This window comes from Hoplias malabaricus, chromosome 4 (genome assembly GCF_029633855.1).
Source record: "Hoplias malabaricus isolate fHopMal1 chromosome 4, fHopMal1.hap1, whole genome shotgun sequence".
Classification (NCBI taxonomy): domain Eukaryota; kingdom Metazoa; phylum Chordata; class Actinopteri; order Characiformes; family Erythrinidae; genus Hoplias; species Hoplias malabaricus.
Window position 1 is genome coordinate 43,129,766 of NC_089803.1, and position 108,368 is coordinate 43,238,133.

A 108,368-nucleotide genomic window follows, 5' to 3' on the forward strand; every position below is an offset into this window, starting at 1 on the left:
AGTTTGGCCATAGCTTTGTACAGTGGGGTAAAGACTGTAATATAGCCATTGGCCTTTCTTCACATAAACCACCAATACATAAAAACACTGTTATGGGGCAATACCTTCAATTCACAAAGCAATAGAATATTTTTCCATCATTGTTCATATTCAGCTGGATGGTTGAGTTCGGAATAAATATTACAAGTTTTAACAAGTGCTAAATACACATTTTTTCACACACACTTAATTCTGTGCTTTATATTAAGTTTGTTCCATTCAGTATACCCCCTTTACTCTCATTCCATTTCCCTTAGTAGCTACATATAGCAGAGTTCATTGCTTTTGAATGTTAATGTGATTAAAAGGTGGCATAAGCCTGGGATACCAATTGCATTTTAAGTCTATCCCATGGGTGAAACAAAACAGCAGGATGATATAAACATGTTCATTTCTTTATGCAACAGTTACCATTAACTTGGAATAACTTACAAAGTGCATGCTATAGTAAATACTACCAAAAAAAAAAAATACAAAATTGGCATGGGTGATAATGTCACAATATCGAGGAATTCTTCAAATTGTCACCGCAAAGAAATATGTATCTCCAAAATGATGACTTCATAGAAGAAGGAAAAATCATTCTCAACTTTCATAGGAAGTCAATGTACAAAAATTTTATTCCAAGTCCTTTCTGGAGCATTTCTATTACTCCAAATGAAATTCTCATACAATGTGAAAGACAGCTGCTGTGTTCAAATGATGTAGTAGACTAAAAAAATTGGATACTTTTTTACAGCGACAAAATCGTCAACCACGGTCTCTGAGCAGCACATACAACTTAGAGACACTTCAAAAGGATAATCACTGAAAAGGATGTCCACCTATTGGCCAGTAGTTCCAATGGACTTAATATCTAAAACAGTGGCGACCAACACTATAGAAAATTGTGTCGGTGGGTTTCAAATTTACCCTTGCTCCACGTCATCAAAAAAGTCTGAAGGAAATGCTGATGATGAAATGTTGTAGGAGAAGCAGGAGAGCAGATCTTCGGTAGCAGGGTTGATTACCATGACACTAAGCTATAGCAGAGTGGTTAAACCTCTTCATTAAGAGGCACAGTTTACAAGGAAAGAGCATGATAAACATTTTTTTTTGGGTGTTTTGTTTCATGGTGGCAGTACAAAAATCTGGCAAACTTAAATCTAGGCCTTAAGATTATTTTAGCTATTACATTAATTCAAATGAATTATTTTAAAATACCACACAAAAAAATACCATATTTCAATTTTAACACAAACTGAAAAAGGACCGAGGTCACTGTTATTCACGTTAGCGTCAATCAATGGCGACCAACCCTATAATATTTATGTCAAGCTGGGAACTGAACTTCATTCTGCTGTGTGGGGGGCGGTGGTGTTACATACATTAGCACACCAATATTCAAACTGGAACTCTCACAAAGAATATACTGTTGTTTTCAGTTAATATTCCATAATCCTAATTCCTAGCGGCTGTACCAATGTTCCAGAACATTTACACTACAAACTCCTAAGGAGTTATTGGTTTTGACCAAATGTTAATGTTTTACCAATCTTGATCATTTTAAAATAAACCAGATTTCTAGTGTGATTCAGACGACAAGTATTTGTTGTTTCCAGCACTGGCAGCATAGATATCATCAGATCACACTATCAAACTCAGAAGGATGATTGCCTAACTATCCAGCTGACAATATCACCATGGCAAACAGCTACAGAAACTTGAGAGTTGAGGCTGGGGAATGAAATGAGTTTGAAATACAAGTTAAACTGCTCTTCTGGTCAGGCACAGAGACAAGGCAGCATTTACTGGTCTTCTTCCATTGTGCAAGGCGCTTTCTCTCTCCTTCAGTTCACAACGAAACTGTCCCAAATCACCCACAGTGGCTGTGAAATGTCAAGACTAGACGAATCAGTCAGTTTGCCTTTTGTGAAATACATGACACAATTGTCAAAAAAGTCCCTTTCTTTTCCACTCTGAAATTGGTCTGGTTGGACTTGTTTGAGTGCATGACAAACGGTTGATAGCAAGTGAATCACGATTTTGTGAAAACTTTGCCTTCAGCACTCTGCTGTACATTTTCTGGCCAGCATTATCTTCTCCTGCAGGACACCTGTGTGTGTGGAAGCCTATTAATGCTAGTATGACTTCCTGACTCATGTCATCAAAATAAAATGAGATTAAATAAGTTGGTGTCCTAAATATGATTTGCTACTGTGGGTGTAATGTGTAATTGCAATTAAAAGTTCAAACATTCTCCTGCTCTTTCATCATTTTATAGTCATTCTTAATTACAACTGTTATGTTGTACAATTATTAAAATGACTATTGTAAAATCTAAAAAATAAGTAGTTTAAAAATGGCAAGCAAGAAGAAATTCTTAATCATTCATTATTAGTTAGTTATGCACTGCAAAATCATGTGCATCGATTTGTTCTGTTCTTGGGGATAATACTGTATCCAGAAATATGTGTGTGTGTGTGTGTGTGTGTGTGTCTGTGTTTATTTTTCTAAGATGGTGATTTGATGATAGCAGTTTTGAAATTAGTATATTATAGAACATTAATATTAAGTTTTGTATTTTTTAATAAAAGGACAATTGTCTTTTATAGTACTATACAGTACTATGCAACAGTTATCATAAAATGACAAAAGGGTTGAAGAATGTTGGAATTTTTAATTACAAAATGTATCTGTACATCTAATATTTGAAATAAAATAAGAAATGACTCACAGGATGGCCAGTTTTGAACAGGAGCTTTAAGGCTAATGTAGCCTGATGCAAACTACATGCCTAAAGTCATACACAGGCCTCTAACAGTGTTGTTTTTAGGCTATTAAATCACCCCAAATCGTGTTCCTAACCTGATGGTAGGCACTCTATGTCATGCTGTCATCTTCATATGGCCAAAGTTAGGTTGCATGATTAAAACCAGCCAACATGACTGCTGTTTTAACACAATTGCTAGCTACCTTAGCTAAGAAAATCTAATTTCAGGCACCAAATATGACTTGACTAATAGATTATATTTTAAAATAAGGTGAACACTGTGTGTATATGGCAGAAACCTTTCAGCAGACCCATTTTGGGGGGGTGTGTGTTTGTTCTCCTGTTGTTCAGCACAAAGACTCAGTCCCTGCGCTGCGGGAAGATATTAGCACCCAGCTCCACCATAGCTCCAGTCAACATGGTCCACAGTGGGATGCAGATGTAGACCAGACTGAGTTTAGTGAGGTGCTCCAATCGAGCACACAGCGAGATGCAAAAGCCCAGCTTCAGCAGCAAGGCCACAAGGTACCACACCTTCCTGCGGAGTCCTGGAGCCCCCTGACGAAGGTCATGTCCCGCCCTGCAGCGACCCGCCATCTTCACCCCCAGCATTAGCAACAGGACACTGTCGAAGATCCACACCGGGAGGAAGATGAGGAACCAACTCCAGGTCACCTTTCCATCCAGCTTTAGGACCAGCATGGTAAGGAAGACAAGGGTGAAGAGCCAAGTGAGGAGAACACGCTGAGCCAGAGACATCTTCACTCCTTAATGCCACACCTGCAGGGAAGTGGAAATCACAACCAGAAACTTTCACCAAGTATAACACCAATTGTTGCTGCCCAAAAAAAACATGCATCAGAAGGCAGAAAGTTCTTACATTTTAATGCAAATTAATGTAAAGAGGTTTTGTTAGACCATATACACCAGTCAGCCATAACATTATGATTACCTCCTTGTTTGTATATTCACTGTTCATCATACAGGAGCACTCTACAATTACAGACTGTAGTCTGTTTCTCTGCATACTTTTTTTGCCCCCTTTCGCCCTGGATAATTCTCAGTGCTGCAGTGACACTGATGTGGTGGTGCTGGGCTGGTACAACTGGATCAGGCACAGCAGTGCTGCTTGAGTTTTATACACTGCCCACTCATTGTCTACTCTGTTAGACACACCTCCCTCTTGGATCCACCTTGTAGATGTACATATACATTACATTTACAGCATTTAGCAGACGCTCCTATCCAGAGCAACTCAAAGAAGTGCTTAGTGTTCAGACAGAAAGAAAAGTCAGATACAGTAACTTATCTGTTGCTACTGAGTTTGTGTTGGTCGTCCTCTAGTCTTTCAGCAGTGGACACTGGAACTTTTGGCAGGATATTTTTAATTTGTGGATTATTCTAGGTCTGATCCACTCGGACCAGCACAATGTAAGTGTCACTGCAGAGCTGAGAATGACCCACCACCCAATTCACACTTGTTCTGTGCTGGTTCTCTGGAGGTCATTACTATTGAAGAGCAGGGTAAAAGGGGCTAATGTTTAGAGCAACAGGTGGACTACAGTCTGTAATTGTAGTATTACAAAATGCACCTGTCTGAGAGCTGACAGCGAGATAGAAACATAATAGTCATTTTAATATTCATTACTCAGCTCTAGAGCTTAAACACTCTCACTAATATATTCTGTGATATAATATATTCTATCTTACTTATATATGACTTAGACACATCACATATACAACATAGCTACACTATAGACCTGGAATACGATTAGCTAGTAACAATTACAATTAATACAATAATTTATAAAGATACAATGTATGATTCTTCACTATTATGAACCAAAATCGATAACAAAACACTGAAACGGCGTATATAGCGGGACTCAGACCTGACATTGTCTGTTCTTACAAAGTGTCTGTCTATAACGCGGGGATTCGCGCTTAGAGAACGTTTATTCGTCTGTGTACACGCGATTGTTTTGTATTTTCTGATCATACGCGTATTATAAAATTTTCCTCTTTCCCCGGCGTTGTGTTATTGACTGACCTCTCTAATGGAGCTCACAGTGCTCAGCGCCGCCGCTCTTCATCCTCACAGAGACGAGCTGGAATAACGGTAACAGGGGAGGACAAATATCCACGGTCCCCCATTTCTCCATCTTCACATCCAGATGTTTCACCTGATTCGGGCTCTTCACATCTACTGACTCCTAAACCGTTTTACCGATTCTGTTGTAATTCCGGGTGCATTCTTACCGTAAAAATCGGTTATACGCGTCCACACATTGTGATATACATATCTTCATATACTACCGAGTCACTGGCTTTATCTATGAAAATTATTTTACTCTAAGCACTGGTAACGAAATATCCAAGCAGCTTACGGAGGACACATAAAATACAGTAATGGAAGCAGAGGGACGAGGGCCGAAGCCAAAAAAAGATTCGATTCTCCGATTCCAGCCATTAGGGAACCATTGTGGAGTCGACTCCAAAGCCTTGGACTCAGTCATTTCAAAAATCAGTAGGTTGCGTCCTTTCACTGCATATGGCACATTGTAATTTGTTATAAAAAACATGAAAAGCAATTTCCAGGAATTGAAACATATTCGAGACTCATGTACATTCATTAACTCATACATTCATTATTCACTTTAACGTATTTGTTACCTAGTGATACAAATAGAGCCAAAGAAATTAACAAAAGGCCATGTGCACCCTATAACAATGTAAAAAACGTGCAATTCCATGAAGACATTATGACTAACGAATAGATATAAGCCCGTTTTTGTACTAAGGGTATACGACACAGAATCAACTCATTGAACCAGATTCAGAGTCGACTCTAATGGAACAGAACCGCTCCACAGAGCGTTATCGCACTTCACTCTCAGTATCACAAGAGGGCGACAACACCGCGGCTTGTATTTCAGGGGAACTCCACTAGTGTCATGTTTCTGTGTGTTTATAATAGAGATTTTACTCCCAGTTTATTACAAGACATTAAAGAGCACTCTCTGTTGGAAGATACACCGAGAGACTGGTTTTGCTCCGCGCCTTGTGAACCGACGTAAAGTACGTGCGCGTATATTATACAGAGTGCGGTAAGAAGAGAGAGAGGGAGAGCGAGGCTGTAGCTCTACAGTAAACGGAGAGGAGGTCTGCGAAAGAAAAGAATATCAAACACGCTCCAGAAATACCGCACACCAGCATCTTCTGCACACCGAGACACACACAGGCAGACTGGTTTGGGTTTCTCTTGTGATTTGAACGCCAGCGAGAAGCTGTTTGCAGAGGTAAGACAGTTCATTATGAAGTGCCTGTGTGTTTTTAGACGTTAACCGTTTTCAGTTGAGCTCAGTGAATACTAGCCCTTCTCTATCAGCTCCTACACCAGCTGTTTTCCTGGTTTTGAAACGTGTAGCCTTCAGTCTCCGTCCCCTATTCGCTGTAAACACGGAATTAATAAACATTTGAGCCCGTTTTGCTCAGCTATTCGCTAATGTAGTTAGCTTCCTGAACCAAAACAGAGCTCGACCGTCGAGAGTGAGTGAGAGACTGAGAGAGAGGTGGCTACAGATTTGTTTGGCTTCTCACTGCAGCAACTCTTGAACAAAACGGAGACACAAAAGCTTCCGGTCATTTTAACATCTTTTTTAATATGAGCTTTCTTCATCTAATACTAACAGTAAATCCCTGTAAACTCAAATAACGGCGCACGAAGATTTAACGTTTCAGTTGACTCCTGTTGTAGTATTTGAACACTGTGAAGGACATGGTCGAATATGCTACGCTCATCCCCACATCTCAAGACGCGTACATATACCAAATATATTCACATATATAGCTTTTGTACACTTTAAAGAGCCTATAGCCCACATTTCTGCATTTCATTTTGTACCCTGAAGTCCACTTTTGTAGCTTGTGTGGTTTTAGGTACCTAAACCTGTTATAATCCCATTAGCCGTTTGGCAGTCTTTCTCCTTTAGAAAAACACAGGCAATTTTTGTTACAGTGTATTTAAGACCGATATGTAAATTAGCTCTGCCCTAATTGGTTATTCTTGCGTAGTCTTAAAAAAAAGCAGTCCAGGCTGAAACATTCCTTATGACTTCAGTACAAATGTGTGTGTGTGTGTGTGTATTGATATTACCAATAACAATATATTTAATGTTTTTAAATAAAATATAACATTAGTTTATCTTCACGTTTTTGCTGAATTTTCTCTCAAATTATTAGTCATTGCCAGGTCCACATTTTCAGTAAGTGACCCCTAGCTTTGGGAACGTTGGGGCAGATATGGGTTTTTCAGGGATATGTAAAGCTTACCCATCTTTTATCTTGAGCTGCCCTCAGTGTGTGCAGAGAATGCCAACTGCCCACACCTGTCACATTAGCTGACAGACACTCAGCGCAATGAGCAGAGATATGGAAGGAGTAGGGGGCCATCCTTCCCACCCAGAGAGAAAGAGGCCAGTTGTACTCTGCAGGACACTTTGGCCTCATATGGCTGAAGTATTACTGAGGAATGAGCTTGTGATCACCTTTAAACAGAGCCAAAATTAATGGAGCTCTTTCACTGCATGGTACCTACTCTACGCAACTCTAGTTGGCGCTATTCACTTTTTGGTCCATGGTCCCTTGTACCTGTTGTGAGTCGCATTCAAAAATTGTGATCTCTACTCTACCTAGTTTGTGCTGGATGTCTGCATCTCGTCCTGATTGACAAGTCTCTATTGTTTACATGTCATGTTTAGCAGGGATTAATAAGTACCCAGTTCCAGGTACCAGGGGCCAGGTTTCACAAAAGTGTCTTTAGAAAGAAATTGTTCTTAAATGTGATTTTTATAGTTCCCTTAACTTCCTACTTAACGTAAAAATTAAGATACATATTCTTCAGAAATCTTCTTAAAAATGGTCTCATTTTTATTCTTAACATTTTCTCTTAAGAAAAAATCTAAGAACAATAATTATATAATATTGTAATAATTATAAATCTTTAAAAATATATGTTCTTATCTAATTTTTAACCTTACAAAAGCCTCACACTTGTCTTAGAGTTGAGTATAGCCCAGGTAAGCCTCTAAAACCATCAATTTAATTAGCTGAATTAATATCAAACATATCTATTCTATCAAGATTAAAAGTGGAGATTGTTCTTAAATTACAGTTTGTTTCTACATAAGGAAAATAATGACAAGCATGAATCTGTATTTTTCTTTTGTTGGTTATATCCTATACCTTCTAATTCTTGTTTACTTAAATTTTTGAACATTTAGTTTGCTTCTTTCTTTTTTTTTTTCATCAAATTTTTATTAGCACTTATTCTTATGAATGGTTTAGGGTTTAGCCCCAGATATGTCTAATTGAAAAGCAAAAGAGTAGAGCCAAGCCAAGTAGGTACCATGCCGTGGAAAGGGCCATGAGGCCACGCCGTTTCTCAGTAGGCCCCCTCTGCGGCTTCATTTATTTATATAGATACTGTGTAGATTTTAACAATATGTCTTCAACTTGAGCCATGTTTATATAATAAACATGTAGTTCACTATGATATGGCCTTTTGTAAGATTAAAATTGAAGCTTATTGTGTGTGCAAGAGTGCGAGGCATAGTCTGCCCATCATAGTGATGTTTAATTTAGTTGAATCAGGTTGAGCTAAAAGACTTTGCAGTTGTTCAGAGCGAGAGAGCTTTTAAAGTGGAGTCTAACCCCCTTCCTATAAATCTTTTTAATGGCATCTTAGACTGCTCCCTTTCCAGAGTGTCTAGCACACATCCTGCATCTCATTTAAATCCAGTGTTTGTCTCTTCAGTCCTTCTTTGTGTGGGTGATTAGTTTGCATATTCATTTGACCACTGTGCATAGATTCTAGTGACAACACTAAACTGGGCTCTCTTATCTCTCCCTTATCTTTGAGTGCTGTTGGAAAAGTCTGTTTGTTGTTTGAGTCGATACTCTAAAGCATTGTTGTAATGTTCATGTCACCTTGAGGCCACTATGGGGTCATTATAATAGCCATAGGTTTGCAAACATTGATCTGTTGCTAGAGGATGCGCCGCAGTGCCCGGCATTACCTCATGTCTGGGGAAAGGGCCGATGTCTGGCTGTCAGATTGGGATGTTTGCTTACTCTGTCTCCCTCTCTCTGGCTCGATCACACTGAGCCATCCAGTCTCAAACAGACAACACTGTGACTGGTGCTCAGGTGGTCAGACACTGTCCTCGAACTCGTCTGCGTTACATCATCTTCCTTTGATTGCACGCTGTGTGGAGTGTTTTTTTTTATTGTATTTTATTTATTTATTTTTCTTCGTTTTATTCTCACTCCAGGGTCTCAGTGATGTAATCTATGCAGCTGCTTGAGAAACATTCAGGATTTTGACCTTGATGCAGCTATCCTCTTGTACCCTGTGTGATAGATATTAAGGTGAAACAGTGATTATAGCTGCCGGTGCATCTGCATCCTTCTCCTCTTTTTTTCTCTGTAGAAATGAGTACAAATATGTCACAGTACATAAAACTTGTTTAGCAATATATATATATATATATATATATATATATATATATATATATAAAAAACGCATATTTGTCGCATTCATCACATGAAATGCCCCGAATTATTGGAATAAAACAAATATCATTGTTACAGTAAGTAATAATGTCCCTCTGAGAGATTTGAAGTTGTCATCCAATACCTATATTTACCGGTTAATAAATACTACAGATCAAGTGTCCGGGTGATTTAACAAATGCGATCAAAGAAACAAATTTTTGCTCCTCACATTAACTCACAATACATCTACTATTTACAAATTCTTTTATTTTATTTATTGTAATCATATAATATCATACAAGCACTATATTTTATTAAGAAGGTATATTATTTTAAATAGTAATAATCTCACATGTCTAAGACATTTGCGTAGTAGTGTAGTCACAAACACAATGTGATACAATGGGTTACATCATTTAGAAACGAGGTTAAATTAAATATAATAAAAAAATACATTTAAGTGTTTTTAACAAGCAGAATATTCTCAAAAAGCCTGTTGTTTTCACCACAACAAAATGTGTCATGTTGTCTGCCTTTGCTGCTGTGGTATAAATATGGTTAGCTCCTCCCTACCCTGGCTTCAAGGAAGTTGATGAAGAATGTCACCTCTAAGTGAATTGCTGTCCCAGGGCTTCATGAAAGGCCCATGCAGAGGAATGCGTAAGCTCCAAAACGCATGGAAACATTCTCCATGAGGCACATGTGACTGAGCAGAATATCTTCTTTGTTGACTCTTTTTGGTAGTCTTTGCTAGTAAAATGAGACATTTTTTATTTTGCATCAAAATGAGACAAGCACGGACACAGCCTGTTTCTTAAAGCGTTACATGTGTCAGATTTTCCAGACACATTTTATCCTGAGGCTGTTTGTCAGGGTAGAAAATAGAAGTGTTTATTAGGAGCTTTCCCCATGTTGACAGATTCGGGTTCATTATATATATTTAGAGGTTTAAAATAAAATCATAAGTAATTTATAGGTGAGGTTCTCCAGTCTGTTTGTGTGCTCAAAACCAGTCAGCTATGTTTATGAAGCAAGTGTCAGTAAATGGCTAAAAAAAACTCAAACTATCTCAGTCCGGTATGCAAAGCTTTCTCTCTCTGCTCACAGCAGTGAAAAGGCATTTGGAGTATTTACACACAGACAGACCTCCAAATGTTAATCAGCACCAACTGAGATGAGGATATTGCTCTATTCCTGCCCCAAAGATAGGTAATGTTGACTTATTTTTGCTCTTTTGGATTACTTAAGGTGGAAATGTCAGGAAATTTTGGAGACGACTACCTACCCAGAGCGAAAGTGCTACAAAACTAAACATGTTGAGTAACAAATTAGTTTCTATGGTAATAAAAACTTACAGACAAGTTAGCCAAGTACAAACAACAGTTGTTTCTTTTCCTCAAACATACCATTCCATCGTGGAAGACGTGGAGCTTCTGAACATAAACAAACCAGAGAGAATAGCGTTTCCCACAAACGTAAACATTCCCTTTAATCCCAGCAACAGAACATTTACCTATGAAAGCCCTGTATGTTTTCAGTTTTCTTTCTAATTTTTGGAGAAATAACTGAAAGAGAACAGAACCGATGCTGGTGAATACATATGTATCGAGGTATTGTTTGCAGCTCATGTAATTAAGTAACCTCTCATATAATATACACCCTAATATAGACCCTTGACTGGATTAGTGGTTACGGGCAATGAATGAATTAATAATTAGAATAAATTTTGTATATATATATTATTGTATGGAAACACCACACTTATTGACAAGATTATTTATTTAAAATCTCAAGTGCCCAAGACATTTGCACAGTATTGTAATCCAATTTTACCAATTTATGAGTAAGTTTAGGCAAAAGACATTAGCAGTAGGATTAGGGATAAGTTAAATAATTAATGTCAGTTAATTTGTCTAAACATAAATTGACTTTGGACAGATTTGATGAAATAACATTTAATCGCATAAGATATGACCCAGTATTTAGAAACCAAGGGAGAGCAGAATGCTCTACGCTAAACAACTATACTAAAATGCCCATGGTTCCTTGAAGTATTAATAGTTATTTCCATATATATATATAACTAACTCTTCTGGTGATTTCCACTCTCCTTGCTCTCCTTGTGTGTTTAAAGTCCATCCTATGATGGATGAACCGAAGGCTATTTCTGGCTGTGATTCTTTGCATAACCTGTGCTATTTTCCCCCTCCTCTCATCCTGCTCTCTTGAACCATGCAGGGCTTTTCTCTCTTCTATACCTGAAAGGTCATTCATTTCTTTTATCTTTCCCTTCTCAGAAACTTCTTTTTATCCACACTCTGCTGCTCTATTCAGAGGTAAATCAGCATTCTTTTTTCTTTGCTCTACCTTGTGAAGCGGCCTTTGAGTGTTATTCTGTTTGGCGTTCTTGTGAGGCTGCTGCTTTGTTTGGAGTTTTCAGCAGGGCATTATAAGTTTGGCTGTGCTGTGTTATCAGCGAGATAAGAAAAGCACCGTAAACTGTGGGCACTTCCTGCCTTTCTCTACTCCCAGTCTGTTAATAGAAGCCTGCTGTTGAAATGTCCTTCACATTTGGGTTTTAGGGATATACTAAATATATAATACATTATTAAAGACAGTATATATAGCGCTTGGGAAAAGCCCTTTTGAGAGTATAATATATTATTTAAATTAATTATTTTACTACTATACTATACTACTATATTTTAATTAGAATATTTATGCCTTTAATTTAATTTAAATTAATTTTAAATTAAATTTTATTTATTTATTATAGTATGGATTTTGTTTTCTGATATAATTGAAAGTTCTCCAATCTAGGTGTTGGAAACATATCAGTACCAGCATAAGACACACTGATTTTAAATATATTTGATGACTTTTTTTTTGTATTCTTAAAAAGTGAAGTGTTTAGGTGATGCTGGTCACAGTGCTGAATTGTCTTTTTATTCAGTTTACACTGTGATGAAACTATGGCTTCTGCACAAATATAAGACTCTGAATGGGATTTGTGTTTGACATACTGCACAGCACTCCAGTGTAGAGAACCTACATCTTACACTAGACAGAGATTAGAGACGCATTTATGTGGCAAAGGGCATTGCTGTTTTACAGGTCACTTTTATGAAAGTGAGCCATCAAGAGATCAATTCCAAATCCAATCTGGGCAAAATGTTAGTACTGAGAAACATTGTCACAAAGCTTTGCACAGTGATGAACCACAACCCATCCAGACTAAGTCTTTGGTGGATTCTCCTGTTATACTCGTTTTTGATGACCTCACCTGTTACCAGTTACACTGCTAGTTGTGGAACCTTCCAGAACAGTGTTACGTGTATAGTAACATTTTCACTCTTATTTTGCCTCTGTCCCAGGCAAAATAAGGTGAGTTTTTTTTTTTGAGTGTTGTGGGCATCGCTTAAATAAATAAACACACACACACAATGTATACACCTTTTGCTGTCACTGGTGGTACACTCAAATGTACTTTACATATACTGCTCCTTTTAATTAGCTAACAATTTTATGTAATCCTTTGCACCTTATACTTTTATAATTGTAGATTACATTTTTACTACTGGTTTAATTTCATATGCCCCATTTTTATCTCCATGATTGTATCATTATTTTCTTTTACACGTTCTACAATGAAAGATTGCTAATATTCACCCCTCCTACTGGAGATGAGAATGTAACTTTAGGGAACAAAACTGGACTTTAAAACCAATGTTGTACCTTTTTAATGATACATGGTTAGTAGTTAGAAAATTTAGTAGTAACAAAAAATAAATCAACATTCAGAACTTCTAATGTTGTCTGTATCAATTATATTGATTATTTTTATTCTGTTATGTCCCCACTGTGTGTTCAAGTACTGTTCATTTAAAACCATGCTACCAAGCTGTAGTCATATGATTCTACTCCTTTCTGCCACATGGAAGCAACCTAAATGCCGAGGCCGACAAGCGACATGAGCAGCTCATACCAAAGAAAAACACAGCATCTGTGGTTTGGACATGATGTGTTTTGACTAGACAACACTGAACAACAGTGACCAAAGCATAATTGCCCACCAAACATAAACAGTGCTCAAAATACCAAAGAGGAACAAGCTCCCAGCAACATTAAAAAAATATCCCAGCTTTAATACTGGAGCATATTTACAGTACAAGATTCATCACTAAACTATGAGGGTCAAAAATACCAAAACAAAATAATAGTTCATTAATTGTAATTGTGGTAAAATGTACAATTATTCATGATATTGATTTGCGCTCATATCGCCCAGCTCTAGTTTGTACCTTTAGTGACAATAATCTATATGTACCACACCTTTTTTTTCTGAGAGTGTATCAGTTAAATAAAAGCTAATCGATGTAAAAATTACAGATTTCAGTTTATATTGCATTTTTTCCAGAATAAATATCAGATATCTGCCTTGGCTCACAGTTATCTTACAGGTGCACACTTGGTCCCATCTCTGACTGCTTCAGAATTATGTTGAAGTGGGTGAGCAATGGAGAGGCAGTGAAGGTTCTCACTGTGGCTTTGTTTATATTACTCACTTGACACTTAAGTCAGCTGTGTGTTGCTAACGTCACAAGTTTTTGTGACAAGGCCTCCTTTTGAAAGCCACTTCAGGTGTGGTTTTTAACAGGGTTTGATAGTTCTTGTAAAATGTCATAACTGCTTTTAAAGATTTGCGTTAAGAAGTGTGGTTGGCTGCAGGTTTTTAGGTGGATAGAAATATTAATTAGCAGTTGCAACTGGATTACAATTCAGAACATTCTGAATACTGCTCTGTCAGGCTTTGGAGTTTATGAATTTTACACAGCTTAAAAATGAATGTGCTGCTTATGTTAGCAAGTAAATCAAAGAAACCTTAATGAAGGCTAGTGGCAATCAGCGTATCTGTATAAGCTTTATGAGAGAGAAAATTGTTATATTTTTATGCAGCCCTATTGAGGGATACTCACTTGATAATATTGTAATCATATTGTTATTGTTATCTTCCCTAAGTAAAACAGATTTCTGTCAAAAAACAACATTTCTGGTTTTGAATTAAAGTTCAATCTGATTCAGTCTCCAGCAGAATTTAATTGTGTGGATTTGAGTAAAATGAGCTTGTGATTGCTTTCGAGCGAATAACCCCTCTATTATTCAACAACTTAAATCTGGACAGGACACTGCCTCTGCTGACTGTCAAATGCTTTTCTCACAAATCAGATGCAAAATAAGCTGCCATCAGATGCAAACGTTAAGCTGATGTTGGACAATACCCCTTGGGCATTATAATGGCTATTGTACTGTATACCGCAGTATTTTAAAATGTGGGCAGTATTTATGGTGTATGTGTGGTCTGCCACATTTCTTTTCCTTGTGTTTAAGTACAAGACTAAAGAGTTCATTCATGTACATTTAAGAGAACCACAGGGAGGGGGTGCTGTGGAAGCTCACTGACTGCTGATGTCACACTCTAAATATAGGTGGGGGGCAAACCCAGTAGCACACCACAGTTGTGAGTTTGGGTTGAAAAAGAGAGGAACAAAGCTGAAAATAGGCAAAATACTCAAGGTATAAGAGGTTTTCCTCTAAATATGAGTTTTGAGCCTCTGTTCACTGGAAGCCATCTGCTATGGTGTTCTAAACCACAGGTGTCTGTTAGCTGGTCAGCTCTGCTTCTAAACATTGTAGAACCATCATATTTTTGCTTAATTTTGAATTTGTATGTTCTTCCAACACCAGTCGCTGAAATTTTCTCTCTCAGAAACCTTACCCCATGGTAATTCAGTGTACCTTGTTAATGTTTTGAGAGGGTGTAATGCTACAAAATAGTGCCCATCCCTATCCTAAGAAAAAGGGCAGAAGAAAAATCAAATCAACAAAACAGAATGCAACAAATACAGAATAAAGAAATACTCTACAGAACATGGTACACTTAGCAAACATCCGAGAGGTAGGGGGTTGCTCTGAGAAACACCTGTGGGCATTTTATCTTCCTACTTAATACTATGGGTCTGAAAGAATGCATTATATTTATATTTTATGCACAGATTAATTTAAAAACACTATTGGGATTGCATAAAAAGCAGAAAGACTGAACAATGGAGGTGTTTAAAAGAAGTATAGATATCCTTAAATAACTTGAAGAAAACTGAAAACCTGGCTTCTGAAGGAATGTAAACTTTAATAAAAGCAAGATGTGAACAGACTAAATGCCGAAAGTTTGAGGTTCATGTTAAATATGTGTTCTGTTTTTTCCCTGAAACTGACAAAAGTTAATTATTGCAAATATTACAAAGACTTAATATTATAAAGATGGCAAACTGAGTGATCTCTGCCTTTAGCAAAATTCTGCTGTATATTTCTCTCTCTCTCGTAAAGGTATAAGGTAAAAAGAGGGGAATCTGATGCAAGAGTCCGCAAGAGAACTACAGTTTGAGAGGTTTCTTTTTCAGCAAATCAATGACCCAAAGTATACAATGAAAGCTACACAGAAATGGCTTAAATGTAAATGTTCTGGAGTGGCTGATTCAAAGCCTAGACCTCAAACCAAAATTTGTGGCTGGACTTAAAGGGCTGTTCGTTCCCAATCCCCTTGCCACAGGACAGAGTTTGAGCGGCCTTGCAAAGAGGAATTTAATACAATTGTAGTATCCAGATGTGCAAGCTTGATTGAGATCTATCCACCAAGACAAAATTAGCATCTAAATCATACTGACTTGAAGGGTTGAATGTATATGTAATCCCTTACTTTATTTGTTTTTATTTAAAGTTTAATTTGTAGAAATGTGTCATTTTAATGTAAATTTATACATTAAAGATGTTCTTCTTTTGTAAATTCATATTTTTTTCAGAATGCCTCTGATTTAATTTGTTAAATTAATAAAAGGGGAAAATATCTAGGGGTGTGGGTAAAGGAAAATAAATAAATTATGTTATAAATAGTTGAATAATTTTTAGCTTATATGACTTTGGTGGTTTCTTGAATTCATCATATTTAGCATGTTCAGTAGAGTTAGGCTACAGGGTGTGATTTTGCTGAGTAAGCTGGAGAAAGTGCTGGTGTTTCAAAGCGGAGCCCCATGACACATCAGCATTGGCCCTAAGCAATGAATATAATGAGGTGACCAAGGAGTTTTATGCCGAGAATTGTTGAATTTCAGTGATGGTAGCCAAGAAAGGCTTAAGCTGGCGTCTGTCTTCATAGCTTTTCATGTCTGTTTCCTTTTTAGCACATTGCGCTCTGTTCCACTTCCTAATACCCATGCACATAGACATAGCCATGAAAGAGGAGAAGATGACAGAGGGAAAAAGAGAGGAGGAGAGAGCAGAAAAATTTGGAGTAGCTGTTTCCCTAAAACTGACTCATGAAAGTACACACAAAGTATTTTTAAACTTTCCAAAAAAGAAACAAAAAAACAAACCAAGAAATAAAACATAGAAAAGGAACCATGATCAAAGACTTCATGCCTGTTTCGGTGTGCATTATACCAAAATGCAGTGGTGATGTGAGACGAGATATTTCCTTTTTAATTCTGAAGTGTATAAATACTGCAAACTATGCACTATATCCTTGTATAAATATTTGACCCAAAAAGTATATTTGGTCCCCCACATTGAAAGGAATTTTTGTGGTAGTGGCTTCACCAAAATACATTAGCATGTAAAAAACATATTTAAATTACTTCTGAAGCGCAGACAAAGCAGAATACTGTGTACGTTTCTTATATCACATTTTAAAATATAGTCCCTTGCTTTTGAACAAAAGTACTTGAAGCAGTACTTGGTATGAACCAATATTGGTATGAAACGTGATCTCAGCGTTCGGAATCACTTTGCTCCAATCAGTGGCTCTCTGCCCTTGTAGATTGCAGTATGTGCCGCTTCTAGTGTTAAAAACTAACCCCCGACCTGTCATTTCTGATACAAAACTGAAACTTGGGTATCAGCCAATACTGATACAATCTGGTGTTTTAAAAATTTTAATCTATAAATTTAGTTGAACAGACATTGATATTCTGTTTGCATTGTTATTTTTTATATGGATAAGAGCATGGTTACCTTTTTATTTAAAATGAATTTTGCTTACAAGTACGACCATAAACAAAAAGGTGAAGAACATGTGGTGAGGGAGGGAGAATGATCATGGATTAGAACATTTAGAACATTGCATGCTGTCTGCCGCCGTGTTACATCTTTTTTTTTTTTTGTTTTTTTTTTGTTTTTGTTTTTTTTGCGCAACAGACACCTCCACAATTTGATATTTGGAGATATTAAAACAAACATGGAGCTGAGTTTTATGAAGGCTTTCAACTTTCCCAGATGGTTTTAAACCAAACAGTGTGGACTGAATTTTCCAAGTCTCTGTCTGTCTCACACATGCACACACAACATGGACTTTGCTGAACACTGAAAAGTGACTGTGACAAATAACAAATTACTGTCTGGCTTGAATTGCTGGGGTATGAATTCATTTTGTACACATCACTTTCAAAACACAGACACAGTCTCTTTTCAAATTGCTGTTGCTTTCAACTTCTTTCCAGATTCAGCTTAATCTTCACACTTCACATTTTCCAGTGCTTGTAGATTGGACCGCCGCTGCCCCCTTTGCCCTCCTGCCTGCTGGGCTCTTTATTCTGTGCTCTGTAAAAGGTGACTGGTGAGCTGGAATCTGCACATTTTTCCTCTGAGTAGGAACACAAGGTGCTTTTAGGTTGTCACAGTCAGTGCAACATTTAGCCCCTCTCCGTGCGATCATTTTTATTGCTCTTTCAGGTCTCCTTCCAGCATTGATCTATACACCTTGATTTGTGTTTCCCTTCTCTTTATTGCTTAAAAGTCATTGCTGTTGAACTGATTGTGCCGATTGCATTTTAAAAAGCAAAATTATAATAAGCTTTAACAATGATGAATTGTAATGTGTCATTTGTAGTAATATTTTGACCAGTTTACTGTTCGCTGGTGTAAGCTTCTTTAATGTTTTTTGCCTGTTCTTTTCGGCTCTGATGCTTGAGCCACATGACCTCTTTGCTCAGCCTGAAGTGAGAGTGATGCAATGGAGAATATGCGTTGTTTTTCATCATGCCGGTTTTTTATTTATTTATTTGTTTATTTTTTTTAAACTGCTGAATTGTTTTGCTTTATTTATCACTTAATAATATGAAATGACTGAAAATACTATATTAACCCAAATCAGTTCCACGTCAGGATGGCAGAGGTCTCCAAATTCTGATTTGTGATCCAGGTTCCAGGTTGGCATTTTAAAAATGTTCGTTATGACACTACCTGGCCAGTCTGGTGCATTTATATAGTGTCATACCAGCTGGCCATTTTAAAATCCTAGCCTGGAACCTGTTTGTGTTCTTTCAGAAGCTCCGTCTGTCAAAGCAAACAAGGCATTGCTAGACTTGAGTTTTGCTTATTTTTGCAACTTTTAAGGTGAAATGGTATGTTTTAGTAAGAAGTGTTCATGGCTGAGGTTTAATTTGTCTCTAAGTTTTTATTCACTGTTTGAATTACCCAAGAAACTTGGTCGGTATGTGTTTGCTTTAATGCAATGTTAGCTACAGCCCCCTGAATTTGTAGTCATGTTGTAATGTAATTTGGTGCAAAAATAAGTAAAGGTCAGAATAGAAAAATCTGAAGAGGGAAGCATAATAATTTCAGTTTCTATGCTTATAGATGCTGGATATTAGTTCAGTACATTTTATGAGTAAATTCTTAATGTGAAAACTGCAGTATTGGTAAACAGTGCTAAGAATTAAAAAAGTGCCATACAACATTTTCACTCTAGTTATTTCATGTATGATTCTTCATCAAAGTAGCTACACATCCCCCTACCACTTCAGTCTCATTGTAGGAATAATGATAAAAGAAAAACATAAATACTTTTAAATGTACTTCAGCCTCAAGGTCGTCATACAGGTGGAGACTAGGTCATATTCTCATGGTCTCTTTTGCACATATTCCTTTTATAATCTCTTCCACGTTCATAGTTGGTCAACATATTTATTATGAAGCCAAAGTTGACCCTTTCAAAGAAAAAAAAGAAAAGCAATTTATCAGTTGAAATCCAAATTAAACGCAGTTGTTGAACCAGACTGCAACAACAGTGAGTACACAGAATGTTTAAAAAGGGAACCAAAACAATTGAGTGGAAGTGCTATTTCCGGTTACGTACCCAAACGTGGTACAGGCTTAAATATCAGTGAGTAAAGTTCCTGTAGGTTTGTCATTTGTAGTATTACATTGCTTGCATTCACAAGATGTTTCCCTGCACACAATTGGTTAGTATGTAATCTTTGTTCATGTTGCTGTGTATGAGGTGAAGTGGGTCATTGTGTTTGAAGTGATGGATGGCAGGCATGGTCGGCACGGGTTTTTTTGTTATTATTTATTTTTTATTACCCGCTGGTCTGACGACTGTATGTAATGTTAGCTGCCTGTTTCTAAAAGCCAGGTGCCTGAGGGATCTAATGACATTTACCACAGGAGGGAATCACCCACAGAGTATGTGATAGATACCATGAACACACCCACACACATTTCACACTCGATGGACGCAGGATACCCTCCACCAATACCCTTTCAACACCCCTACCTTTTTTTTTTTCTCCCCCCCATTCTCCTCTTGACCTTGTCTTCTCCCCTTCATGTCTCTCTCTTGGTGTACTCACACTCATAGAGCTCTACTGCACTGTGACTGAAAACAATCCTTCATTAAAAATGGACTACCCTCTGTCTTGTGTTTCACCTTGAGATCTGCATACTCACAAAATGGAGGGTCACGTTTAGGGCTGAGCTGAAAGGGCAAACTTTTGTCAGGATTAGGGCTGTAACTAATGGTTTGTTTTTATAATTGATTTATCTGTGGATTTTCTTTATTATTATTTTGATTAATTAGTTTATTATTTGGTTTATTTGAAAATATATTTAAAGACAATACAATACAATAGGACTTTGTGAACAGGCACTTATTTTTAAAGCAATGTTCTCTTTTAAGCAAAATATTTTAAATGTAAAATATTTAAATGATACATTTTCATGGAACACCAGTTAGTATTTTTACATTAAAATTGCAGCTTCAAAATAATTGAGCTGGTTCACTGACATGTAATAAAGAGAAACAGAAACAGAGTCTCTGTTGTTGCTACTCTGGGCTCATCATTGTGGAATATGCACTATGTAACTTTTAGAGGAGTGTAGGAAGGCACTACTTGTGAGCAACAACAGGCCGTCTACACTAACCATAGTGTTATGTACAACCACACATTTGCAAGGTTTTGCCCACAATTCAAAATGTATAGCAGCAATGGTGTCCCAACTGGTGCAGGGACTTCTGCACAGCATATGAACATGCAGACAGCACAGCAGTCATACTGAAATGTGCAAAGAATGAGGCTTTTTTTTTTTTTTTAAATGTGTGTAGCTTATCAAGCATCTTCTAACGCAGTGTGAGTCACTGTTGCACTCAGTGGAGCATTTCATAATTGTTTTCATAATGGCTGTTTATGTAATGTTTATTTCTTCTGTTATGTAACAAACACCCCCTGTCCCCACCCCCGGTTGTTAATCCTGACAGTACACACACTCGCTGCCCTCTCTCTCCCTCTCCATCTTCCATACTCTCTCACTAGGAATATTAGGTAAGCAAAAATCCAGGTAAGTTTGTCAGTATGTTTTACCATTCTCTCTTCAAACACTATCTGTTTTGGAGTCTTCAGATACTGCTGTTTTATAAAGGAACATTCCTGATCCCCCTTTGGTTAGAAATGCCAGTTGTTTAATAAATATATGATTTTTCATCTCCGTTTATAGATTAAAGCTATATTTAACTAGGACAGTGGCTCTCAAGATTTTTAGACCAAGTACCACCCATTATGAAATCAAATCACCTTCAAGTACCACCAATAAACCATATCACAGAAACATACACACTAAGTATACACAGTAGTCATACAAATGCATTTACTCCTTACCATATTAGTGATGAGCCTACACATGCAGTAGAATGGACTAGATCAGTGAACTTTAAATGCAGCTCTGGCCAAGGATCCATGTTGGTACAGTACTTGGTCTTGGTCTTGTTGTGTCTTTGGCAAGTGGTAAACAAATTTCTTCACCTGTTTTTTATGGCTTACCTGTTGTGCAATCCTGAAGCTAGCATGGTAAGATCTTTCTTGCGATTTGGAAACTGGAGTGGCATTATTCTTTATTGTAGATATACACTGCTTCAGATCTTGAAGATAATGTTTACTCAGATGGTATTTATTTTTTTTTTTTTTAAAGTAAATCACAAATACATTATATTTAGTGATGCAAAATATATCGGCTATATATATTTTTTTAGTTATTGTTATCTACCCTATGTTTTTAGATGTTTTTGAATTGCCGATATTAAAACAGATAACTTGGCGTCATTTTTGTGCTTGTGGATATGCACTGATGCCTTTTTCAGTTTCTGCAGAGAACAGTTACTGGGATTAAATTTCTTGAATTTTAAAATTAATTGAAAACACCAGCGACACTCAGTACACGTGCACACAGATAGCAGTGTAAATACACACATACAGAGCAGGTTAAATGACAGAAAGATACTTCCAACCACCACAGTGCAGGAGCCCTTTTTATATAAAACGCATGAAAATAGATATAGATTCATTTAGCGTCTGAGTTTATTGATAATAAACGATTACAACCCCTTGCTCATACACACTCTCTCCCTCGCTCAGTCACTCGGAACTGCTCTATGCCGCTTTCTCCCTCCCAAAATAAACCCAGTGCTGCACGAATTGGTGCCCCTCTAGAAAACATTCATACAGAAACAGCAGTAAATCTTTGAAAAAATATAAATAAACTACAACTAATAAACTTAAATATAACACTAAAAAGTACAGAAATGTACAAATACTTAAAATAAAGGCTTGTCCTCTAACAACCTATGGAATTTGTTTTGCTTTAATCCAATGTGAATTTGCATTCATTTTAAAAAGATAAAATGATGGGTTATTAATATTAATATTGCTACTGGCTACTCCAAGGCGCTAATTATCGGTTATCCTATCTGCCCAAAAAAATCGAAATTGGTGCATCCCTAATTTTATTCAAACAGAATTATGAAAACTATTAGATTAATATACTGCATAATTTACAAAAGGGTTGTGTAATTTAAATCTTTATATTTTCAATTATTCATTATTCATTTATACTGAGGCCCCTGAGGTATAAATTGAAGCTGTCTGGTTGGTTTAAACATGTAAAATGTCTTTTTTCCTGATTGTATTTTATTTTAATTTTTGTGGCAATATTGCAGTGCATTGGTAAGCCTACATATGAAGACTCTTTTCTTTGCTTTAAACTAGGTAAGATTGCTTACATCACTGCTACACCACTGCTTACAGGAAAAGCCATTAAAACTAGATTGTACCCATGGAGAGCAGCTGGCTGTGTGCCTCAGGTGCGTTAAGCACTTGTGCTGACTCATGTGGTGTGCACAGAATCGGTCTTCTACAAGGGCTCAGTTTCTGGCACAGGCCATGTGGAAATGTGATGTGGGTTTAGACTCAGATATCACAACCTAAAGTCTCCTGCATTCGCATTATGGAGCGACTCATTTGATGATGAACCATATTCTGAAACAAAACCATTCAATCTAATTTTTGGTTTTAAACCAGAACTTATAAACCTATGGGTATATCAGTCATCAGAGTGGTCTGCATTGCAAGTCTGTTTCACTTTCGGTGTAGGTTTACAAGTGCAGAAAATAGCATAGCTTAGTTTATCCCGTGGTTCACCTTACAGGTTTCAGGAAATCATTAGTTTGATGCATGCTTGCAGAGGTCATGTCTCATGTTTGCTGATTAACCAAACTAGGTAAAAGGACAACAAAGGATAAAAAAAAAATGTTGTTGCTCTCTGAAAACCATGTGCATATTACAAAGTACATGCTATAGAAAAGTTTAAAAAATTGCAATGTCCATACTTAAGTTATAAAGGCACAATATTTATGGATTCTTCAAATCATCACTGTCCAAAGAAAACATATATCCAAAACAGAAACTTTGTAGGGGAAGGATAAATCATAAAGATTTTGGTGCTTTTCTACTGGTCTATTCATCATGATCGTTGCTGTGTTAAAACGACAAAAGTGGACATAAATATTTTTCTGTGGAGAGTGAATATTTGCTTTTGGGATATTGTATTATTTTAGCTAGGGGACTCAAAAACATGCTGACATAAGGCATATTCAACACCCCATTCTGTCTTAGCGAGTAGACCAGAGACCATGCTATTAAAAACTGAACAATCTAGCAGTATCATAAAGATTGTAAAAGATAACAGAGAAGCAAAACTGGACATGGTAGCAGGGTCTTGGTGATTATGTTGCTCAGTAGCCTGCAGGTGCTTATCAGTCAGATTTTTGTCATTGTACTGACAAAAATATTCCAGAGTTTAATTTTCATGTCATTTCAGATGAATGAGGAGGCACCTGTCTTACTAGTGCACCAGGATGTTATGTCTGGGTCTTGGGGATGTTGTTTAGTGGAAAATTGTACTCAGTGCAAAATGTGCACTCAGGCAAGCAGCTGTCTGGAACATGCATTTCCTGTACAAAGATTATTTTTCATTTGATTCAGGATGAATACTTTTTCTTTCTTTCGTAATCTGAGTTGAATTCGTTCTGTGTCCGAGCTCATTACTCAATTTGCTGGTATATCAAATTAAATTTCCCAATTAAAGTGAATTGAAATGCTATTCATACATTCCAGCCCCCCTAAAAATCACACTATTATTTTTGTTACTTGAATATACTGTTATTTGAATACTTGTTATTTGAATATACTGAATAAGAAAATTGAACTTTATAAATAAATAATGTGTAAAAGAATAATAATAGAGGATGTAAAGAAACTGGTTCTATTTAGTGTATTTACCTTGAAGATCAGACGAAGATGCTGGCGGAGGAGGTTGGGGAAGTTTTTTTTTTTTTTCTTCTTTTTCTCCTTGTGTTCTATCACTTAACTTACTCGCTATACACTTAATGCTACAATGCTATAAAAAACAGTGTTACGACAGAGATGCTTGCACAGCAAGATAATCAACTGAACGCTCACTGGGCCACCTACTGGTGGTGGGTGCTGTAAGCTCACTCACTCGTAACTCGGATCTCGGCTCGTGTCATAAAGCCAAATGTCGCTGAAGCGACAGCTTGTATTTCAGAAAACTCGTAAGTTGATTCACTCATAAGTCAAGGTTTTACTCTATTCCGTCTGTCCATTCTTCATGAGAAACACACAGAAAGATGGTTGACTTTTCAGAGAATGCCTTTGTGCAGTGCCAAGTCAATGCATGAAAATATTACAGTACCAGTCCATTGCAGCAGCTGAAGTAATGCTTTCAGTGGGGTGTCATTCATCACCTGGGTTAAGCCACCATTTATGAGAAAAACGCCTCCAGCACCTCCATTCTGGAGAAAACCTGCGTAAAATTCCTTTACACTGTACTCCTCATTACAGGATGTGAATATTCCCCTACGTGTCTGTTCACGCAGTACTATTATAAACTGGGCTTTTTTTTTTTTCGTAAACGCACCAGACTGGTTTTGAGCACTCAAACTGGAGAGCAGCAAATGGTAAAAAAAACTTTGAATTTTATAAAACAGTGTTTTTGATAACAATCATGAACTATGCCTTTAAATGGCCTATTCAGGGAGGAGTAATACAACTGAGATATTCTGGTTATAATTACTTTACCCCACTTCCACAGGTATAACTAATCCAGTTCAAATAGGGTTATAGACTTTTATAAGGCAGAGAATACTCAGTCAGAAGATCTGTCAGGCAGTTAAGATTGAATTGTATCAGACAAGTTACAGCTTGTTTTCACTGTCTAAGAATAGTACAAGTGCAGTTTTAGCTCCCATACTGATTCATTTAGCTTGGGTATATGATCAAAAGTTAACTTGAACTGTAAAATATATACTTGAAGCAAGCTGGAGCAAAGCCTTTGTCATACTGTTACAAAGCCTTAATTTGGTGGGGTGATTTCAGTGCGTGCAGAAGCTTTTGCATGACACACTTGACACTGATCTGGGCAGACTCACTATAATCATACACTCCTGTCCCTCCTTCTCCTCTCTCTGGCTTTCTTTCCCTAAACTTGGCTCAGCATGAGAGAGAGCACAAGGGAGACATGGAGATTAAGCGATTTGCCGGACTTTTGTTTTGGAGCCGTCTGTCTGTGCTATTATAGTGGTGAGAGAGCTGGGGTGAAGCTCACTAAAATAGTACAGCCACCACTTAGTAAACACACACACACACACACACACAGAGAGAGAGAGAGAGATTCAAGCCTGAGGGTGGGGGAGGGGAAGGTTATTTTGAGCAAAATCGGCCACCAAATTCCCACTGACGTAGTTCTGCATATGTTGCTATGGCTGGGTTTCTGTGCCCTGACCCACTTTGTATGTGTGTGTGGTGTGTGTGTGGGGTTACATCATCTTGTATTTTTATACAATTGCAGGTGAGAATACAGGGGGAATATGTAAAATACCAGTTGTTGTTACTGAGTCTATATCCGAAAATGCTTTGACAGAATCGATAAGGAAGAAAAATAGATAAATAGCCTGAAATATCACATACTCAAATTGTGTGATATGATGTTAGCTGTGGATTTCTTCTTGTGGAGTAGCACAGTCCTTATAGGAAGATCTGTCCACTCAGCAGCCAGCTTGTTAACGGTGCTGTGCAGTTGTTTCTACTCTTACAAGACCAAGCTCAGGCACAAATTGTGCAACAACAGATGAGCTATTGTCTTTACATTTACAATGTAGTCCAATGAGGTATGTGTGTCTAACACTGTTCAGTGATTGGATTTTAAAAGTGCTTTAAATCTTCAGCAACACAGATGTGTCTGATTCACTCATACTAACACAACACAACACACACTAAAGCCCTGTGTTGGTTAAAGTAAATATTATCGTAGTGTAATAAGTTTCTCAGCAGTTTTAATCCCATTCAAATAGACAATTTCAATTATTTTTCTCCAGTGGGCTCCCGTTTCAAGAAAGATTCCTGAGCTGTAGGTAAGTTTGGGCATAGTAGTATCCTAGTTATAATATTGTATTATAATTTTGTGTCAAGGGCACAATGTGGGCAGCTGTGGCCTAACGGTTAGAGGACCGATAGAGGTTATCTGTTTTAAAGGGCTAAAAGGTAATGTCATTGAAGACTGTCTAGTTTTGATAGGAGGTCTGTTCTCAGAACAGTAGTGCCAGTCTAAAAACACCAGTAACACTGCTGTGTATGTTGCAGTGCGTGAATCAAGCAGCCACTCCCATGTATTTTATATTCACCATGATTTCTTATTCAGTGTGAATTATACCTGCTCTGTGGCCTCAATGTTACGACAGAACTACGTGTTTACACTTGTGGTATTGTTTCCCTTAAAAATACAGCTATGTTTACTGCTAAATTGTGTTAAATATAGAAATACGGACTAAATGTTTCTTAAATTCAACAAGTGAGAAGTATAAGGAATTATTAATTTGTCTGTTATTGAAAACTCGGTGACATTTTATGCAGACATTTCAGCACTTTAGTCCAGCGTCATCTGAACCTTCCACTTCTCAGCTATTCAGTAAATAGCTACATTGTTAAACACCTGTTAACCTACACCGAAAGTGAAATATTGTTCAGAAATTAAGTATGGTTCAGAGGTTAAGTATCTGTCTGATGTAGATTGTTTGTTTTTTAAGGAGTCCCATATAATTAAAATATTTTGCATTGATAAGCGTCATCTAGTGTTTGACAGAAAATGTAAGTGTGCTGATGTTTGGGGGGAGATATTGATGTTGAATTATATAATCCTTTACCACATGATTTCTGATACAAATATGACTGAGTCTGGGAGTGGGGTTAGTGGTGTCATTAGAACAGGCTAAGTCATTTATTGTCTTCGTTTAGGGATTATTAAAATCCCCTGATTGTTTTGTGTGTGTATGTGTTGGGTGTGAGTATATGTGTGTTGTGTCTGTTAAGGTTCAGCTCTAGAGGTACTCTCATATTTTCACTGCCAAAACAAGCTGTGAATTCCAGAATATTCTCAGTTTTTCTGTCTTAATGGCTGTATGTTATACACTAACGGCTTCATGTGGCAATTGTTTATTTGAAGACATACAAACCTGGATGTAAGGGAGTTATTATGAACTAGTGTAAGGGCCACAGTACTGAAAAACAAGGGTGGCTACCATATACTAAAAAAGACAAAGCTCTAGATGATTAACTTGTTTGTAATCCTATGTGATTCAGCTTGTTTTGCAGGGACCTGAACAAAACAAAAACAAAAACACAGTGAAAGCATAGTGGCATCTCTAAAACTTGGAGAATGCAGTGTGTTATAATGGGGAGGTATGGGTTCAGCAGCTGTAGTCATTACTTTTCATAGATTGAGTGAGTGACTGCGAAATGAAATGTCTTTAGATGCTTGGCAGAAAAAGAGAGGGTTCCGTGTAAAAATGAAATGTGAAACACAGCAAATGGCACATACGAATTTTAATGTAGAAACTGGAAGTCCCAATTTAACCAAATATGGTTTCCTGAAACTATGAACACCTTCATGGAATCAGAAAGCATAAAAAAAACAGTACATGGACACAACCTACTGCAAGGGAAAACAAATTGAGCAATGGCAGAGAATCTTTCCACAGGTTAGAGTTATCCGGTTTGTGCCATGGGAGCTTGTAGCTGTCATTAAAAATAAATAAATAAATTTCATCAGACAGGCTCCTAAAAGACAGCCAAACCAGTGAAATCTCACTAGTGCAGGGTGCACTGACTTATGGTTGCACTTCCTTGTAATGACTGAACCCATCACTACAGTTTAATGGTTCAAATATTTTAAATGTTTTTAATTAATATTAATTCAATTAATATATATATTTTTTTACATTCATTATTTTTGTTCTTTATATATTAATGTTTTTGGCCCTTTCCTATTATATTAATGATATTGAACAGGGCTATGCCCCATATGCCTCGTTTGTAATAAATCTTGGATGTATAAGCCCTATGGGGTGGATGGGTGTGAGAGAGAGAGAGTGAGAGAAGGAGAGAAGTAGAAAGTAGATAGTGTGTTTATGATTCATCTGTTAGTCTTCCTGTCTTGCCAGAAAGTCCCAGTTTATTGTTACTTGTTCAGAGCCAGTTATTCCAGCTCTAGATGTTGACTTCACCAATTGTTTTTAGATTCAAAGGAGACGCACTGTTCTGGGAGTCTTCCTCATCAACCACTGTGCTTGATCTAAAGTTTGTGTACATTATGGTTAGAATTGTTTGTACCTTAATCCCATAAGGGGATTAACGTACTGTGTGGTCTGTTTGGACATTGAGCTGGGAACAGTGGTTAGCACTCACTTTCTTATTTAGGAAATCGTCACAGTCCAAATAGATCCACAGTGGTAACTTTACATATATATTTATAAATACCTTCTTTTGTTTTTGGTCTTTTAGGGACAGCAGTTACATTTTTGTTAGGTCCTCAGATTTTAAACCTCCACTGAAAATGTGCTTTCTCTTTGTAGAGAAGCAGCACTTATGCAGATAGAAATGCATCAGTATTGCTTTAATTGTTGGTGAGAGACAGATCTCAACTTGTTAATATGCATCATTGTTTCTCATCCAGAAAAATACAAGCAGTAAACAGCAGTTCTGCTGTATGATAGGCTGTTCCATAGCATTTGTACCATTCCTTATCACTATTACAAATGCAGGTACTCATTATGTCACTTTGTCTCGCCACTCTGGTTTATTTAGATGAAGCCTGGTGCTAAGAAAACAGTAAAGACTTTCTCTGAACGTGAAATTAACGTGTCTGAAACTGCAGAACTTGTGAGGACAATGTTCTAAAAAATTCATTGGAAATAAACACACGTTTTCACACTATAAGTGTTTTACACCTCTCACTCTTTCATTATTCTTTGTCTTCTACCTATTATCTTCTGCCTTTTCTTTCTTTCCTTTTTTCCCCCCTCTCTCTTCCTCTTATACTGTTGCTCCCCCTCATTCTTCCCATTTCTCTGTATCTCACTGTTTTTCTCTTTATCTTTCCTTCCCTATTCTTCCTTGCACCCGCTTCCTTATACATTCAGAGGTTTTTACCTTCTCTCAGCCAGTTCCTTTCATGTCACAGCCAGGTGGTGTTTGTGTGTGTGGGTGCGCGTGTGTGTGTGTCTTTGTGTTGCAACATTTAGTTGAAAGTCTAACCCTCCAGATTCATCCTCAGAAGGAAGATAGGAAAAATGTTTCCTGTTACTCAAAATAGCATCTAATGAGGAATTATGCACGCTAAAGCTTTCCTTCCTGTGTGATGGATCTCTCTCTCTCTCTCCCCCTTTTGTGTGTATGTGTGAGAACAAGAGAAAGCTCCCCAGGGCTAGGCCATATGCTCTCTGTCAAAACCTGTTGTTCAAAATAAATAAATAAATGAGCAAACAAACTGGGTCAGAATCTTAACAAAATAGAATATCAATCTTGAATCAGGTGTGACCTTCTGTTTCCTAATAAGTATAATAATATTAAAAGTAGGGTATCAATGCCTGATAAATATGCATAAGTGCAATTTATCAGGTGGAGAAGTTATTAGGAAGAAATACACTACATTACATTATATTACACTTCCATGAGCAAGTCATGAAATCATTAGTTCTTTAAAAAACAAACATCAAACAGACAAACAAAAAACCCACCACTGACTAATTACATGTTTCATTAATCACTAATGCAGTAAATCCCATTTAACTGGATTTGGTACAGGTCAGTATGTGAAAGGCTGAAAATAAAATGTATTGTCCTCAGTTTCTATATTTTCTAAATGTTGCATTATTCATGCATGCTGTCTTATTATTGTGATGTATTGTGATGTTATATTTTTGCCGTATCTGCCACCCCATGTGAAGGATTCACGCCTTTTAAAGTGTGTCATGCTGCTGCATATATTTAGGAGGTGCAATAGCCACAAACAGCTACAGAGCTGCTATTATGACTATGCAACAGTAACACTCTAACTGGCCTCTATAGAGCAACACATTCGAGTTGGTGACACTTCGGGGCTTATTCTTCCATTAAAAAAAAATGCTGACAGCCTCAGTTTTGCCCTGGATATGTATTTATTTCTATCTGTGTTTTAGAATGTTACATGCAGATCTAATGTTTTGCTGCCTTGTTAAGGGCTTCATATCTGAGACTCTGATAATTGAAGCCTGTGCTGCGCAAATGACACACAATTCCAATTACACATATAACAATGACATGGTTTCTAATATGTATTTTTGCGAACTTAAACAGGGGTTATTAATGTCCATTGTCTTTGTCATCAAAACATTCATCTTTGTCTGGTCAGGTTTGGCCTGTCATGTGAAGACATGTATGATTTAAGTTTCTTAGTGTTGTAGCAAATAACTTGTTTTTTTAGCTGACCCTGCACTGGATGTGCAGTTACAGACAATGAATGAATTATGGATTATTTAGAGAGACTTATCTGAAGATGGTGATTAAGTTGTCAGTTCCCCACTTAGATTTTATCCAGCAGACATGGCTTTCAGGATAACACTCTTTTGCTTTTAGGTGTATTTTGGGTTTGACCAGGTTTTTCCTCCAGTTAGAAGTGTTGCCACTGCCAGCTTTGTATTTTGCATAACAGATACAGTCATGTGGCTTTTAATGTCCTTCAGCTTGCCTAAAATGAAGATTCTTATTCTAGAATTTTGTTATAAAGCCTCTATGACTTTACTTTAAAACTCCTGCAATAAATGAATAAAAACAAAAATGAAATCTGTATTGAAATGTCGAACTTGGGCCAATATGTTAGTGCCACCAGTAGGTATCAATGCCATCAAAGACACTGTACATGCCTGACTGACATATAATGTCACAATACAGTACTTTACTACATGTTTCATTCATTCAATCACTAGGCACAACACCCTGGAGGGGTGCCTGTTTTTTGCAGGGCGACACACACTCACATTGATTGTGTAAAATAAAGCGCTATGTGCACTATGTAACTGAAGGTGTCTTACAGTATCTTAGATTACCCTGAAATGAATGTGTCTATATTTCAGTCAATGTCCTGTTTTTACAGAACATAATGCGGACGTTAAACGCAACTTGCCTTGCCTGCAGTTTTGAAAAATGTAACCACTCTGGAGACCACCTTCAACCCGACATTGCCCCGACTGAGTTGCGAGCTGAAGTTTGGCACCGAATGAATCTGTATTCTGTAGTGTCAAATTGGGTCAATATTAGTGCTGACCTCCCGTTTATGAAGCTAACACCTGTAGTTAACCTCAGCAATTCTCAAAATGAAGTCTTATTACAATGAGGAGGTTACTCAATAATTGTGATGGGTCTAAATCTAAATCATTAGGATCTGTACAACTAAAGTCATGTCATTGCAGTTAAAATGAATGTGTAAAATGAAAGCTTAAAACCTGTGTGAGACGCGCATGCATATGTGATAGTGATTAAGGTTAAGGACTCTCTTCCTCTGTTTTGTGTGTGAGCTGTGTGGATGCTGTTTATTGTCTGCACCAAAAAAAAGCAGTAGAGCTCTGGATTTATACTGACTGAAATGCATTTCATGTAAGAGAGTGTGGCTGATATGTTTTCTTGCATCTTATGTGTCACAGCAAGCAGGGTTTTTATACCAGTTTATCAAAAAAAACATGAAAAAAAATCAGTCACCAGTGAGTGCTCACAGCCAGCAGTAACCTGTGTTATTGTTTCCCTGTTTCTTTCTGGCTGTTTCAGTTTCACTTGTCTGTGTGGGTTGATTTGTTTGTTTGTTTGTTTGGTAAGATTTTCAAGAGTCTGATTAGTCTTTTTCCTGTTCATTGCTCTTACTTTTTTTCCTGTCTTGCAGACCTTCTCTTAGTATGGCAATGCATGCAAATTAACACATAGACAGCAGCTCTTTGCCCAAGATGCAAAGAGCAGAGAACGTTTTCTGAGCTGAGTTGTTTTGTACTGGCGGGTATTTTGATGACATTGACATGATATGAACTTGATGCTGACTTCTGTCTTTTTAATGAACTGAGACCCGTAATCCCAAAGGTAAAAGCCACTAACATTTCAAATTACTTTCAAATCGCGGATAAAGTCTGACAAAAATCCCTTTACTTTTGTTCTGGTTGCTGCACATATATGCTAAGAAAAAAATAACACTACATTGCTTTCATAGAAAAGTTGGGCTTTTTTGCTGGCAGCTGTTCCAGAGAACTGATTGGCTTTTTTCATTAAAGGGTGTTGTTTTCCCCATAAAGACACCTCACGTTTATTATTTACTATGTGAAAAAGTTTAATTTTTCAAAGAGTGAATGGTGTCCTACTCCTTTATAATGATTTGGTTTGAAGAAAGTTTATAGCATTTTTCAGCCAGTCATGTATAACGAACAGGGAGTAGTTTTGTCTTTCTGCTGTAGTGTCAAGTAAACAATGTTAATGCCATACATCACAGGAAAAAAAATAGTAAGCATGAGAGCACTACTTAAGGAAAATTATTATTATTATTTTTTAATAAATAAAAAACTTGTTCGCCCTGTGAAGGACTGGTGTCCCCTCCAGGGTGTGTTCCCGCCTTGCGCCCAATGATTCCAGGTAGGCTCCAGACCCACCGCGACCCTGAACTGGATAAGCGGTTACAGATAATGAATGAATGAATTAATTAAAAAAAGCTTGTTGTTAAATGTATCCTGTGCGCTCACAAAGCATTGTGTTCTCACTCTTCAGATTTTCAGAAAAATCAGAAAGTGTTACGTAATTAGACCAATGAAGTTGTTACTGCTGCTCTTTTCTTTGTTTTCATTGGTTGAGAAAAGTGTAGCAAACACACCCACACCTCTAACCGGATTCAAAATTGGCTTCAGGCTCCTCAGTCTCAGGAGTGGAAACAGAGACAAATATTAACTGTGCTGAATAACTGTGTGAGCACACTGGACAAACTTGACTGTGTGTAGTGAAAGTTTGAACAAGTATCTTTAAGATCTGAGTACATATTTATTGTTCACAACGGCAACAAAAATCAGTTCATCATAAATAATGCTTTCACAGTTTAGAAATTTCCTTGAATTCTGCCATTTAATTAAAAAAAATGCCTTAAAACCTGGCCTCAGACAAATGTGGACTGCAGAGGCAACAGGGTCTATAGGGCTCTTGTGGCAAGGGATCTGACTCAATATGCCAATATATTAATAATGCCATACAATTGTACTTTTACGTTGTTATTATTATTATTATTGCATTAAATTTATCTTATTGAAAATGCACTTTTAAATCTCGTAATGAAAATATTTAAAACAGGTAATTATGCTCTTACTTCCTGATGCTATAGTAAGCAAATGTTGTGGTCTGGTACCAGTCTGTGGCATGGTGGTTGAGATCCTCTGCTTAGATTGTGGGTGTGGGAGGTCAGTTATGATGTGTTTGTTTGTGTAAATGGTGGCAGAAATATTTAAAAATATATAGAGGGATTACATTTTGAAGAATACAAGAAAACTATTTTTTGATACGGAAAACCTAAAAGTTGTCTGAGTTCATTACAAACTTGGCATAACTTATTGAGGTTCAACTGTGTTGCTCTGCTCCTCTTAAAATTATTCTAAAACAAACTTTCATTGATTTGTCAACTTAACCAGACATCATTTTATTTATTTAATAATTTATTTATTTTTTATTATAATTTTTTTTTTACCTTGCATAGAATGCAGCCCTCTGTAGTTTTTATGCATATCCATGCAGCTATGACAATCCAAAATGTAGTTTTGTCGTATTGACACTGATGCTGATATAACCAAGAACCAGTTTCCCAGGACAAGTTAAACTCTGCTCTGCTAACGAGGGCTTGTGTGTGACGTGTTGTGTTAGACACACCTCCTTAGCAGGTACCAATCTGGTTTATAAGCTCACACTGAGCCAGCCTCTCCAGCAGACTGACCGACTCTACTCTGCTCCTCTCTTCCTGCTTCTCATTCTCCCCATTCTCTCTTTTTGCAGCCTAAAATGACCCATGCGGTGACTCCTGATATGTAAATGGCTTCCAAAGTGCGCGATGCTGTTGTGTGGTACCAGAAGAAGGTGAGTAAAGTCTTTTTGATCTTATACTTTATTATCTTTGATTATAGTTGATCGAGTTAATTTCCATATAGTGGCCTTTTCTCTGTCGCCTGATTACTTCATGCAGTGGTTATTAAATTTATTTTTGGTCCTTTAGATTTTCTGTAGTTTTCCATTTGTGTGTGTGTGTGTGTGTGTGTGTGTGTGTGGGACACCAACCACACACACAGCTCAATAGAGTGGGTTAGGGATCAGTTGAGGATGGCTGTAATTGATCCCTTGTTGGACTGTACGCTTTGTGGCACTGTCTTCATCTATTTGTTCATGTACTTGTTAGAAGCATCCATTACATAATTGAATCAAAGTGATGGAACAACTGAACATAATGATAAAGCCTACGCTCCTTCACTAGCTTCATTCTTCACAAACATTTACAGTAGAATACAAACAATAGTTTGTGATTGATGGTAAATGACTTAGTCCTTTTAATGATGCTCAGTATTAAAAGACTGGTGTGTTAGTAGATGACTGGTCATCTGATAGCAATTTAAGAGCAAATGGCTGATCATCTGCCACAACAACGGAACATCTAAATGACAGTTTATTATATGACTGGTATTAGGCGAGTGGTCATTTTTGGATGACTTGGTAGTAAAAAAATTACCTGGTCACTCTGTGACCTGGTTGGTAATGGAACACTGATGATGGCAGCATTATATGGCTGGTCATCTAACTGATGATTATGAGTAGGTAACTGGTGATTTAATAAATGATTAGAAGAAGACAACTGCCAATTAGGTGTAGGTCACTGACTTTTTTTTTATTTTAATTTTTTTTCCTTTATTTGTATTCCATTTATGATTCACTTTGTAAGATATTGTCTTTAAATAAGACGATATTTGTGAGTTTTGGCTTCGGTTGCTTGCTAGCTTCGTTCTCTTATTATGCAGCATGTCTATTGGCCTATTTCACTCCTTATTTGCAGAAGGTTTTGGGTGTTGTTTTAACCTTTTGATCTACAGTGGATTGCTAGTTAGAATATAGAAATAATAGAAAACTATTCTGGGTGCACTATAATTGATCTTTTTGTAAAAGTATATGCCAATTTCAACTGTCGTCCACGGTTCCATGCATTGTATGAAAGATGCCTTTATCCAACACACGTTTGAGTTGACTTTGAGTAGGCAAATGTTTGTAATATTCTGCTTCACCTGAGCTTTGCTGTTAACTTTAGCGTTCAGATCACTTTCATGGCTTGAGTTACAGTGCAGACAGGAGCACAGTTCAAGACCTTGGTATTTTTATAAGCAGTCAATAAGTCTACAGAGGTTAAAGAAACAGTCCTGCATCAATGTGAGATTTATGTTATGGCAGTTTTTCTTTGTGAACTTTGAGTTATGGTCAGTAATCTGTATCCTGGTACTTGCACTGACATTTTCACATATATTCAGCCTTCTGTTTACTATGGGCACAGTGTTTAAACTGCCTCTAAAGGTACAGCACATCACTTACATTGCAGTGTTCATTCCCCTTTCTTCTCTTTTGGACAGAAGAAGATATGCTATTTATTTATTTATTGAGCCTCTGTGTATGTTTACCTGTATTTCCAAGGACAAATCCTTATGACATATTAGAACATTTTTTCTTGTATTAATACGTAAGCATATTTTCATAGATTGTTTCTACCTGTGTAATTTTGCATGTGTGTGTGTTTTGGTGGGGATAATGGAAATTCATTTTAGATATATTATTTATATTTCGCTTAAAAAGTTTAAGTGTATTTTTCAGCAATTATTTAAAGTTGATTAAACTCATTCTTCTGGAAAGTTAATGCATTGCTTTTGCCAAATTTTGAGGAGAAGCCATTTTTGTGTTTAGTTTTTGCATGTTTTTAGGACCTTGGATTTGCCTCTGGTCTTTATGTCACATGATACATCTCTTTGCCCCCCCCCCCCCCTTTCAACACTGTCCTAAAATGGGGAGTTAATTTGGGATGTGACCTTGAGCCTGTGCTGCTATACTACTACAGTGGCCACTGTAAAGTGCAGCACCAGGCCATTAGCTAATGGTCACCTGAATCTTATTTTTAGGTCACCAGTCAGGGAGGAACATCATTTTCGTCAGTGCTGAGCTGAATCACAGTCAAATAGCTTACACAGATACACCAAGTAAGCCTAGTCTGAGTTTTGGCACAGCAGTAGTATAAGAAGAATGTATTCTATCATGTGTGCATAATTGTGGGTGTGTTTGAAAGGGAGTGTTTGTGGGTGTGGGCTCTAGCCCAAAATGTTCACTGATTCTGATTATAAATATAGTCTTAGACTTGCAAACAATTAGAGTAAGGAGCCCAAAGAGAATGTCTTTGATTCTTTGAGGAATATGAAAAAATTAATACATTTAAATGAAACTACTTAAAAGTTCATTGTTGTCAAATGCATGTTTGTGTAAGTCTCACATATGCTCTCAACACAGGCCTGATTATACTCTTTATTCTAATGTTGTTTTTATTTTTAGCACGTCACACTTGTTTATATCAGGAGACATTCCGAATTTTGTAACCCATGTGTTCATCTTATGTAAAGCTCTCAGCAAGGAAAATGGAATAAAAACATGTTAGTGAACTGGTACAGCAAGTTTTATGAGGGGTGGAGAGAGGTTTGTTCATTTTTAGGTGGAGTATTTTTGCTTGTATTCACTTTAAAATCAGATGAAGATTAATTTTGTGGCACTGTACTATTAAAGACTGACCATAGAGAATCAGCATGAAAGTGGGATAAAAAGCATGACAAACAACTGGTGGGCTACAGAATTGAGCTGAAAGAATGGATGGTGAGTGTAGAAACAAGGAGGTGCAATCTTTGCAATAGACTTTAGGCTACTGCACCTTCAAGCATCTATCTGATATGTCGGAACTTCATCCATTCCAAACTTATGCCATAGTAACACCATGGTTGTTTGCAATCTTCAATACCGCTTTGAAAGGAACCACTAAACATAATTGTGTGCCAGCAAGTCAAGCAGTGTTTGGTATTTAGTATGGCAAGGCATAATTGTTGCGGTAAGAGACTGTGACTGTACAGTGTTCCTGAAATGTGGAGCGCAGCGTTTAATCTGCTGAAAATGTTGAGGGGCTGGGCACAGATGTTGTGTATACGTGTGTGAGATAGATGAGGGAGAATCCTTGTTTCTCATTGTCTTTGAGTGATTATTTACCCATGGCAGGTTGTGAAATAGTAGGATATGGCTTTTCTTGAGCCAAGGAATGTACTCTTGGCTTTGAGGGCTTAATGTTTACACTACTAAGTCATTCTGTTTTTAGGCAGATTCAGCAGCACAATAGAGTTCTATCTTGGGACACTTCCAATTATGAAAACACATACACACACATTTACACTAAAACCTAAAATCTTTCTGATCTTCTCACTCAATTACAAATACATTCTTTTTGGTTTTGTTGCATTTATATTTTGACCATAAAATAGGTAACTGGAGTGTGATTGGGGTCCCTGGAGCCTGAGTTAAGCTAAAACCCAGCAATCTGGATGCAGGTCCTGTGCAATTTACAGCATATTTAGCAACAACATCATTTTTAAAAAAAGGCTTTACATATATCATTTTTGTAATGGGATATGTTTTTCTGTCCACCTCTCCTCCTAAATTACCATTTGAATTCAACACTTGTGATCACCTTATAGACTCTACTGTTTGTGTTATTTTGGGAACAAATGAGCTGTGAGTTTTTATTTTTTTATTTTTTTTATTTTTTTTATTTTTATTTTTCCCCAGCTGCTGTTATTTAGGGATGTGCTACTGTTCAGAAGATGCAAATGTTTTTTTTTTTTTTTTAATTGGTCCTATATTCAAATTTAAGTCTTGGGATTTTACAGCTTTATTTCTAAGCACAGGAGCTGTACCTATAACTATATTATATATAAGCTGTATAGCTATTATTTCTTAAGCGATATGAAACCTGAAGGCTCTGGGCAGAATTTAGCATTTATGATATATTCATATTTCTATCAATCCTAGAATTTTTAGCTTTATAACATTTAAGCATCGTCATGTTTGATTCAAATAAACCTGCTCTGCTATTAAGATAAACACTAAGTCCTATTGGTGGCTTGTGTAAATTTTAACTAGTGTTTCAGGGAACTGCGGTTCTCTATGATCTCTATCTATGATCATGCCTGCTCAACTGTAACATGCTCTGATTAATATATGATCAATTAATATATCAGCACTGAAGGTGTACTTAATATTAAACTCAGTAAAGACTGAACTACTCCGTCATGTTCTCTTTCTCTTCATGCTTTTTTTGTGCTAAGCATTTGTTCAAGCGCTTACGTGGGTGTCCATCCAGTTACATAACTGTGGCTTCTTTCCCTCAGATTGACTAAAGCCTTTACCTCACAGTTAAGCATGACTGTCCTCTGTTAGGAAAAGGGCAGCTACTACCAGGATGAACGTGATTATCTAAGATTTCAGTGAAGAAAGAGAGTAACCAGTATTAACCAAATGAGGGCAAGGAGCAGAAATAAACTGGAAGTTTGTTTGGCTACTGATATATTTGTCTTGTATTCATTTACTGTATTTGTATATTAGTTGTAGTGTCTAGCTTTTATTCTGCATTTGAATGTCAATTTACTGGCATATGAATCTTCGATCAGTTAGGTATATGATGCATCATGATGTTGAAATGTCGCATAGCTAAACCGTGTGCAAAAATAGATGGAGGATGCATAGTGAAGTGTTGACCTTCTGTTAATTATGAAATCTAATACAGTTGCACCAAAGTTTGCAAACAATCAGCATCCTCTCCTCAGGCCTTCATGGTCATGTGTCAGCTTCTAGTTTGTGCATCAAAATTATTATAGTCATAATTTTTACTGGTTTGTATTTAAGATAATGTTAAAGTACAGAATCATGAATTTAATGCATCTTGGAAAGTCACTTGGATTTCTCCACATAGATTTTCACATAACATGAGCCAGAGTATCAGCTGCTTATGACCTGGAGTGTGTGTGTGCGTGTATAGGCCACTGCGTACTGTTGCTGCATGTTTGATGAAGGTTAGGGGAGGGAGCTCATGAATGATGCAGACTTTTCCATTCCTGTGTATAAGTGTGCAAACGACACCCCAGAACACCACTGATCAAAACACACATACACACAAAGACACCAAATCGCCTATGGCCCCAGTGAGCCCGTCACCATGCTGCTGCTCACTTCTGCTACACACACACACTCACACCAGGCCGTTTCCTATACAAAGCAGACAAGGACACGAAGTGAAGGCTGATGGAGGAGAGTAACTCTAACCCGAACTAATCCACTCCACTCTGATTAACTTTTCAATAGCGCATTTATCTGACACTTAAAACTTTTTACAGCTCCCCAAGAATAAACCTCTCAGCCTTCTGAGAACTTTGTTTGCCTGCTTAAGGATTTGTAAAAGAGAGACCTAGGGCAGGTGTCATATGTAAATTGCTGTGGTAAAAAAAAAAAAGGCCTCCAGGCACAAGTACGTTCTGTAAATTTTGAAAGTGGGTGTGTATTTTATGAGAAGATGAAAATATAATTCACTCCAGATGTGATCAGTGAAAGTCAATTAAACATGCATAGAAGGGAACCCAGTCAGTGTCTTCCGCAAGTAAAAGCTCAGAAGTAATTCTGCCTTTCCACAACTTGTGCCTACAGGTTCTAAACAGTGAAATTTTACTGAAGCCATGCAGCCAAAAATCGAAGGCTTATTTTGAACTTCTGAAATCTGTGCCTGTTTGCAGCTGGCTTGAGATAATCTAGGTGCAGTTTCTTCAGTTAGAAGTTTATACATTTTTTTATTGACATTTTCATGTCTACACATTTACTCCTATATTTTCAGTAAAGAGAGTTTGAAAGAAGCATCATGGTATATCTCTCGCACTCACTGTCACCAGCATCCTACGTCTTTAATCACATTAGCTGTTTTCACTGCCTCTTAAGTCACGGTGCACAATTATCTGCTTCCACAGGGACAGTAAAATTAGTTCAATTAATTTGTATTTTCATAGTGATTTTTACAAAGTTTAGATCATAGAAATAGACATTTGAACAGTTTACACAAATTTGTTTTACTGATATTTAACAACTTCACCCCAGTGTTCTGTGCTGTGTTTTATTGCTCTTTAAAATCCATTTAAAATTACAGTTCATCCCAAAACTACTTGTATAAACAAATGCTTAGCTCTGACAACACCCCACCCCTGATACTTGTCAGGCTATTGAAATTGCTTGTGCAAGTTTGCATATATGAATTGATGCGGGTTGAAGTTGAACTGAAACACTGGGGGCGGGTTAGTACAACACACAATGCCAGGTTGTGCATATATGCTTCTTTCTCTGTGAAAAGTCAATGGCCTGATCAAATAGATTTACCTGGATGTATGTGAATTTTCCTGAAATTGCTTTCACTACCTGCTAGGGCTGGGCAATTAATCCAAAAAGAATCTAAATCGACATTCAGAACTTCTAATCCACATATGAATTACTGTATGAATTATATACATTTTTAACAGTTTTTTTTTATTCTGTTATGTCCCCAATGTGTGTTCATGTACTGTCTCTTTAAAACCACACTACCACTCTGTAGTCGAGATTCTGCCACATGGAGGAGAACTTAAATGCTAATGCCGACCGAGCACCTCGTACCAAAGAAAAACAAAGTACCAATGGTTTGATGTGTTTTGCTTTGACTTTAACTAAGACAACCCTGAACAAACAGAAGTCAACACTAAGAACACTGTAAACACTGAGAAAAAACTGTTTCAGGGACCAAAGCACAATCACACACCAAATATAAACAGTGCTCAAAAAAACAAGAGAGCAACATTAGAAAAAATATCCCAGTTTTAATACTGGAGACACTGAAATATGAGGGTCAAAAATAATCGTTCAGTAATCGTAATCATGATAAAATGTACTACTTCCTACTACACGTTTGGTGCTTAATTCTGTAACAGAACAGTTGGCCAAACATAATTTAGACATTGCCATACTAGTCTAAGAGCTTTTGACTTTAAAAACCTTTAGCTGCATTAACTTTGACTCCAGTGCAACACACACACCACACACATACACGCACACGTATCGAACAGGAAGTATGTAAACGTTTTAAGGCGTAAGTGTCATGAGCTGAAAGGAAGAAACTGCAGGCTTGCAGGCCTTTGCAGCACAGTGCTCATTTCACATGAACACATTCACATTCCCATCAAAATAGATGAGAGTCAGCCCTGCTTATATATATATATATATATATATATATATATATATATATATATATATATATATATATATATATATATATATATATAACACTTTGTCTCTCACACATTTTTTATTTTCAGAACATAGATATAAACAGATCAAGACAAAACTCACTCACTCACTCACTCACACACACACACACTCTCTCTCTCTCTCTCTCTCTCTCTCTCTCTCTCTCTGTGTGTGTGTGTGTGTTCATGACAGAGGCATCTGAAGTAATTTTAGACATCGGAGAGAACTCTAATGTTCCACATGAACTGGAATCAGAATATTGCTCTATAAGTGTACCCAGTTATATATTGATGTATTTCAGCTTTCGGTCTGTTTCGCACTTGGAAAAAACAACCATGATACTACCGCCAAAATGTTTCACAGCTTGGATAGTGTTCCTAAGCTGGAATACAGTGCATTTTTTAATTTTTTATTTTTTTTTTTGGCAGACATAATGCTTATCATTTAATCCAGTCAGTTCCTATTATCTTCTCTTCCGTCCACAAAATATATATATATATATATATATTTTTTTTTTTTTTTCAGAAATGTTTAGGCTTGCCCATGTGATCGTTATCAAACTGATAGTCAAACACTCCTGGGGAGGGTAACAATGGTTTTATTTGTATACTTTGTACAAAATCTGTCTCACTATGGAATGTGCATTCCAAAATCTTTAGAGGCTGTTTTGTAAAATTTTCCAGTTAGATGAGCATCAACAACTCAATGTTAACATCTGAGGTCCTCAGAAATTTCCTTGATACATTCTTAGGATACTGTTCCACATAACTGAGTCTTGAAGATCCTGTGGAACTGTCTTGAAGAACTGTGATAAATCCCTGTTCTCTAATCTTTGTGAATAAAATATGTAAATGTAATTCCATTTCTCTTTTGTTTAACTGTATTCTCTTGATCTGCTTTTAGGAATTGTGTGAAAATCTAATTTATTTATTTATTGGTCATATTTATGCAGAAATATGGAAACTTCTAAACAGCTTCATAAATATGTAAGCACCACAGAATAAATAGAATGTATTGTATTAATTAGTTTTTTCCAGTTATGTTAGATTTTGCAGGAACAGTTGCAGAGAAAATAAAATTTAATTTGGCTTACTGTAGAGAACACATTTTCACACATTTTCATATGTCCAAATATGTAGTATGACCTGGGATGTCTTTAGCATGAATGTATATATCCACATATCCATTAAGAACTATTGCAGTATATTCTACATGTAATAGTGTATATACTGTACATGAAAGTTCTCACCAAATTAAAATCTTCCTCCTTCTTAAAATGTCTCACAGTAAACTCTAACACATACAGACACACGTTCATTTTTGTTCTTGCACACAAACACGTGCACACATGTTTGTGTTGCTGTTGACAGCGCTGATCTCTAGGGCTGCTCAACCCTGACAGGCCTTTATTGTTCCAATGTTGGTTTTAATCAGCTGTGCAACGGGTGATTGGCAGCAGGCCCTGCTCTTCTTTGTCCTTCAGGTCATTTGTGCTTGTCTGCCTAGCCTCAGATTCTAGGTGATTTGTTTTTATCTTAGTCTACTCCACCAATAAACTAACATACCTGTTCTGATGGCATTTCTGATGTAGTAGAGTAAAGTGCATGTTCACTTTATATTAGAATATTAGGACGACACTACAATCGGAATAGACCAATCTCCACTGTATATTTTTTCAACATGGCTGCCAATGTTGATATTGATCCCTACGCATAAGCATTCGTGAAATGGCTTAAGTGGGAATAGGTCTGCTTAAATTAGCATTACAGATAAGGGGACATTAATAAAAACGAGTACAGATATTTTAGTCCAGAAGTGCAGCATCAACTTAACGTTGTGCATTTTCAACATATAATAAATGCATCATAAAATATTTGCTGAAATTTCTGTTTAAATCAGAGATGTGTCATATGGTACCCACACTGATCTGCAGCAGTGCAGTTGCTATTTATTATGATGCTGTTTTTATTATAGTATTTGGTTTATTTTTTGGACTTGTTTAAACATGAAATCTGACCTTAAAGTAACACTATATATTTATCATAAAATAACAACTTCTAAGACATTGTGATGTTTTGTTGTTTGCTACTCTGGGCTCAGCACTGCAGAAACTGCACTGTGTAACATTTGGAGGAGGGTAGGAAACCACACACCCCTCCCTCCCACCTCCCCAATGATTTCAGTGCAGTTCTCTAAGAATGAATTGTATTGGAGGGAACTCAAGGAGCAAATTAAACAAACCTTACCTAGTGTTGCTTTAAGAATTACAGTTGAAATCTAGCTAGCTAGTTTTAGCCAACATGGACACATGTATTGTTCAGGAGTGTTTAATACTTGCATTGTTTTCTTAGTGTGCGTTGATCCTGGAGTATAAATAATAAAAAAAAACATATATAGGGAAACTCCAAAAACATCTGACTTGAATTTGAATATATTTGGTGTTGTTTTGATGCTCTCTGTATTGCTTCAGAAACTGACAGTTGAGGCATTTTTAACTTTTTATTTTTTTTATTGCTGTTAAAATGTATTTTCTTTCTTTGAGTCTGTCAGTTCAAACTTTGTAGTTGATTCTAATCACAAACCTGTGTTGTTGTTGTTTTTGTTTGTTTGTTTGTTTGTTTTCCTCAGATCGGTGCATACGACCAGCAGATTTGGGAGAAGTCTGTTGAACAAAGAGAAATTAAGGTAAAACCTTGTCACTGTCTTTTCTTTACTCCATTCCTCATTTATACTCCACTTTTTTCCAATCTGTCAGCCATTTTCTCTTCTCTCAGGGCTTGAGTGTGTGTCTGTGTGTGTATGTGTATATTTGTCACTGTATATTAGTGTAAAGCAGTGCACAGCTTGTGTGCCCTCAGCAGCCTTTCTGTTTTCATTTAAACCATGTCCCCACTTCTCCACCACTCTGACTGCTGTGAGCAGTTCATTAGGCTGGTGAGTACTGCCCTGGCCTGAGCTGAACAGGCTAAAGCCCGTAGATTCAGCTGTGTGTGGTTGCCCCCCTTGGTCGTCTAAACTAGTCTTGCATTTTTAACGCACCTGGGTGACTCCACTGTGATTTGGGTTGAGAATGTGATACATTTGTGTGTGTGTGCCTGTGTGCGTCAGAGATGGTTACTTGTGTCCGGCCCCAGAAAACAGAGATGAACCTGAAGAGTGTAATACAAATCGGGGGGGGGGGGATCCCCTTTTTTCTTAATCAGTTCTTGGCGGTTTTCTTGGAGTAACAGGTGACTCAGCTATTACAGAGCCATTTCATGATTCTTATAAAAAATGTCCTTTGTTTGCTCCTTAACTTCTTACATAATAGACAGCAGCACAGTGTTTCCTCTTAGATCCCTGTGGGAATATTTCTCTGAGATCAGTGGCCACATGCAAAATAATAATAAATAAAAGATATAATATCAACAATAACAAAAACAACAACCGTAGTGGTTCCTACCACATATGTTATGAAGTTCCTGACCCTGAACACATTCAAAAAAGACATGATAGCCTTGGGGTCTAGTGATAGGACCTCTGTGCATAGGCAAGGTCAGATTTGTTATAGATTCCAAACTGGATTGTAATGGTTTCACACATTCATAGGAAAACAGCATAGCTCCTGGTGTAGTCGATGCTTTTGTGTTTTTCTGCCTATGAGCCTCTGCTCTGAAGGACATTTCATGTCATATCCTGTTGTCATTCTGAGCAAACAAAAATAACAAACGAACAAACAAATAAATAAATAACATCCTCTCACCCTTAGTGTTATGTGTGGTTTGCTGTTTGTTTAGCAAGAAGCACTATTGTTTATTTTGTTTTATTTTATTTTAATAATAGGCATGCGCATCAACTTGAAAACATAAATGTAGCCTTAATACTTTTTGTTGTTGCCAGTTTTTTTTTTTACAATATAATTATATAAAATAAAGTAATTTGTTGATATATTTATGGTATTATTGTTGATAAGTGGAACATTAAAGTAGCACTAGGTAGTATTTTTACCATAAAATTACAGCTTCAAAATCATTGTGACTCTCCATTGACTGTTAATAGGGAGAATAGAGTCTCTGTCGTCGCTACTCTAGGCTCAGCACTGCAGAAACTGCAATATGTAACTTTTGGATGAGGGTAGGATACCAACCCGCCTTGATTTCATCACATCCTTGTGTTCATCTGTTTTCCGCTTCCTCCATCTCCCAGCTGCCAGATAACTCTCTGGTCAAAGTGGGAGGTGATCCAGATACAGAGGCTGGGAGGAGGAGTCCTTGACCTTTTTGTAAACGGACTCATAAGGATCTTTCTGTCTTTTACTTCTCTCACTCTTGTCTTTCTTCCTGTCATTCTCTTTTATGCTATTTCTACATTCCTTCTCTTTTTGCCTCTGGCATGAGTTGCCCTTCCCTTTTTATCTTTCTTGAATCTTTTTTTTTCCTCTCTCTAATCTTTTTTCCCACCCTCTTCATCCATTTCCTTCTCTCTGTTCTTTTCTTTATTGTTTTTTTTTAATCCACCCTCCCTCTGCCTAGCTGCTTTAGATTCCCACCTGTTCTGTCCACAAGACACCTGCTTGGCTGAGAGTGAGAAGTGTTTTTTGTTTTTATCTGTTCAGGCCTAAATAGAATTTCTGTAGTGCTGTGGGTTTAAGCTCATCTAACAATTGCAAGGTCACCTTGCAATGAAATGTCTGCAGGCTTAAAGAAATAGAATTAGACTGAAGAGCAGTGAGCAAATTGAGTTATGTTACTTCCATGTAGTTGTGTATTAGAAATCTCCACTACCATTAACAAATTAGTGACGGTGCTCTTTAAAAGCTGTATGTTCATGACACTCTAAGCATTGTAATTTTAACTGTAGTGACAGATAACGTCCTAACAATGACCAGCCAAAGAATATTGCCCAGTAGTAGCTGCGCCCTCTAGTGGCGAACAGTGCTTATGTATTTATCCTGTTTGGGAAAGTCATTACCTTGGTTTATTATGTTAAATAATATTAATCTGTTTAATCTGAGTCAGGTTTTTTCATCAAAAGGAAGCTTGTTGTTGTGGCTTTGCCATTTCCCTGACAGGATGTCTGAAGCTGAGCATCTTCTTTAAAATTATATAAAGATTTATCATCTTCCAGCTTTTCTTTCCTGTGTGTGTGTGTGTGTGTGTGTGCTTGTTGTGAAGAGATCCTGTTTGAGAGAGAACAGATCGGAAGCCAATTGGACTGTCTGATTGATGGTTGATAGCCTCTCTCTACTCCTCTGATTGAGAGAGTTTTGTGTCAGCTTAATGCGATTAGACATTTAATCAGGCCTGTGTGTATCTTCGCACTGATAGGGTGAATGAATGAATGTGTGAATAAATGTACCATCAGAGTGTCGTTCAGAAGAAGCACTCAGTCCTGCCTCTGAAAGGAATTAAGCTGGAGAGTATTAGTTCATTTATAACTAGAGGCCTACCACACAGCACTGTACCACATCTATATAAACAGGAATTGGTTTATCATTCAGCTGACCAGTAATTATTTGTTTTGAAGGTCCTGTTGGTTCTCTCACTCACATTATGGGGCCAGAATTAACTTTGTTCTCTATATAACGGAAGGAAAATCATGGTCTTAAATTAGGGCAGTGTGAAATATAATTAATGGGAATTTTTACAGATTTTTCAAAATGTCTGCATAGTTCAGGCTTTTCAAAGTCTTATAAAGTCTTAAAAACTATACTGGTTTGATGTGAAATATTGCAATAGAATAAAAATTAAACATACTTTTTGAAAATAATGCAAATATAAGCATTTAATTAACACTCGGGTTTCTACTGTTATTTTCTTGATTTTTGCATATCTTGTTAAATTCAAATTTCAAATTCATGTGACAACATTGTTTTGTGTCAAAAATATTCATCAAACAAAATTCAAAATCCAGTCCCCAACCCCCAAAACAAACTAATTGCCATCTAAAAGTTTTTTAATGAAATGTATATACATAATAAATACACTTTTAAAATGATAATTCTAAAACAAATTTTATATACATCTCATTGGTTCACTCTGACATGCCGCCAGCTGAAAGGGGGTTATGTTGTGAATGTAAATGTATCATAATTGTGTGTCTGTGTGTGTGTGAAAGGAAGACAAGTCGCAGGACACCCCCTGCTCTCTCCTTATGACTTGACTTTAGTCTCTAGCAGCACTTGATCACTGAAGTTGGAATAACTCTGTCTCATACTGGATTAATGTGTTCTTTGGCTCCAGTTGGACCTTGCCCTTTTATGCTGTTGCAGGGCCATGGCCAAATAGAACTGTATTTTTTTTGGACACAGAAAAACAAAGATAAATGCGTTTTAGTGTTAAGATCATTGTAATTTGATATACTCATTCCTACAGCTTTTGATTTTAATTTTTTAGCAATGAAGGCCCTAGTCTCAGACCAGCATTAAAGCAGCCTTATAATAATACTTTTAAAACATGACTAAGATTCAGTATGTACACGGAGGCTGTGCGTTTTGTATGGTGTTTGGTGCGTCATGCTTTAGCTGTTTCTGTGTTTAAAGGGGCACTTCGGTGGGTGACAAATGAGGCCGTTACTGCTGTGTTGTCAACATGGCTATGTAATATTTTTACGGAAGGGTGGCTTGTTTCCTACCCTCTTCTATAATGTACATAATGCACTTTCTGCAGTGCTGAGCCCAGAGTAGTAGTAACAAAAGGCTTTATTGTTCCTAATAAAGAAACATCACAATAATACAGAAGCTGTACCTAGTGTTCTTTAAAACAAATTTAGTATCAGCTTTCTCCAGTAGTGATCAATTAGTACATTTCTTAATCACCCTAAGGGGGATTCTGAAAGTTTTTTGACACATTTCTCCAAAATTGTAAGGGATGTCTACCTAATGAAGCTGAGCAACATAATGAGCACTGCAGACTACTATATGACATATAATATTTATAAGCTAGGTTTAGGCTGGAATGCCCCTTTAATAGCGTAATGGATTAAATGTGTGCTTATAGAGAGTACATGTGAATTTAGAGGATCCATTTTTCAGTATGTTTCTCTTTGTATGACTGACATTTGTGCAACCTGACTAAGCTGATTTTATGGATTGTGCATGGATGACAAGCTGCTTAATGTTCAGTTGGTGGTTACAATTCCTAACACAGAAAAGATTCACATATAGCGTGCCAGACTAACTTGAGTTTGTGTGTTTGTGTGCACGTGTATGAGGGTGTCACAAGCACAGATTTGCCCTCACTGCCCAGTCTATTGTTGCCTAAATAAGGATAAGAATTGTAAAAGCCATTTAATTTACAACAGACAGCTTTAGGATTGTGTGTGTGTCTGGATATGCATTTTCTTGTCTAATGACATGCTGCCATTCTGCAGGGCCTGAGGAACAAACCAAAGAAGACGGGCTATGTAAAGCCAGACCTAATTGACGTGGATCTAGTGAGAGGTAAGCAGAGAACCACAAAGTGCTGCTGTGACTAGATAAGATGAGAGTCCTACAAATGGAGCTCTACATTATGTAACTTTGCCTAAATGGAACGTCGGAGAGCAACTGAAATGTAAATCCTGCAAAAGCTAACAGGCTGCCTGATAAGATACACAGTACTTGTCAGGAGCCAGAACTGAGGGGGGTGTCTGAGAATAAAGTAAGAATTCTTCATTTTCACTCAGAATGGTTATACATGCAGTGAAATTGTCTGACTTAAATCTCAGGATTATTCAGACGTTTTTCTTTTATTTATTTATTTATTTGTTTGTTTGTTTGTTTATTTATTTATTTGGTCCCAGGAGAGAGACAGAACAAACACAAAAATTATTTCTTCTCTACATACTGGTTTGGATCGTGCCACCTAGTGTACATGATCATGTTCAAAAGTAAGAACACAGAGTGCTTCATAATGGAAAGGAGCCTCTTGACATTTCACAGAATAATTTGTTGTAAGCATCTTGTCTCATGACAGACATTCCTGATGAGATCTGTGCATCTTTGCCCAAAGGATTTTATGTATGTCTTCCAACAAATCTAAATTGCATTTATTCAAAATACGGCAATGCTGTATTTTGAAATAAATCGCAAAAAGTACTGCATTTGTAAAGTGCAGCGCCAGCATAGATGTGTTATGTGTTATTTTTCAGAAGAAACATTGGTCCTCTGTACCATGTTAGACTCCTGCGGTCTGATGCAATCACACGTTAGCCGCACTCTTTTTCTATATATATCTTTCTCAGCCTCTCATTACACTCTCTTATTTTTAATTATTTACCACAATATTTACCACAATATGCTCACTTATTGCTTTTGCATATAGACATGCATCTCTCCCCCTCTTTTTCTCTCTCCAGCATATATCCCTTCCTCGCAAGCTCAAATCTCAGACACAGATTACCTGTGACGTGCTGTGGTCTGTCTTTCTGAACTCTGAGTACTCTGAACTGTCCTCTATAGAGTACCCTCCTATATCTAGGTTATGGCTCTAAATGTAGTTTGACAAAGCTCCATTGTGTACATAGGGCAGTGAATGTGTGAAAAATTGTGTCCTGTTTAAGTTCAAATCCAATGTAAATGTGTGTGTATATGTATGTTTTATATATATATATATATTTTATATATATGTCTATATGTTTTTCATCCATTTGAAATTCATCAAATCAATGAAGTTTACTTTGATGTTCAAAACCTTAATCTCAAGGTATAACCTTCAATGTATTACCACACATGGGAAATTACGAGCATGGAACATTGTCCCCAAAAATGTAAACAAAATTCCGTAATAATAAATAGTATTTTTGAAGACATTTTCAAATATTTGTGTGTTTTTTTTCAATGTTTTTTTTACACATTGAAGGCTCTGCATTTGCCAAGGCCAAGCCCGAGAGCCCATGGACGTCTCTAACACGAAAGGGCATTGTTAGGGTGGTACTCTTCCCGTTTTTCTTTCGATGGTGGATCCAGGTGACCTCCAAACCCATCTTTCTGCTGCTGCTTTCACTCTATTTGCTTCAAGGTGAGTTTCACATATTGCATAAGCCTCTCAAATTTTAAGGTAAGCTGGCCTTTCTGCTGAATTAGACAGTATCCAAGTTGCTTTGGGGCAACAGACATTTTGACACTAAAATTTTGACACTGCAGAGATGACTTATAATTTCTGACTTATCTGTAGAGTAGCCTGTCAAATGATCTGCCTCCATCTTAAGACGTAGACACGTACTAGGGTGGACTGTCACAGGAGAACCACATAATAATACACCCAGGGGAATAACAGTTCAGTTAGACAGTCATCATCTTGTTTTTCTGAATCATAGTGTTTTTGGATTACACTGGTTAAATGGAACAAGAGCAGCAAAATCCCCTTCCCTACTTGGTCTTGATTGAAATAACCCTGTTGTTTAGAAGCGGTGGAAAGTGTTTGTGGAAATAGGTGGAATAACGAGTATTTCTTAAGTGAGGAGTGATGTAGTGATTTTCTGGGACTGTGGAATTTTCTCTCAAATTGGTGATGAACCATTTGCCCGGCACTCTTTTTTCACAACAGTGGAGAGAATGAACCACCTTATTATGTACTTGACAAATGTTGACAAAGGCTAGATGTTGGTCTGCCTTAAGAGTGGGTATGTTTAAACTATTTACCCCAGCTGTACTTATGACTCAGCTCTAGTACATTGTGTTTCATAACCAACACCCATCACACTGTAGTCACCTTTATCATGCTTCATATACTCGTAAAATATAATCGAAGGATCCTAAATTGTTCAAAACACGTGTGTGTCATTCTATGGGGGGGGGGCAAAACTGCTTTTTATAGGATCTTTATATGATGTGTACATGTTTCACGTCTGCTCTACAAATATGTTTTTGTAAGATCCATGCAATGAAAGATTCTTTATTTCCTGTGGAATCAGTCCAGAGAAATCTGCAGGTTGTTTTTATATTTCTTCAAGTTAAGTCTTATTCAAGCGTTCATTTGGAACAGTATGTCATGATTTAATGAGTCATGATAGAAATGTGTGTTAAATATGTAATATTGAATAATATGTTTAATATTATAGAATATATTTAATATTATATAATTCAAATATAAAGTGCATTATGGATAAGAAATATTGAAATAAAACAGTAGCTTTCATATAAAATTCTTTCAGGTTTTTTTTTTTTTTTTTTTTTTTTTTTTTTTTTAAATAAGGTTTGCTTAGACTGAGATTGTACTCAGAACTGTGCACCAAGTGTCCTTGTATGTACCTTTGTCTGTAGCTATAGCTTGGATGGAGAGGAGGAAGCAAGGGAAAAAGCAAGCACACAAGAGGTGTCTGTCTCACTTTTTCCATCCTTGTCTTGTTTTTCAGTGGTGGCGGCAGTGTTGTTTTTCAGCATCTCCAAGGCTCACGACATCCCAGCCACTGAGGTGTTTGGTGCCATCTGGCTGATGCTGTTGCTGGGCACGGTGCACTGCCAGATAGTTTCCACCCGCACCCCTAAATCCACACCCAATGGCACTGGCAAGAGGAGAAGGTGGGGAGAGGGAAAGGGAGGGTGGGCACATTGGGAGAAAAGAGGCTTAGGATTTGCACCTCTGTGTGGGTGTGTGCTTTTTTTTTTCTTTTGTGTGTTTGTGGGTGTGTTTTTAAGCTTGTTGTGTTTATGAAAGAAACGAGTTGGCTAACCCCTGTTCCCGAGGTCAGAGGATCTGCCTGCTTCTAGCTGTTTCCTTTGGTGTCATGTGACAAGGGTTACCCTCTCGTTTCTTGGGTGAGGGTGAAAGATGAAAAGTAGCTTCTGTAGAAGGCATCAGTTCCAGTTCCAACTCCCTGGAGCTGCTGCTCACTTTCACCCAGGGTAGTTTCCTAAGCCCACTGAGAAAACTAACCCAATAGGAGTAGAGGAGGGACAAATGCTGGGCGGAATTTAATGAAACTCCATACCACAATTTAGCCATATATTATAGTCAGTATTAATAAAACCACATGCTGCCTGAATACTACTATATGCCAGAAAACGTCACAACCAGGCATAGCTTGTTTTTATGGTCTGCTCTGCTTGTCTTAAAATGAAGCAGAGATTGACTGAGCTCCACCCAATACCTTTGAGAGAGGTGAAGACGTTTAAATGCAGAAATTGTCAATGACTACTTGACCTCAGTAGATATACCCAAATAAAGCGTACACACAATGCTGTAAATGTAACCAGTTCCTTATTAATGTATTGTAAACATTTCTTTTGAACTTTCAGGACCACCCAGTGAATCATGGAGAGATATGATTTTAAGGCTATTTAGGGGTGTATTCCCAGACAGGGATTAAGCCTAGCCTTGGACTACACAACATTTTGAATTGTGTATTCCTGTTTAAAGGCTGATATAGTCCAAGATTATGATTGATCACTGTCTGGGAAACCACCCCTTAAATTTTATTAATGTGTTTATTTTTTGTATTTAATTATTATGATTTACCAAAAAAAAGTATGGGACCCTTTGGAGCAGATCCACATGAGCCTATGTTTACCATGCTCAATACCAATTGTCTTAAGGAGTAGTATAAAACCCTCCGGCAATGGGCTTTAGAGCAGTGTAGTTGTGTTCTCCAGAGTGATGGAGCTCCATCCAGTACCTTTGAGAAGAGTTACAGTGCAGTTTGTGAACCAAATATAATTATTCAACATCAGTAAGTCACTCACAGGTGTTGTAGCTGTATGCCACCAAAATACTTAGAATACAGTGTTGTTCCCACACAGGCAGCAAAATAACAAAATTGCTTAACAAAACTTAACACAAAGGTTTTTGAGTCAAAGTTTGTTAATGTGTCAAATTAGGCACGAACTCTCTATCAATATCCTTTATTTCACCAGACATGTTCTATATGCTGGTGTCTATATGTGTACATATATACTGTATGTAATCTTGTGGAACATGGTAACGTCTTACACTTTATTAAGTCTTAAAATGATCTGATCATGGAATGTAGTCATGCAGTTTTAAAGGTGAGACATGTTGTGCAGCAACTTGAATCTATTAGTGATTCAGTTCGCTTCCTGCTGGCATTTGGTTTCTGTTTGTGACAGCACTGGTACGTTCAGGTTTCAAATGACATTACCTTTAGGGCTGTATTTTATTAGCTGGTTCCATAGACATTGACACTTATTGCATCATTATTTATTGGAAACAAATAACTTCTAAATATACGTCCTACATCTCCATGCAGTTTTTTTTAACCCTTATTTATCGTGAAAACCTTATTCAGGGAATTCTTTATTTTATTTATTAATTTTTTAAGTGAATTTGTTTGGACTTCTCTTTCTAAGCGCTCTACACTTCTAATCTTTCTTGCTAAAGGAAGTTAAGGAAGGCAGCTCACTTGGAGGTGCATAGGGAAGGCGATGGCTCTAGCACTACCGATAACACACAGGAGGGGGCGCCACACTCCTCTGGCTCCGCCGCCACTCACAGCCTTGGTGCTTTCTTCAGAGATTTCTGGCATAATGTCTTTAAATCGGGGTGTGTATTTTTCCCTCTAAGATTATATGTTATGTCTACATGGCTGCAACATCCCTTTCACAACCACTTCTGGCCAGAAGTGTCATAAATGCTTTGTCCTATATTGGAGGGCCCCTACAAGATTATTCAGTTTTCCTGTACATTAGTTCCTCACTGTTTTATGTGTAAAAACCTTCCTCAGTTATAAATTGGATGACCCAAAAAAAAAAAAAAGGGATTTTCCAGCTGTTTCATCCAAAATTACTTACACTGTAGATGGGCCATTCCCTGTCAAATCACTGAGAATTAACCACTTGTATCACAGATCTTGGAATCACTGGATTATAAATTTGATCTTTTTATTTAGGGAATTGTTAATGGATACTTTATTTTAACATAGCTTAACATTTTGGAAGGGCGGGCCTTAAAATAACACAGGGTACAATTTGGTGTGTATATTTCCTGTTGGAGGAGAGTGTTCATGTTCTTGCATTTCTTTCACCAGTGTCAATATTTCAGATAAAATATTACGTTTACAAATACGTTTTAAAGATTTTTTTTGTGTGTTGTGTATTGTAATTAAAAATTCAAACATTCTCATGCTCTTTGGTTATTTTATGGTAACTGTAATATGGTATTAAATTGACTGGTATTAATTTTATTCAACAAAACCCTAAAATTTAAGTAGTTTAAAAATGGCAAGTGGGAAGTTGAGTTCCATTAGGAAAAAAAATCTGTTCTGTCCATGGGGATAATTTAGTATCCAAAAGTATGTAAAGTATGAGTTTGGTTTAGAAGATTTAAAAGTGTTTTTTTTTTATGTTAGTGAATAACGTTAGTTTTTTACTAAATGACAATTGTCATTCTTAATATGTTTGAATTTTGAACTACAGATATGTTACACCAAAATGCCTTAAAGCTTATTTGTACACCTAATACATATCTGCAACTTGAGGACAGTTCTTGCTGAAACCAATATGATAAAAGTCATAAAAGTATAAATGTTTAGTAAAAAATATTCACCCTGGTGGAATATCGATCCAAGATCTGTGATTCTTTCCCTTCTCATGTGATTTAACATGTACTGACACATCTGTTCCAGCCTCAGGGGTTAAAGTTCGCATGAATCTTTGGGCAGCTTTGGAAGGGCACAGACCCATTTTGTTAGTATAATGTCTTTCTGTATGATGGTCTTAGAGTAGTAGAATGGCACAACCTTCCTCCAAGGCTGTATCCTCTAACTTTCCATGAGGTTGGACTTGCACTCTTTAATGTTATTGGCTGCTTTCTTTGAAGGTGATCCTAATCTTTCTGACTGAGAATGAAGCCTCATGTTTTAGCCTGCTTTGTTGAGCCTCTGTTGCCTATTCTAGAACTTAAACCTGCCCACCTTCCAAATATCCCAATGCAGATCAAAGAAATCCAAGCTGTCCATTGACAAATCCACAGAGACAGATAATGGCTATGTGTCTCTGGATGGCCGCGTCACCAGCAAAAGCAGTGAAGAGGGGCTGCAGCTGCATGATCCACACTGTGACCTGCTGCGCTCAGTGGAACCAGGCTGGATCAGCCCTCAGCCCAGAAACAACCTCATACTGCCATCTCTCACCAAGGTACACACACATTAACCCATGAACAACTGACTATAAAACACACTCAAAAGCAAAGTCAGTGGAGGGAAGACCTGCGCGTTTACTTGCTGTAGACAGCATATGCAACTGCAAATATGTTTCATTTTATAGTGATGAACAGAAACACACTTGTCAAAGTAAAGTTTGAAGCCATTTGTTTGTTCCGTAGGCATATGTTTTCTAAGAAGTATACTATATGTAGAACAAATACATATCATGTTTAGTAAATAAATCCTAAATGTATGTGAGCCTGATTGTGTTAGAATTTCAGGAGACTAGATCTTTATTCATGTGCATGCAGAGAATCTTGTATGGCCACAGCTTGGTTATCAGTCTGTTGCCTGTCTGACAAAAAAAAAAAAAAAATTGGCAGGGTTTAAATAGAGGTACTGTATGTCAGGGGAGGGGAGTGGAGTAGGAAGTAGAGAAAGTGAAGGCAAATGTGCTGAGGGTTGAATGATACCACCCTCTACCCCTATGTTAGGGCTGTGCCATATCTTACTGCGATAATATTGTGATATTATTTCAGGGCCATATCGCCCACCCCTAAACTGTGTCCACTTGTCCAGTAAATTCCTAGGAAAACCACAATGTTGCTACTAGAATAAATGCATAATATATGCTATTTGTGAACCAATACAGGTACTTTCATAAGGCCTGTAGCATAAATGAAGACATAATGGGGCACGTAGTTTCGTTCAGTAGCATAAATAATAGCAAACCTATTAGGTAATCTGTCAATCTGCAATATGTCTGAGCATCTCACAACATATAAGTAACTATTAAATATATTTGTCTACAATTTTTTGAAATTTATTTTTATATAAGTACCTTTACTGCTCAGATAATTTTCTTGGCTCAGTGAAGACTTTTGCACAGTTTTGTAGACTGATGTTCACTCAAAACAAGGATGTCCTGATTTTACAGCCCAGTGTTTGCATGCACATAACGATGCGGCAAGACGAACACCGCCTTCTGCAAGCTGAACTTATCTGTACAATTTGTGTCTTAAGAAATGATACACGCAAACCCCAGAAGCACATCTGTAATTCTGTGGTTTGTTTAGTGTATGCAGGACGTGGCGGGTCTGCGCAGCGTAGAGAACATATCTGATGAAGCATCCAGTGAAGAAGATCCAGAGAACTACAGCTCCCTCCGCAGGGGGGTGGAGCGCATGAACAGCGACTGTACCTTGCGCAACAGAAAAGTCCACCACTACAAAAAACACTATACAGCAGAGGTACACACACACATTCAGCCATACAGTGCCAGTGAATATTTTGACAGCACCTGAAATGATTTTCATACTTATATATAAAACCATTTCACATTTGAACACAACAGTTTTCACTGTACCTTTGTTACCTGTATATGAATGTCCCCATTAATACGTTTTCTGGAGCAGTAAAACTGACACTTGACAGGAGGAGTCAAACACATTTTTAATTTTTAATAAAAGTTATGTTGATATTAGTTGAAATCAATTTGGTGAGATTTTATAATTTTTTAAACATTTATTATATTTATGTATTTTTGTACTATTTCTTTTTTTTCACATTTACCAAGACGCAATGTTAAAAGCAGGTGACGTTTTCAAATGATGTGACACAAAAAAGCAAGTGAAGATACAAGCTTTATTTCTCAATTTGCGTCCCTTAAAGAGAAATGCTTCCCTTTTGTTTGAAAACCATATCAATTTGTACCTCCTTTTGTCACTTGGTGATCTCTGTATCACTTCATATTTCTGTCAGAGATTCATTGGTTTGATAACATATTAAGTTAGAAATGATAAATAATAGTGCATGTGGAGGTGCCCAAACTTTTAATTGGTATTATGTGCATACCTACTACCCACTCCTTGTGGACGTGTATAGAAACATCACCTGTCTCGTCTTTATCTCTGTCCTTATTACTCTTTCTGTTACTGTCTCTGCAGGAGACGCCCAAATCAGGTACCAGCTGTAGCTCTCGCTGCTCCAGTCTGCGCACACAAGACTCGGAGAGCACACGACATGAGTCTGAGACAGAGGACGTGCTGTGGGAGGACTTCCTGCACTGCGCCGAATGCCGCTCGTCCTGCACCAGTGAAACGGAGGGGGAAGGATCGGCTGTCTGCCCAGCCTCCAAAAAAGAGTACCGTGATGATCCCTTCCACCAGGTGCAGACACCTCCATGTTTTTTTTTTAATTTAATTCCTTTTTTACAAAATACAGAGACCTACTGAGTCCAAGGTCTTGTGCACTTTCCAAACCTGTAAGACAAAAAACTGATGCCTTTTAACACTGAATTTGAAAATATTCTACAATAACGTCACATAAACTCACATAATATCATTGGAATTATTATTATTTATATATGTTTTTCAATTGTCTCCCTGTCTCCCTAGGGACATGCTCCATGGCTGCACAGCTCGAACCCAGGGCTGGAGCGTGTGAGCGCCATCGTGTGGGAGGGAAACGAGTGTAAAAAGGCAGACATGTCAGTGCTGGAGATCAGTGGTATGATCATGAACAGGGTGAGTGGGTTTTGAAAATATACTTAAAGATAGCTCATTGCTTTTCAACTTTTCAACCCTAAAAATGTGAAAAAGAAGTGTATGATAAATGTTATGCATAATATTACAATCATAATATTGTTAGACTAATTTTGTGCTGCTCTCGCTCCCTGGTCTTCAGGTGAATCTGTACACTCCTGGAATTGGGTACCAGATCTTTGGGAATCTGGTGGCTGTTACTCTGGGCCTCACGCCGTTCGCATATAGACTGTTCCAGTACAAAGACCTAGAGCAACTGGCCTCTCTCTCATTCAGTGAGATGATCTCCATTGCCTTTGGCTCCTCCTCTGACATTGTGGTGATTGCCATGGTGACGGTGAGCTTTGTGGTGCGCGTCTGCCTCATCTGGCTCTTCTTCTTCCTGCTCAGCGTGGCTGAGAGGACATACAAGCAGGTGCGAAAAGCTATACTTAATTAATTTCAATGTACCATAATAAACTAAATTAGGGTGTACTCACACCGGACAGTCTGTATTGTGCCCGGATATGTTTGACCCCCAGTCTAGTTCGTTTGAATACAGTGGGTGCTCTGTGCCATGCCTGTGTCCATCTCGTTCAAAAGGTTTGTTTGGACTCAGGTACAGTACAGATCAGTGTGAGCATTAACCGTACCCCGGCAAGGAATTTGAATGTGATGTCAGTGCTCCGATACCCGCTGTAAACACACACAACAGCAAAGAGATCACTCTGGTGTTGAAGTGGAAAAAAAATAAAAACCATACACAGTTCAGTTCAGTCGGGCCAAGTGTGAGTACACAATGAAAATATATACGCACTACGGTTTTATACGTTTTTTTCTTTTCAGCAACCACTTCCACAAAGTTGGAGTAGTTAAGGAATCACAGTACATAAAGCCTAAAGCTGTCTTTTGTTTAGATAAAATGTACCTAAACCGACCAGCCATAATATTATGGCCACCTCCTTATTTCTATGCTCTTAGCTCCAGTTCCATTTACCTTAAAGGAGCTCTTTGTAGTTCTACAATTACAGGCTGTAGTCCACCTGTGGCTCTGTATACTTATATTTCCCTTTTTCACTCTGTTCTTCAGTACTAAGGACCCCCGCAGGTGTGGGTGGTGGGTCATTCTCAGCACTGCAGTGACACTGATGTGGTGGTGGTGTTAGTGTATGTTGTGCTTGGAATGAGTGGAGCAGACAGAAGTGTTGCTACAGGTTTTTTTTTTTTTTTTTTTAAAAGACGGTTTACTCACTGTCCACTGTTAGACACACACTGTTGTTCCACATTTTCAAGTCAGAGGCAGTAGCTCATCTGTTGCTGTACACAGTTTGTTTTGGTTGTCCTCTAGTTCTTCATCAGTGGACAAAGGACGCTGTCAACTGGATATTTTTGGTTGGTGGACTATTCTCAGTCCAGGATATAAGGAGTTGATATAAGGACCAGAAATAAGGAGGTGGTGATAATGATATGCCTGATCAGTGTATAAATATTTCACTAAAACGATTGTATGCTGCATAGAAGCCAGAGGCTGAACTGTGGTATAAATTTGCTTCACTTTTTGCAGAGGCTGCTGTTTGCTAAGCTCTTTGGTCACCTGACCTCAGCCCGGAGAGCCAGGAAGTCTGAGGTGCCTCATTTCCGTCTGAAAAAAGTGCAGAACATTAAAATGTGGCTTTCTCTGCGCTCCTATTTGAAGGTATTGACAGTGTGATGAAAGAATATAATAATGAAACAAGACTATTCATTTTATTCTGTTTTTCTCTCATGTCTTAGACTTTTAATAGAAGTACAAGTCAGATTGGGGCAGAGGGCATTTATGTTCTAATTGTGTAACCCATTATTTCTTTCATGTATGTTGTACAGAGGCGTGGCCCCCAGCGTTCAGTGGACGTCATCGTCTCATCTGCCTTCCTCCTCACTCTCTCAGTGGTCTTCATCTGCTGTGCCCAGGTGTGTAGATGTACTGCTGTGTTTTTGTCTAAATATTAAAAATTGTAGGCTATTTCATCTGACCTCTAAGTAGTCTGTGGATGAAATTTTTTAGTCAAAGATTCACCAGCAAAATAATAGATAAAGATCATTCCATGTACAGCAGAATAATATTTTTATTTTTTTTAAATAACTGAATGCATTTATTTTATTGCATTTATCATTACATTTATATAGTGCCTTGTATATATTTATGTCACTACACTTATATAGCACCTTTTATACTTTTTTGAAACCAAAACTATGAGTTTTACAATGATGATCTAGTTATTTAGAGCTGAAAGCTCTGCTTAGAAGCTCTCAATCCACATTAACTACAAGCAACCAATTATTTTTGACTTATTATATCACTGTATATATTATTTTGTAGATTAATTGTTGTTGATAATATTCTAGAATGTGGAAATGGTAAATATTAGTGGAGGTGCCCTAACATTTGGCTTTGGTGTTATATGTGCATACCTACATATTTACCCCATCACCTCTCTCATCCTGAAACATGGTTAGAGCTGAAGCTATTGTTTACGTTCTGTACGTAAGCTGTAACATTTTTTTAATGGTCCTCCTATTTTTTTTGGCTTTTTTTCTGTGCAGTTGCTCCACGTGCACGAGACATTTCTGGAGTTTCACTATAACTGGGAACTGGTGATTTGGTGCTTGTCGCTCTCTCTCTTCCTGCTTCGCTTTGTCACGCTGGGCTCTGAGACCAGCAAGAAGTACAGCAACACCTCCATCCTACTGACCGAACAGGTATGGGTCACCAGACAGAAATAGTCTAGAGCTGGAAGTATATTGTGATATTGATTTGTTGTATAATTTGTCAGTGTTGGTATAGACAAGTATAATATAAATGATGCATGAAAATCTGCAGCATTCCTGATGCCAAGCTATTAGTTAACATTTACAGAACTGTGTAAGGTTCACTTTAGTGTAAGTGAAGAACATGTAACAGTGCAGGCAAGTACTACATTTACATATACAGTGGATCTGTAAATGCATCATGCATATACACTTACAAAGAAGTGTAAATCATAAAACATTCTGCTGGCATTCTTTCTTTGCCAACACAACAAAAATTACAAGCACTGAAGAATGTATTTTTTGCATTTTGTAAAAAGCCATTTGTCTACTTCCTTCTTGACCAGATCAATCTGTACTTGAAAATGGAGAAGAAACCAAACAAGAAAGAAGAGCTGACACTGGTCAACAATGTTCTCAAGCTGGCCACCAAACTGCTGAAGGTTCTATTTTGTTTTCATTCCAGTGATCTCTTCATCCAAAGCGAACTAAACATTTTGGCACAGAGTAGCAGTAAAATGAACATACAACACCACATTAGTAAACTTGCTAATAATTTAACATCATAACCAGAGTGAGTGGTCAAAGGTCAACCCTGCTAAAAGTAAAAACAAAAAATACTAGACACTGTATAAAACAGGGACAATGCAAGATGTTCCAGTGGAGGACAGAGACGTGCAGTAGTGCTTGGTTAAATCTGCACTCAATTTTGTGTTAAAATTGAAAGAAGTTAAGTTACTGAGGGGAAAAACATGGTGGGTGTGCTGCTGTGAGTCATTCTGTAAAGCCTCAGAGTTTAGAAGTCAGAAGTGTGTAATCAGATTTGGCAGGTATTTATTTTGGACCGTGTCATACACATTTACATATTATCATCAGATACACTGCTCAAGAAGAAGCTGTGGCTCAATGGCCTGGGGTCACTTACAGTCACAAATAAAAAACCATAAAATTGATGAAGATATGAGGACAGTAATTCATTTACATCTTCAGAACTTCATTCATCAAGTTTAGACTGAAGTCACAAAAATGTTACATAATGCAATTGAGTCAGTAACGACAAAACAAATATTCACTCTTTGTCCACTTACTGTGACTCAGTCTTCTTTAGTCAAGCTGATTTCATGCTTTCATGAGTTTATTAGACTGATGTTTTCTTTGTTCTCTCTCTCTGCCCCTGCCCCCAATTCAGGAGTTGGATTCTCCATTTAGACTATATGGCCTTACCATGAACCCCCTCCTGTACAACATCACACAGGTGGTCATACTTTCTGCGGTTTCTGGGGTCATCAGTGACCTGTTGGGCTTCAATGTGAAGGTAACTCAACTCCAAATTGACATAGTGATAAGATCTGGCCACTGTACTGTACTGTATGTACAAATCACATTTATTGAGACTTAGTTATGAGTTTCACAAAAAATTGGCAACACATTCTGTCTGAATCAGGTCCGAGGATAGCGCAGCACTGAGTGATGTCTGTGTATCTGAACTGGAGCTGTGCCTGTCTCCAGTACAGAGCTGCTGCCTTTCAACTGCCATGAAACAAGAATCAGTCTATACAGACATTTTAGACTTAGGTTGTTAGCTGCAGTCTTTTGAAGTTTGAAGATAGTAACAGGCATTTTCATTAATAATATTATTATTACATAATGTGAATATATATATATTATTATATATATTTTTTTTCTTATACTCAGCTTTGGAAGATCAAGTCATGACAGTGAGCAGACTAGAGTCTCCAGCCACTTCTGAGTGGACAGCGGACCGTTTGACTGCCGGAGAGTGCTGAATCACCCCTTTTCCAGGGGGCTGCCTGACAATGGACGTTTGGCCCTTTTTTTCCTCTGACATATCAGAGTTCTTATATTTCACTTGTGCAATTCAGATATTTATTTTACCCTCTCAGTGTTGGTTTTTTGTTTTACATTTTTTATTTTATTTTTATTTTTAGTTCTCACATATGTTTAGCTGTTTTAATTGTTTTAAAGTATTATTTTAGCTCTCAAGTTTTCATTGTTACACAGAGGGAGGAAAGCCCTCTGCTAAGGGCAGTACTGTATACATGGTGGTATACAAGTGTACAGAAAAAAAAAAACTATTTATTTAGATAATCTGACTGCGAGCGTGGTCCGGGAGATTGTCTCGAAGCTGAAGAGTCAATATGGCAATAAGCTGTGTGGTCATGGGCTGGTGTCAGCATGGTTAATGTTTTTGTTCACGTAAAGAAACAGTCCACCAACGTTACGAGCCAATAACTCCTGCTCTGAGCGTATTTGGACAGTGGAGTGTTTTGACCCGTACAGAAGAAACTGACTCACTCACCCCCAGAGCTGCAGTGGAGTAAATGTTGGCTCTGTGTGTGTTGTTGGGACCTGTTACATGTGGTTTCCACCATATTATTTTACTCACTGAGGCTGAATTGCCTTGTTCACATCTGTTCTTTGTGAGACACCGCTTCAGCCACTGCTCTTTTGTCTTTCTTTGACGTGGTTATGTTTTAGCAGCTGTCTGACTGTTTCCATCAGTGTGTGTTTGTATGATTTGAGGAGATCAGGACTGGGGCCTTGAGAAATCCTTGAAAAAGCTTGTGGTTTTCTTCCAAATAGAGGAAAAAAACCCTGATGTTTGGAGCCCAAATGTTGTGATCGCTAGTTACTTTTAGGTAAACTGTGTCATTTTGATATGACTTTCATTACTGTTTGTCAGGTTCTGAATATCTGTTGTTATGCTATTGGGACTCACCCCCTACTCTGTTTGATTGAGCTACAGTGTGGGAAGGAGTGTATTTAGGGGTAGAGGTGTGTGTGTGTGTGTGTGTGTGTGTGTATGTATGCGCTCAGCCTCAGTCAGAAATGCCTCAGAACGTGCACTTTAAAGCGAATAAATTGTTACTCCATGTCAAAACGTTGGTCCGATGAAGAGCCTTTGAAAATGTTTATTGTTTTGTACTTCTGCATGGAACAGTCAGTGAAGATGACCAAAGTGCTTTTTTTCTGTGTGCTGGAGAAGAATGTATTAGTTCTCGCTTTAAGCATTAGTTTCTCGGGGAAGGTCAGTGAACACCTTTTCCTTTGTACCTTTTTTTCTGCATTGTGTTGTTCCTGTACTTTGCTTGGGTTTTGTTATTAAGCAGTCACTCATAGCTGACCCATTATGGAAAAATGTGGCGTTTACGAAGAACACTATGTCTGAGAAAGAATAGATGAAAACCAGAAAAAATATCACGTGTGTTTTCCAGACGAGTTATGTATGTATTGAAGATTTATTATTATTATAATTTTTTTTGGGGGGGGGGGACTGATCTGTTTGTATCCGTTAATGCTTTTTACAAAAAAAAAGTAAAGAAAAAAAAAAGAGTGGTGGTCATAGTTTATATTCTTTAAAGTATTTAAGGTACAGACAGAGAAGATGGACAGCAATCCTGGTGTTCCTCTACTGTTTGGACACTGTACATCAAGACACTGTAGTAAACACATTAAAACACTGTGGCAGAATAAACCTCTCTTTATCTTCATTCACACGTTTCCTAATTAAACTCAACATGTGGTGGGCACTGGGGGCACAATGCTGATGCCAACAACTGATCCATGGGGCTGATATTTATCTGCCATATTTTTGAAGCTTATTTATTTATTTATAACCCAAATCCTACACCAAATATTACACTGTATTACATGGATATTAAATACTTACACTAAATATTCAATCACAAAAAAAAGAATGTAGACTGAACATCCGGTCACTATAAAAGTTTTTAACTAATGAGAGCATTTATACGTTTTTACGAGTACATTTTAAGTATTCAAGAATATTATCTTTCTAAAGAAACTTTGAGGTCGCTCAAAAGGTAATGTACCCACCAAGAATGCATTATAGTGGATATAGATCCACCACGAAGACAATGCCATAATGATAAGAAAACATTGAAAGTAGAGATGGAGTACAAGCAACTTAAGAAAAAAGAAGCTTGAGTCTGCTACTTCCAGAACCACTTTACTACACTTGGCCAACTTCCTGGTTTGCATTTATTTAGTTCAAAGAACTCGTAATGGGATCCAGTGACCTTTAGGAAAAAGCACGTTGGAAACATCTGGGTTAGTTTCTTTATCACAAGGTGATCAACTTGATTTGTCTGTTCAACCTAAAAAATTACTTGATGTGGGAAGAAGTAATTACATAAATCAGTGTAATTCAGTGGCACATTTCAGAAACAAGAAACTTAAAGACTTAAAGCTAAAATTATCCTGTGCGTCTCGCCTGACCTTGCTGAGCTGTAGGCAGATTGTAGAACTGAAGCAAGATGACATAGTTTGCCAACAAATTTCTAGAAAACAGCTGAAATGTAACTGTCTGAACATCAGGCACTCATGCAGTTTAGGGGTTTATTGTATTCCCTTGGTAACTTACTCTCAATTTGCATCCTGTATGTGGATCCTGTATGAATATTTATAAATGAGTACGGAGACAAGTGAATAAATATCAGTATTTTGTTTTAATAAATGTATTACTCATGTTTTACAAATTATAAAATTATAAATAAATAGGCATGTAACAATTATAATATATTATTCAGAAACAGATCTGTGATTGTCAAAATCCTTTACAAAATTTTACAGAGACAATGCTAATCAAAATGTTCGGTAAAATACAATTTTATATTGATTTCAGGCAGTTTTTATATAATACCATTTCAAAAACTCCAGTAATTCCTCAGAAATTAATTACCTAAAATAAGATCTATGCTTCTATGCTAGCTATAAGCCAGATGTCAGTGTTCAAAAAGAAAGAATGAGGGGAAAAAGAAAAACAGTTGTCAGCACAGTTCGTACCCTGTTCTATTTGGTTAGCGAAGCCAATGAGGTGGGATGATTACTTTAATCTGTCAATATAAAAGAACAGTGAATGCAAAATGATGTGGAAGTGTGTACCAAACCCAGGAACTCCTCAGATCTTGTTAAAAAGGTTCCAGAGATCAAATGCTCCCAAAGGCAGGACGAGTTTGGGAATGTGTTCAGGTTGTGGAGTGTTTCAGGCCACGCTCTGCCGGCCGCTCTCTCGGCTGAATGTGGATGAGTCTGAGCAGCGGCGTGGGAACTCGATGAATATTCCCTCAGTGTCTGAGTCCAGAGACTCCAGGATCTGATCTACGATGGTCTCTGGGCTGGACGAGCCGCTGGGCAGCGAGGCGTCCCGACTGGGGTCAGAACCCGATTCCCGCAAGCTGCTGGGGAGGAAGGGTCCGGGGGAACACTGGAGGCAGATAGAAGGGGATGGAAGTGGACAACTGCCCTCTGTCTGCTCTGTGCTGCTGGACAGAGCTGCGTCTGGCTCCAGTGAGATGTCTGGCCGGCTGGCTGAGAGCGGCAATGCGTCGTCTGTCTCAGGGCTGGACGGCACGCTGGAAAAGGCTGGCTCCTCCAGACAGGAGGTCATCTCGCAGACAGAGTGACACCGGACCCCCACACTGCTCGCCGAGGCTGTCTCTGTGTCATATTCGGCCACAGGGGTCAGCATGGGGATGTTGTAGCTCTTAGAACGAACCACAGGGTTTTTTGCGGGAGGGTCACCAGGCTTAGGCCAGCGCCGCAGCAGCCGCTTCTCTGAGAGAATAAAAGAGAAAAGGAGTTTCTAATAAAGGTTGTTTCCTGAAGCTGTTCTCCCTGGTCTCAGATTGGTTCCAATGAAGAAAAAACTGTAGCGCAGTTTATTATTTATCACAGCACCATTTAAAATAGTCAAAACTTCACGACGCACAAATATATAATTTAGAAAGAGACTCTGCATCCTTGAAAATAAAATTGCTTTGAATAAAATGTGTTTTTGGCTGCGTCCGCCGAGTCACAACGCAAACTCACTCTTCTGCTCCGCCAATGGTCCACAAAACACCCCTTTCTCTCATCAAGAGTTTTTAGATGCTGAGAGATAAGGTCACAATATTGTGACTTTCCTCAAAATATTCGGACTTGTTTCTGAAGTTCGGAAGCTACATTTTCATGATAGGATTTGTAACAGTCGTTTTAACTTTTATGTCAAAACCTTTTTTAATGGCACCCAGTTTTCTAAACAAGGTTCTAGAAAGGCTCTAACTATGAGATAACTATTGATTTTCTTTTCTGTTTAGAAATGGTTTGGAAGAATATTACTGACCTGGACAGAGACAGAGCCCTGACTTCTACTTTCCATCCAACACATTTGGGATGACGCTGTCCCACTACTTCAGTATAGAGATCATACAACACTGTGCACACAATGGCTTAACACTTAGAAAAGCCCCATCCACTTTGCATTCAGTGCAAAACTCAATGGCCCTAAAGGACATTTGAAAAGCAAAGCAAAATTGCCCAGCTCCAAAAACATTATTTAACACATTGTTCTGAGAAGAGCTCCTCTCACAATACACTTAATGAAAAGGGACTTTATCAAGCAACTCAATCTGCTGCATCACCTCGGTCCGTTCACATACCTCACCGCAGCAGATGGTGTGTGATGGTCTGTGGTCTTACCCAGAACACAGGAATACTGCCCAACAGAGCCGTCATCAGTGTAGAGGCCATGAGTGCCCAGATACGGAGAAACAACCTTCTGAATCAGTCCTTCCAGCTTCAGGTAATCCTCACTCACTCCTCGAATTTCATGCACCCCCTAAAACACACAGCACAGGAGAACGTTTCCTTAAACAGGGATACAAAACCTCTCTGCTCCCTCTTCACAGAGTGACACAGATACAGCCACTGTTTACTTCGTATCATGAAGTAAACAATGCCTCCCTGTAATACCCTTCACTACCCAGACGATGGAGCCAGTCTGTACTGTACACCTTCAATAATTTGGAGATGGTGTCCGTTTTCCGCAAAGAATGTTTGCAAAGAATTACATAAAACTTGCTCTTCATTAACCACATTTTTTTCACAGATAAATGAACACAAACTATAAATAGTGAAGGATGTGGTCATATCTGGGTGATGGCCATGTCTTGGGTGATCGGCCACCACTGAATCTATCGGCTTGCCTTGATGCTCCACCTACACAGAATAAAAGTGACTTTATCAAATGAAAACTGCTCCGAAGACGTAAAGATTTACTGAAGAGGGGAAAACAAATGCATGTGCACACACTGAAGCAAGAAATATGCCAGAAGTCAGAAATATGGGGGTGAATTGTTCCACCTGACTGTACAGTTAAAGCCTTTAATAAACCGCTTTCTTCTTAAAACCTCAGCTAAAATCACTTTACGCATGGGTTTCCTCCGGGTGCTCCAGTTTCCTCCTCTTTCAAAAAAACAGTTGTTAGGCTTGGATTGGCTGCTCAGAAGTGTCCCTGGTGTGAGTAAATGAGTGAATGTGTGAGTGTGTATTGACTGGCGCCCAAATACAGGGTGTGTTCCCACCTTGTGCCCAGTGATTCTGGGTAGGCTCGGGACCCACCACGACCCTGAAATGAAGAAGCAGTTATGGACAATGAATGAATGAATAAAAAGACTTTATTTCTGAATACTTTCACTTTCTCTAATAATTTTAAATAGTACCCAGTGTCGACTTAAAATGCCAGCACAAAGAAAATGTAACATTATTATTATTTATTAGTAGTAGTAGTAGTATTGACACTTTTTGGTACAGCATATTGTTCCTTACTCACAGTTTTCAACCCCAAAGCATTGAGTGCTGTATGAACCACCTCAACTTTCTAATCAACTGCCATTCATTAAATATCAAAGTGCTATGGCCACCCTATGCTATGGTCTCATTTTTGCATCTCCCATGTCAGCTGGCCAGGTGGCCAAAAATACTGAACTTACTTACAGCTATAAAATATAAACATATTTACATTGCTCTGTATTAATAACTGCAACTGGGAACATGATGATGTTTGTTTTTTGGTTGAACACTTCTAAACAAAACAACTAAAGCTGCAGTTTGGCTGTGTTCGGAATTTTAACCAAATAAAGACACTAGTTTATATTCTGGGCAGAATGTCTTACTCAATATAAATGATTATTATTATGCTATCACATAGCATTATGATATAGAGTACATAACATGTTTTGCAGTGTTAGCCTTTTCAGAAATGGAGGAGTGGCTTAGGGAGCCTGTGCTCTTTTTGGGGCTGATTCTTTGAATTTCCACAACAAGGGCACACACCTACACAACAAACCGAGACAGCTTCTCCCTGTCAGTTCAAACCCACAACAATGAAGGTAAGTGGGAGATGAAGGGGGAGTTAGAGAGAGGCAGATGGAGATAGAGAGACAGAGTAAAACAGATTGTGAAAGTGTGAGAAAGTTTATGCGTACTGAATTGTGAGGGCGTGTATATATTAGCTCTTCTTTTCAGTCGGTAGCTGTGTGAATATGATGCCGGTCTGTCTCCCAGCCCACACAAACTGAACAAACAGACAAAATCCAGCCTCTAATTGACAGCTATTTAGCTCCATTATCTAAATAGCATTCGCCTGTCATGACCCTTCTTATAAAATGTCTGCTAATCTAATGCAGAGTCGACAACCGCTGTAAACTGCCAGTGCCCTCCTACCCACACAGGGTTGTGTATAATATTAATACATTCAAAACACAGTATGGTGCTGTGGCATTTTAAACATGTTCTGTATCTCACAGATTAATCTCACTGATATCAATGCCTTGTCCGACAGTGTCAAGATTCAAAATGTTAAACCATGCTGGAGATTAATACGTACGTCATCAATAGTTAAATATCCTTGTTCTAAAATCAGCAATACTACAAATATGGGCAATATCATACGCTGTTACATTACCATCCGGCCTAGCTGCATCTTTTTGTTTAACTGTTCGTCCTGGAGGTAGTTGTGCAGCATGAAATTTAAGCTGATTTTTTTTTTTTCGATTTTCTTTCCTTCATTTAAGTAAGTTTTTTTCTAAGAATTAGAAACAGTAACATGTAAACGTATGGGTATCCAGGGACAAATAAGATTTAAAAGAGAATGTATATACATCCTATACAGAGAACACATTTCTGAACATTTTTACTTATTCCATCTTACTGGAAGAAAGCATTAAGTACAGTCTGTATTAAGGTTAGCAGGAAAATGCCATTTTTAAATGAAATAATTGTAGACATTTACTTATTTTTGATTTCAAATTTAACAAAACCTGTCATTTGAAAGAGGAATGTTTTGCAAATATCAGTATGATTAGATGCAGCCTGAACAGGAAATTCCCATCACTTCTAGCACCACAGTGGCAAATGTAATTCAAAAATTACTTTATTTTAACAAACTTACACTATGGTGAATTTCTTAACATCTTAACTGTTTGATATCCACAGAAAATAGTATTATAAAATGCAATTAATAAAATAATATATTATAATTATTTCATTATTATTTCATTAATTAAAACAAATCATTTAATTACACTGAACATGTATCAATGACGTATATATCAAAATCATTTTAATATAATTGGACTATCAGTTGCACAAAAGCACAGAATAACATTTCTTTAATGCTCACACACACACACACAGGTTATGAGATCTGCATTATCCGCGTCATTATATCTTTTATCATTCTATAATATAAATTAGCAGATACACATGCAGACAGTACTAGTCTAGCACCTTGGTTTTAGTCTAAACTCATACGCTAACAATGGCATAACAGCTAGTTTCTCTCATTCAAATTCAGACAGTGCACCATGGTTGATTGACAACCTGCAACAACAAAGACAAAATCAATAATAGGCGTTCTTCAGGAATGCCGTTGCTCCCTATCACCTGGCGATGGCCAGTTTGAGCCCCAGTGATGCCTCAAACATTCAGGGCTGGGAGTCCAGCAGGGCACAACTGACCCTTCTCTCACACACTAGAAACTGGAAATGCTAATAGCTACCTATTTCTGTACAGTTGTTTATTTTACTTCTTATCTTACTTCCTGTCTGTTAAGAACTCCAAAGTAGAAAAATGTGCCAATCTCAAAGAACTCATTTCCAGCTAAAAATGAAGATATATATATTACTGCACTGAGATCTGCATAAATTCATCAAAACTACAAGTGCACAGCAAATTACTACCAAAAAAAAAACTTGAAATATGCAGCTAATTACTATTACTATATGTAAACCACTTTTCAAGAAAGCTATCCTATATTTTTCTTTCCATGGGATTTCTATGATGAATCTTTGCCTCTGATTTTGGAATGTATGGAGCTGACTCAGAAGAGGGGGCAGAGTGTATTTATAGCAGCATTTCCCCCTGAGTATGTGGGTTAAGGGAGCCTGAGGCCACAGATGAATGAAGAGAGGGAACATGCTTTAGTTTAGAGTATGAAAGAGTCTGTGCTTTTTGGAAACATTTCACCCAGTGTCCACTGAAGCAAATGTGCCTGAGAGAAATTCATCACTGCATAAGGCAACTGGGCAGAGCAAAAACTCCAAAACGTGTCTCTGACAGTAATCTAAGACCAGTTCACAAAAACATTAACGTACAAGCACATTAGTGAACCATCGCTGCACTCTAAAAAAAAGAAAATCTCTTGTATCTCAGATAAGTAAACCCAATAGATGAAAGAGTAACTGTAATATAGACTCACATTATAAGATGTTATTACATGTACCATAGAATGAAAGAGAATATACAAAATAGCTGGACATTTTAATAATAATAAAAAAAACAACCCTCATTTGTGCTTTTTATTTTTAAGTACGTGGCTTAGAGAACAATTCAAAGAATTTTCAAACCAGAAACAAAGCCAAATAAATAGAATTAATGTAAAGGTGTTTTAGACAGCCATGTGAAAAAGTTTAGGCATCCCTTGTCAAATTAATTTATAATCAACCCTGACTTGCATTTTTGAAAGCAGACACCAAATCATGTAAAAAATATTAAATAAAAAGTACCTTAACATATATGTCAAGTAGTCATATATAAACTACCAGACTCATCGGTAAACTCCCTGTTAACACCGCCGTCATTACTACTCATAATGAACTGTTCATGACGTCAAAAAGAGAACACAAGCAAAGGAGAATATGTCAAAGAACAGTCAGTCATTTACTGAACGTATTAGATGTTCCACCTTTGTTTAGAAAGTCAAACATAAAGCAATACAATTTTATTTTTAAAAGATAGGAACATTGCTATCTTATTCTACACGACACATTCACACACACAAGTAACAGCTGTTAAATTAGCATTGAGTAAAATGCGCTTGTCTTAAATTGTATTAATCAAAAATAATTCTGCTTTACCACCCAATATTAGTGGCCATTCATTCAACTGTCTGTAACCGCTTATCCAGTTTAGGGTCGCAATGGGTTCAGGACTAGGGGGCACTAGTTCTTCACAGGGTGACACACACTCACACATTCACTCACACTCTCACACCTACGGACATTTTTGGGTCGCCAGTTTACCTACAAATGTGTTTTTGGACTGTGGGAGGAAACCGGAGCACCCGGAGGAAACCCACACGGACACAGGGAGAACACACCAAACTCCTCACAGTCACCCAGAGCAGGACTTGAACCCACAACCCCAGCCAGGTTTTCATCTTCATCAATAAATACCACAGTAAGCCAATACTGGCCACTTATCGGATGGCACGTTGGCACAGCAGTTTCAAGTCTCGCTCCGGGTGACTGTCTGTGAGGAGTTTGCTGTGTTCTACCTGTGTCCGGTTTCCTCCCACTGTCTAAAAACACACATTGGTAGGTGGATTGGTGAAAAAGTGTGTGAGTGTGTGTTGTCCTGTGAAGGACTGGTGCCCCCTCCAGGGTGTATTCTCGCCTTGCGCCAAATGATTCCAGGTAGGCTCTGAACCCACCGCGACCCTGAACTGGATAAGTGGTTTCAGACAATTAATTAATGTATTGGCAGGAATTATTGGATTATCAGATTTTTAGCCCCATTAACTTCAGGTGGTTTTAAAAAGAAATAAATAAACATCCCATGAGCTGGAGAAGTTTCTTAAGCCTTTTGCAAAATAATTCTCTGGAAAGCAGCACTAAACTACAGTCTTAGTCTACAGAACTTTGGCAGTAGTCTCCAATATCCTGTCAAATCAGCCATGAAGGAACAGATATGCATCCTCTTTCAAAGTGGATTCCCACTGACATCTGTTAGTGTAGTTAAATAATGCTCTGCCTACACAAACTTCAGGCCAAATGTAACCACAGTAACTAAAAAGAATTGCTCACACTCTTTGAATTTTTATCGAGATCAAAGCTACTCTTTATGTAATGCAAAGATATCAATGATTTAATATCAGTCAACTGGTCCCACAGTGTCAAATAAGGATTTCTAATCACCCTCTCTATCTTATAAAACCACCTTCCTCTTGTAGTCTGATAGACAGACTGTTATGACCCAGACATGTAGTAGAAACCACATATTTTTCTAGGCTCATTGTTGTGTAGTTTCCTGGCATTTCACAATGATAAAACATAAATAGGGTTTGAATCATGATCAGCAGGCATAATGAATCAGAGGAAATCTGAAAATATGAACCTGTAGTGAAACTACCTGTCTCTACACCCATTGTCTGCACATGTGTCTAGGGTGCTTAGAAACAGGTTTCTGTTTTGTTATACTTTGTTATACTATTTTACTGTGTGAGACAAAGAAAAAAGGAAATGAAAAACAAAAGAAATAAAGCATTGTACTAGTAACATGACATAAAGAAGAAAATGCATCAAGGTAAACATAATAAAGCACTAATAAATACTATATAAACTGACAGTAGATCTGCCATTTTCATTTGTCAGATACGTTATTACCACTTCAGAAGCTTTTTTTTTTTTTGCTATACTACTACATTATGCAAAGCACAAAACAAAACAGGATAATAGAAGCATCCCACTGCTTCTATTATAGCAAGTGTAGTCACTACTTTACTGCAGATATGCATAAAAGAAAGCACAAAACATTGTTTAAGTCATGAATTAGGAGCTTACCTGGAGTATGAGCAACATCTGTATGATGGAAGGGGGCACACGGGCACGGGGCCGAGACAGGGCATCTTCTAGTTTTAGATTCAGAGTGATGATATTCCTGAAGTGCAACAGAGCCAGCTGCCTCACCGAGGGCTCCTTACCCTACACACACGCACACACACACACACACACAGAGAGGCATGTTTTTATGCTCAATATCATTTCTTACTTGCCTAATGGTTAGAGAAGACGACTTAGGACTGAAAGGTTTTGGTTCGATTCCCACTACCATCAGGAAAATTGTGGTAGTGGGAGTGAAAGAACAGCACTATCCTCCTCCCTCAATCCACGGCCGAGGTGCCCACAAATGCACCCCGGAAGCTGGGGATGGCTGGCCCACCACACTGGGTGTGTGTTCACAGCCCCTAGTACACTAGTGTGTGTATATGTTCACTGCCACAGGTTGGTTAAGTGCAGAAGAAATATTTAGTTATGCATTGTGCAATGACAAATAATTGCACATTTTATTATAATAAACATTCAATCATATGTTATTGAGATTCACCACTCTGAGATGAAGCTAAATTCAGCTTTGTACTCAGCAGCTTTTTGTATGAATTGTGTGCTGACTATAGAGTATTAAGTTCCCCATCTTTCCAGTTTGTGTGAGTCATTCCCAAGTCAAAGGGTCAAATTCTCACATAAGGTTAGCTAAATATTTTTGGCAGTTTGACCACACAAGCTGTGCCTGCTACACATATATCTACATTATTTATTACCACAAGACTGAACTCTTGCTAATCGGTTCCAAATCAGTTCTCAAAAAAGTTGGTTCCCTGTCTCTCTCTATTAATAATTCATGTGTATCTCCTTCTTTCCTGGTTCGTAATCTGGGTGTCATCCTCAACTCTTTCACTTGGTGCCCACATCAGTTCTATAATCAAAACGTCTTATTTTCATCTGCGTAATATTGCCAAAATCAGGCCATCTCTTTCTCAATCTGCTGCTGAAATCTTTAATCATTCCGTCATCTCCACCTGTTTAGACTACTGCAACTCTCTTCTCTTTGGCATCAGCTCTTCTTCTGTCCACAGACTTCAGATTGTTCCGATTTTTGCTGCTCGCCTTCTCACTCGCACTCCAACATCTTCACTGGCTTCCCATAAAGTACTGTATTCAACTCAAAATACTTCTTCTCACTTACAAAGCTCTAAATAACCTTGCTCCTTCATACCTGTCTGCTCTTCTCCATCCCTAAAACTTATGCACACACTCAGGCCTTCCTCAGCCGGGCTGCTCACTGTCCCTCCTTCCAGCCTCCACAGCTACAGCGCTTTCTCTAGATCTGCTCCGCGACTCTGGAACTCTCTTCCCCCTCCTTCACACATCTTTTCATGCTTGTACTGTTTGTTAATGTTTTGTATTCTGTATTTGTTCTGTTCTGTATGTCTTTGAATGTGTTCTATGTATTAAACTCTCTGTAATTCATTTAGGCAGTATGTATCAAGTGACAAATATGGTCAAAGGTTGCAGTACCTGTACTGGGTAAAATATGGCTTGCAGCATGGAGAGCACATCACAAAAGAAAAAATCCCAGGTTTCAGCAAGGGAGTCCAGCAACTTCTGACCTGCACAGACAACCAAGGGGTTGATACACACATCACCTGTCAGTAATCCTTGAGAACATACGCTCCACATTCAAGAAAAGAAGACACTCGTTATTCTTTTGTGTCTGCGTTTTTAAAGGGTAAAGGAAGTTGTTAAAAGCCACAACAGAAGATAGATGTGGGAGGGCAAGCATTCAGCTGGAACTGATAAAGAGCAGTACTTTTCAGCTAAACACACACACACACAAACATAATAAGCACCCATGCTTTTGGAGATCTGCTGCAAACTCACTCACACAGAGTGAGAGATTGCATTCACTCCCCAACAGGTTTCTAACAGATGTAGGAATGATGAGGGCAGGAGGGAACTCTGTTTTTATCAAAGTCAGAAAAAACATTTCTAATTAAAACCAGATCTTCATATCTATTTCAACTAACTCTCTAGTTTCACCTAAAAGATTTTGCAGTCGCTTACCTTCATAGAATCTAATTTTGTCTCGCAGTATCACCATTCCCTTGGTTAGGAGTTGGTTCTGTGAAAATAATTATAATAATGCATAACTCCTCATAACACATCATACTACCTCACCACTTCAATCTGCATGTTTAAATTTGCATGGTCATCCATCCATCCATCCATGATCTGTAACCGCTTATCCAATTTAGGGTCGCGGGGGGTCCAGAGCCTACCTGGAATCATCGGGCGCAAGGCGGGAATACACCCTGGAGGGGACGCCAGTCCTTCACAGGGCAACACAGACACACATATTCACACCTACGGACACTTTCGAGTTGCCAATCCACCTGCAACGTGTGTTTTTGGACTGTGGGAGGAAACCAGAGCACCCGGAGGAAACCAACGCGGACACGGGGAGAACACACCAACTCCTCACAGACAGTCACCCGGAGCGGGAATCGAACCCACAACCTCCAGGCCCCTGGAGCTGTGTGACTGCGACACTACCTGCTGCGCCACCGTGCCACCCTTTGCATGGTCATATATTGAGCAAATATACTCTTACTGCTCAGACACTTCAATAGTTTTTTTTTTTTTAAATGATCAGTTTTCCCAGGTGCCTAAAGCTATTACACAGTACTTAGGACACTACAGGTTACAGAAACCAGTTGGAGTGCAGTTCCTCTCATTGGTTGGAGCAGATGAGAGGAATTCCTGGTCTGGAAACACCTTTCCCTATGCTCCTTATCGGTTTCCTTCACGTGAGTGAGTCACAACTTGAGGCAGGCCATGACAACAAGTGGAAGCTTATAAAAGCAGTGATACCGTCAGGGAAAATCTGCCTAAGCCATATAACTTTTCCGAGCAATGTGGCTTCAGTCATATCTTTGTGTGCTGAATTATACTCCGTCTCAACAGCTGTTAATGTGCTTGTACAGTACTTGACACAGACAGTGTATCTCTAATTGAACACAGAGTGATAAAGAGAAAGAGAGACTGGGATTTTAAAAAATCTCCCTTTTAATTTCCTAATTAAACTAATATAGACAAATAAAAAAATAAAGCCTACATCATTATTTCACGAGTAAAGTATGAAATTTATATGTTTTAGCATTTGCTCACCTGCAGGTATTCCGTGAAGAAGGAGCCCAGCTCAGTCTTCAGCAGCTGCCTGCAATACACAAGCCAGAGTAAGGAAATAAATGATTAAGTAGGTGGTGATAAAGTAAGAAAAGAAATAAAAGTGAGAGACAAATTGAAGAACAGAAGTGAACAAATGAATAAACTGAGTGTTCCCCCACCATTCAAAGCAATGCTAGCCACAGTGCTCTCCTCAAAGTGTGTTGTGAACTGTGCAGTGCAGTGCAAGCAACAGCAGATTTTCCTGTATGTAATTATTTTCTGTAAAGTGGTCTTGTGTTATGATATGCAACAGAACATCTGTCACTTTCTAGACTTCTCTAAAATTAATATTATGTTTTTTGAACATTTTTTTAAAAACCTTTAAAAATAATACAGGTTAGTCAGTTCTGTTCTGAAATGTTACTGTATATTTGGCGTCTTTCAAAAAAAGACTCTGAAACATTCATTAGGACTTGCTTGACTAAGACTTGGGTATAGGTGAAACAGGAAGATATTTGTAAATATATTTGTTAATTAGCTCATTTTCATGACATTACAAAAAATGATGAACTCCAAACGGGCTGTTTTTGCAGCTCTGTTTCTGTACATGTGTTATGAATTGGGGAGTTAGGTTCTAAATCAAAATCTTTTCATACAGTGTAACTGACCACTAAAGTCCAAGGTTAGAAGGTTAGAATCACAGCCCGCAATGTAAAGACACTGAGCTTATTGAACTCAACCAAACCCACCTTACAATCTGAATAATGTGGTATAGTCACATTACCACCATGAACACATTTGATGTTTTAAGAACCATCATATCATCTGCCTCTTATTTAACTTGTACGCAGTCTGAGATGTCCCAATATGCAACAGGATTCTTTTAAAACCTTTGAACTTTGCATTAAATCACAAGATTGGCCTTCTGTTCCCAGCAAAGAAGTTTTTTTTGATGGTTGAATGAACAGGTGCGTCCTGTTCCTTGTGCGACGCAAACTGATGAGGTTTCTGTGATCATATAGATGCAGGAAATGAGACATTAAGCTATAAAACACTTGAGTCCCCATAAAAGCAACACCATACAGAGATTAGTCAGCGACTCTGCACTTTGTATGTTATAGCTTACATAGTTTACCAGAGCAGTTTGTCTTTGGTTTTCATTTACTACGTTGCACACTGGTATTCAAAAGGGTCAGGTAATTGCAAACAGTGTAAATTTTCCAATGACAAAAGCTGATTCCACAATATTGTATGCTTAAGTTTGTAGTGGAAAAATATCGTCTAATATTGATTAGCTTATTAGTCTGGTCCACTACATTCAGCATTTCAGAAAAAGAAGGGGAAAAAAGGCTTGTCTGTAACTTAGTTACGTGGTGTGTTCCTGCCTTACGGCCAGTGATTCTGGGTAGGCTCCAGACCCACCATGACCCTGAACTGGATAAGAGGTTACAGATAATGAATGAACAAATGACCAATGAGATATTTTCTCTAAATCGTTCACCCTTCAGATAAGCAACAACTTCATCTTGTGGTCATTGCAGGAACGTATTGGTGTTGTCCAAACCTCTATGAGGCCGATTAGATTTCTCTGTGATCACACCTACAAGGTAGAGATGTGAAGCACATGTGCCTAAAAACGGAATTAAGTGTCATTTACCGATGAAACCGCAGACTACTGCTAGGAAACATTAAAGGAGTCCCATTTGAGAGTGCCGGACATAATCAGGTCTGTGGGTCATTCACTCTGGCCCATCTCTCTTTTACTCATACACATTCACACATGCACAAACTAAGTGAGTGCACTGTCATTTTGATGAGGCTTAGGAAATTTCAACCATGTTAAACCACATTAAATATGTTTTAAAAATGTAGCAATTACAAAGCTACATATCATACGGTGCCTGGGAAGCATGTGTGGGCAGCTTGATGCAGGGGAACAACTATGACATGCAGTATACTGGGACACTAATGGCTTTCTCTGTTTTTGTGGTTAATTTCATGATTCCCTTGGTAGCAAACCTCACACTGCTCTGCTGTGTTGGTGCACCTGTTTGTTCAAAGCAAATACAGGAGCAAAAAAAAAGGAACTAGAAGAGAGTGAATTTCAAATAGACTTGCACAGATCAAATACATCAGAGGCTACATTAAGAGATTACATATTGAACATGGGGCAAAATCTATATCTGACTGTAAAATGGTATTCAAAAACTGAGGGAGCCCCTGGTCAAAAGATTTTCTATACCACAGAACACATGTTGTATCATTACTGCTTTCTTGCTGAATATTCAAATTTCTTGGAGAAAAAATAGATGAGAAAATGTGGCTTTTTCAGACTATCTCTAAGAAAATATATGAATTGTAGCAGATCATTTTTTAAGGAACATTGTATCCACAAATCCATAAAATAATGATTTAGGGGGGTGAAACAGCATTGTAAAATGAGTTAAAAAGGGATTTACCTATTTTTTAAAAAGTTTTAAAACGGGGTCTTAATGAAACATCTGTGACAGACTTTGATCAAAATACCAGTAGAATCATACAACACAGTGCTTTTCTTGCCCTGTCAAAACAGTCCCTATCAGTATGACTTGTTTCAGAGCCAGTTCCTTTAAATGAGAATGGGCCACACCTCAATGTAGTCTGAGCACCCAGGAAGTTAATGAGGAGTCCAGACCTATAAATGGACATACTTTTGCAAGTCTCTGAACTCTACAACAGCACAATATCAGACTTATTTTTACAGTTAATTTTATCCCATATTTTCTGAATTAGGCATTCCACAATATAAATAAATAAATAAATTCACTTTGTTGTTGTTTTTTTCACACTTTGCAGGTTGACAGGTGCTGCAAATTTCCAATTGTAGTCATATATGCACTTTTTTATAATAAGTATCCTTAATAATAAAATATTATAATGTGTAACAACTGAGCTTGTTTGTTTTACAGTGAAAAGAGTGACTGAAATTAAACCCAGCAGATCACAATCAAAAATGTGTTGGTCTATTTAAAAAGTGTTAACAGATAGGTGTGAGTATGCGTATATGTGTGTGTGTGTGTGTGTGTGTGTGTGTGTGTGTGTGTGTGTGTGTGATGCCCTGAGATAGGCTGGTGCACTGTCCAGGGTGTGTTCCTGACCTGTGCCCATTCATTCCATGTAGGCTATAAACATGATAAAGCAGTTAAAGAAATCCAATGGATAGGAGTGAGATTCCTGCCACATCACTGAAATAAACAGCTCACAGCAGCTCTCTTTATCTAATGTAGATCATCATAATTCAATTATGTGTAGTCAAAAAGACTTCATTAATTTGTTTATTTTTTTTAAATCATGGATTTTCGTGCAGCTTCTCAAATAATTTGAAATGATTATTATTCTCACAGAAAAAAACAACCAGATTTTTAAGTCTAGTTTTATAGACTGCTCCTTAATTTTTTTTTGATTCATTGAATTAATTGTCTAAATAATTGATTACTAACATAATGTTTCTGTAATTGAATAAAAAATCAATTTGTAGCTCACATTTGAAACAAAACAGCCAGGTTCAGATAATAACAAACGTATCAGGTTGAAAGGATCTGTGACAAACTAGGTCAGTTCTGTAGAATTCTTTCAGTTTTACGTTTATCTTCTCAGTATCAGTACCACAAAGAAGCATGATTACTCAGAAGGTAAAATGGTTTGGTTTTTACTATGTCACATTCAGGTGGACACATTGAGAACATTACAATGAAAGACTCACATTGTTAAGCATGACTTAAAACTGTGAACTGGTCGAAGCCGCCCTTGTGGCCACCACTGTGTCTATTGGTCAAAACGACATGTTCAGTTGCAATAAGTTCCTGTAATAACAGGAGCAGATACAACCTGCAAAATACCTCAGGTTTATTCAAACCTCTTTTACCACACTTTGATCAACTCAGGAAAGTCAACATGTGGTTTAGCTCCTTTGTTTCTGTAGTTCTTTTTACATAGTAGGGTGGGTGTAATACAAAGTATCAGTTTCCACTTTTCAGCAAGTGCATGGTATTGATATGAAACCTCTGATATCAGACAGAGTTTGATGAAGGATTCCTCAGTGCATAAATCTTTGGGGCAGGGTTTTAGACAGTTCTTCATACTTTTGAACTTAGTTATGGTAGAATTAATTTATTTATATGCACTGCTGCAATGGTATTCTGTGTGCATTCATGCACAGACACAGGTTGTCCACTCCTAGGAATGAAAAGTTCTAGTGCTTACCTAACCCCTTCATTCAGGGAGTACAGCTCATTATCTCCCAGGTCCTTCTTCTGGAACACTGCAATTACTGCATTATGGATGCTGCAGACAAGACGCACACACATTCACACAAACACAACAATCAGTAAGAGCAGTGGTGCGTCATATGACAAAGGCAATACGCATGCGCAATAGAATTTTTCATGATACACTCTGTAAATGAAAATGAGAAACAACTTGATTCAACACATGAACCTTTCTGTTGATTTAGCAGTTTGATTCAGTAAACACTCTTAACACTTTTAATTATTAAAAATAAAAATTTCAGAAAAGTTGGGATATTTGGTAGAAAGTAAAAAAAAAAAAAAGAATGTGCGATTTTTAATTCCCTTGAACTTAGAGTGGCCGCTTCATTACCCAAAAAAGAGGACATTATACAAGAAACAGGGAAGTATGAAATTAAAAAACAAAAGATGGATAAAGAAACATATAACCAAAACAATTTTTCTCCTCATCAAACATGAGATTCCAAAAGTTTGCTATTGTCTGGGAATTTGTTTGTGTGACACCCGCACATCCTCCTGCAACACTTCCCTCAAGGTTCACTCAAGGGTATATATTTGTACCTTTAATTAGGGAACATATTATATCCTGTTATAATTGTAGATTTAAAAATTACATTGATTTCATCAGCCCAATTATATCTCAAGTACGTATATTATGTTCTTTTATTTTACATAATTCTATAAATATTACTTCAGGAGAAGAGAGTGTAATGTGAATTTGGGGAACACAACTGGACTTTTAAACCATTGTTGTACCTTAATAGGCCTTCTGCCTTTATTAATGCAGGTTAATGTACAGAAACGTTAACCTGGGTAGGTCTAGGAAGATAATAATATTCAGGGAGCTTACACATTACACATTACACATACAGCTCTAGGGGTGATAAGACTATCACCCCCTCCTTTTTAAAATTCAATTTGCAGAGTTGGAACCCATTACCTTCAAAAGTCCCTTACTTTCCATATAAGCATAATAAACTAGGAACAGTATAATGTTCCAAAGAAGTTTATTCATTTTTTTATGAAAGAGATTCTTATCTATGCTTCAAAGCCTTTCTATGCTTCCCACACTCCTTTATGCTCAGTTATAAAATTATATATTTGTTGTGCAGAAAGTTTTGCTTATATTCAACTTTTCAATCTTTACTTGTTTTTTTCCCCATGAACAGTTAGAGATATCACTGGTCTATGTCATCACCAGTATATTAAGATGTGTTTATGTAATTATTTTACAAATTTGTGGCCACTTGGCTCCGTCAGTACATCCGCTATAGCTTTTTTTTCTGAGAGTGTACAAAGCTAAAGCTTTGATCTATTTTGAGATAATTCCTCTTGATGTGCTATTCACTAAAAACACATGGGTGAATACACACCTACTGCAGTAGAAGAAAGTGAGCTCTGATGTCACATAATGCTGCTAAACCAGTTAAATCTTACAAGCGTGTGATCCAATGACAAAACAAAACCCTAAAGTCAAACATTTAATTAATTTGCTCCTAATAGGAGGATAATTAAGTATCTGACCGCCCTAAACAATTTAACTGATAAAAGCAGAAAAAACGATATCCAAACTATATATAATTTTATTTTCTAAACATAAACAAACCTAGAATTTGATGCCTGTAACACACTCAAAAACAGTTTAGACAGAGGCAGGTTTGACTCTGTGTTAATCACTTTTCTTTTAATTACAATCTTCAACCATTTGGGATCTGAGGATAACTATCTGTTGCAGTTTTGCAAGTGGAAAGTTTGCCCAATCTGGCCTGATACAAGACTTCAGCTGCTCAAAAGTCTGTGGTCATTTTTTCTGATTCTCCACTTCAGTATGTGCCACACATTTTCAATAAAAGAGGCAGGTCAGCCAACTACACGCTCTCACAAGCATGTTTATAAATAAAGTCACGCTTTTGAAACTTGTTGTGCAGAATGGTGCAGAACCTGTCATTGTCTTGCTTAAATAACTATGGACTTCCTGGAAAAAAGATGCTGCTTTGATGTCAAGGTATATCTCTCTAGAATCCCAATATACACCTCCACATTCAATGTATACATGCAAGTAACTCATGCTGTGGGCACAGATGCACAATCGAGAGTTGTTTCTGCTTTTCACTACACAGACAAAGATTTCTGCAGATGTCCTGAGTCTTTCACAGTATTATGAATGGTAGATGGTAAAACACCTAAATTCTTTGCAGTCCTGCATCTGGAATTTTTTTTTAACAGTTTAACAATTCTGTCAAACATTTGAGCCATGACTCATCTTGGCTACAAAGTCTGAACCTTGGGTTCTTTGAGCCTTGCTTCTTTTATAACTTCTATATTGACCTGATTATGGAGGAAAATTTAAAAATTGTGCAAGCTTTGCCACTGTCCCAACTTTTCTGAGTGTGTTGCAGGCATTAAATTCTGCATTTGATTATATTTCGAAAAAAAAAGACACTAGATTTCCGCATTTATTTCTGTTTGGGATTGTAATGAATGTCTGCATACTGGATTTCAGGGAAAGCTTGGAGATGTATTCCTTCTACCTCCTGTTTTATGCTAACTGCCCCCAAACTCATGTTTGGTGAAATACATCACCTGGTATATAAATATATGAAATTGTAGCATGTACAAGAGCAAGTTGTATCAGAAAAATGCACCATGTCTGACTGGTGAAACATCAAGTATCTGCAATAAATCTAAACCTGGAGATTTGTTAATATTCTGTACAAGAGGAATTTGATGTGACCAAAATCAAAATATTCAGTATGACCATATACTGAACAGAAACAGTTCCATGTAATCAATTTATTTAATATAAATAGCTTTTTTTCACTTTTTTCTTTCTACATTTTTCACTCTCACTGATCCAGTCACAATTGTATAAACAGCACAAATACCATCCATGCGTTGTTCTTTGTATGTGTGTGTGTGTGTGTGTGAGAGAGAGAGAGAGAGAAGGAAAATTGTGAGACGAAACACAAAGGCCTCTCTTCTCTGAGTGACCCCTTTGTGTTCGCCTCTGCATCTCAACCAGCTGATGGAAACGAGGGTCGGATGTTTAGCACCACTGAACTCCAATGCGGCTCTGCCAATTTAGCCCAGCCACTGCACAGTTAAAACCTACCTACTTAATATTACAATATGAAGTACATACTGTACTTAATATGACATATCTACAGTAAACGGGTCTAAAAAATTAGCAGTGTATGAATAACTGAGGGAATGCTTGAATCATATCCTGTGGTGATAATGCTACAGAGTTAGAAAAAAAGGTTTTGCTCACAAGGCAAAAACAATGCAAATGCATTCTCCAAAACAAACAACAGTGAAATAGTTGAAGAGTGTACTTTAAATGACTTTCAAATGTACTCAATGTACTATGTCAAATGTACATATACACTTTTCCTGTGCCTTTCACTAAGCTAAGCTGTTTTTAAGAAAATTCAAATAAACAATTATTTATACTTATATATTGTAATACATATATAGAAATATAGTACAATTATATTCCCACTGAAACAGAATAAGGCACAAATATATTCCTAAGTATAGGTACTGAATATGTATTCTTGATAGCACAACCCCAGTGTCAATGTAATATTTTTCTTCTGCAAGTGTATAATGCTCTCTGTGAAAGGAAAATGTGGCACTGGCTGAAGTAACAACCCTACTTTAACCCACACACACAGACTGAGAGACACAAACACACACACACACACACACACACACACAAGTGACAGAGCAAAACAAACAGGTGTGGGCGGCTAGAGAAATGCAGGGTTCCTCTCTGTTATCTGTCTCTCTAATATCTCTCTTTGTAGAGATATGAACCAATCAGACAAATATTTTATGCATTGTAGTAATTACATAGTAGAGTCTCATGGAGCATGTGCATAATTTGTTCAGTGCAATGGGTCTTTTTTTCTTCATTTGAGCTCTGTAATATCCATAATTTATTTTAACTTACAATATCTAGCATTCATATTGTGTATTCTGTGCTACAAATGCTTAAATATTTCTTTTTTAATAGCAGATGAGCTAATAACCCTTTGAGTAGCACTAAAGAAATGTACCAGTCATGCTTAATTCATGCTAGGATTCCAAAGAAAGCTCCTGGTTTAATGTTTTTGTGTGTGTGTGTGTGTGTGTGTGTGTGTGTTTGTGTTTTACCTGTTCCAGGTGGCGTTAGCCCCGGCCCTGTGCTGCTGGGTGCCCCTCTCCTCCAAGGCTAACTTCTCACTCTTGCCCAGTTCGCTTAGGCTTGGAGAACTCATCAACTTCAGCCTGTGAAGAGTCCTCATGGTCAATGAGAGAGAAGTGACCAGCACACTGCCACACTGCACCACCACCAACAAAAACAGAGTGAAAGGAGAGCAACAACCAAGAGGAAGAAAGAGAAAAGGCAGAACTCTAGCAAGGTGCAGGATGGTATAGTCTCCTCCCCCTCTTCTTTCCTTCCTCTCTCTCTCTCTCTCTCTCTCTCTCACCTCACACTGTCGCTGTCTCTCTGTTTCTACACCTCGCTCTCCCTTTTACTCTTTCTCTGTCACTCTGCAACTCTTTCACTCATTTTCTTTCTCTCTCTCTCTCTGTTTCTACACGTCTCTCCCATTTATCTCCCTTTTACTATTTCTCTGTCACTCTGCAACTCTCGCTCATTCTCTTTCTCTACCCCTCTCTCTCCTCCCTTTTAATCTTTCTCTGTCACTCCCAGCAACTCTCTTTTGCTCACTCTCTCTCTTTCTGTCTCTGTCTCACACGCTTATGGGAAATTACAATATATAGCAATATAGATGATATTATAAAATGACAGGGGAATTGGGGAATAATGCCTGTATGAGCAGCTGTGATTGTCAACTGCATAAAAATAAAAGTTCTGTTCTCACACAACCAGTCTAAAGTAGGCAAGAGGAACTGAGTGGTTTCACACTCCAGTTATCAGAGACAAAGCCCACAGCGCTAAGCGAGCACTGGCGCATATGCACACATGCACACATACACATACCCAATCGCCCAAGTTAAAAGGACACACTTCCATTATTTACTTTATTTAATTGCTTCAGATATGATACACATTTTTTCTTTCCTTCTTTCATATTTTTTCGACAATGGAAAAACACCTTGACCAACTTAGACCTCCTCACGACCTAAAGATACAGAAGATGAAAATATCTTCTAAGCCTAAATGAAAAGACTCCCTTCTTTTAACAAACTGAAGGGAAGTTTTAGAATGGAAGTTGTAAAATAAAAACCTACTTAAAAAACTAAATAATGAGAAATGATACTGCATTTAATTGTTGAGCTTTCTGTGATATTTTATGTTAAATCTATGTTTTCTGTCATGTCCATGGTGTATTCTTGTTTTGAGATCGATTACTCTGGGTAGGCTCATCACACACGGTCAACATAATAAAGCGCTTCTATTTTTTATCATTGTTGCTAAAATTTAATGACATAAATATGATTAGAAATAACATACATAGCGAAGTTTTTTTGAGGGCACTTACAGGCCACAATATCATACACACTCTCCCACTCTCTCTCAAACACACACACATAAAATAATAATAATAATAATACAACCGCAATGACCAACTGCACTAATGATCATTTGTTCACCATCATCAGTGAAACAAGAACCAACCAAAAAGAAAAACAGCAAAAATATTCTACTTACTCCAGGAAATGGATTTGCGCATAACAACTGAGCTCCATGGATGAGTTTTAGCAAGCAGGTTAATGTCAACGTAGAGAGACTAGCCAACATAAAGGCTCTAAACCAATGAGAATTCCTGACTGGTTTTACTATCAAACTTCGTCTGATGTTCAGCACAGCATCTCATCCACACTTCACTAAACAGCGCTGCGATTTAGTAGGATAAAGAAGTGAGAGTCAAGGAGGAAGGATCCTTTCCCTTGGTATGAGACAAGCTTCTCATTCAAACCAATCAAATAAAGCTGCTGCACACACAAACCCACTCACACACACACACACACTCTCTCCAGTAAAGTACAAATTCAGCTTTGTCTCATCTAATACGGGAAGTGCTTTTTAAGTTGAATTACAGAGAATTTAGAGAAAGAGAGAGAGAAATAGTGAGTGAGTCTGTGGGTGTGTGTGTTTGTGTATGTACTAGTGTGCATTTCTAAGACAGCAAGGCAGATAGCCTTTATGCAAGAGAGCAGTACTGCATGCAGATTTGGGTTCAGTGAGTGTGCAATATATTTTTAAACTTGCTGCACCATTTTATCACAAAAAAAGTTCTAAAAATAGTACAAAACAACAGCAATATCTACTCTGTTATAAAATAAATAAAATCTCAAATTCACACATTTTACAGTGTTTACACACCCAGCAAAAAGATCTACTTGATCCCATATCGAACTTTACCATTCCAAAATAAACAGGAACACTTTGCTCAACACTACATTTTACTGAAATATGACTCACTCCCATTACGGTTAAAATACGGATGTAGTATATTCCTCAATGTAGACACGCATCACAAGATTAAGCAATTAAAAGAGTACATACAAACATACCATAAAGTAAGGTGGTTTACTAAAACATATTCCAGATATGGTAGATAACATTCTTAAAAACCTTTATAGTCTAGTAACATGTTTTATAGGCAAATTTATCTCTTCAAACAGCAGGTTTATTTAACCTTAAAATTACTTAAAAATATCTTTTTTTTTTTTTTTTGCCCGAGGCAACGACCTGCATTGTATCTCATAGTGGACTCTGAACATAAATTCACCAAATACAGGTGCTGTACAAGTTAATGTATTTCAGTAATTCAGTGAAAAAGTCCAATTCCTATAGATTTATCACAAACACAGTGATATATTTCATGTGTTTATGTCACGCCCTTGTCCTGTCATGTCTGTTTTCCCCGCCATGTGCTCTCTTAGCACATGGCTCTGTTTGTTATTGTCCATGTCTCCGCCCATGTCCTGCCTTTGTTCCTCCTCAGTGTTATCTGTTAGCCTGCCCGTTCGTTATCTGCTCCAGGTGTCCGGTGTCTGTGTCAGGTATTTAAGTCCTCATGTGTCACTTCCTGGTTTGTTGGTCATTGTTTCCCGTGTCATGTTTCCCAGTCTAGTCTGTCTTTGCTATTGTCTCATTTCCTGTTGTTGTTTGGTCTCATCTATTCCCCGCTTAAGTTTGTGTTTGTTTTATTATCTTTTGTTTAATAAAGTTTGCTGTGTTTTAGCAAGTGGGTCCTCCCCCGTCAGTTTGCGCGTTCCTGACAGTTTTTTCTTTTTATGTTGATGATTATGGCTTACAGCCAATGAAAATACAAAAGTCTTTATATTTTTATATAATATTAGAATATTATTTAATTTTAAAAATTATTCTTAATACAGAAATACTGACTTATACTGAAAAGTATGTACACTATTGGCACTCAATACTTGTTCGGGGCTCCTTTTTCATTAATTTCTGCATCAATGCAGCATGGCATGGAAGCGATCAGCCTGTGGCACTGCTGAGGTGTTATGAAAGCCCAGGTTACTTTGATAGTTGCCTTCAGCTCGTCTGCATTGTTGAGTCTGGTGTCTCTCGTCTTCCTCTTGACAATAGCTTACAGATTCTCTATGGGGTTTAGATCAGAAGAGTTTGCTGGCCAATCAAGTACTGTGATAATGTGGTTATTAAACCAGGTATTGGTACTTTTGGCAGTGTGGACATTGTACTTGATATAACACAGTGGACCAACACCAGCAGGTGACATGGCTCCCCAAACCATCACTGATTGTGGAGACTTCACACTAGACTCAAGCAGCTTGGACTGTGTGCCTCTCCACTTCCTCTTACTCTGGGACCTTGACTTCCAAATGAAATGCAAAATTTAATTTCATCTGAAAACAAGACTTTGGACACTGAGCAACAGTTCAGGCCTTTTTCTCCTTGGCCCAGGTAAGACACTTCTGGTGTTGTCTCTGGGTCATAAGTGGCTTGACACAAGGAATGCGACAGTTGTGGCCCATGTCCTGGATATGTCTGTGTGTGGTGGCTCCTGAAGCTCTGACTCCAGCAGAACTCCTTGTTAATCTCCGCAAAATTTTTGATTGGCCTTTCTTGACGATCCTTTCAAGGCTGAGGTTATCCCTGTTGCTTGTGCAGCTTTTCCTTTCACTCAATTTTTCATCATTTTGTTTGGATACAACAGGAGGGTGTCAGTGACTGCTTTCTGGACATCTGTCAAATCAACAGTCCTCCCAATGATTGTGTATCTGACTAAGGGGCCAATTTAAAGGTTTAGGACACCTTTGCAGGTGTTTTGTGTTGATTATTATTTTCTGGCATAATGACTTTTGGGTTTTCATTGGCTGTATTGAATTATTTAAATAAATGAACTTTTTGATGATATTTTGATGAACTTTTTTGATGATATTTATTGAGATGCACCTGTACTATTCAATGTTATGTTTTTGGAAGTGCTGGATTGCTCAGAAAGTGTTACCAGAATTATTTTATCCTATTCTACAAAAACAGTAAACAAATGTTAATGTGTATCCTTGCTACTGACTCGAAGCTGATTGTTATGTATGTAATTAATGTCCCTTGGATTCATTAACATACGCTTAAAATAATTAACGTTTATTTACTGGCATTTTATAAGCAGTTAAAGGCACAGTACAAATAGTGTGAAGGTTTATAATAAAACTCCCTTTTCTAAGAACACAATGCTGCTGGTTGCATATTAATCGGTAGCTATGGTCTGTTTACTGTTATAATGTTATGGTGTTCATTAACAAATTTAAAATGACCAAATGTGAATTAAAAAATTATATATATATAATGTATATATATATATATATATATATATATATATATATATATATAATGACCATATATATATTCACATGCTGAAAACAAGTCTAGTGTGTTTACAAAACCCCAGTGCCTGTAATGATTAAAAGACAAAACAAACTGTCTAAAGTAATATTGATTTTTGCTCTTTTGGATTACTTAAGGTGAAAATGTCTCCAAATTCAGGAGATGGCTAACTGCATTACAGGAAGTACTACAAAACTAAACAACAGAGAAGTTAAACTTCAGCCATGTATAAACAGCAATAGTTTTTTCCTCAAGCATAATGTTTCACCTTAAAAGAAGTGGAGCTTCTGAACTTAAACAAACCAAAGAGAACTGCATTTCCCCACAATCTTTGACATCCCCTTTAAATGTTCAGCCCACAGTAGAACGTAGAACACAGGGACCCCCTCCCCCAGTTACAAAGGGGGTATTTTGCACACTGCTAGAAACCAAAAGGGAAAAGCTGGCATGATCACTAGAGGGACAGCCAGAAGAACAAACTATAAAGACCTATTCGGATTTTATGTGGGGAGTTGGGCTTTTACCACAGGATGTCAGTAATATTTATAATGGATTTGCAAAGGTTATGAGGGCAAATAACTTAATTCACATGTAATCCTTCAAACAATTATTATACTGCTATATATACTGTTATAAACATTCTAATGGTAGTAAGTTCATGAGTATGATACACATTCGTAGCACATGTGTAGGCTGCTACTGTGTTAAAAATTCCATATAGCTGCCAGACATTTCACTCTCTGAGTAATGCCTTAGGTCGTCTTGTGGATTTGAGTGTGGTGCGTCATTCTACACTTGAGGTTAGCCACCTACTTGAACAACTCTTCTGATATGTGCCACATATTACATCACTAAATGCCTTTCTGCATAGAAACTTATGAAGCCCACATACTACAGAGTCCACCTGAGGTGACAATTAGAGCTATGTTTCAATTTTTTGCCAATAGACATGAAACCAGCACAGCACACTATGGGTCTGTGTTACAAATGACCTGTTTGGAAGCCAAATAAGCAATTATATATTTTTTAAATCAACTTACAACTGAGAGACCTGATTTATCAAAGTAGACTGATTTATCAGCGTTCTACTTACTATATATATTTATATATTGCTTTGTGTCATGATGTTTGTGTGGGGCAGGCAGGCAAGGGACAAGGAACAGAGATGGAGGTAAGTAAAAGAAACTTTAATTTGATAAAGTGCAACAGGGACTCAAACAGAGCTACACAGAACTAGAGAGTAATATGGCTAAAGACTAAACACCAGAGGTGGAAAGAGTAGTAAAATATTCTACTCAAGTAAAAGTACTGCTAATTTGATGAAATTTTACTCAAGTACAATATACATTTCAAACCAGTTGGTTTTAATTAATGGAATAATTTTACAAAATAAATTAACTACTCATGGAGAGGCCTGAAGTCTTCTTCCAGTCTGCTCCTGTGAACTGGAGGAATGCTGAGCGCTGTGTACTATGGGTAATATGTCTATTTATATTTATCAAATGTACTTTATACATATCCAATTAAAAAAATATATATATATATAGACACGTGACATAGGAACAAAAGGGAAGGGTTAACACATGACAGGGGAATACGAGGCCAAGAAAATCACATGACAGAGGAAGCACAAACAGGTATCAAAACAAAACAGAACCAAGTACATGTTACACTATGATTGTGCTGGTTTCTATTTTTAATAAAAACAAACGCATGAGGAGATACTACATAAGCAGTCGTTGTGCAAATGTCATATGTCATTAAACCATGAAATCAAATGAAGCAGTGTGGATGGCAGTTGAATTATTCACTGAGTACTACTAGTACTACTGCAAAATTTAGTTCAGTGTCATTATTTAATTGCCACACTACATATGGTCTCTTCTCTAAAAAATATAAATGGCTAACTAATTAATTTCTTATACACCAGACTTCTTGTTAGTCCTACAACTTGTTATTCCATAACTACTCTGACAATAACATTTTCGGCTAGATTTAGGAAAAAGGAATAGTGCATTTGTTTTTGGAGATTAAGAGGTTTTTAAAACTTTTAGGAGCAGCCAGGAGAGTGTTTCTGGAGTACTGATTTATGGATTTATTGATTGGAAAATTCTGCACATTTGCAGTAAGGTGGAGATTTTGTTTACAGAGCAAAATCACACTTTCCAAAATAACACTGTAGTTACTGCTGCTAAATCTTTCTTGCTATGCACAAAGTACATGATGATAAAATGCTTTTGCTGCTAGTTTTTCCATTTCCTGGTGTATCTGAAAGCCTAATTTGCATTTTTGCCAGCCTCTGTATTTGAATGCAAAACAAAACTCCTATTTTCATCACAGATCATTACTTGGCTTAACCACTGAACCACTGAGGCAAATACAAACAACGTAACATTTTTGTTGGCCCCTGTCTCTACTGCATTCATGGAATCTTCTTAATCTTCCTCTTTAAAGCACTCCTGACTAAACAAAGCATGCTGTAATTTCAAAACAGGTGTAGTGGCAATAAGACAATTCTTATGAAATAATGCATTTGTAGGTGGAGCATAGAGCTAACAATTATCCCTGGTTCATAAGTGTCAGGGATAACATGCAGTGTAATAACAGTGTGATAGAAAATAGTTTTACAGAAATAAGTAGTAAAATAAGAGCAGTAAAAGACCAATACTTTGCACAAGAGTTGTTGGTCTGAGGAAGACAGAGGGCAGATCTAGTACGTATCCAGAAGTAAAGCAGGTTATTACAGCCTCAGTGAGCTGGTAAAGAGAGCCGTCAGGAGAATCAGCTCCACATGCAGACTATATAGGTCAGAAAACAAAAGACAGAGCTCACCAACACAGCGCAGTGCTGAGTGTGATACTAACAATGCCCATTTCTGCAGTTTGCTGCAACAGAAACAGTGACCCACATCCAGCACACAGAAAGCTAATCTGTGGGGATGTTCAACACTGTCACTCTGACTCAGACCATCTCTCACCACAACTAAAGGAGCAGCACTATTACCTTCATTAACCTTCAGCATTCCTCTCTTCTGAAAGATGTCAGGAAGGCATGAATGTAGACATCCGTTCTTTTTCTTCTTGCTCCCTCATGGGTACTGTTCTCTCTAGCTTTTCACCACTCTTTCATCTCTTTACATTCAGACAGGAAGTGCCTCCACAGCAAGAGGATGCATTGAAGCCCTTAGGCACACAATAGCAGTGGTTTTAATGTATGTGTTTATGAACGCTACCTGCTACACTTTTGTGCAAGAGGGTCTACATACATATACTCAAAATGCCTGTCACTCGTTCACTGTCCTCTGATGTTCTACTAATTCTCACAGCAATGTTCCAACATCTAGTCCATCCCCCTCCAACAAAAGCAGAGGCTGCTGCAGCAGAGAGTGACCAACTCTCTATCGATTCCTATAATGTTAAAGACAATTCAGTGAACAGTTGTCTGCAATCTTCTGACTGTAAAAAACTCTCTGGAGAATTATTACAGAAAATATGGATTTATTGTTTATGACATTGTAGCCTTACAACTTAGACATTTCTGAAGAACTAATGTTTCCACAGCAACTCACACCTCTCATTTGTGTCCAGTTAGTAGCTCTGCCCTCCAAGCGAGGCTTGAGTCCACCTTTTTTTAAGGTGGAAAGGTTTGTGGTTTAAGTTTAACTTGCGTGTTAGTTTTTATTCACTGTAGCTTGCATTTCCGAAACAGCAAAAATAAGTGAGTGTTATCATGTAGAGCAAGAATAAATCAACATCCTCATCTGTTTTCATGCTTTTCAATGTTCAGAGGTCTCTCCACCTTCCAAATGCATCCAGATACCATCTCTCAGACTTATCTGAGCAAGCAACAGAGGGAGAGAGTGCCAGAGGCAGCTACACAGACACAGAACACCTGAGCCAACAACAGAGAGAGAGAGACATAGAGCAGAGTGCTGGAGCCACTGATGGAAAGAGAGCACACCAGAGCTAAAAAGGAGAGACTGAGACACCTGGATAATGCAACAACCCCCTGTCTAAACCAGTATATTCAAAACACATCAGTTATGGTAGAGAGGTAATGAGAGGAAAGGATTGAGCAGGTTCCTTTTCTACAAATTCTATCTACTTTATTTGAAGGTAAAATGTATATCCAGATGTATAAAATATATTACATCAACATTCTAACATTCTGTAAACTGAGAGGCAAAACTGATTATTTAATAGATTTTATTCAAGTGTAAATTCATTTGTTCACAGTTATGTTGAAATGTAGCCCACAGCTTATCGGAGAACCACTTAATGCACCTCCAACATTCAATGAAGATGATGTCTAATGTGTTTTTTCCCTCAGGCTCATAGACTGTGAATGGGGGCAAATGAGAAAGAACAATGTTGCAGACTTTCAAACCTCCTCATTCAGTCTCCAGAAGACGATTAAATTAAGTCATTTCAAATCAGTTTGAATCCACCTTTGGAGGCTAAAATACATGCAAATTGTAAGCACGTATTTGTACTGAAGCCATAACAATTTGGAAGTTATCTATGCTAGTACCCATTAGCCCTCAGGAGATCTTGACAACATTTTAGGGGTAATTCTATTATTTTATAATAAATTTCATAGATGAGCCCATGACCAGTGAGAAACTGAGAGAACATTAGTGTTGGCCTGAAAAACAACTTGCCAGAAATGAATGTGGTGTCATGGATTTTCCTTTTATAAAATGTCTGTTTATAAACATGACATCAAAATATGAACTTAATGAATTAGATTCATTCCTGGATTTATGTAGTGAACTCATTCACTGCTATTACAAGGTCTCGACGTCATCACATTGACTAAAAGTCAGACAAAGCTGTTAGTCACCAAGTATGAGTAAGTTATTTACAGACAATAGAAAGTCTGAATCTAGCATAATTCTCATGCTGAGGCTCTGACTGAAAAATCCACTTCTCACTGTTCTCTCACATATCCACTCATATGTTTTTTTTTGTTTTTTTTACAATATTTTCACATTTTCTGGGTTACAGTCATGTGAATAAGATAGGACACCCCATGATAATCTTTGTGTTTTTGAACATATTTAAACATATAAACATTTGATCTTCTTTTGAACAGTTCTAAACAAATAAAACCGAAGAAATTATTTATAAACGTAAGCTGTAAAATGTAATGAACTAAATGTACATTTCTTGTAAGGAAAAAAAAAGGAAAAAACCTTTTTAAATTTCAATGGAAATCAATGTAAATTATTCCAATTTTGAAGCATATTGGTCTACTCATCATGGAATTTTCACAAAGTGTGAAGGACAGCTGCTGAGTATATATATATATATATATATATATATATATATATATATTATTCATTAGGATTTAGCAAAATAAACAAAAACTAAAAATGTGCCCAACATAACACAGAGTTGCTCAAACATGCCAGTAAATATTTAAGCCATTTTAAAAGCAAATAAAAACTGCAGAATTTTCATATTTAAAATATCTATTTTCTTTCTGTTTTATATATATATATATATATATATATATATATATTTACTTTAAAAATAAAAAACATAAAAATTTCTTGGTTTGGTGTAACAAGATAAATGGAGTAAATACAGAGAAAATCTAAACAAAATCTAATTTAACAATTTGTATATGCATGTTTTATGTACTGTATTATTTTATGTTTAATTAACATTACACTGTTAAAGATTTCCAAACACTGAATTACATGTTGTGCTATGATTGTTTTCCAATAGTTACATTCCTGAAATTCACAGATGTTTAACCCAGAAAACAAAAACTCAGGTTAATCAGAATGTGCTCATTGTAGGAAACCCAAAAGAAGACTAAGCAATTTACTACAATTCTACATTCCTCCCTCTCCCTGTTCCTTTCCTCCCACTTTCCCACAGTTTACTCCTTCCAGCATTCCTCTCCTTCTCTAGATTCTAATCATTGCTGTAAAGGTGGAGAGAGAGAGAGAGAGAGAGAGAGAGAGAGAGAGAGAGAGAGAGAGAGAGAGAGAGAGAGAGAATGCAGAGAATGCAGATTCAGTGTAAAGTTTTTAAATCATACGAAGACCATTACAGGCTTCTCCTGCTGTGGCTATAGGGTGGAAACTACATTGCTCTCAGTGTGTACTGATATAGTCAGAGCAGGCAGACAGAAAAAGCAGTATATGAACACGGGTTTCTCTGCAGCTCAGAGTTTTTTGGCATTAATCACCTCAACAACCATTTGTGCTCTCAATTTGAAAAAAACATCTCTTGGGAATGAAGTGCAGGGCAGCACACACAAACACCCTGTTAACTCATGAAAGAGAGGAAATGAAACCTCCTGCTTTATAGAGACATGCAGAACACAATCTCACCACTTACACATCACCATCTGGGCCAATTAGACTCATGTGGATGTCTATAAGAAGAATAAAAGCCTGGTCCAGACTCATGGAAAATCATTTGATGAGCTACACTAATCTAAAGGCACTAAGGTAGTCTGGAGTTTCAGGCCTGCACACAGAGGCTGTATGCCTGTGTGTCTGGCACACTATGTGGTAGCCACGTAACAAGCATTGTATGATCATTTCTTTCAGTATAAGTAATTCATGAAGCCAGTTTTTCTTTTTCACACCATACTGCAAGCCATATTTTGAGCTTCCCAAAACTCTGCTGCTCAATCCAACACACACACACACACACACACACACACACACACACATTTTAATTTATTTTCTTTGTTATATAAGCAAGCTTTTGTATTTGTAGCATTTTAATTCATATTATAAAACAGGGGTAATACATAAATATATGTTATTTTATTATGTTTTATTCATTTTAACACATTGTTTAATAAAAGCTGCAATAATGAAAAAATGATCGACAATGTAAATATTCAACATTTCCATGTTATATTTAGTAATTAAATAATTTGTTGTATTTCCTGTTAAACATTTAATCTCTGCCCTAATGCTAAAAATTACTGCAATATTGACTTTTAAAAACTTTGATATAAAAAAAAAGTAGGGGGTGGTAAATAAAATTTTGTCTCTATGTCTCCCACCAAATTGGTTTGGACAAACGCATTTCGCCTGCGTCAGAGCGCCCCCTTGAAGCCAATCACGCTTATGTCCTGCATCTGAATATCAGACCTCTGGCAACATATTCAAATTTATGCAAAGAAATAGTGCCCAATGCAAATCATTGCAGTCGAGCAAATAAGGTGAGAGTATGCAGGTCACACATGGGTGGCATTTGCAGACATTACTGCATGCAGACACACAGCAGTTGCAGCAGTCAACACTTAAGCAGTCAGTCAGTGGCAACCAGTGCTGGTCAGCTGAAGCAGCAGTCACTGCCACATGCAGACAGCCAGTAACAGCAGCTGACCCTGCTTGCAGACAGTCAGCCTAAGCAACAGCCAAAACCAGATGCACATAGTCTACAGCAGCAGCCACTACTTCATGTGCACAGACACACCACCCCAGAGGTGCCCTACCTTACCAGGTCCCAAGAGCGTATGTCAGCTCCAAATTAAAATTTCCTTCCCATGTAAGAGTAATAAAAATAAACTCTGGTAAATAAATGATGAGGAGGAAAATGGGGATGTCTCCCATACTTTAAAAAAGAATAAAGCAAACAACGAGAATCAAGACACACTAAGATTAGGACAAGAATTATTAAAACGACAGCTCCTTCAGACTAAAATGGGACTTCACAGTGCCACTTAGAACACTCAGAGCAGAGGCCCCAGCAGAAGAATTTTACAGTGTTTCCTGTGTGCTCCTGGAGTCACTGCGTCCCATGTGTAGCCCTCAGTGAGGTGCTGCTGGATGACATCTGGTGTGTTTTTGGATTGGTGTCTGAAACAGGAATTCGGTAGCATGCAGCCTCTTATATGAATACAGACAGATGGTGCTATTTCATAAGTTGTAGCAGGACTGATTCAATAACCAGCACAGATTATTACGGTGTGAAAATTTGTGATTTCCCTGAACAAACTTGACAGTCCAAGATAGTGCTTATGAATACTGAACACTCATGATGTTCATTTGAATATTTGCAATAATTTGCAAACCTGTAAATACACACTATTGTAACTAATGTAAATGTTCATAACACAAACAACCAACAACTGTAATAATAATAATATAATAATAATAATAATGTAATAATATAATAATGTAAACACTCCTAGGGACTCATTGCACTTGTAAAACATGTTGGCAGACAGAGCAAAGCCTGCTATACACCTTTAAAACTAGACCTGATTCAACATACCTGGTGATGTCACTGGTCTGACATAGATATAGATATATAGGTGTCTATCTGAGCAGTAGTTTTATTCAATTTATATATATATTCACATGATGTTTATCTTCCAAAAAAATCATCCAGCATCAGTTCCAAACTTTGCTAAAGTTTTTGCGGCTGAATGCCAGCAAAAGGCACACAGAAATGTTCCAGCATCTGGCGGAAACTCGTTATTAACCCCCATCAAATCAGAAGACGTGTCCACAAACATTTGGCCATGTGGGGTACATAAAAACAGAAACAGCAGGCAGGGTGTGTTTATAACAGTGTGACGGCAACAAATTGATCTCAACGTGCATGAGATCTCTTTGTCCAAGTATGGATTGTGTATGAGTGCAAACAATGTAAAAAAAAATTGAAGAGTGCACAAAACACAGAGGACTGTGAGAGCACAGAACAGCTCCATTTGCCGCTAAAGATAAATCGATATGAATGAATTTTCACTGGAATATGCAACTGTAGTTTTCCCAGGTCAGTCCTGCCTGATTCAATAATGGAAACCAGCAATGGAGAGAATGTCATAGGGAAGGGGACTATGATTTTATTTATTTATACCTAGTTAATTCATGATAGTTTTATTTAAATCAGATCAAAGATGAGAATTCTGAAAGCATTATTAACGTCATGGGACGTTACAATGCAGGGAGAGGGAGAAATATAATTTGACTAATGTCTCTGTTTCAGGCTGAAATCTCCACAGGTAGTTGATATGGCACCTGATGAAGCTTGTGGATCCCAAACCAAATGAACCTAAGTTTGGGGCAAAGCTGAGCTAAGCCAGGCTGAAGCAGATCTTTACATTGCTACATAAAACACATGTATGCCCAAAACAGACACTTTAAAGAAATTGCAGAGGCCTTCAATTCTGACCCAAATGCTCTCTAACTCCAGATGGATTGATTTCTGATGTCATACACTATTCTTCTTCTTTTTACTTTAAGTTAGGCTTTTTTTAATTACATTTTTGGGGAGGAAAGAGAAGAATGGGAAAAAACAATTATTTATTTAATAAAAATAGGATATAATTAAAATATATCATTAATCAATATATTCAACATTTAAATAAATAAGGCCATAAAATTAAGGCATTTCAACCAAATGCTTACAGGTCTGTTTTACAAACATCAAGGGTCACAGTCTTAAATAATATTTCTAACATAGCTCAGAAGTGTCTACCACCAATTATTCCAGTACAGATATCTTTTTCATTGGATACATTTTGTTATCGCTAAAAACATTTTATGCTTCTGGTGGCAATAATTTTCCAGCAAATATTCAACAGTAATTTACACAGATATTTATTATTATTGTTTGGCAATGCCAAATAAAGTCCTTCTTTTAGTATAAAAACGCTCATACAAACACTCATCTGCTCAGTATTCTCATTAAAGATGATGTCTGCAACTTTTATAAAATTCAGAGAATGTTTGCTCACATTTTGCTAGCTCTGCGGTCAGTTTGCTCATTGGAAAAAGCTGCTTTGTTTGTATGCAGCCCTAGCTTATGTGGGAAACATCTCTGGGAAAGGATCTCTGTCCGAAATAGCTCAGGTTATAGCTCTATGTGTTGATGGCTAAGCCATAGACCAAGAAATGGCATCTGGAGGCATTGAAGATGAATGGTGGAGAGACCTTTTTTTTTTGGAGATTTTGGAGATGTTGGGCAATATTGACTTATTTTTGCTAGTTAAGATGTATTACCAGGTCTCTCAAATCTCACGCATTGAGCGTGAGACACGTGCATTTCAACAAGTTCACACTCTCACTTGCAACACATGGCATTTCTCATGCTGAGAAATTATTAACTTGCCCCCCATCAATAGAAAACCCCTACAACAAACCCCCCGTCGACAGAAAACCCCAACAACACCGCCCTCTCCACCAACACCACCACCAATCTCACCCCAAGCAAACTTGAAAACTTGCCCTGTGTATTACTTAACAATAGTTGGAACTGACTCAGACTGCTAACTTTCCAGGAAACTAAATGAATGTGCTAAAAAACTAAACAGCTCGAATTACAACTGTGATTCACTTGTGATTTAAACAGTGAACAAACACTTACAGACAAGTTAAACTTCAACAACAAACAATGTTATACTCAAACTTACTGTTCCACCTTTAATGTGTTAGATGCAGAGCTTCACTATGGAAACACACACAAAGATGAGTTTGTTTTGCTGTGAGAATAGTAGATCTTCAGACTTGTATACTTCACCTTTAAACAAAACCAGAAATGGCAAAAAGAGCATGACTCAAAAGCTAAATCTCATCACACACATCACAGCAGTCCTTACAGGCAGCACAGATTGAGAAAATTCCTATAGTCAAGTAAACCAAGCCATTACCCCAGTAATTGCACAAACAGGAGTCAAAACATGAGTTGCATATTCCCTTAGGAACAGTCGATTTTCCAGAGAAGCTCACTCCTCCACATAAACACAAACAAGCATGATGTAAACAAGCACCTACCTTTAATGAATTCATTCATATACAACCTCATACACTCAATTATACCATAGCAAGTAAAAAATATTATAGGAGCTGCCATGCACAGTAATTACTGAAGAGTCATATTCTGTACTTGCTGAGAGATCTCATTAGAAATTATAGTGTTAAACATTAACTGTTTGCGTGAGACTGAGGGAAAGCTAAGTCAGTAAGTATACCTTCAAGATAATAGGCCTATACATAATGTTAACAAAGTGAAAAGAGGTTATAGTTATCAGTTTTTAAAATACTTGCACAGAAAGGGCACCAAACACTTAGAACATCTAGTAGTTAAAACCATATCTAGTCTAAAGGATTTACACCACTGACTGTGTGGCATGGTCCCTGACAGCCCTTCAGTCCTTTACTACAACATTTAAAAAACCCAATACACTCTCTTTCTTAAACATTGAAATAAACACCTACGTTATAATCAGTCAAACCAAACGTGTGCTGCAAGAAATAACTGCAGCCCTTGATTTTTTCACTTGTTGAGCTCCTGTGTATTAGGTGACCACACCTCAGTCTTACCAGATATCATACAATTACGCAGTGCTGACCAAGGTAAAGCACGTTGAAGTCAGACTCAAATTTAGGAATTCACTTATAGAAAAATTTTGCTTTTAGGAATGGCCTTAAATGGTTATAAACTCTCTTTATAACAGCCCAGAGTCAGCAATACTGGATATTTATCAGGAACTATTTTCTCACTTTTTTCTTTAACAAAATGCAATAAATAAGTATCTCATGCAGTTTTATCCCCAATTCCTACAGGTCACATGTGGAAGCTTGGCTATATGAAAGCCCATACTGAAATTGTATTTGTGATGTCAAAAAATAACGCAACTTCTAATGCAGTTTAGACCTACCTGCTCCTTTTAAAAAGTGCTTCTGATGAAATGAGGCAAGTAAAATTTGGAATGTGGAAGAACAAAAACAGACTGGATAGAAAGAGAAGTAAAGCTTTGAGGATATGATGAATTAAGGTTTTATAAAAATGTATTATGGCTGCTTTGGAAAATGTAGAACACAGTCCCTAACAATCTTTTCGGTAGCCGAGAGATGTTACACATGACATGCTGACAGTAACAGATTGAAAAAAACACATGCACTGCACTGTGTCCAAAATTGTGCCCTATTCACTATATGGTGCAATATTTTGGGCTTACACAACTGTGGTGTCAGTCAGTTCACTGGACCCAATTTTAATGTTAGTTTTCAAATATTAATATTGGCAAAACCTAGAAATGTATGTTTCATTGAGATGTCATGTTCCTTATTTGTTCCTGGTAGTTTTTCTCTGGCTTTTAATCTCATATTGACCAAAATTAAAAAATATATATTATATGGTGGGCAGCACGGTGGTGTGGTTGCAGTCACAGAGCTCCAGGGACCTGGAGGTTGTGGGTTCAATTCCCGCTCGGGGTGACTGTGAGGAGTTTGGTGTGTTCTCCCCGTGTCTGTGTGGGTTTCCTCCGGGTGCTCTAGTTTAATTCCCACGGTACAAAAACACATGTTGGTAGGTGGATTGGCGACTCAAAAGTGTCCATAAGGGTGTAAGTGGGTGTGTCGCTCTGTGAAGGACTCGTGCCCCCTCCACGGTGTGTTACTGCCTTGCGCCCAGTGATTCCAGGTAGGCTCCCGACCAACAGTAACCGTGGACTGGATAAGCGGTTACAGATAATGAATGAATGAATGTATCATATATATTTCGGACATTTTATCCAGCCCTAAACCCATGTACACTAGTGGATAGCTGATACCCATAATCCATTGCGTTTTTTGTTAAAAACCTCCATGAGTTTGTGTCCAAAATCTGAATTCAGTTCCTTATAATAATGCACTGTATAGAGAGTAATATAGGGAATAGGGAGCCATTAAAGACACATAAATTAATGGTTACTATTGCGAAGAAATGCCTTGTCAAACTGTTTCAGCCTGTTAATCACATGTTAGTGGACAATTTTCCAATTTATTTCAATTTCAGATCCACTTAGCACCTAAAAAGCCTTGTAGTTATCTTATTGACATAAGACAATATTTTGAAGCATATTATTTAGGATTTTTTAACTGTTAATTGATCCCCTTGTGGAGAATATTCGGCCTACTTAAAACGAGTGAGTGAGAGAGCTCCTGGGTGTCTGTCCGTGTGTGTGTGTGTGTGTGTGTGTGTGTGTGTGTGTGTGTGTGTGAGAGAGAGAGAGAGAGAGAGAGAGAGAGAGAGAGAGAGAGAGAGAGAGATTAAATGAGTGAGTTATAAGCCAACTGACTATATTTTGTTGCTATTTGAATCTTCGGGTTCATATATACAGGAGCTCACAAGTAATGTTCACATTTCATTGGTTTCCATTAGTCACAGAACACGAGGCCCTGTCTCCCCAAGAAAAAAAAACTTCTGTCTCAGAAACGTCGTATTTCTGCCAGCCTTGCCTGCCCCGTGAGGACTGTTACTTGACGCAAAATAAAGACATTTTATCACCAGTTATATAGGTGTATAGCGCACAATGAATTTCTTCAAGGCTAAAGCCGTAACTCTGTAGATAACTCGACTATTCAGCGGTTCAGTGGTGTAGTGGAGTGTACAGAGATATTCACCGTGTTGAGTCTGTGTCCAGTGCCCGGCCGCGCTCTACATCTCAGTCGTTCCACGGTGCGCTCTCCGTCTCCGTCCTCCAAACAGCGCCGCTCTCCCGTTTCATCCGCCCGGAGCTCCGCTGAGGGACTCGGGCATAAGGAGCTGACACATGAATAAACACACTCTGTGTGTGTGTGTGTGCGCGCGCGCGCGTGTTTCTCTACACACTCCGTGTGTACCGAATATGTATCCTCGTGTGGTCTGTTATTTTCTGAGACAGATCACCTCCTTCTTCGGGTTTTCCCACCCGTATTCAGACAGGACCCGCCCTCCTCAACACCCGTGTGGTCGCCGGTGCTCCGCGTCCAAAAATGCTATTGGTTACTTTTCTGGCACAACGCTTGAAAATATGGTAAATGTCAGTGTTATTAACAATTAGCCAATCGTAGCGAGGGAGGACAGGGCCTATGCAACGAGAGGCGGGAAAATCACCGCCTCTCTGACCGTGGGTCGCGAGAGTCTCTTGCAATAAATCCACCCCAAAATCCACTTTCACCAGACTGCAATGGCGTCTCACTCCGCAGTAATATTTCATGATTTATGTATGAGAGTCTCAGTTGTCATACTTATAAAATTCACAGATTATCTCATTTTGATACTGACAACAGAATAACAGTTCAATCAAAGTGAAGAACTAAATTTTACAGGTCTTAAGAAGAATTGTAAACACACCACACAGGTGTTTTAAATAATTTCTGTAGGCCTATTTAATGCTTTTTTTTAATTACAGCATATATATGGTACAATGTATGAAGAAATTGAATAAAAATAATTAATTATACAATGTTCAATATTTGTTTAAAAATATAATATTTACACGAATATTCATATTTAACATGTTGTTTTTGTATTTGGGTTTATAGATTGATATGAGATACGGGAGCCCTGTTTTGATGGGTATTCTCAAGTGGCCCAAGGCCCACTTTCTAACCCAGTTATCAAGAGGTTGCTGGTTTGATCTCCCTAGTTGTCTTATAGTCATCTGAAGCCAGGAGTCCTGAGATAATACAACTGAATTCACTCTCTGGGTGCAACAATCACAGGCATCTGTCAGCTGAACACAGCCTTCACACAGTGATTTAAATGTTTTATGATTTAAGAAGTGAACTGTTGACCTAAAAGTCATTACCAGTGTATCACACGCACACATATATATGAAATAAATATATTGTATTCTATTTAAACATTTCTGAAATGCTTCTGAAAACAAAAGTCTGGAGGTGTCTCAGATTGGACAAGGTCAAAGGTAAACAGACAAGGGAAAATTCTGTGCAAACAAGGTATGACACAATATAAAGAACTGAGCCAAAGATGACGAGAGTCTCAAACTCTCTCATATGTTAAACAGAGTGAAGAGATAAAGTGCTATAAATCATCATCAGAAGCTAAGACAAAGGTCTAAAATCTGGTGACATTCTTGGCTTCCCATTATATGTTTAAATGGTCTACAACCAAGGCTAACTGCTTGAGATTAGGTACAGAGGTCACAAAATATTTGCACAGTTGTGCCTTAGTTAAACCTATTAGGTTTGTTGAGTTAGGAATCAAAACCAACCAACACAAATATATATATATATATATATATATATATATATATATATATATATATATATATATATATATATATATCAGAATATAATTAAAGTGTAACATTTTTCCTGAAGAATTCCCTCAAAAAAATCAGCGATCATGTCTCACATTATTATAGTTTTAGCAGGTTACTTCTAAATCTTCTACAGGTTTACATTCAATTTTTTTTTTTTGCACAGAAATTTTGTACAAAAAATCATTTGTGCAATAGAGCTTTTCAGTCTCCTTGTATTTCTCTAAAACATACTCCTGCTCATTCATTTAGGTTGGAACTATCCAAAATGGTGTTACTGTGAGAAGCAGGACACAGTACAACAACATTATTACAGTTCATTAATTGTTTCAACATCACTGTCAGCATTGGGGAAGACCCACATTTGTTGTCTCTCTTCTAATTGGACAAGACAGATTCACAGATCCAAGAGTGGTGATGCCAAAGTCTAACATTCAAGGCCAAACATATTTCACTTTAAAAGTACAATGTGAACAATAAAATGGCATCAAGTCTGCAGTGTAAACACAATCACTGAGTTTACAGCCTCCACTTAGCCAATCATTAATGGAGGTTTCCGAACACTGTGTTTTATGAGTGAGAGTTAGATACAGGTGATCTGCTGTCCCGTGTACTTCATATCATAAATGTATTCATGAAGAGCAGTGAAGCATGATGAGTTTCAGCATGAGTCATTTTCTCCTTTGTGCAAACTGTTAGTAACTATAGCCTGGTAACCATTTACTTCAATTTACTAGACTCAAAGCTATACTTATATTGGTTTCTACACCGTGTACTTGTCCAAAACAGCCCAAGCTAGGAAAAAATTGGATTTTTTTAATGGTCAAATATAATTTCTGGGAGCCTGAATGGGATAAAGCTGGTAACACGAATGAATGAAGGACAGAACGAATGAATGAATAGAATGAAATATCACTGTCACTCCAATTAAACTCAAGCTTGGGTTAAATCTGTTAACCCAAAACCAAACTATACATTTTTATAAATGTTTACATTGATGTATAGTATATGGTGATATTTTGAATTTGTTAGTTAATCCAGTGGATTATCATAGCCTATAAATAAATAAGACAGTAAATAAAATGTAAAAACTGTTAGATTTGTCCAGAATAATAAACAGAATTGTAGCATCAATAATTAATTTACTATACAATTATTCAAGTTTTATAATAGAACAGACAAAATTTGTGACAAAATTCTTCACTTTCTAATGAGTCAAACAGTAACAGTAAATGGCAAGTTCACGAAAGGTCATGTAAGTTTACTGTTTGTAGTATAGGTTTAAACACAGTGTAGATCTATATAAGGTTTCAAGTTATTTGCATGATTATCATCTAAAACATGAACATCAGGGGTTGTGTATGTGAAAGATAGTTCTAATCTAGGTTTCACAGGCGGGAGCTAGATAAACACTCTTAAGACTAAGTAAAAGTGTTTTACATTTGTCTGGTGGTAAGCACATTCATCTAATTGGAAGGGCTGTGGACTACATTAGCTTCTTTCTGAAAACGTAATGAATCGAGGAATTTCTACTCAGTCAAAATTAGCTGCCGCCAAGGTAGGTTGTATTTTATTGTCATTACACTATAGAAGTCTTATTTTGTGGACATGACTGAATCATCCTTAGTAGTTTTTAGTTACTCACAAACCTTTGCCAATTTACAACATAAAGAAAATAGAAAAAAAAGACTGGGGTTTCTTTTAAAATGTAGGTTGTTTCTGTTCTTGAATTGGTTTCATGCTCCCTGTGAAATAGGTACCATCATTACAGTACATAAATCAAAAATGTCATGCTTTATCTTCAAGAGGTGGATGCTTTATGTTGATGTCACTGCATAGCCAGGTAATATTAGCCTTCTATTTACATACACTTTTTTCTCTTAAGCCTTCTCATATAAGACTCACCCAATACTCATCCAAAAAGGAAAGCTGAGACAATAGTCTGCACTGACTCTGCCTTACATATGACGATGTCCAGGCAAGATGACTATTCACTCATTTTCTGTAACTGCTTCATCCTGTTCAGAGTTGCTGTGTGTCCAGAGCCCACCTGGAATCACTGAGCGCCAGTCTATCACAGGGCACCACATACTCACATGCTCACAGCTATGCTCACTTATGGATAGCCAAACTACCCACCAACTTGTGGTTTTGGAAACTCATGCAGAGAACACATCAAACTCCTCACAGACTGTGACCTTGGAGTTACCCTGGAGTTGTGTGACAGACACACTACACTCTCAAAAAAAAATCAACTCAATTTTGAAATCTACAATTATTATAGAATATGGTACAATTATGTTCCCTAATTAAAGAAACTGAAGCTTTGAAGGCACCACCACAGTGACAGTTTTTCTGACAGTGTACCTGCTGCACCACTGTGTCGCCAGAGATGACAAATCATCCATAGTCAAAATAATGGTCAAAACACAAGATCATGTTTATGGGTCTCAGTGTTCCTCTCAGCTTTCTGTGTGTCTAGAGACAATTTCCCTTCGAATCCACTTGCAGCACCACAAATCGTCCAGCATTTTATACTTCTTGACATTTAAGTGGCTTACACTTACAAAAGTGGCTTAATTTGTATTTTAAGAATAAATACTGTGTCAGAGCAAAAAATTAATCTACTTAATGGAAAAAGTTGTTGATTTTATTTTAAACAATCATTCAATCCAATCACTGACCACTTTACGGACCACCTCCACAATATAAGCTTTTTATTTTTGACCATGTAGTCCATCTATTGCTGCCCCACTCTACCTACTCATTCAGTATTGTATTCGGTGTGTGTCACCCAGCGAAGGACTGGCGCCCCTCAAGGGTGTGTTCCCACCTTGCGCCCAGAGATTCCGGGTAGGTTCCAGACCCACCCCGACCCTGAACTGGATAAGCGGTTTCACACAATTATTTAATTAATTATGTCACCGCCACTGCTAGGTTTAAGTGGTCTACCACCCAAAAATATCTGGACAGTAGCAGCTCTGTGCTCAACAAACTAACTAGTGAT

The 108,368-nt window shown here is 37.5% G+C and overlaps 3 protein-coding genes across 7 annotated transcripts; 1 reads left to right on the top strand and 2 right to left on the bottom strand.

The window, feature by feature from the left end:
• Positions 1 to 2,682: 2,682 nt before the first annotated feature.
• Positions 2,683 to 5,191, bottom strand: LOC136695594 (transmembrane protein 60-like). The gene is made up of 2 exons (XM_066669747.1): positions 4,842 to 5,191; positions 2,683 to 3,571 (listed from the first exon to the last, which is right to left on the bottom strand). The coding sequence occupies exon 2, from the start codon at positions 3,548 to 3,550 to the stop codon at positions 3,152 to 3,154; it is 399 nt and encodes a 132-aa protein (XP_066525844.1). The 5' UTR covers positions 3,551 to 3,571; positions 4,842 to 5,191; the 3' UTR covers positions 2,683 to 3,151.
• A 668-nt stretch (positions 5,192 to 5,859) lies between these two features.
• Positions 5,860 to 64,639, top strand: LOC136694697 (protein PHTF2-like). Of its 2 annotated transcripts, XM_066668459.1 has the most exons (18): positions 5,860 to 6,090; positions 34,399 to 34,479; positions 44,401 to 44,457; positions 49,123 to 49,192; positions 50,592 to 50,750; positions 52,087 to 52,252; positions 54,069 to 54,230; positions 55,621 to 55,822; positions 56,907 to 57,080; positions 57,777 to 57,998; positions 58,227 to 58,355; positions 58,516 to 58,788; positions 59,917 to 60,048; positions 60,216 to 60,302; positions 60,936 to 61,091; positions 61,487 to 61,582; positions 62,329 to 62,454; positions 62,835 to 64,639. In XM_066668459.1, exons 2-18 carry the CDS (start codon positions 34,435 to 34,437, stop codon positions 62,853 to 62,855), a joined length of 2,277 nt encoding a protein of 758 aa, XP_066524556.1. In that variant the 5' UTR covers positions 5,860 to 6,090; positions 34,399 to 34,434; the 3' UTR covers positions 62,856 to 64,639. The 2 variants fall into 2 exon arrangements, with proteins under 2 accessions (XP_066524556.1, XP_066524557.1); XM_066668460.1 differs by lacking the exon at positions 54,069 to 54,230 and having other exon boundaries at positions 5,861 to 6,090.
• Positions 64,640 to 65,634: 995 nt separating this feature from the next.
• Positions 65,635 to 103,978, bottom strand: prr5b (proline rich 5b (renal)). 4 transcript variants are annotated; one of them, XM_066668050.1, is made up of 10 exons: positions 103,719 to 103,978; positions 100,745 to 100,851; positions 85,672 to 85,785; positions 81,470 to 81,550; positions 77,228 to 77,276; positions 76,124 to 76,181; positions 75,578 to 75,669; positions 74,063 to 74,203; positions 67,641 to 67,779; positions 65,635 to 66,737 (listed from the first exon to the last, which is right to left on the bottom strand). In XM_066668050.1, exons 3-10 carry the CDS (start codon positions 85,773 to 85,775, stop codon positions 66,166 to 66,168), a joined length of 1,236 nt encoding a protein of 411 aa, XP_066524147.1. In that variant the 5' UTR covers positions 85,776 to 85,785; positions 100,745 to 100,851; positions 103,719 to 103,978; the 3' UTR covers positions 65,635 to 66,165. The 4 variants fall into 4 exon arrangements, with proteins under 4 accessions (XP_066524147.1, XP_066524146.1, XP_066524148.1 ...); XM_066668049.1 differs by lacking the exon at positions 100,745 to 100,851; XM_066668051.1 differs by lacking the exons at positions 100,745 to 100,851; positions 103,719 to 103,978 and adding an exon at positions 93,353 to 93,480.
• Between the last annotated feature and the right edge of the window lie 4,390 nt (positions 103,979 to 108,368).

What these genes read in the sequence shown, in the direction of transcription:
- LOC136695594 (XM_066669747.1), bottom strand. Translation starts at nt 3,550, where the DNA reads ATGTCTCTGGCTCAGCGTGTTCTCCTCACTTGGCTCTTCACCCTTGTC.
- LOC136694697 (XM_066668459.1), top strand. Translation starts at nt 34,435, where the DNA reads ATGGCTTCCAAAGTGCGCGATGCTGTTGTGTGGTACCAGAAGAAG. An exon ending in GTGATGATCCCTTCCACCAG is followed by an intron (nt 57,999 to 58,226) that starts GTGCAGACACCT and finishes CTGTCTCCCTAG; the next exon opens with GGACATGCTCCATGGCTGCA. An exon ending in TGGCCACCAAACTGCTGAAG is followed by an intron (nt 61,583 to 62,328) that starts GTTCTATTTTGT and finishes CCCCCAATTCAG; the next exon opens with GAGTTGGATTCTCCATTTAG.
- prr5b (XM_066668048.1), bottom strand. Translation starts at nt 87,216, where the DNA reads ATGGAGCTCAGTTGTTATGCGCAAATCCATTTCCTGGA. An exon ending in GCTAACGCCACCTGGAACAG is followed by an intron (nt 81,551 to 85,671) that starts GTAAAACACAAA and finishes TCTTGTCTGCAG; the next exon opens with CATCCATAATGCAGTAATTG. An exon ending in TCTTCACGGAATACCTGCAG is followed by an intron (nt 76,182 to 77,227) that starts GTGAGCAAATGC and finishes TTATTTTCACAG; the next exon opens with AACCAACTCCTAACCAAGGG.